At 43.6% G+C, this 126551-nt stretch overlaps 1 protein-coding gene and 3 long non-coding RNA genes across 4 annotated transcripts; 3 read left to right on the top strand and 1 right to left on the bottom strand.

Moving 5' to 3' along the window:
• The first annotated feature begins 15861 nt into the window (after positions 1 to 15861).
• On the top strand, positions 15862 to 89106 carry LOC311147122. The gene is made up of 2 exons (XR_014614741.1): positions 15862 to 15911; positions 89061 to 89106. It is a non-coding gene; the product is annotated as an uncharacterized lncRNA (long non-coding RNA).
• On the top strand, positions 40726 to 56973 carry LOC311147121. The gene is made up of 4 exons (XR_014614740.1): positions 40726 to 40779; positions 41390 to 41491; positions 48714 to 48779; positions 56845 to 56973. It is a non-coding gene; the product is annotated as an uncharacterized lncRNA (long non-coding RNA).
• On the top strand, positions 84520 to 88186 carry LOC311147120. Its single transcript, XR_014614739.1, has 2 exons — positions 84520 to 85400; positions 86880 to 88186. It is a non-coding gene; the product is annotated as an uncharacterized lncRNA (long non-coding RNA).
• Positions 89107 to 101911: 12805 nt separating the features above from the next.
• On the bottom strand, positions 101912 to 110233 carry LOC311146585 (T-cell acute lymphocytic leukemia protein 1-like). Its single transcript, XM_084183104.1, has 4 exons — positions 110147 to 110233; positions 107878 to 108414; positions 106862 to 106950; positions 101912 to 104152 (listed from the first exon to the last, which is right to left on the bottom strand). The coding sequence occupies exons 2-4, from the start codon at positions 108351 to 108353 to the stop codon at positions 103659 to 103661; spliced, it is 1059 nt and encodes a 352-aa protein (XP_084039230.1). The 5' UTR covers positions 108354 to 108414; positions 110147 to 110233; the 3' UTR covers positions 101912 to 103658.
• Between the last annotated feature and the right edge of the window lie 16318 nt (positions 110234 to 126551).

The raw sequence follows: 126551 nt of genomic DNA, 5'->3' as shown, positions 1-126551 counted from the left end.
TCGATGTACACGACCACCCCCTGCCCCTGCATGTCCCTGAAGATCTCATCCACGAATGATTGGAAAACTGAAGGAGCGTTCATCAACCCGTATGGCATGACAAGATACTCGTAATGGCCCGAGGTGGTACTAAAGGCTGTCTTCCATTCATCGCCCCCCCTAATGCGCACCAAGTTGTACGCGCCCCTGAGATCTAATTTAGTGAAGAAACGCGCCCCGTGCCATGACTCCGTCATGGTCGCAATCAGCGGGAGTGGATAACTGTACTTCACCGTGATCTGATTGAGACCACGGTAATCAATACACGGGCGTAATCCTCCATCCTTTTTCTTCACAAAAAAGAAACTCGAGGACGCAGGGGAAGTGGAAGGCCGTATGTATCCTTGTCTCAGAGATTCGTCTATGTACGTCTCCATAGCTCTCTTCTCCTCCTGAGACAGAGGATACACATGGCTCCGTGGGAGCGCAGCTCCTGCCTGGAGGTCTATCGCACAATCTCCCTGCCTATGGGGAGGCAACTGCGTCGCCCTCGACTTACTGAACACAATAGCCAAATCCCCATACTCAGGGGGAACGTGCAATGCGGGCACCTGGTTTGGACTCTCCACCGAGGTAGCCCCTATGGAAACGCCTAAACATCGACCCACACACTGGGCAGACCACTCCATCAGAGCCCTCTCCTGCCACGAAATCGATGGGTTATGGGTACTCAACCAGGGCATGCCCAGCACCACCGGATACGCAGGCGAGTCGATCAGAAATAGCTGGATCATCTCCTGATGACCCCCCTGCGCACACATCCTAAGTGGCGCAGTGACCTCCCTGATCAAGCCCGCACCCAACGGACGGCTATCTAGGGCATGAACGGGGAAGGGAACGTCCACAGGGAGAAGGGGAATCCCTAAGGCTAAACAAAACTTCTTATCAACAAAATTCCCAGCCGCGCCTGAATCTACCAGCGCCTTATGCTGGGAATGAGGTGCTACCTGTGGAAAACGCACAGATATACAGAAATGTGCAACAGAGAGCTCTGGGTGAGTGGGGCGCCTACTCACCTGGAAGGACTCCCCAGTGCGGGACCTGTCGTCCTCTCCCCGAGGAGGCCATCCCCAGCACCTAGCCGCGGTGTGTCCTCCCCGACCACAGTTGGTGCAGGAGATGGACCCCCTCGTAAGCCGACCCCTCCTCTCTCTAGCGCCAGCGCCCCCGAGGTCCATGGGGCACGGCTCGGAGGCGCTGGAGGGTGAAATGGACGGACCCCCCTCGGAACGTCCGCGGGTAGCTAGCAGGGTATCCAGCCTGATGGACATGTTGACCAACTGGTCGAACGAGAGGCTGGTGTCCCTACAGGCCAGCTCCCTACGGACGTCCTCGCGTAGACTACATCTGTAGTGATCAATGAGAGCCCGCTCATTCCACCCTGCATCCGCCGCTAGGGTACGGAACTCCAAGGCGAACTCCTGGGCACTCCTCTTCCCCTGCCTGAGGCCGACCAGACGCTCCCCCGCCGCTTTCCCCTCCGGGGGATGGTCAAACACCGCCCTGAAGCGGCGGGAGAACTCGTCGTAGGTGATGGTGTTAGCGTCGATCCTCCTCCACTCTGCGTTGGCCCATTCCAACGCCTTCCCGGAAAGGCAGGAGATCAGGGCGGACACACTCTCGTGTCCCGAGGGCGCCGGGTGCACGGTGGCCAGGTAAAGCTCCACCTGGAGAAGGAATCCCTGACACCCGGCCGCGGTCCCATCGTAGGCCCTCGGGAGCGAGAGTCGAACTCCTCTGGGTTCCGGAGCGGGAATGGGCTGAGTGGCCGATGGTGCGGGCAGGGAAGATGGCGGTGGAGGAGTCCCTCGGGTCTCCCAGCCTCGGATGGTGGTGATCACCTCCTGCAGTGCGGACCCCATCCGCAGGATCTGGTCATTCTGCTCACGGACCCTGTCCTCCAACGTCGCCTGTGCTGCTGCAGCTCCTGCTGATTCCATCGAGTAGGGTGTGTGATTCTGTCAAGGTAGATGTAGGTGGGTGTGGGTGGAATCAGGCGCAGGACGCAGTACGTTAGTCCAACATACTTTAGTGATGCACAGCAAAACAAACACGAAATAACTGCTCACAAAAAAAAAAAAAACGAAAACACAAGCGCACAAACAGGTGCGACAAAATACTCCAAAACTAAGGAGCAAAATAGCTCAACCGAGCAAACAGTAATAATCCAGCCTACCGGCACGACAGTAAAACAATCACACACAACACTAGACAAACACAACGAGAACTTATAGGACACTAATTACACTAAACGATAACAGGTGTACAACAATCAGACAAAAGCAAACGAACATAGAAACATACAACGGTGGCAGCTAGTATTCCGGAGACGACGAACGCCGAAGCCTGCCCGAGCAAGGGAGAGAGGCAGCCTTGGCCGAAACAAGGCCATAGTGCAAAATAGTTACAATTTCGTATTAACACTGGAATGATAGATGTGCAAAAGATGATGTGCAAATAGAGATACTGGGGTGCAAATTAGCAAAATAAATAACAATATGGGGATGAGGTAGTTGGGTGGGCAAATTTCAGAATGGCTGTGTACAGGTGCAGTGATCGGTAAGCTGCTCTGACAACTGACGCTTAAAGTTAGTGAGGGAGATAAGAGTCTCCAGCTTCAGAGATTTTTGCAGTTCGTTCCAGTCATTGGCAGCAGAGAACTGGAAGGAAAGGCGGCCAAAGGAGGTGGTGGCTTTGGGGATGACCAGTGAGATATACCTGCTGGAGCACAGACTACGGGTGGGTGTTGCTATGGTGACCAGTGAGCTAAGATAAGACGGGGATTTGCCTAGCAGTGATTTATAGATGACCTGGAGCCAGTGGGTTTGGTGACGAATATGTAGTGAGGGCCAGCCAACAAGAGAGTCCAGGTCACAATGGTGGGAAGTACAGTGGGGGGAAAAAGTATTTAGTCAGCCACCAATTGTGCAAGTTCTCCCACTTAAAAAGATGAGAGAGGCCTGTAATTTTCATCATAGGTACACATCAACTATGACAGACAAATTGAGATTTTTTTTCCAGAAAATCACATTGTAGGATTTTTTATGAATTTATTTGCAAATTATGGTGGAAAATAAGTATTTGGTCACCTACAAACAAGCAAGATTTCTGGCTTTCACAGACCTGTAACTTCTTCTTTAAGAGGCTCCTCTGTCCTCCACTCGTTACCTGTATTAATGGCACCTGTTTGAACTTGTTATCAGTATAAAAGACACCTGTCCACAACCTCAAACAGTCACACTCCAAACTCCACTATGGCCAAGACCAAAGAGCTGTCAAAGGACACCAGAAACAAAATTGTAGACCTGCACCAGGCTGGGAAGACTGAATCTGCAATAGGTAAGCAGCTTGGTTTGAAGAAATCAACTGTGGGAGCAATTATTAGGAAATGGAAGACATACAAGACCACTGATAATCTCCCTCGATCTGGGGCTCCACGCAAGATCTCACCCGTGGGGTCAAAATGATCACAAGAACGGTGAGCAAAAATCCCAGAACCACACGGGGGGACCTAGTGAATGACCTGCAGAGAGCTGGGACCAAAGTAACAAAGCCTACCATCAGTAACACACTACGCCGCCAGGGACTCAAATCCTGCAGTGCCAGACGTGTCCCCCTGCTTAAGCCAGTACATGTCCAGGCCCGTCTGAAGTTTGCTAGAGTGCATTTGGATGATCCAGAAGAGGATTGGGAGAATGTCATATGGTCAGATGAAACCAAAATAGAACTTTTTGGTAAAAACTCAACTCGTCGTGTTTGGAGGACAAAGAATGCTGAGTTGCATCCAAAGAACACCATACCTACTGTGAAGCATGGGGGTGGAAACATCATGCTTTGGGGCTGTTTTTCTGCAAAGGGACCAGGACGACTGATCCGTGTAAAGGAAAGAATGAATGGGGCCATGTATCGTGAGATTTTGAGTGAAAACCTCCTTCCATCAGCAAGGGCATTGAAGATGAAACGTGGCTGGGTCTTTCAGCATGACAATGATCCCAAACACACCGCCCGGGCAACGAAGGAGTGGCTTCGTAAGAAGCATTTCAAGGTCCTGGAGTGGCCTAGCCAGTCTCCAGATCTCAACCCCATAGAAAATCTTTGGAGGGAGTTGAAAGCCCGTGTTGCCCAGCGACAGCCCCAAAACATCACTGCTCTAGAGGAGATCTGCATGGAGGAATGGGCCAAAATACCAGCAACAGTGTGTGAAAACCTTGTGAAGACTTACAGAAAACGTTTGACCTGTGTCATTGCCAACAAAGGGTATATAATAAAGTATTGAGAAACTTTTGTTATTGACCAAATACTTATTTTCCACCATAATTTGCAAATAAATTCATAAATAATCCTACAATGTGATTTTCTGGAAAAAAAATTATAATTTTGTCTGTCATAGTTGACGTGTACACATGATGAAAATTACAGGCCTCTCTCATATTTGTAAGTGGGAGAACTTGCACAATTGGTGGCTGACTAAATACTTTTTTTCCCCACTGTATATATCTTTTCTATTGTATTTTTGACTTTATGTTTTGTTTTACCCCATATGTAACTCTGTGTTGTTGTTTTTATCGCACTGATTTGCTTTATCTTGGCCAGGTCGCAGTTGTAAATGAGAACTTGTTCTCAACTGGCTTACCTGGTTAAATAAAGGTGAAATAAAATTAAAATAAAATCAGCTGTATAGCTGAGTTATCATAAAGTCCGGTGAACAGCAATAGGAGAGTTCAGAGGTAGTTTGGTTGCTGCTACAGCCCTGGCGAGCAAGAGACCACGGCTTGCGTGTGCTAGCGGGCCAGGGCTAGCAGATGGATCTTCGTTGTCGACGTCGTAACGGGAAGCCTGTTGAAACCACATCAGACGATTTTGTCGGCAGACCAGTCGTGTTGGATCGGCGGGGCTCCGTGTCAACACTAGGAGGTCCCGTCCTGTTGACAGAGAGGTAGATAGCTGGGAGATGGGCCTGGCTCGAGGCTAGCTCAAGGCTAACTGGTGCTTGCTAAGGGGCAATGTTAATTAGCCACGACAACAGCCATTCGGTTGCAGCTAGCTAGTTGCGATGATCCGGCGCTAGGGTCCAGTGATTCCGGCAGAAAATCCGATAAGCTCTGGGTCGATAGCACGCTGTGCAGACTGGCCGACAAATTGTCCAGGCTAGAGCTAATGCTGGCTGGTGGGTAGTGCAGGCCACGGACAATGGTGAAGACGCTAACGGTGGCTAATAGCAAGTAGCTAGCTAGCTGGCTACCACAGCCATTCGGTTGCAGCTAGACTAGTTTCAGCTTAAGGTTCTTGATAAAAGTTATAAAGAAATAATAGAATCCTTTCCACGTTGGGTGAGGCGGGTTGCAGGAAAGTATATTTAGTTAAAGAATGAAAAGTAAAATTGAGAAATAAATACAAAATAGACAAAAAACTAAAAAACTGGCTATTTACACAAGGACACTACAGAAAACACGACCGCACTGCTACGCCATCTTGGATTTTCATGGTGTCACTTGCTTGGTGGTGCCCCTTGCTTAGTGGTGTTGCAGACTCTGGGGCCTTTCAGAACAGGTGTATATATACTGAGTTCATGTGACACTTAGATTTCACACAGGTGGACTTTATTTAACTAATTATGTGACTTCTGAAGGTAATTGGTTGCAGCAGATCTTATTTAGAGGTTTCATGGCAAAGGGGGTGAATACATATGCACGCACCACTTTTTCGTTATTTATTTTGTATAATTTTTTTAAACAAGTAATTTTTTTCCTTTCACTTCACCAATTTGGACTATTTTGTGTATGTCCATTACATGAAATCCAAATAAAAATCCATTTAAATTACAGGTTGTAATGCAACAAAATAGGAAAATCGCCAAGGGGGATGAATACTTTTGCAAGGCACTGTATGTAACCTTTTGGACAAAATTCACATAGAAGTGTAAGTGTTAGTTCTGTCATTCTCATTGAAAACAAGTCTAAGAAGCGACAGATCTGTTCTCTATGTGCGGTATTTTTATGCTTCCTGTTATTAAGTTTTGTTTTTGCATCTATGACGTCAATTATATTGTTACACAGCGGTTTAGATGGTACAATGATTCTATATATTTATTGTTTTGTCATATAAACTGAAATTAGGTGAACTATTAGAATTTCAGCAACCGGGAAAATGGCAGAGCGATTTCTGCATATTGCACCATTCAAGAACTTATGAAAGAGATTAGTGTTTATCCCCCATCTAATCATGGCATGGGGTTGTTAAATGACAGACAGGTCATTTGTTTGAAACCTATCATTAGAATGTTTGTCTCTAAAATGAAACCATCACTTAGTTGCAAAATGAGATATAGCCGCCTCACTCTCAGAGAAAAAAGTAGCACTGCAAGGTTTTATACAGTCAAATGTGACAAAATTACATTTATAATAAAGAACTGTACAAATTATATTTGTGACATCAATATTTAAAAAGATATACATGTATATTAAAACATTTATCAATACAGTAATATGAGATCTCGGCTCTGGTCAAAACCAGAGGGAATTGGGTGCCATTTGGGACGAGGCCCAACTCTAACCAAACACTATATAGCCTGACGCTAGATTTATGATGTGTTGAATGAATATGTTAAACATACAGGATACAAACATTCCACTGCAGTTAAACAATGGATATAGCATTTCGGAACCAAACCAACTGTAAAATCAAAAATCTATGAATAAAAAAGCTGAAGACAGCAATATTTTACACACACATAAAGGTACCATAACCATTCATTTGTGATGAAGAAATTCAAATGAAAAATTGGTGGATATAGCGTTTTGGGAATAAACTCTTCACTTGATGCTTCAATAATTTCACCCTCATACCTCTGTAGTAGGCTATTCCTAAAATGATACTTTGTTCAGGGATTTCCATGTTGCATTGCAGATTCAACACAAATACAGAAGTTAGTGACTATGAATTTCACAGAATGAAATATTAAAACAAAAACAGTGTTACTGTCTGAAACAGTCTTGTCTTCTACATACAGAACCTCTGTTTTGTTTCACCTTATGACATGGAGATTTACAAGAAGTCACATGATTTTCAGGAAATCGTAGGCAGGTGGAAAGTTACAGCAGCGACAGTAGAGAAAGCGAGACACCCCACTCCCTCATATGTTTCTAATCCGGGTAGGGCCACTCTGGTCTACCTTTTGCCCCAGCCCCGCGGAGAGGGTGCCCCAGGGCGAGACATCTCACTGGCACATTTTTTATGGTCGGGAGGGGTGGGTGGAGCGAGCGGGGAGGGGACACTAAGTAGACCAGAGTCAGCTGTTCCCTCTCGTGTGAGAATCAGCGTTTGGGAAAAGAGAAACTGATCCGATGCCAAATAAATGGTTACTGAGATAGTTTTGACTTCACTGTGCTTGTTGAGACAAAGACCTTCACATACTTTTCCACTGAGGTAATTATTTGACCCATGTTCTCATTGTGTTATTGGTGCATGTTGCACACAAACACCCAAATGGGTTTAAACAAACCCCAACCTCACTTTCCTGACCATTTTGTATTTTGAGTAAATTAAGTATTCAAGGTGTTGTCTTTAATTAACTACACTGCACCCTGTTTCCTCTCAAGGTTTCTTCTCTTGCCAATGTTGCCCTGTTTTTGAGGAAGGTCTAAACTTTGATTGTGAAAAAATAAAACACCAGCATAAAAACAAAAACGGTACAAGAAAAGATAGATGGGACTTTGTTACTTAAGTCTAACAAACCAGTTCTACTAGTCATCACATCTCCTCAACCATCTAATGTCATGTTAAGACTCAACAGTTTCTGTCTGCTGACCAACTGATTATGTTGTATCATATTTGTGCAGCAGTACTGCCTGTACCGTTTACCTTTTCCACTTTCACTGTTCATTGGATATTATGTTCATAGTACGTCCATATTCAAGAGAACCAAGTTTGATCAGAATTGTGTGTGTGTCAAATCAAATCAAATCGTATTTGTCACATACATGTGTTTAGCAGATGTTATTGCAGGTGAAGCGAAATGCTTGTGCTTCTAGCTCCGACAGTGCAGTAATATCTAACAAGTAATATCTAACAATTTCACAACATATACCCAATACACACAAATCTAAGTAAGGAAGGGAATTTAAGAATATATACAGTGGGGAAAAAAAGTATTTAATCAGCCACCAATTGTGCAAGTTCTCCCACTTAAAAAGATGAGAGAGGCCTGTAATTTTCATCATAGGTACACGTCAACTATGACAGACAAAATGAGAAAAAGAAATCCAGAAAATCACATTGTATGATTTTTAATGAATCTATTTGCAAATTATGATGGAAAATAAGTATTTGGTCAATAACAAAAGTTTCTCAATACTTTGTTATATACCCTTTGTTGGCAATGACACAGGTCAAACGTTTTCTGTAAGTCTTCACAAGGTTTTCACACACTGTTGCTGGTATTTTGGCCCATTCCTCCATGCAGATCTCCTCTAGAGCAGTGATGTTTTGGGGCTGTCGCTGGGCAACACGGACTTTCAACTCCCTCCAAAGATTTTCTATGGGGTTGAGATCTGGAGACTGGCTAGGCCACTCCAGGACCTTGAAATGCTTCTTACGAAGCCACTCCTTCGTTGCCCGGGCGGAGTGTTTGGGATCATTGTCATGCTGAAAGACCCAGCCACGTTTCATCTTCAATGCCCTTGCTGATGGAAGGAGGTTTTCACTCAAAATCTCACGATACATGGCCCCATTCATTCTTTCCTTTACACGGATCAGTCGTCCTGGTCCCTTTGCAGAAAAACAGCCCCAAAGCATGATGTTTCCACCCCCATGCTTCACAGTAGGTATGGTGTTCTTTGGATGCAACTCAGCATTCTTTGTCCTCCAAACACGACGAGTTGAGTTTTTACCAAAAAGTTCTATTTTGGTTTCATCTGACCATATGACATTCTCCCAATCCTCTTCTGGATCATCCAAATGCACTCTAGCAAACTTCAGAAGGGCCTGGACATGTACTGGCTTAAGTGTCTTACTCACGTCGGCCACGGAGAAGGAGAGCACACAGTCCTTGGTAGTGGGCCACGTTGGTGGCACTGTGTTATCCTCAAAGCAGGCAAAGAAGGTGTTTAGCTTGTCTGGAAGCGAGACGTCGGTGTCGGCGACGTGGCTGGTTTTCCTTTTGTAGTCTGTGATTGTCTGTAGACCCTGCCACATACGTCTCGTGTCTGAGCCGTTGAATTGAGACTCCACTTTGTCTCTATAATGATATTTTGCCAGTGTAATTGCCTTGCGGAGTGAGTAGCTACACTGTTTGTATTCTGCCATATTCCCAGTCACCTTGCCATGGTTAAATGCGGTGGTTCGCGCTTTCAGTTTTGTGCGAATGCTGCCATCTATCCACGGTTTCTGGTTAGGGTAGGTTTTAATACTCACAGTGGGCACAACATCTCCTATACACTTCCTGATAAACTCAGTCACTGTTTCAGTGTATTTGTCTAAATTATTTTGGCAAGCTACCCGGAACCTATCCCAGTCCGTGTGATCAAAACAATCTTGAAACGTGGATTCCGATTGGTCAGACCAGCGTTGAAAAGTCCTTAGCACGGGTACTTCCTGTTTGAGTTTCTGCCTGTAGGAAGGGAGGAGCAAAATAGAGTCGTGGTCAGATTTGCCGAAGGAGGGCCTATAACCATCTCAGAAGTTCGAATAGCAATGGTCGAGGATTTTAGCAGCTCGAGTACAACAGTCAATATGTTGATAGAACTTCAGCAGCCTAGTCCTCAAATTTGCTTTGTTAAAATCCCCGGCTACAATAAATGCAGCCTGAGGATATGTGGTTTCCAGTTCTTTGAGGGCTGTCGCGGTATCGGCTTGAGGGGGGATATACACGCCGTGACTATAACCGAAGAAAATTATCTTGGGAGATTTGATTGTGAGGTTTTCTAGGTTGGGTGAACAAAAGGACATTAGTTCCTGTATGCTACTACAATTACACCATGAGTCGTTAATCATGAAACACACACCTCCGCCCTTCTGCTTCCCGGAGAGATATTTACTTCTGTCTGCGCGATGAACTGAGAACCCATCTAGCTGGACCGATTTCGACAGAATATCCCCAGAAAGCTTTGCACACTCTTGGCATTCTCGGGTTCTTGGTCACCTCCCTGACCAAGGCCCTTCTCCCCCGATTGCTCAGTTTGGCCAGGCAGCCAGCTCAAGGAAGAGTCTTGGTGGTTCCAAACTTCTTCCATTTAAGAATGATGGAGGCCACTGTGTTCTTGGGGACCTTCAATGCTGCAGACATTTTTTGGTACCCTTCCCCAGATCTGTGCCTCGACACAATCCTGTCTCGGAGCTCTACGCACAATTCCTTCGACCTCATGGCTTTGCTCTGACATGCACTGTCAACTGTGGGACCTTATATAGACAGGTGTGTGCCTTTCCAAATCATGTCCAATCAATTGAATTTACCACAGGTGGACTCCAATCAAGTTGTAGAAACTTCAATGGAAGTTCAATGGAAACAGGGTACACCTGAGCTCAATTTCAAGTCTCATAGCAAAGGGTCTAAATACTTATGTAAATAAGGTATTTCTGTTTTTATTTGTAATACATTTGTAAAAATGTCTAAAAACCTATTTTCGCTTCGTCATTACGGGGTATTGTGTGTAGATTGCAGAGGAAATGTTTTTATTTAATCCATTTTAGAATAAGGCTGTAACGTAACAAAAAGTGGAAAAAGTCAAGGGGTCTGAATACTTTCCAAAGGCACTGTATATAAGGCACTGTATATATGGGTCCTGCAGCGCCCCACCCCAACACATCCCACTCAGCTTTAGGATTTTAGTGAAAAATTCATTATTGGTTTCAGGTGTGTTAGGCCAAGGCCAGTGTAAACCAACAGTACGGCAGACCCCCAGGGCCAGGACTGAACATCCCATCAGCTAGGGATTGCTTAAATAGGTACAGTTGAAGTCGGAAGTTTAAATACACCTTAGCAAAATACATTTAAACTCAGTTTTTCACAATTCACCTGACATTTAATCCTAGTAACAATTCCCTGTCTTAGGTCAGTTAGGATCACCACTTTATTTTAAGAATGTGAAATGTCAGAATAATAGTAGAGAGAATGATTTATTTCAGCTTTTATTTCTTTCATCACATTCCCAGTGGGTCAGAAGTTTACATACACTCAATTACTATTTGGTAGCATTGCCTTTAAATTATTTAACTTGGGTCAAACGTTTCGGGTAGCCTTCCACAAGCTTCCCACAATAAGTTGGGTGAATTTTGGCCCATTCCTTCTGACAGAGCTGGTGTAACTGAGTCAGGTTTGTAGGCCTCCTTGCTCGCACACACTTTTTCCGTTCTGCCCACAACTTTTTTATAGGATTAAGGTCAGGGCTTTGTGATGGCCACTCCAATACCTTGACTTTGTTGTCCTTAAGCCATTTTGCCACAACTTTGGAAGTATGCTTGGGGTCATTGTCCATTTGGAAGACCCATTTGCGACCAAGCTTTAACTTCCTGACTGATGTCTTGAGATGTTGCTTCAATATATCCACATAATTTTCCTTCCTCATTATGCCATCTATTTTGTGAAGTGCACCAGTCCCTCATGCAGCAAAGAACCCACACAGCATGATGCTGCTACCCCCGTGCTTCACGGTTGGGATGGTGTTCTTCTGCTTGCAAGAACCCCCCTTTTCCTCCAAACATAATGATGGTCATTATGGCCAAATAGTTCTATTTTTGTTTCATCAGATCAGAGGACATTTCTCCAAAAAGTACGATCTTTGTCCCCATGTGCAGTTGCAAAAGTCTTGCTTTTTTATGGTGCTTTTGGAGCAGTGGCTTTTTCCTTGCTGAGCGGCCTTTCAGGTTATGTCGATATAGGACTTGTTTTAGTGTGGATATAGATACTTTTGTACCTGTTTCCTCCAGCATCTTCACAAGGTCCTTTGCTGTTGTTCTGGGATTGATTTGCACTTTTCACACCAAAGTACGTTCATCTCTAGGAGACAGAACGCGTCTCCTTCCTGAGCGGTATGACGGCTGTGTGGTCCCATGGTGTTTATACTTCCGTACTATTGTTTGTACAGATGAACGTGGTACCTTCAGGCATTTGGAAATTGCTCCTAAGGATGAACCAGACTTGTGGAGGTCTACAATTTCTTTTCTGAGGTCTTGGCTGATTTCTTTTGATTTTCCCATGATGTCAAGCAAAGAGGCACGGAGTTTGAAGGTAGGCCTTGAAATACATCCACAGGTACACCTCCAATTGACTCAAATGATGTCAATTATCCTATCAGAAGCTTCTAAAGTCATGACATCATTTTCTGGAATTTTCCAAGCTGTTTAAAGGCACAGTCAACTTAGTGTATGTAAACTTCTGACACACTGGAATTGTGATACAGTGAATTATAAGTGAAATAATCTGTCTGTAAACAATTGTCGGAAAATTACTTGTGTCATGCACAAAGTAGATGTCCTACCCGACTTGCCAAAACTATTGTTTGACTATAGCCTACCCATCATCTCAAGATGGAACTTTGTATCCATTCACTGGTTGTTATAATATACTGCAAAATTCACATGCGCTCCATAGACTGGTCTTCCCTGGCTGCCTGACCCTGCAGGGACACCTTTCACCATCTGATCCTGCTAAGACATGATGAGCATAGTGTTGTGAACTGACTGTGCACCATGACAGTGAAGCCTGTAGAGCTGTTTATACCGTGTCAGTGTGAAATGTAGGGACAGATCACTGACAGATCAATAACGTTACATTGCTATACTGACTAATAAAAACTCACATTGCGCTGAAAAAACATCACATTATCAGTCTTCAATCATTTGGCCACTGGTTTCATCGTTTGATTCAGGTCTAGTGTGATTGAGGCAAGAATAATAGCTAAAGTTAGTGAGCTAGCTAGCTAACGTTAGCCAACTTTTAGCTAGCTCTGCTGGCTAATGGCACAATGGTACATCATCAAATTTACTTCTGTTGAAACAGGACAAACAAAGGCTACAAAACATTTCCATACACACAAAAGCTGTTAGATACTGTTACCTGACAGATACTGTAGCTAGATGCTAACTAGAGCTGAACTGGCTGTGGTAACTACTAGCTATCTAACTAGCTGCTAGTAGTTCATTCACTTCAGTCGAGAGGGGATGAAACATTAGCTAACATAAGATGTCAGTTACACTACTAGCTCAGCACTGGGAATAAAAACTTTTTTTTCTGTCAAAACAGCAGTTAACTTGACAGCTAGATCAGTCAACTAAAGAGTAGCCAATTTCTGCTCTGCTTGTGTTTACAACTCAGAGAAAAAGCGCAACACAGACAGCAGCTGCCTCTGTTCATCTCTCCCGTGCTGCTCCTATACGCCAGCCTTTCAGAAGCTTTGACATCACACAGCCTGTCTGCACGCTCTGTAATGTCTGTGCGGTCCCAAATCCTGCCGGCTGAAACCAGAAAACAGCCTACCCGACTGCTCTGAGGCCTCCGCATGGTCCTAAAGCACACCGGAGCCACGTTTTGTATCACAGTGCAATGTTAAAACTAGGGGGGACAAACATGCAATTTCAGAATGTGGGAGGGGTCATGTCCCCCCCGTCCCCAGTGAAAGTTGTGCTAATGCATTGGTTGACTGCCATGCATTTGCAGTTCCAGTTAATGTCTTCAGTATTGCTAACTTGATTACCAACTATGGGAAAAAATGGCCTTGATTCATACAAGAATACAAACATTGGTGAAATACTGTGATGATATATTAACAAATAAAGTAATAGAAATTCCAACAGCTAATATTGAAACTTGGAGAGAAAGAGTGCTTACAGCATTGAACCACCACAGAGTATTTCCTCTGTTCTCTGAAATGTTCTGCGTTCTAGTACACAGGAAATCAGGTCAGACCACTGGTAGCATGCACCCGTTATTTTAGAGGGGGCTCAAAACACGTGAGGATGGAGGAGGGTTGTTGAAGTTGGACAATGGTGAAGACGCTAACGGTGGCTAATAGCAAGTAGCTAGCTAGCTGGCTACCACAGCCATTCGGTTGCAGCTAGACTAGTTTCAGCTTAAGGTTCTTGATAAAAGTTATAAAGAAATAATAGAATCCTTTCCACGTTGGGTGAGGCGGGTTGCAGGAAAGTATATTTAGTTAAAGAATGAAAAGTAAAATTGAGAAATAAATACAAAATAGACCAAAAACAAAAAAACTGGCTATTTACACAAGGACACTACAGAAAACACGACCGCACTGCTACGCCATCTTGGATTTTCATGGTGTCACTTGCTTGGTGGTGCCCCTTGCTTAGTGGTGTTGCAGACTCTGGGGCCTTTCAGAACAGGTGTATATATACTGAGTTCATGTGACACTTAGATTGCACACAGGTGGACTTTATTTAACTAATTATGTGACTTCTGAAGGTAATTGGTTGCACCAGATCTTATTTAGAGGTTTCATAGCAAAGGGGGTGAATACATATGCACGCACCACTTTTTCGTTATTTATTTTGTATAATTTTTTTAAACAAGTAATTTTTTTCCTTTCACTTCACCAATTTGGACTATTTTGTGTATGTCCATTACATGAAATCCAAATAAAAATCAATTTAAATTACAGGTTGTAATGCAACAAAATAGGAAAATCGCCAAGGGGGATGAATACTTTTGCAAGGCACTGTATGTAACCTTTTGGACAAAATTCACATAGAAGTGTAAGTGTCAGTTCTGTCATTCTCATTGAAAACAAGTCTAAGAAGCGACAGATCTGTTCTCTATGTGCGGTATTTTTATGCTTCCTGTTATTAAGTTTTGTTTTTGCATCTATGACGTCAATTATATTGTTACACAGCGGTTTAGATGGTACAATGATTCTATACATTTATTGTTTTGTCATATAAACTGAAATTAGGTGAACTATTAGAATTTCAGCAACCAGGAAAATGGCAGAGTGATTTCTGCATATTGCACCATTTAAGAACTTATGAAAGAGATTAGTGTTTATCCCCCATCTAATCATGGCATGGGGTTGTTAAATGACAGACAGGTCATTTGTTTGAAACCTATCACTAGAATGTTTGTCTCTAAAATGAAACCATCACATTTAGTTGCAAAATGAGATATAGCCGCCTCACTCTCAGAGAAAAGAGTAGCACTGCAAGGTTTTATACAGTCAAATGTGACAAAATTACATTTATAATAAATAACTGTACAAATTATATTTGTGACATCAATATTTAAAAAAGATATACATGTATATTAAAACATTTATCAATACAGTAATATGAGATCTCGGCTCTGGTCAAAACCAGAGGGAATTGGGTGCCATTTGGGACGAGGCCCAACTCTAACCAAACACTATATAGCCTGACGCTAGATTTATGATGTGTTGAATGAATATGTTAAATATACAGGATACAAACATTCCACTGCAGTTAAACAATGGATATAGTATTTCGGAACAAACCAACTGTAAAATCTAAAATCTATGAATAAAAAATCTGAGGACAGCAATATTTTACACACACATAAAGGTACCATAACCATTCATTTGTGATGAAGAAATTCTAATGAAAAATTGGTGGATATAGCGTTTTGGGAATAAACTCTTCACTTGATGCTTCATTAATTTCACCCTCATACCTCTGTAGTAGGCTATTCCTAAAATGATACTTTGTTCAGGGATTTCCATGTTGCATTGCAGATTCAACACAAATACAGAAGTTAGTGACTATGAATTTCACAGAATGAAATATTAAAACAAAAACAGTGTTACTGTCTGAAACAGTCTTGTCTTCTACATACAGAACCTCTGTTTTGTTTCACCTTATGACATGGGGATTTACAAGAAGTCACATGATTTTCAGGAAATCGTAGGCAGGTGGAAAGTTACAGCAGCGACAGTAGAGAAAGCGAGACACCCCACTCCCTCATATGTTTCTAATCCGGGTAGGGCCACTCTGGTCTACCTTTTGCCCCAGCCCCGCGGAGAGGGTGCCCCAGGGCGAGACATCTCACTGGCACATTTTTTATGGTCGGGAGGGGTGGGTGGAGCGAGCGGGGAGGGGACACTAAGTAGACCAGAGTCAGCTGTTCCCTCTCGTGTGAGAATCAGCGTTTGGGAAAAGAGAAACTGATCCGATGCCAAATAAATGGTTTTCTGAGATAGTTTTGACTTCACTGTGCTTGTTGAGACAAAGACCTTCACATACTTTTCCACTGAGGTAGTTATTTGACCCATGTTCTCATTGTGTTATTGGTGCATGTTGCACACAAACACCCAAATGGGTTTAAACAAACCCCAACCTCACTTTCCTGACGATTTTGTATTTTGAGTAAATTAAGTTTTCGAGGTGTTGTCTTTAATTAACTACACTGCACCGTTTCCTCTCAAGGTTTCTTCTCTTGCCAGTGTTGCCCTGTTTTTGAGGAAGGTCTAAACTTTGATTGTGAAAAAATAAAACACCAACATAAAAACAATAATGGTACAAGAAAAGATAGATGGGACTTTGTGACTTAAGTCTAACAAACCAGTTCTACTAGTCTTCACATCTCCTCAACCATCTAATGTCATGTTAAGACTCAACAGTTTCTGTCTGCTGACCAACTGATTATGTGCTGTTTACCTTTTCCACTTTCACTGTTCATCAGATATTATGTTCATAGTACGTCCATATTCAAGAGAACCAAGTTTGATCAGAATTGTGTGTGTGTCAAATCAAATCAAATCGTATCTGTCACATACATGTGTTTAGCAGATGTTATTGCAGGTGAAGCAAAATGCTTGTGCTTCTAGCTCCGACAGTGCAGTAATATCTAACAAGTAATATCTAACAATTTCACAACATATACAGTGGGGAAAAAAAGTATTTAGTCAGCCACCAATTGTGCAAGTTCTCCAACGTAAAAGATGAGAGAGGCCTGTAATTTTCATCATAGGTACACGTCAACTATGACAAACAAATTGAGAATTTTTTTTCCAGAAAATCACATTGTAGGATTTTTTATGAATTTATTTGCAAATTATGGTGGAAAATAAGTATTTGGTCACCTACAAACAAGCAAGATTTCTGGCTCTCACAGACCTGTAACTTCTTCTTTAAGAGGCTCCTCTGTCCTCCACTCGTTACCTGTATTAATGGCACCTGTTTGAACTTGTTATCAGTATAAAAGACACCTGTCCACAACCTCAAACAGTCACACTCCAAACTCCACTATGGCCAAGACCAAAGAGCTGTCAAAGGACACCAGAAACAAAATTGTAGAGCTGCACCAGGCTGGGAAGACTGAATCGGCAATAGGTAAACAGCTTGGTTTGAAGAAATCAACTGTGGGAGCAATTATTAGGAAATGGAAGACATACAAGACCACTGATAATCTCCCTCGATCTGGGGCTCCACGCAAGATCTCACCCCGTGGGGTCAAAATGATCACAAGAACGGTGAGCAAAAATCCCAGAACCACACGGGGGGACCTAGTGAATGACCTGCAGAGAGCTGGGACAAAAGTAACAAAGCCTACCATCAGTAACACACTACGCCGCCAGGGACTCAAATCCTGCAGTGCCAGACGTGTCCCCCTGCTTAAGCCAGTACATGTCCAGGCCCGTCTGAAGTTTGCTAGAGTGCATTTGGATGATTCAGAAGAGGATTGGGAGAATGTCATATGGTCAGATGAAACCAAAATAGAACTTTTTGGTAAAAACTCAACTCGTCGTGTTTGGAGGACAAAGAATGCTGAGTTGCATCCAAAGAACACCATACCTACTGTGAAGCATGGGGGTGGAAACATCATGCTTTGGGGCTGTTTTTCTGCAAAGGGACCAGGACGACTGATCCGTGTAAAGGAAAGAATGAATGGGGCCATGTATCGTGAGATTTTGAGTGAAAACCTCCTTCCATCAGCAAGGGCATTGAAGATTAAACGTGGCTGGGTCTTTCAGCATGACAATGATCCCAAACACACCGCCCGGGCAACGAAGGAGTGGCTTTGTAAGAAGCATTTCAAGGTCCTGGAGTGGCCTAGCCAGTCTCCAGATCTCAACCCCATAGAAAATCTTTGGAGGGAGTTGAAAGTCTGTGTTGCCCAGCGACAGCCCCAAAACATCACTGCTCTAGAGGAGATCTGCATGGAGGAATGGGCCAAAATACCAGCAACAGTGTGTGAAAACCTTGTGAAGACTTACAGAAAACGTTTGACCTGTGTCATTGCCAACAAAGGGTATATAACAAAGTATTGAGAAACTTTTGTTATTGACCAAATACTTATTTTCCACCATAATTTGCAAATAAATTCATTAAAAATCCTACAATGTGATTTTCTGGATTTTTTTTTCTCATTTTGTCTGTCATAGTTGACGTGTACCTATGATGAAAATTACAGGCCTCTCTCATCTTTTTAAGTGGGAGAACTTGCACAAATGGTGGCTGACTAAACACTTTTCCCCCCACTGTACCCAATACACACAAATCTAAGTAAGGAAGGGAATTTAAGAATATATACATATTTGGACAAGCAATGACAGAGCAGCTATGACTGAGATACAGTAGAATATTATAGAATACAGTATATACATATGAGATGAGTAATGCAAGATATGTCAACATTATTAAAGTGACTAGTGTTCCATTTCTTAAAGTGGCCAGTGATTTCAATAGGCAGCAGCAGCCTCTAATGTGCTAGAGATGGCTATTTAACAGTCTGATGGCCTTTATGGTATTATTTTATGTATCATTAAGGCAAATGTAGGGAGAGGTCAAAGGTAAAATAATAATATTAGTAATAAACATGACTATGTTTAAATGAATGTATGTGCTCTGTCACAGGGGCTTTCAAACTGTGGCCCATGGGCATATTATGGACACATTGTATGCATTACCGTAGTTCTTTTTTAAGAAGGGGCCTAAGCCACGCAGCCAATATAATGATAGAATGAGAGGCTTCATATAGAAAAAAGCATTCATTACCTTTTGGAGTGGACATTGTGTGACAGCTGGACGTTGAAAAAGAAGGGTGGTGTAGAACTAAAATAAGTTAGGAATTTGCCATAAGGGGGTAACTGTATATGCCATGTACGCATGTTTGTGCATTTGTGTGGGTTTATAAAAGGGATGTCTAAGCCAGAGAGAGACAGCCGTTTCATGGAACTGCTCGGCTTTCGTTATTAGATAATAAAAGTCTAATTCTTGGATTCACAGGCTCCAGATTCTTGTGAGATATTTTAGAGTTAAATATTTCTACGACATATTTGGTGAGCTTTGCCAGGAGTTGATAACAGGGGCCAGAGACGGTGTACATCTGCAGTTATGAAACGGCTTGGACGGACCATACAAACAAAAGCGGCCGCATTTAATAGGTAAGCCAAGTTCTTACTTATATAGTATAAAGTTGTATGGTTCGATCCGGGGCCCGGCCTCAGCAGCAGAATCCCAAGTAGGTCTCTCCAAATTTAAGAACCTGAAAATTAGAGACTGGAGCTTTTGGATTTAAGAATACATGTCGATGTCACTCTGTTGTTCGTCTGAACCGTTTGTTCAAATCATATGATTCATTTGTTCGTTCCGTCTGTTCGATTCAGTCGACACATTTGATTCATCTTGCTGATCGCTCTGTCTGGGTCATTTCGCCACGGGCGGCTGTCTAGCTGGTTGAGCAATCAGACAATAACATGTTAAAAAGACGTACAGATACCGCTCTAGACGTGTAGTGGAAGTGAATCGTCTTGAGGACTGCTTAGGTAGGCGAAATCCTGTACAATAACGCTCTTTCTCTGTGTCGTGGAAGTGTATCAGAGAAAGAGGGCCGAATTTACAGGTCGCTTAGGAAAGCGTAGTAGAAGGTCCAGGGGCCTCATGTACAAAGACTTGCGTTGAATTCATACTAAAACATTGCGTACGGACAAAGCCATAAATGTGCGTACGCACCAAAAAAATCTGATGTATGAATCTCTGCGTACGCAGCATTCCACATACATTCTCTTTGTACATCCCAATCAACGCGAAATTGAGCGCACATGCACGAGCACCACACCACACCCTGTCTCCTCCCTCAATTAAATCAATTTAAATATGGTAATTAGTCCAATTTGGCAAAAGAAACCTGCAAGAACATGGCTAAAGCAAGCAAGAAACGAAATTTCACTGAAAACGAATTAGAGGTGCTACTATCAGAGGTAGAAACAAGAAAAAATATTTTATTTGGAAATCTGTCCTCTGGAATTAATAACAAAAGAAAGAAAAAAGAGTGGGCGAGTTTGTCTGATGCCGTCAACGCGGTGGGATCTGAGAGTCGCACCGTAAATGAACTGAAGAAGAAATGGTCAGACATAAAGGTGGAAGTTAAGCGGAGAACTGCTGCGCACCGACAAAGTGTGGGCAGAACAGGCGGTGGTACAGGGACCGATGAACTTGCACCCTTTGATCAGAGAGTTGCCTCTATTGTAGGAGACACGTTAATCTCTGGAATCGTATCCGCTGATGTAGGAGACTCGGATATACTACAGGACTGCCAGCAAGGTGACTCAGATTTATTTCCTTAACTTTGATATACATAGCCAGCCACCGTTTAATTTTAAAATGCATGCAATATAGCAAAAGGTACACCAGAGATTTCACGTATCCACTGCTTTTATTGCAAATGCGTGTACCCATTAATAAGGAACAGACTCAAATTACTGTTAAGATGTGCCTGTGTTTAATTGGACTTAGGAACCGCAGGAACGTCCACTGGCACGCACTCAGAGTCCGCACCACCTGAGCAGCCAGAGCCCATTCAGTCCAGCGTCTCCCGTGTCTCTAATGTTCCCCCCAGTGCTGAAGCCCGTCCATCTGGCCGTGTCTTGACGCATGCTGTCCTGGAGTCACAACAACAAATTGTTAGGGCCATTGAAGAAATGAACAGTCACCTTAAAAATGTCACTGACGCACTCACAGAAATAAGCCATTCATTAAAAGAATTGGTCAAAAAATGAACTTTGTGTCTGAGTACCATTTATATTGTCGCAATTACACGTTGACGGGCCTGAATGGCTTGTTGATTGTGCTGCACATATACTGGTCCTGGGTCAGGGTCATCTGGCGGTGCCCCCACCTCACCAAGGGGTATGCCATGCCTGTGCGCGACATTGTGCAGCACTCCACAGGCCAGTATGATGCGGCAAACCTTGTCAGGGCGGTATAACAGCATCCCCCCGGTCCTGTCAAGGCAGCGCCACCGACATTTCAGCTGCCCAATCGCCCGCTCCACAACTGACCGAGTGCGGGAATGGGCATCATTGTATCTGCGCTCTCGGTCAGTTTGTGGGTTGGTGAGGGGGGTTAACAGCCACGTCTTTAGTGGATAACCACTGTCTCCTGATGGGCAGTAATAATAATTACAGACACAAACATTTTACTTTTAGATAGAACCATACATTTAAATGCATAACTTACCAAGTAGCCACCCATCGCGCACCCTGCCAGCTTGGAGTCTCATCCCAACCATGCTGTTTGTAAGGATATATGAATCATGGGTTGACCCAGGCCACCTTGCCACAATATTTGTTAGGCGCATTTGTGCATCACATATAATCTGCACATTTATTGAATGGAAATGTTTCCGATTCACATATGCAAATTCGTCTTCAGATGGCGCCTTTATAGCAATATGTGTGCAGTCGATCGCTCCGATTACATTAGGAAAACCGGCTATCGCTGCAAATTGCGCTTTGATGTTTGGCTGGTCACCTGCATCGTATGGGAACGTTATATACCTGGTAGACAAGCGGATGATGCCGTCCCATACAGGTGGCATTGCACGGCTCAAACACGACTGGCTTATTCCTGAGCGGTCTGCCAGTTCTCTTTGGAAAGAACCGGTTGCTAGGAAACCAAGTGTAGTAAGCACCTGTAAAGGAGCGGGTAATGCGTGGCTCCTCACTGTCTCTCTTTCCAAATTCGGACCCAACTCAGCGCAGAGCTCCAAGAGTATAGCCCTTGGAAATCTGAAACGGCTGATGAGCCAGTCATCGTCGTGGGCCAGAAAATCACCGTGGTCCCTAAAAACTCGTTCTCTCCGGATTTGTCCATTGAAAATGTCTTCTAATAAAGCCAAAGCTGCCATTGCTAGACGGGTTGTATCAATTTTCACATCCTTTATATATGTTCTTACTTAATTGCATAATTAATAGAATATTCTAATAAGACTCGTGTGACAATAATATGGCAAATCATTTATCAATTACAAATTATAAGCAATATCTGGCAGGTGCGATAGAACAGTTCGTAGTGTAATGTTTGCCACTTCACTTTATTGCCTCTATGAGTCGCCAACGGACAAACATCACAAAAATGTACGTACGCCAGGCCTGAAGTTTACGTGGAAGAACGCACATTCTTACGTTAATTTCACTGTTAGTACATCTGACCGTGAACGTGAAAGCTGGCGTACGCCGTGTTTTCGTGCGTACGCAAGATTGATACATGAGGCCCCAGGTGTGTGGGGGAAGTGTATCACCTAGGGGGCTAAATAAATAGAAATCCTGTGGATACCGCTTTGGAGAGCTAAAATTAGCGCTCCAGAGGACTGAACGGGCAGGTGGCTAGCTAAATTTGGAACCTACGGTTACCGCTCTAATGAGGAATTCATTGTTAGAGGTCTGCTCGGGTAGGTGGGGCATCATCCTGTGTTGTGGTGATGCCAAAGTTAGACAGGGTCGATTAGGTAAAAAAGTTAGGTCATCCTGAGTAGGTGAACGGGTTAAATAGCCACAAGGGCTTCAGAATATAGAGAAAGTGATAAATAGAGTAGGTCTGCTCATCTTGTGTGGGTGAATGGTTTGCTTGGGCGGCTGTGAGTCATTCAACTGTCTGATTCATTTAGGCACAAGTGGCTGCTCATCTGTGTGAGTGAGAATAATAAGAAATCCTGCAAGTAAATAGCCTTTCTGTAAGGAAAGGAAATATATTTGAGGTTGTTTGAAGCTTCTGTCTGATGGAGAAAGTGCGTGCCGAATCTCACATTAGGAAAGAGAAGAATAAATAGTGTGTGGATATTCATTGACAAACTAAGCGTAGAAAATTCACGTTACCAGGAGGGGTAGAATAAATCCTGTTGGAGGAACAGGTCACGTGTACCGGTGTGATCATATGACATCTATGCATTGTATTCTAATCAATCTTTTAGGGTATGTTTCTGACATTATATTTGGAAACTTTAGAGGTGATGTAGTATTATGATAAATTGACTACAGTAAAATAATAACTGGGATAGGGTTAATATTCCAAATTTGGGCCCTCTGATAGAATAAAATATTCCTGTAGGTTATACAAATAGTAATTAAGCGCGTTTGAGAATAACATTGTATAAATATGGAATAAGAGTGGTATAAATGGTGTAAGTGAGTCGCACTCTGAAGTTTGAATGATGAGATATAGAGGTGTGTAAGATAATTATATATACGGTGGAATAATAAGCTATTCTTGTAAATGATATCTTGGAGTTTCGTGCAACAATGCCTGTCATAGAATTTTGTAAGATTAGGGAATAGTGACCAGCATATACGATTCTGGGAGGATTCTATGACTGAGAGAAAGGATTTGGGTAATTTGTTGTTCGTTCCGCTGAGACTAAATTGTGATTAATTGATTTGTGGCAATAAAGAATCATTAGAAACATTAATGGTTTGGTAGATGTGAATATATTAGAATAGAATGAATTTTATGGGAGTGTAATTTATTACGAGGGATTGGATAAAATTATAGGTGTTGACTTGTACGCCCAAACACGTAGACTTACGTGGAGATGAGAGAAAGTACATAGGGCATGTGGTAGAATTAAGCATTATAATAAGTTATCTATTATTTCAGAAGCAGAGGTGATATGGTCAAGGAATTTAGTATATTAGGGGGAAAATATAATTCATTTGGTTAGGTTATTAGATCTGTTTCCAAATCAATGAATGTGGGTTTGACTCGTTGACTGCTAAGTTGTTTACGTTGAGCGTGTGAGATGTGTCCTTCAAAGCTATTTTCTGATAAAGTGTGGTATGTGCCAGATACTAAAACTACTGACCATTATCATTGGAATAAAGGAGGATTAACTTGTCATTTCAATAAAGCATAGATTCTGCATCGCTGATTAGAGTCTAGGTTTTTTTAAGTATAGTTAAACTATGGTTGTGGGTTGTTTAGATTGACGGAACAGTCAGGATAAGACTGGATGATTTAGCAGCCTGCGTCTTTTCAGACTGAAGGACTCACTTATTCAACGGGAAAGAGGGAGGAGTGACTATAGTCTAATCAGAAAGGACAGTTACATCCATTTGAATAGCGGACTGGCAATTGCGATAGAGTTATGGCCATAATTTGAATTGTTTAGGTAGACTGGAATAAAAGTAAGGTATTTTATTAAAACGAATATAAATATACTATTAGTTATTGTTGGGTTGTGAATATACTTTTCTAATGCCATGATCTTGTTCTCGAGTGGAGGAGAGTCGTGCTTGCTTGACCATGTCGAGCTGAAGGAGATGTTTGAAGCGGGTTTGGGTAGTTGGATGGAGGACATTTATGTGACAGGTTCTGGTTGTTGTTGCTTTGTTCTGTGGTTTGCGTGACACCAGTGATGTTGGTGAATTCTAGAACGATAATTTATTTTCGTTACGTGAACCAGGGGATGCAAGAATCTTTGGGTATTATGCTGAGGGAATAGCACCAACTTATAGTGGGTTCTAGATTTGTTGAATAAACAAACTTATATTTCAAACTAAAGAAATGCAATAGGCTAAAATTATAACATTATCAGTAAAAGGCACTATACGCTCATCTGTGGTCCTCTGTAGCTCAGCTGGTAGAGCATGGCGCTTGTAACGCCAGGGTAGTGGGTTCGATCCCCGGGACCACCCATATACAAAAGTGTATGCATGCATGACTGTAAGTCGCTTAGGATAAAAGCATCTGCTAACTGGCATGTTATTATTATTACTATCTGGAAAAAGTAAATTTAAGATTAAAAAAAACCCAGAAAAATAATGGATACTAGGGGTGCCCAGAGAATCCTAAAGGGGAGGGTCAGCTAGTGGCAGTAACTATGCAGGCTGATGAAGAACCTATGCTAAAGGTTCAGGTGAAGAATAGAGGCACCCCAATGATGATAGATACTGGAGCAACTTACTCATGTGTAAATCCAAATTATGCCTCTCACCAAACCCATGTCAGGCAAAGATGCACAGACAGTAGAATTTATGACAAACGTAGGTAATACATATGACAGTTCCAGTCGAATAAAAAGCAGGAAAAAGCTACGTGTACATATATTAGTGTCAGAACAAATTCCAGTTAATTTAGTAGGAAGAGATACACTGTGTAGAATGGGGGTCCAGATTAAATGCAGATCAGAGGGACTAATAATAGTGAAGGAAGGGGTATGTCCACAGAAGGTAATGGGGAAACCATCATCACATTAGTAAACTATTTTGGTAGAAGGGCTGCGACTTTTGTGGAGCGACGGGTAATGGTGCTTTGAGGGTGACTGTTGTCGATGTGTGCAGAGTGTCCCTGGTTCGAGCCCAGGTAGGGTCGAGGAGAGGGACTGAAGCAACATTGATGCTGTTGACCCTGATCACTGGTTGCTGCGGAAAAGGAGGAGGTCAAAAAGGGGGGTGAGTGTAACCGGTGTGAAATGGCTAACTAGTTAGCGGTGCGCGCTGGTGGCATTTCGATCGGTGACGTCACTTGCTCTGAGACCTTGAAGTAGTTGTTTCCCTTGTTCTGCTAGGGCCACAGGCATGTGGGAAAGTAAAACAAACGAGGCAAGGGATAGCATATTTGAGTTTTCGATGTCACAAAGCATGTTGGAGTGATTGAGTGGTAGCAGTGCGGCTAAGGAAAAGCCTAGGGGTTTAAATCTTATGGGATTTTATTTCGTTTTATGTGCGATGAATTGTGGAATTCACCGGAGAAGGGAGCAGTCACAAGTGATGTTCTTGAGGGTTTTCGGAAAGGAGGGATCAGGAGATGTGGTAAGAGAGTGATCATTTCGAATTTAGATTGTGTGGACTGATTAAGAGGTATCAAAATGGAAACAAACTAAATGTGTACTTTTTCTTCCAGAAAAAAAGGGGGGAGTGATTCTCTTTTCTTAGAAATATTTTCTGAGACTATAAATAAGGCCTGGACATTTGTTTGTTTATTGTTTTACTATATGGTGTTCGAATAACCACAAACAAACTACTTCGTATGAAATGTTAGCTGTATAGGATTTTTATTTCTATTTTGGTTTTTTTGACGGGATGGAAGTGAAATATCTTAAAGGGGCATACACATGTAATGTGGGTTTTTATTTACTGAGGGATAAGTAAATATGTGTGATTTATTTTGAAAAGAGCTGTACTAAGGACTTACTGTACACTCGGGATACAACATTTATCCAATTATCTTGATGGTTGTTAAGAGTAGTATATTATTGGATGAAACAATTCATTGAATGATTTCAATGACCTCTGAAATCTGTCCTGGCTTTATAGTGTGACCTGATCACCGCACTGTAAATTCTAGAGGCATGCTGAATTAGGGGGTTAGATATAATAAGGATAATTGTAAAGAAGTATATAATTTGGATAAAATCCTATATATAAATTAGTCCAAACAGGACAAGGATGAAGTGAGAGAGTTAGTCCTGAAGGAGAGGTATTCCTTGAATAGTGATATGGGATACAGTTTAGTAAAGATATGCTCAAGGGTTGTTAGTTTAAGTTTAGTTATTATTTTTGGTTTAACAAGCAGTGTTGTTGTTCTTTTGTTTTTTGAACACATTAATCACCATGTGATGCATGTGTCCAAAGGGGGGAAGGTGTTAACAATTTAGTTTTTTTGGGCTTACAGGGGTTTTAAAGGTGTTTTAATATTTTTTGGGTTTACAGGAGTTTTAATGGTTTAATGGTTTTAATGTTTTTGTGGTAAGATATGCAAATTGTATTAAGGATATGAGCAGTAGTAATAATGTGTTATGGGTTAGGTTAAATCTTTTTTGTTTTTGTGATAGGAGGCAGGGTGTAGAGGAGGTCGGTCTACAACAAGCTGGAAGCAGGTGTGCTTCATAATCTCAAGGCTTCTCTTGACGGATGAGAGGACATAAGTAGCATACTTGTCACGAACGTCTTCCAAAGGAGTAGACCAAAGCGCAGCGTGTTGAGCGAACATGACTTTATTTAATTAAAGTGCCAAAACCAAAACAATAGACGATTCGTAAAGTCCACAGTAACAATGACTGACAAGGAACAAAAACCCACCAACACAAGGTGAACACAGACAGTTTAAATATGGCTCCCAATCAGAGATAACGAGCCGACAGCTGACACTCGTTACCTCCGATTGGGAGTCATTTGACCAAACAAGGAAATGACAACTCAACCAAACAAAACACAACCAAACGAACACACCCTGGCTCAACATACAAAGTCCCGGAGCCAGAGCGTGACAGTACCCCCCCCTAAAGGCGCGGACTGCGACCGCGCCTCAAAAACCCCAAACAGGGGAGGGCTGGGTGGGCATTACTCCTCGGAGGCGGCTCCGGCTCCGGGCTTGACCACCACCCTTCTTCAGTCCCCCCGTAGCGCCCCCGGTCCGACCTGACCCAGCTGGTAGGATCTGGACTGACGACGCGCACCCCTGGCTTGGCGCGTGAGGCAGGAACGGACCGGACCTGGCCGACGATACGCACCCTAGGCTTGATGCGTGGAATCGGAACGGGCCTCACCAGGCTGACAGCTCGCACCCTTGGCTTGGTGCGAGTAGCAGGGACTAGCTGAACCAGGCTGACGACTCGCACCCTTGGCTTGGTGCGAGTAGCAGGAATGGGCTGGATCAGGCTGACGACTCGCACCCTTGGCTTGGTGCGAGTAGCAGGAACGAGCTGGACCAGGCCGACGACGCACCCCGTAGGCTTGGTGCGTGGAGCAGGAACAGGCCGGGCTGGGCTGGCGACGCACACCGTAGGCTTAGTGCGTGGAGCAGGAACAGGCCGGACAGGGCTGGCGACGCACACCGTAGGTTTGGTGCGTGGAGCAGGGACAGGCCGGGCTGGGCTGGCGACGCACACCGTAGGCTTAGTGCGAGGAGCAGGAACAGGCCGGGCAGGGCTGTCGACGCACACCGTAGGCTTAGTGCGTGGAGCAGGAACAGGCCGGGCAGGACTGTCGACGCACACCGTAGACTTGGTGCGAGGAGCAGGAACAGGCCGGGCAGGGCTGTCGACGCACACCGTAGACTTGGCGCGTGGAGCAGGAACAGGCCGGGCAGGACTGTCGACGCACACCGTAGACTTGGTGCGAGGAGCAGGAACGGGCCGGGCAGGACTGTCGACGCACACCGTAGACTTGGTGCGAGGAGCAGGAACGGGCCGGGCAGGGCTGTCGACGCACACCGTAGACTTGGTGCGTGGAGCAGGAACAGGCCGGGCAGGGCTGTCGACGCACACCGTAGACTTGGTGCATGGAGCAGGAACAGGCCGGGCAGGGCTGTCGACGCACACCGTAGACTTGGTGCGAGGAACAGGAACGGGCCGGGCAGGGCTGTCGACGCACACCGTAGGTTTGGTGCGTGGAGCAGGGACAGGCCGGACCGTACTGGGAACACACACCACTGGCTTTAAACGGGGATCAGGAACGGGCCGGACCGGACTGGCAATCCACCTCAGTCCCTCTCGCCGTGCCTCTACGACTTCCTTCCCTCCTCTCGCCAATGGCTCCCGTAACCCGGTGGCCTTCTCTCCTCTTCTCCTATCTCGCCCTGTGGCAGCCTCCTGCTGCCCAGTCGCCCATGCCGTGTGCCCCCCCCTAAAAAATTCTTGGGGGTGCCTCTCCTCCGTCCGACGATGGCCCGGTTGACGCCGCTTCTCCACTCCTGCCTGGGTCTCCCCCTTCATTGCCCTCCGGTACCGGACGGCCTCCTCCTCGGTAATCTGCCCCCAACCGAGGAGGACATCCACCAGAGTCACCTCCTGCGTGTGTTCCTGGACACGCTGCTTGGTCTTTGTATGGTGGGTTTTTCTGTCACGAACGTCTTCCAAAGGAGTAGACCAAAGCGCAGCGTGTTGAGCGAACATGACTTTATTTAATTAAAGTGCCAAAACCAAAACAATAGACGATTCGTAAAGTCCACAGTAACAATGACTGACAAGGAACAAAAACCCACCAACACAAGGTGAACACAGACAGTTTAAATATGGCTCCCAATCAGAGATAACGAGCCGACAGCTGACACTCGTTACCTCCGATTGGGAGTCATTTGACCAAACAAGGAAATGACAACTCAACCAAACAAAACACAACCAAACGAACACACCCTGGCTCAACATACAAAGTCCCGGAGCCAGAGCGTGACAATACTGTGTCTCACCTAACCTAACAATGCTCCTAAGATTTTATTTTCATGGGTGAAGATAACTCTGCCCAACTGAGTGGGAGAGTCTGAGCATTCTCTGCGCCTTGGAGACTATGTGATGGCAAAAGAATACAGAAGAAAGAGCTGGAAAGACCCTATGTGGAGGGGCCTGTACCAGGTGTTGTTGGTTACCTTAATGATGGTAAAAGTGGTGGAGACAGATACTTAGATCCATGTTTTCACTATAGGAGTGTTCCAACCTCAGCCATTGGGTAGCATTGTTGTCTTGTGTGTGTGTCTGTGCTTGTATGTCTTTGCAGCAGTAACTCCGAGCTTCCCTATGGGTAGGCTGGTAGAAGGACACTCTTCGCAGACCGATGTCAATAGATTGAGAGGGACTCTGGCTGATCCGGAGACCCTAGTGACGGGGGAAGGTTAACAACTGAAGTGACCATACATCGTTGTCCAGGTTACACCAACGACGGTACGGATAGAGGGGAGCGCGATCGGGTATCATCTTAACCATTGTACCAGAGTGAGGGAACTGATGATTAAGGGACCTTCAAGACCTTCCAGACCGCAGAGAGATTCCAGACCACCGAGAGATTCCAGACCTCCAAGATGCACCAGATATCCTTATCATTGATTTCTCTACACTTGACTAGTTCCCTGAGAATAAGGGGAATGGGGTACTGATAATAGTAGAGATGTCACGATCGTTAGAGTGAGTGGACCAAGGCGCAGCGTGAGATTTGTACATCTTATTTAATTAAGTGCACATACAATAAACAAAACAACAAACGATACGTGAAGTCCATGGTACAAACACAAAACCAACTGGAACAAGATACCACAAACACTATGGGAAAACAGACGGTTTAAATATGGTTCCCAATCAGAGACAACCAGCCACAGCTGACACTCGTTGCCTCTGATTGAGAACCACACTGACCAACATAGAAATACAATACTAGAACACGACACAGAAACACAAACACATAGAAACTACACACCCTGGCTCAAACTATAGAGTCCCCAGAGCCAGGGTGTGACAGTACCCCCCCCCCAAAGGCGCGGACTGCGACCGCGCCTCAACAAAACCCAAACAGGGGAGGGCATTCCTCCTCGGAGGCGGTTCCGGCTCCGGGCTTGCCCACCACCCTCCAATAATCCCCCCGTAGCGCCCCTGGTCCGGTCTGGCCCCGCTGGCTGGAGCTGGACTGGACATCGTAGGAGCGGATTGCTTAAGCTCCGGTGTGGAGCAGCTGACCGGTACCTGACCAGGCACCGGTGACCCAGGCACGGGTTGTGCCGGACTGACGACGCGCACCCCTGGCTTGGTGCGTGGAGCAGGAACGGACCGGACCGGGCTGACGATGCGCACCCCAGGCTTGAGGCGTGGAGCAGCAACGGGCCGGACCGGGCTGACGATGCGCACCCCTGGCTTGGTGCGTGGAGCAGGAACGGGCCGGACCGGGCTGACGATGCGCACCCCTGGCTTGGTGCGTGGAGCCGGAACGGGCCGTACCGGGCTGACGATGCGCACCCCTGGCTTGGTGCGTGGAGCAGGAACGGGCCGGACCGGGCTGACGACTCGCACCCCTGGCTTGGTGCGAGTGGCAGGAACAGGCCGGGCCGGGCTGGCGACGCGCACCGTAGGCTTGGTGCGAGTGGCAGGAACAGGCCGGGCTGGCGACGCGCACCGTAGGCTTGGTGCGAGTGGCAGGAACAGGCCGGGCCGGGCTGGCGACGCGCACCGTAGGCTTGGTGCGAGTGGCAGGAACAGGCCGGCCGGGCTGGTGACGCGCACCGTAGGCTTGGTGCGAGTGGCAGGAACAGGCCGGGCCGGGCTGGCGACGCGCACCGTAGGCTTGGTGCGAGTGGCAGGAACAGGCCGGGCCGGACTGGCGACGCGCACCGTAGGCTTGGTGCGAGTGGCAGGAACAGGCCGGGCCGGGCTGGCGACGCGCACCGTAGGCTTGGTGCGAGTGGCAGGAACAGGCCGGGCCGGGCTGGCGACGCGCACCGTAGGCTTGGTGCGTGGAGCAGGAACAGGCCGGGCCGGACTGGCGACGCGCACCATTAACTTAGTGCGGGGAGCAGGAACGGGCCGGGCCGGGCTGGCGACGCGCACCGTAGGCTTGGTGCGAGGGGCAGGAACAGGCCGGGCCGGACTGGCGACGCGCACCATTAACTTAGTGCGGGGAGCAGGAACGGGCCGGACCGGACTGGTGACGCACACCACTTGCTTGGTGTGAGGAGCGGGACTGGGTTTCGTCATAACCCTCCGCTCCCTCAGCTGCCTACCCAGTTCCTCTCGCCGAGCCTCTATTCTCACCTTCTCCCTTATCGCCTCCAGTAGCTCCATCCTCTGCACCACTAACTCCTGCTCCCTCTGGGCCAATAGCCCCCTTAACCTGGTGGCCTCCTCACCTAACTTCCCAATACGCCCTGTAGCTGCCTCCTGCTGCCCCGTCGCCCATGCCGTGTGCCCCCCCCCTAACATTTTTTGGGCGAGCAAAGAAGGTGTTTAGCTTGTCTGGAAGCGAGACGTCGGTTTCGGCGACGTGGCTGCTTTTCCTTTTGTAGTCTGTGATTGTCTGTAGACCCTGCCACATACGTCTCGTGTCTGAGCCGTTGAATTGAGACTCCACTTTGTCTCTATAATGATATTTTGCCAGTGTAATTGCCGTGCAGAGTGAGTAGCTACACTGTTTGTATTCTGCCATATTCCCAGTCACCTTGCCATGGTTAAATGCGGTGGTTCGCGCTTTCAGTTTTGTGCGAATGCTGCCATCAATCCACGGTTTCTGGTTAGGGTAGGTTTTAATAGTCACAGTGGGCACAACATCTCCTATACACTTCCTGATAAACTTAGTCACCATTTCAGTGTATTTGTCAAAATTATTTTGGCAAGCTACCCGGAACATATCCCAGTCCGCGTGATCAAAATAATCTTGAAACGTGGATTCCGATTGGTCAGACCAGCGTTGAATAGTCCTTAGCACGGGTACTTCCTGTTTCAGTTTCTGCCTGTAGGAAGGGAGGAGCAAAATGGAGTCGTGGTCAGATTTGCCGAAGGAGGGCCTATAACCATCTCAGAAGTTCGAATAGCAATGGTCGAGGATTTTAGCAGCTCGAGTACAACAGTCGATATGTTGATAGAACTTCAGCAGCCTAGTCCTCAAATTTGTTTTGTTAAAATCCCCGGCTACAATAAATGCAGTCCGAGGATATGTGGTTTCCAGTTCTTTGAGGGCCGCCATGGTATCGGCTTGAGGGGGGATATACACGGCCGTGACTATAACCGAATACAATTATCTTGGGAGATAATACGGTCTGCATTTGATTGTGAGGTTTTCTATGTTGGGTGAACAAAAGGACATGAGTTCCTGTATGCTACTACAATTACACCATGAGTCGTTAATCACGAAACACATACCTCCGCCCTTCTGCTTCCTGGAGACATATTTACTTCTGTCTGCGCAATGAACTGAGAACCCATCTAGCTGGACCGATTTTGACAGAATATCCCCAGAAAGCTTTGCACACTCTTGGCATTCTCGGGTTCTTGGTCACCTCCCTGACCAAGGCCCTTCTCCCCCGATTGCTCAGTTTGGCCAGGCAGCCAGCTCTAGGAAGAGTCTTGGTGGTTCCAAACTTCTTCCATTTAAGAATGATGGAGGCCACTGTGTTCTTGGGGACCTTCAATGCTGCAGACATTTTTTGGTACCCTTCCCCAGATCTGTGCCTCGACACAATCCTGTCTCGGAGCTCTACGCACAATTCCTTCGACCTCATTGCTTGGTTTTTGCTCTGACATGCACTGTCAACTGTGGGACCTTATATAGACAGGTGTGTGCCTTTCCAAATCATGTCCAATCAATTGAATTTACCACAGGTGGACTCCAATCAAGTTGTAGAAACATCTCAAGGAAGATCAATGGAACAATGTACACCTGAGCTCAATTTCAAGTCTCATAGCAAAGGGTCTAAATACTTATGTAAATAAGGTATTTCTGTTTCGTCATTACGGGGTATTGTGTGTAGATTGCAGAGGAAATGTTTTTATTTAATCCATTTTAGAATAAGCCTGTAACGTAACAAAAAGTGGAAAAAGTCAAGGGGTCTGAATACTTTCCAAAGGCACTGTATATATGTTGAAGTGGTTGATAAGACTGAACTAGATCAATGATTATTCAATAATAAATATTGTGTTGGTCCTTTAACCAATAGCCTAACAAATGAACAACTCTTAAAAATAATGTACAAATACTTTATTAAGACATTCTCTATATCAAACTTCAGCCAGAACACTAACCCCCATCAGTCTAGTCAATAACTCAACTCTTTCCCCAACACAACTTCCTTCCCATCTTTTTTTTTATGTCTCAAGGAAAGAGTTTACACTTTAACACACAGAAACAGTACACCATAGAATTAATATAATATTACTGTAGAGTTATTTTTACTTGCACACAATATAGCTGGGTCACCCCATCCTGTCCCTAGGGGTCCACGGTCCTGCAGCGCCCCACCCCAACACACCCCACTCAGTTTTAGGATTTTAGTGAAAAATTCATTATTGGTTTCAGGTGTGTTAGGCCAAGGCCAGTGTAAACCAACAGTACGGCAGACCCCCAGGGCCAGGACTGAACAGCCCATCAGCTAGGGATTGCTTAAATAGGTACAGTTGAAGTCGGAGGTTTAAATACACCTTAGCAAAATACATTTAAACTCAGTTTTTCACAATTCCTGACATTTAATCCTAGTAACAATTCCCTGTCTTAGGTCAGTTAGGATCACCACTTTATTTTAAGAATGTGAAATGTCAGAATAATAGTAGAGAGAATGATTTATTTCAGCTTTTATTTCTTTCATCACATTCCCAGTGGGTCAGAAGTTTACATACACTCAATTACTATTTGGTAGCATTGCCTTTAAATTGTTTAACTTGGGTCAAACGTTTCGGGTAGCCTTCCACAAGCTTCCCACAATAAGTTGGGTGAATTTTGGCCCATTCCTTCTGACAGAGCTGGTGTAACTGAGTCAGGTTTGTAGGCCTCCTTGCTCGCACACGCTTTTTCAGTTCTGCCCACAACCTTTTTATAGGATTAAGGTCAGGTCTTTGTGATGGCCACTCTAATACCTTGACTTTGTTGTCCTTAAGCCATTTTGCCACAACTTTGGAAGTATGCTCGGGGTCATTGTTCCTTTGGAAGACCCATTTGCGACCAAGCTTTAACTTCCTGACTGATGTCTTGAGATGTTGCTTCAATATATCCACATAATTTTCCTTCCTCATGATGCCATCTATTTTGTGAAGTGCACCAGTCCCTCATGCAGCAAAGAACCCACACAGCATGATGCTGCTACCCCCGTGCTTCACGGTTGGGATGGTGTTCTTCGGCTTGCAAGGATCCCCCCTTTTCCTCCAAACATAATGATGGTCATTATGGCCAAACAGTTCTATTTTTGTTTCATCAGATCAGAGGACATTTCTCCAAAAAGTACGACCTTTGTCCCCATGTGCAGTTCCAAACCGTAGTCTTGCTTTTTTATGGTGGTTTTGGAGCAGTGGCTTCTTCCTTGCTGAGCGGCCTTTCAGGTTATGTCGATATAGGACTCGTTTTACTGTGGATATAGATACTTTTGTACCTGTTTCCTCCAGCATTTCACAAGGTCCTTTGCTGTTGTTCTGGGATTGATTTGCACTTTTCACACCAAAGTACGTTCATCTCTAGGAGACAGAACGCGTCTCCTTCCTGAGCGGTATGACGGCTGCGTGGTCCCATGGTGTTTATACTTCCGTACTATTGTTTGTACAGATGAACGTGGTACCTTCAGGCGTTTGGAAATTGCTCCTAAGGATGAACCAGACTTGTGGAGGTCTACAATTTCTTTTCTGAGTTCTTGGCTGATTTCTTTTGATTTTCCCATGATGTCAAGCAAAGAGGGACTGAGTTTGAAGGTAGGCCTTGAAATACACCCACAGGTACACCTCCAATTGACTCAAATGATGTCAATTAGCCTATCAGAAGCTTCTAAAGCCATGACATCATTTTCTGGAATTTTCCAAGCTGTTTAAAGGCACAGTCAACTTAGTGTATGTAAACTTCTGACACACTGGAATTGTGATACAGTGAATTATAAGTGAAATAATCTGTCTGTAAACAATTGTCTGAAAATTACTTGTGTCATGCACAAAGTAGATGTCCTAACCGACTTGCCAAAACTATAGTTTGACTGTAGCCTACCCATCAACTCAAGATGGAACTTTGTATCCATTCACTGATTGATATAATATTCTGCAAAATTAAACTGAGCTCTGTAGACTGGTCTTCCCTGGCTGCCTGACCCTGCTGGGACACCTTTCACCATCTGATCCTGCTAAGACATGATGAGCATAGTGTTGTGAACTGACTGTGCACCATGACAGTGAAGCCTGTAGAGCTGTTTATACCGTGTCAGTGTGAAAAGTAGGGAATTAGGTAGGGAAACTGACAGATCAATAATGTTACATTGCTATACTGACTAATAAAAACTCACATTGCGCTGAAAAAACATCACAATATCAGTCTTCAATCATTTGGCCACTGGTTTCATCATTTGATTCAGGTCTAGTGTGATTGAGACAAGAATAATAGCTAAAGTTAGTGAGCTAGCTAGCTAGCTAACGTTAGCCAACTTTTGGCTAGCTCTGCTAGCTAATGGCACAATGGTACATCATCAAATTTACTTTTGTTGAAACAGGACAAACAAAGGCTACAAAACATTTCCATACACACAAAAGCTGTTAGATACTGTTACCTGACAGATACTGTAGCTAGTTGCTAACTAGAGCTGAACTGGCTGTGGTAACTACTAGCTATCTAACTAGCTGCTAGTAGTTCATTCACTTCAGTCGAGAGGGGATGAAACATTAGCTAACGTAAGATGTCAGTTATACTACTAGCTCAGCACTGGGAATAAAAACATTTTTTCTGTCAAAACAGCAGTTAACTTGACAGCTAGATCAGTCAACTAAAGAGTAGCCAATTTCTGCTCTGCTTTTGTTTACAACTCAGAGAAAACGCACAACACAGACAGCAGCTGCCTCTGGTCCTATACGCCAGCCTTTCAGAAGCTTTGACATCACACAGCCTGTCTGCACGCTCTGTAATGTCTGTGCGGTCTCAAATCCTGCCGGCTGAAACCAGAAAACAGCCTACCCGCTCTGAGGCCTCTGCATGGTCCTAAAGCACACCGGAGCCACGTTTTGTATCACAGTGCAATGTTAAAACTGGGGGGGACAAACATGCAATTTCAGAATGTGGGAGGGGTCATGTCCCCCCCGTCCCCAGTGAAAGTTGTGCTACTGCATTGGTTGACTGCCATGCATTTGCAGTACCAGTTAATGTCTTCAGTATTGCTAACTTGATTACCAACTATGGGAACAAATGGCCTTGATTCATACAAGAATACAAACATTGGTGAAATACTGTGATGATATATTAACAAATAAAGTAAGAAATTCCAACAGCTAATATTGAATCTTGGAGAGAAAGAGTGCTTACAGCATTGAACCACCACAGAGTATTTCCTGTGTTCTATGAAATGTTCTGCGTTCTAGAACACAGGAAATCAGGTCAGACCACTGGTAGCATGCACCCATTATTTTAGAGGGGGCTCAAAACACGTGAGGGTGGAGGAGGGTTGTTGAAGTTGGAGAATGTAGCATTTTTCAAACACCTGAAACAGCTTTTTCCTGCGACCTAGAGCCATAATCATTATGCCTAATTCTATGTAAAAAGAATATGTATATTTTTCTGCATAGGTTATCTATGCATACCTCTATACCTGTTCAATTGTCATTTTAATTAATGATACACATTGATCCTTTAAGAACTTTTATGCCTTAGGAGTTTAGTACAACTGACACACTGGTATATAGTATCATAACCCAAGAATTAAAGCAAATTAGTATTTTCTAAAGTCTAGCAACTTTGCCAGTAGGCATGCCAGCTAAGATAGTTAGACAAAAAAAAAAGAGATAGATGGGAGGTATTGAATAGAGTTGAAGGTTGGGACTAATAACAAATAACAACAAATAATAACAAAGATAGCTAATAATGTAAGCATACTGTGCCCATAATAAGTATATAGGTTGTATGTTGGGAGCTTTTGGGAAAGAGCACAGTTAGAAAGATATGGCATATAGAAGCAAACCGGATGGACATCATGAAAATGATCGGAGAGGTTGAGAGTATAAGAAGTTCAGGAGCAAAAAATATATATATATATATAATAGAATTATTGTAAAATTAACTGTGTCCATAAGGTGTAGATAGTAAGTATAGACCGGAAGTAGAGGCCTGGGCATTGTTTTTCACTAATTTACTCCAAGTAGGGAAAGGATGGCGGGGTTGAAAAGTAATAAAGGGGAGTATATATATAAAAAACATGGGGGATTGGAAGTGATGCAGACAATTACATTGATAGAAGATACAATCTATCTGCAATATTAAGCTGATCTACCCCCCAGAAAAAAAAAAAGAAAAGAAAAAAAAGATAGTTAGACAAGCTACTCTAAATTGATTGATTTCTAGTTATGAGGTTGGGAGATAGGTTCCCAATCTAGCTGGCTAGTTAAAGCCAATTTCATAAAATTGCTTGGTGGCTATTATTGTTTTATTTATTCATCAAGAAGGAATCAATAGGCTACATAGCTTGATCAAATTAATTTACAAACATACCTTCTGTGAGTCCTGCCCATCACCGACAGCTAAAATCAAATCAAACGCTGTGTGTGTCACTCAATACTCTCAAATCAAATAAAAACGTATTTGTCACATGCGCCGAATACAACAGGTGTAGACTTTACTGTAAAATGCTTACTTATGAGCCCTTTCCCAACAATGGAGAGTTAAAAAGTAAGAAAAATTTGCTAAATCAAAAGGAACAGTAACAAGAAAATAACAATAACAAGGCTATATACAGGGAGTACCGGTTCCCGAGTCAATGTGCGGGGGTACGAGGTAGTTGAGATAATTGAGGTAATATGCACATGTAGGTAGGGGTAAAAGTGATTAGGCAATCAGGATAGACAATAAACAGAGTAGCAACAGCGTATGTGAAGAGTATGAAATAATATGAAAGTGTGTCTATGTGTGAGTGTGTGACGTCAATATGCGTGTCGGTTTGTGTGACTTGGGGGTAGAAGCTGTTCAGGAGCCTTTTGGTCCCAGACTTGGTGCTCCGGTACCGCTTGCCGTGCGGTAGCAGAGAGAACAGTCTGTGACTTGGGTGGCCGGAGTCTTTGATAATTCTTTATGCCCTCCTCTGACACCGCCTGGAATAGAGGTCCTGGATGGAAGGGAGCTCGACCCCAGTGATGTACTGGGCCGTATGCACTACCCTCTGTAGCGCCTTAAGGTCAGATGCCAAGCAGTTGCCATACCAAGCGGTGAGGCAGCAAGTCAAGATGCTCTCAATGGGGCAGCTGTATAACTTTTTGAGGATCTGAGGGCCCATGCCAAAATCTTTTCAGACTCCTGAGGGGGAAGAGGTGTTGTCAGGCCCTCTTCACAACTGTGTTGGTGTGTTTCAACCATCGTAGGTCCTTTGCGATTATATCAAAATGTGCTAGCTGGGATCATAAACACAACATTCTTGGCATGTTGTGACAAACTATCCAGTATATTACAGTTTCATCCTCTTGAAAATGTTCTCAGTAGATTTCTGGAATGACCATGTCCTAAAGGAAGGTTGACACATATAGATGGATTGAGGGCACACTTGCCACTAAACCTGTTTTAGCATGGGCAGCACAATTGAGGCCTATCATCATTTTGAAGTAGTCAACTTGGTGGGACTTCCAATGGGTTAAGGAAGGAGCACAGAGGAGGCAGTGATCAGGTGTAGTTTATGACCGCCATGATTTCACCTGCTTGAAATTGGATGGAGGGAGATATATTTGTTTATGAGATTTACTACTGAAAAAGGCATGAAAATATCTAAGCATAAATGTCTAGTACTTAGCTATTTTGTTCTGAATATGGTGTTTGATATAATGTTTTGATACATTGGTCGACTCATGCATTTGCAGCACCAGTTAATTCAGTCTTCAGTATTGCTAACTTGATTACTAACGATGGGGAAAAAAGACCTTGATTCATAGGAGAATGCAAACATTGGTGAAATACCTTGTGCCCCCAATGGGCATGTGCCTCTGACTGGCAGGTGTATTAGATGAAATAAGGCTCTTTGTTTCTAACTTTTTGTCTTCATTGGAAATGGGGGCGTTTTTTTCTTTGAACCCAAACTCAAGGAAAGTCCCAGTTACACAACCTGGTCTCATAGCATTTTGTATTATTCTGTAGGTAAATCCGATACATTTTTGGATGTCCATCACCCATTTTGTATGATATGTTACGAATTACAATTCATATTATATGTTACAAATTTGCAAAAGGTACAATATATTATGAATTTGCCAAACGTATTACAAATTCTAGCTAGGTGGCTAACGGTAGCTAGCTGGCTGACGTTAGGCTAGGCTAGGGGTTAGGGTTAAGGTTAGGGGAAGGGTTAGCTAAAAGTGTTAAGGTTAGGGTGTTGAGGAATATTTATTATTTGCTCATGTTAAATCATATATCCATGCTTATATGCTTATGTTAAATCATATATTCATGCTATGTTAATTATTTATGTGAACAGTGAAGGAATTGTTGCTGAATAGTAAAATGCCTGTGTTTGGTAAGTTGATGGTAACCAGCTTTGCAGAACCATGAGATAACAAGATGTAAGGAGGGTTTGTGAAACACTATCTTTAGGCAGAATCAGGCAATTGGCGTATGCCCAGAATATTGTGTGTTTGACTGAGAGTAGGTGCTGTGGGAACACAAATAGTTTCTGCAAGAGATAGAGACAATCCCTATAACTATGGTGTGTGAACAAAGGTTTATTGAGTTCAACTCTAGCTGTGTCTGGAGTATGTCTCCCCTGCTGCAGCTTGTAATAAAGAATTACATCTCTTAACAGTTCTTCCTCTATCTCTTAACAGTTACTCCTCTGTAGCTCAGCTGGTAGAGCACTGCGATTGTAACGCCAAGGTAGTGGGTTCGATCCCCGGGACCACCCATACACAAAAATGCATGCACGCATGACTGTAAGTCGCTTTGGATAAAAGCGTCTGCTAAATGGCATATTATTATTATTCCTGATTCTGGCAGATTTTTGCCATAAAAAGGATTGTGGTTAGGGCTAGCGTTAGGGTTACAAGCCAATCATGAACACACACGTGTATGTCATTCAAATAAAAGCTTTTCTTGTTTGAGTCAAGCATCCTGTTCTTCTCAACAATCTAAGAAATCTAGCCATGGCTAATCCTGTGATGTGATCAGTTTTCAGGTAATTTGTTATTTCTTTCATTAAAACTTGTATTGTATTTGAGTCTTAAAAACGCTTTTGACGTTTGTAATTTCCAATTAGAGATTTCTGACTTGATTTTCCCTTACGAACAATGTATCAACCCCTACAAAAAATTATATTAATTATAATCCACATAAAAATTGGTTCAAATGAAGATCCTGTATATGAAGACTGCATGTTAAAAAAATTAAGGCGAAGGTGGTACTATAGTACTTACAAAATGTCCTTCTTACTAAAGCTTTTTCTAAAGTATACATGTAGTTTCATCAGGCCATCTAACGCAGGCATTTCAACGGTGGCGCCCAGCAACAGGGAGCCAGGGAAACATGCACTTAAGCAAATCCCCAACCTTAATCTTGAAATATAACTGCGCCTTTATTCTAAAAAATTTTACTTTATTCTCGAAATAGAATTTCAAATGTATTCTCTAAATATTGCCACTTTATTCGCTAAATATTGCCACTTTTTTCTCGAGATATTGCCACTTTATACACAATGTAATTTCAACATTATTCTCAAAATACATTTTTTCTTCTTCTCTTCACTTGGCCCTAATACTCTTCCATACTTTTTTATCTATGTATTGTAGGCAGGCTATGGTTTGGATGTGCATCGCAGTGCTAGCTGTGACACTAGAGATCCTGGTTCGAGTCCAGGCTCTGTCGCAGCCGGCCGTGACCGGGAGACCAAGGTAGGGGAGGGTTTGGCCGGCAGGGATGTGGGTTCATTTAAACTATGAAAAAAAACATGTATGCATTCACTAACTGTAAGTTGCTCTGGATAAGAGCGTCTGCTAAATGACTAAAATGTAAATGTAATGTGCATAAAACCGTCTCCATGATGTAGGCTACATGTGTCCATTTGACTCATTTCTCTCTGCCTCCTTCTTTCCACTCCTCTCCTCTTTTGACCTCACCCTCTCACCGTCCCCCCCTACTCACAAGGCAGGCAATACGCTTGACCTCATCTTCACTAGATGCTGCTCCTCTACTAATCTCACTGCAACTCCCCTCCATGTCTCCGACCACTACTTTGTTTCCTTTTCTCTCTCGCTCTCCTCCCACACTACTCACTCTGCCCCTACACAGATGGTAATGCGCCGCCGCAACCTTCGCTCTCTCTCTCCCACTACTCTCTCCTCTTCCATCCTATCATCTCTTCCCTCTGCTCAATCCTTCTCCCTCCAATCTCCTGATTCTGCCTCCTCAACCCTCCTCTCCTCCCTTTCTGCATCCTTTGACTCTCTGTGTCCCCTATCCTCCCGGCCGGCTCGGTCCTCCCCTCCAGCTCCGTGGCTTGATGACTCATTGCGAGCTCACAGAACAGAGCTCCGGGCAGCGGAGCGGAAATGGAAGAAAACTAAACTCCCTGCCGACCTGGCATCTTTTCACTCCCTCCTCTCTACATTTTCTTCATCTGTTTCTGCTGCTAAGGCCACCTTCTACCACTCTAAATTCCAAGCATCTGCCTCTAACCCTAGGAAGCTCTTTGCCACATTTTCCTCCCTCCTGAATCCTCCCCCCCCCCCCCCCCCCCCCTCCTCTCTCTCTGTGGATGACTTCGTCAACCACTTTGAAAAGAAGGTTGACGACATCCGATCCTCGTTTGTTAAGTCTAATGACACTGCTGGTCCTGCTCACACTGCCCTACCCTATGCTTTGACTTCTTTCTCCCCTCTCTCTCCAGATAAAATCCTGCGACTTGTGACTGCAGGCCGCCCAACAACCTGCCCGCTTGACCCCATCCCCTCCTCCCTTCTCCAGACCATCTCCGGTGACCTTCTCCCCTACCTCACCTCGCTGATCAACTCATCCTTGACCGCTGGCCATGTCCCTTCCGTCTTCAAGAGAGCGAGAGTTGCTCCCCTTCTCAAAAAACCAACACTCGACCCCACTGATGTCAACAACTACAGACCAGTATCCCTTCTTTCTTTTCTTTCCAAAACTATTGAGCGTGCCGTCTTTAGCCAACTCTCTTGCTATCTCTCTCAGAATGACCTTCTTGATCCAAACCAATCAGGTTTCAGGACTGGTCATTCAACTGAGACTGCTCTTCTCTGTGTCACGGAGACTCTCCGCACTGCTAAAGCTAACTCTCTCTCCTCTGCTCTTGTCCTTCTAGACCTGTCTGCTGCCTTTGATACTGTGAACCATCAGATCCTCCTCTCCACCCTCTCCGAGCTGGGCATCTCCGGCGCGGCTCACTCCTGGATTGCGTCCTACCTGACCGGTCGCTCCTACCAAGTGGCGTGGCGAGAAGCTGTCTCCGCACCACGTGCTCTCACCACTGGTGTCCCCCAGGGCTCAGTTCTAGGCCCTCTCCTTTTCTCCCTATACACCAAGTCACTTGGCTCTGTCATATCCTCACATGGCCTTTCATATCATTGCTACGCTGACGATACACAACTAATCTTCTCCTTTCCCCCTTCTGATAACCAGGTGGCGAATCGCATCTCTGCATGTCTGGCAGACATATCAGTATGGATGACGGATCACCACCTCAAGCTGAACCCTGGCAAGACGGAGCTGCTCTTCCTCCCGGGGAAGGACTGCCCGTTCCATGATCTCGCCATCACGGTTGACAACTCCGCTGTGTCCTCCTCCCAGAGTGCGAAGAGCCTAGGCGTGACCCTGGACAACACCCTGTCGTTCTCCGCCAACATCAAGGCGGTGACCCGCTCCTGCAGGTTCATGCTCTACAACATTCGGAGAGTACGACCCTGCCTTACACAGGAAGCGGCACAGGTCCTAATCCAGGCACTTGTCATCTCCCGTCTGGACTACTGCAACTCGCTGTTGGCTGGCCTCCCTGCCTGTGCCATTAAACCCCTACAACTCATCCAGAATGCCGCAGCCCGTCTGGTGTTCAACCTTCCCAAGTTCTCTCACGTCACCCCCCTCCTCCGCACACTCCACTGGCTTCCAGTTGAAGCTCGCATCCGCTACAAGACCATGGTGCTTGCCTATGGAGCAGTGAGGGGAACGGCACCTCTGTACCTTCAGGCTCTGATCAGTCCCTACACCCAAACGAGGGCATTGCGTTCATCCACCTCTGGCCTGCTGGCTCCCCTTCCTCTGCGGAAGCATAGCTCCCGCTCAGCCCAGTCAAAACTGTTCGCTGCTCTGGCACCCCAATGGTGGAACAAGCTCCCTCACGACGCCAGGACAGCGGAGTCACTCACCACCTTCCGGAGACATTTGAAACCCCACCTCTTTAAGGAATACCTGGGATAGGATAAAGTAATCCTTCTAACCCCCCCCCAAATTGTAAAGTGGTTATCCCACTGGCTATAGGGTGAACGCACCAATTTGTGAGTCGCTCTGGCTAAGAGCGTCTGCTAAATGACGTTAATGTGCCCTTGAGCAAGGCACTTAACCCTAATTGCTCCTGTAAGTCGCTCTGGATAAGAGCGTCTGCTAAATGACTAAAATGTAAAATGTAAAATATGTCCATGCCCATCATTAAACAAGATTTGACAACTTCAGTGAATACCGGTGAACCTCATATTTAAAAGTTATTTTCCTGTAACAATTGTTTTCCGTTCCAGAGTTTATAAATCCAAGCCTTTCGTAGGTTACCCTTACACTGGGCCTACTATAATGAAGTCTGGTTCAACAGCAATGCGTCCTGTCATTTTTTAGGCTGGGGATTATATGATATCATTACATTTTACATGTACAGTGCATTTGGAAAGTATTCAGACCCCTTGACTTTTTCAAAAAAAATTACATTACAGCCTTATTCTAAAATTGATTTTTTTAATCATCAATATACACACAATACCCCACAATGACAAAGCAAAAACCGTTTTTATAAAAAAAAAAAAAAACATATATATAAATGAAATATTCTATTTACATAATCGACCTCATGGCTTGATCTTTGCACTGTGAACTGTGGGACCTTATATAGACAGGTGTGTGCCTTTCCAAATCATGTCCAATCAATTAAATTTACTACAGGTGGACTCCAATCAAGTTGTATAAACATCTCAAGGATGATCAATAGAAACATGATGCACCTGAGCTCAATTTTGAGGTTATAGCAAAGGGTCTGAATACTTATGTAAATAAGGTATTTCTGTTTTTTATTTTTAATACATTTTCCCCCCCCCAAAAAAAAACTTTTCACTTTGTCATTATGGGGTATTGTCACGATCGTCTAATGAGGAGGACCAAGGCGCAGCGTGTGAAACAAACATGACTTTATTTAATTAAAGTACTAACAAAACACGACTCGTGAAGTCCACGGTTAACAATACCGACACGGAACAAAAACCCACAACACCCAAGGGAAAACATACAGTTTAAATATGGCTCCCAATCAGAGACAACCCACAACAGCTGACACTCGTTGCCTCTGATTGGGAGCCACTCTGGCCAACATAGACATAGAACAACTTAGAATACCCAACATAGAAAATGAACACATAGAATGAACACACCCTGGCTCAACATATAGAGTCCCAGAGCCAGGGTGTGACAGTACCCCCCCCTAAAGGCGCGGACTGCGACCGCGCCTTAACAAAACCCCAAACAGGGGAGGGCTGGGTGGGCATTCCTCCTCGGAGGCGGCTCCGGCTCCGGGCTTGACCACCACCCTTCCATAATTCCCCCGTAGCGCCCCTGGTCCTGTCTGACCCCGCTGGCTGGATCTGGACTGGACATTGACGGAGCGGATTGCTTACGCTCCGTTGTGGAGCAGCTGACCGGTCTTACCAGGCTGACGACTCGCACCCCGGGCTTGGTGCGAGTAGCAGGAACGGGCTGAACCAGGCTGACGACTCGCACCCCTGGCTTGGTGCGAGTGGCAGGAACGGGCTGAACCAGGCTGACGACTCGCACCCCTGGCTTGGTGCGAGTGGCAGGAACGGGCTGGACCAGGCTGACGACTCGCACCCCCGGCTTGGTGCGAGTGGCAGGAACGGGCTGGACCAGGCTGACGACGCACACCGTAGGCTTGGTGCGTGGAGCAGGGACAGGCCGGGCAGGGCTGGCGACGCACACCGTAGGCTTGGTGCGTGGAGCAGGGACAGGCCGGACAGGGCTGGCGACGCACACCGTAGGTTTGGTGCGTGGAGCAGGGACAGGCCGGGCTGGGCTGTCGACGCACACCGTAGGCTTGGTGCGTGGAGCAGGGACAGGCCGGACAGGGCTGGCGACGCACACCGTAGGTTTGGTGCGTGGAGCAGGGACAGGCTGGGCTGGGCTGACGACGCACACCGTAGGCTTGGTGCGTGGAGCAGGAACAGGCCGGGCAGGGCTGGCGACGCACACCGTAGGTTTGGTGCGTGGAGCAGGGACAGGCCGGGCTGGGCTGTCGACGCACACCGTAGGCTTGGTGCGTGGAGCAGGGACAGGCCGGGCTGGGCTGTCGACGCACACCGTAGGCTTGGTGCGTGGAGCAGGAACAGGCCGGGCAGGGCTGGCGACGCACACCGTAGGCTTGGTGCGTGGAGCAGGGACAGGCCGGACCGTACTGGGAACACACACCACTGGCTTTAAACGGGGATCAGGAACGGGCCGGACCGGACTGGCAATACACCTCAGTACCTCTCGCCGTGCCTCTACGACTTCCTTCCCTCCTCTCGCCAATGGCTCCCGTAACCCGGTGGCCTTCTCTCCTCGTCTCCTATTTCGCCCTGTGGCAGCCTCCTGCTGCCCAGTCGCCCACGCCGTGTGCCCCCCCCTAAAAAATTATTGGGGGTGCCTCTCGTCCGTCCGACGATGGCACTGCTGACGCCGCTGCTCCTCTCCTGCCTGGGTCTCCCCCTTCATAGCCCTCCGGTACCGGACGGCCTCCTCCTCGGTAATCTGCCCCCAACCGAGGAGGACATCCACCAGCGTCACCTCCTGCGTGTGTTCCTGGACACGCTGCTTGGTCGTTGTATGGTGGGTTTTTCTGTCACGATCGTCTAATGAGGAGGACCAAGGCGCAGCGTGTGAAACAAACATGACTTTATTTAATTAAAGTACTAACAAAACACGACTCGTGAAGTCCACGGTTAACAATACCGACACGGAACAAAAACCCACAACACCCAAGGGAAAACATACAGTTTAAATATGGCTCCCAATCAGAGACAACCCACAACAGCTGACACTCGTTGCCTCTGATTGGGAGCCACTCTGGCCAACATAGACATAGAACAACTTAGAATACCCAACATAGAAAATGAACACATAGAATGAACACACCCTGGCTCAACATATAGAGTCCCAGAGCCAGGGTGTGACAGGTATTGTGTGTAGATTGATGAGGAACATGTTTTATTTAATCCATTTTAAAATAAGGCTGTAATGTAACAAAATGTGGAAAAAGTCAAGGGGTCTGAATACTTTCTGAATGCATTGTATTTACTGTTGTTGAAAAAACGAACAGATTGCTTGTTTTTCATAGAAATGTATTAAAACCAGACTTATTACAATGATTCACTTTGCTGGTTTTATGGTGAGAACGTCCGTGTCACACATGCAACAAAACTTCTGGAGAAGTATGAATGCGATCTGTAAGATGGCTCCAATATGTACAGTATATAAAGCCTTATATTTAGGAGGAGTATAACAATGAGTGGACATTCTCCCTTTCTCATTAAATTGGATCTTTGTCCAGCTACTGTGAAAAGTTTGGATGTGCGTAAAATCCTCCATAGTCTGCGTTGTTTTAATATTATATGGCACGAGAAGCAATTATGGTCCCTTCAAGTGTATTTAGACAGCCTATTTAAAACAAGTTGTTTTGTTTTGTTTAGAATTTGATTGGAATTATTTGCTCTCTTTTTAGGCCTTATCAATAATTAATTGAATCTTGCTTATTGACATTTGGCATGTCCATGCTCAGCCATAATGCAATTTACAGAAGGCCTAGCCCATATATCAGTGCAGATGCTATGTAGGCCTATATATTTCCACATTTAAGCCATGCAATTACTTAGAACAATGTGGACTGCAAACAGGTTCAAGTTAACATATTTAGCAAAGATGGGATAGGTAGGTCTACATTTTGTTATTTTGTTTCTATAAGCTGTTTAACAAACTGAAACGGACTAATATTGGAATTGGAGTTGATTCCAAGGCAATACGTAAAATACCATAAATACTTGAAGCAACCACATATTTAACCATGGAGCACGTTCTGATTGGCCAGTGAGGGGCCAAGCCTCGAAACACCCACAACTTGTTAATACATCAAAACCCAGCCCTTTTTCGCCAACGCCAGCAACTGCGCCGATAATTGTGGTTGTGAAAATAACAAAAATATTTCTAACACACCACTGAACCTATAGCGCTACCCGCCAGCGCTTAGATTGACCGTTGCATTATATTTGTTAAAATAGAGGCCAGAATGTCAAACAGCTATAAGTATCTGAAAGTTTGATCCAAGAAAATTGGTTGCTCTGCTTTCTCTGGCAATTGTTCGAAAGATTCAGCAATTATACAATGGCCATGATGCATGATTACCAACTGGGCACAGACGTCATTTCAACGTCTAGTTTTGATTTACATTTGGTTGAATTGTCAACTAACATTGAATTTAACATGAAATCAACAACAAATTTCACCATGTCATTGAATTTAGGGCAAAAAAGGCGAAATGCACTTATTTTGATGACATTTTGCAAATCCAGTCAGTTTTCCACGTTGATTCAACATCATCACCTTGCTTTTTTGGGGTTGAAATGACGTGGGAACAACGTTGATTCAACCAGTTTTTGCCCAGTGGTTAGTCCTTTTTGCAAAAAACTTTATTCAAATGGTTCCTATGAATGAAAACATCTTGGTTCATGTGTCATACATTTTTACTATGTTCAAATAAAATATGTTCAGGCTTTTGCCCCGAGTAAAGGTAGCTAATAATAAAAGCTATAAACAGACATGAGACAATGATCCAACAACACTTTTATCTCCTATCAGCTACATCAAAATGGACAGAAAAAGAGAAATCTTCTTGTGGATGTGTGGTTCTCAGTCTCCCCGAGGGTAAATATTAGCATTACATATACCTATTGTCGTATCGAGTGAGTGGTGGCAATTATTGCTGATAAACAAAGGAGTCCGCTCATACTGAATCCTTGATCATAAGTTTATTCAGATCACAAGCTTTAGCATAAGTGACAGGTGACATGACACCCGGAGAGCGACGCCTCAGAATGGCTGCTCTGCCCTTTCTGTAGTCTAGCCCCTATTTATAAACAATGCAAAAAGATGCTCCCTCTTCTGGCCAATCACCAGTCTCCCCTGTCTACAACACACTTCCTGTCTGTTGTATGTGGCGTTACACTAAAACATTCCCTCTTGATACTAAAATCAACATTCTTTCAGTTCCACTTAAAAAACATTTAACACCATCATAATCTCAATACACTACATTCCCCCCTTTCGAGACAAACTAAAAGTCTCGAAAACCAACAGAATAGGATTATGACAAGTAACAATTTATCTTATTGAGTATCTTTAACATTAAACCAAAAACATTCTCCTCTAGAGTGTAAATACCTTTCTATGAAATATGAAGAACTGTTTATGAAGTGTGAATACATTACTATGACATATGAACAAATCTTTATGGAGTGTAAGAGCGAAAAACTGTCCGGCAACCTTCCATCCATCAATCAAGACAGTAAAATTCTCTCACGGTCCCTCTGCCCCAGGCAACCACCTTCGGTACTCCAGATAACCTCATAAACCATGTAAATGCATTTGAAACTATGATGCAACTAAATACACATGTAAGCCCCTGCAAACAAAATCCTATCCAAAAACATCCACTCTAAGGCTGGTCAACCCATTGGACCCTAAAGTGGAACTCTCCCTGCCTAGCCTCTCTGTCCCTAAACATCACCGAAATAAACAAAAACATCTAAGATCCTCACATGTATTCAATAACATCAAACATCATTCTACAAAAATTAATACCTAAGAATATGACACAATTATGTATTACACATGTCTATATTTCATTGCAGACACTGGAATGTAGTCCACTACACTTCATCTCCCCGTAGTCTCGACTTCCAATGGATTTGTTGATGATGGAATCGGAATCTTTCCACACCCTCCTTGTTTCATCTCCTCCAGTCATATTGTCCCTTCATATTGTCCCTGTTTGAGTATTTCAATCTCCACATGTCCCCCAAATGCTTCTGAAAGAAAAGGAAAGACCAAACAGTATCTTTTGCAAAACAACACTTTCAAATTGACCATCAATATCAACTAAGAATATAAAAATGATATATAAATGATGTATGAATCACATTAACCTCTTCCCCCCTTGATTCATAAAATCATACCAACATCACCCCAATATTGAAAAAATAAAAATAAAAATTTGAAAAATCATCAAATAATCAAAAATGATATTTATCCATTCAGTTCCACTTGTCCATCTTCATCCAGATCAGGAACAGTCAACACCGGCATCTGGGTGTTGTCTCCAGGCATCACTCTCCAACCTATCTCAATATCATAGCTTTCTCAAAGGTCAGTAACAAATTACAAACATCACACAGTGCTATCAAAGCTGCCATTAAATGTAACCCATCACTGCCCCTACTGGCCTACCTGATCTTGCAACCAAGTCTTCTCAGATCTCCCAAACGCATCCCTTATATTCTTCAATGCATATATAACTATCTGAACTATCTGGACTCAAAGTATAACTATTATCATCAATAGGATCTTCCCAAATGTTACACTATACCATGGAAAAAATCCCCCCTTCTCCCTTAGATTCATCCTTCAATGATAGGCTTGAAGACTATAACATGTAACCATGTCTCTTTTCATCCAATTTCAAACCTAGCTTCAGATCTCTGTGTCCGGTGCTACCCCTCTTATAATGGTAGAAACCTCATATGGAAGCTTCAACGTTGACATGTAACAACATCCTGTCTATCCATAGGGTAAGAATATATATGCTGTATCACCACAAACCCTCTAAATATCTTTAAAATTTCCCAATAGTCACATTGTCAGGCAAAAGCTACTCTTTTAACCATCAAAGTCCTGTTGTTCCTACTACCTGGTACATAAAAAGTAACATATTTCTCATTACTACCCTTAAGGTCATGCATACCCAAAGTTATCATATAACATCACAATCTGATATTCCCATAAACATACCCCTTACATCATATGTTTTATTAGAACAAAAACAACTTTTAGCCCTCAATGGTTACACCTCAAATGCTCCAGGGTTCGCTGTTACCTGATTTTACTTCACATCTAACAAATGCACACAAGTTAATTCACTTAACCCAATACCACCTAACCCTAGCCTTAAACAAATGTTTTGACAACGACATTATTTTATCTGTTACTGATTGTTGCTGATACCACAGTCATGACAAAGCATAAAATTGACACATACTTGATAGAGGTCGAACGACCGTCTCTAACATGTTTGGTGCTGGAATTCTCAACAGACATGGACCCTCAAGATTCCTCACTGATATTACAGAATGAGCTGTTGGAACCAAAGATTCCTACCTTCCCATCTCTAATTTTCACAACAGAAGAATCAAACTACATGCATTTAGTTTCTCTCTTCCCTAACGAGCGGTACTGATCAGATACCTCTCCTTGTCTGTCATTAAAATCAAAGACCTCATCCTGTACTTCCATGATAGTATCACTATCTCAGATGAATCTATATTCTCTACTACTATCTGTTCTCCTATTTTAACCCTATTCGTCTTGCTATCATTGACAGCACTCTCCATCCGTAACATAACCCCTGAGTCCTTCTTACTACCCCTTTAATTTCAGAAAAGTTGTTGTCGGTGTCATACTTCCTACATTTGCTATTGCCATCGTATCATTAATCCCTTCCAAAGTTACCATTAAAGTAGTTGATTTAGTTGATGTATCAACCTTAATTATTTCTAGTGGCAAAGTTACCAATATCCTATGTGCATTATCTACTGTTGGAGTGACTACTGTAATCTACTCCTCCTGAACTCCCTCAATGACTGTGGAGGCTACAACAGACCTCAACTCTTCCATTATAAGCGTTACTTTATGAATTACATAGCCTTTTAACCAATAATTCTTAACCGGAACAAATTTGAATGCTTGCACTAGATAAGTACACATATACTTCTTCTCCATAACTATCTCTAATAAGTATTTTTTCCCCTAAAATTGGTGCTGGAGCTATTGCTTCCCTTATAATCAAATGCGATATATTTATGGCTTTAATAACTATCAATGTTGAAAGAGTTAAATTGCTTCTCACTGTTGTTTTAATAGACTGAAGTGTTAATGTCCTTATTTACTTCATCCATTTTCCAAAGAAAAGTTGTCTTTGCTTGTACTTCCATCTATCACCACTAGTGTCACTTTTTCCCAACTCTCAGTCCTATCTCTAATCCCTGACTTTCAAACTTTTGATTATAAAAAATACACCTATAATTACCTTGATCTCCCTGCTGGGAACTGTAACTATAGATACTCAATCACCCTCAATCTTCTCTTATCATTCAGCAACACATACTTTCTCAATGCATCTGCTCCTAACAGATCTAAACTCCTACCATATCTTCCCACTAAACTTTAAAATGTCCTTCACTACTGTTCTCTCTCTCTTACTACTAACTTTGAAACTTAGCTTACTGTCTTAGAGTTCCTTCAACCTAGTTCTCCTAACTTATTTTAATCTAATCTTTTCTCTCATAACCTTTAAAAACTTTTTCCACTGATTTATTCACAAAATCCCTTTACCACCAAATTTTTAGACTATGTGATTGGGAAAGTCCCCACCTGCTTCTGACTTTTTTACACAGACTTGGCAAACGACTAAACACCTTTTAGCCTAGCCTGAAATCTCTTGGTGTAAGAATGTAACCCAGAATAACAGTCACCCCTTTTAACTTTTTTCAGACAGATTGTCTAATAGGCAGTCTAGTAGATTATCATCCTTCCTATGATATTATCTTTTTAAGCAAATATGATTCCCAAAAACCCTACTTTTTAAAATCCTCTACCAGACAGCCGTTTAGTGTACATCTTATTGTACAGTTCAATTTACACAATGCATCTCTTCCCCACACTGCAATAGGTATATGCTCTAATATTAGTATCTCTATTTTAATTTCTCCTTGAGTTTTATAGCAGAGCTCACTTGGTTCCTTAAGAGTAATTAACTGTTTTACTACCTCCAATCCCTATCCTAATTAGTTAATTTTACATAGTGATATGTTTAACCTCTTTAGGCTGAACACAGATAAGTTTTTCCACTATTCACCATCACTTCTAATGGTCGGTTGTTTTTACTTCAATTGTTGGATATTTTGTCTTCTTCTCTAATCGGTGCTATCAGCTGGCACCCCCCTTTGTATCTTCTAGGCACTAACAGGTGATCTTCACTTGCTCCTTTATCTTCCTCTGTTGTTTTCTCCTGGCGCATTTCCATCACAGGTAAAGTGACCAACCTGTCCATAATTATAACAGTCTTCTGAAAGTTGCTGGAAGTGTAGCTGAAATCTTCCTCCTCCTTCTAAGCCTTCTCGTCCTCTTCCTCTCCAATTCTGTGTCTGTCCAGAAACTGGCTGTGGATATGGAACACCTGGTACCCCCCTTGACTGGTACAATTGCATTTGATATTGTTCAGTTGAAGCTGTAACAGTGATTGTTGATTTGGTTCACTCTGATTCTTCATAACCAAAGCTTCTCTTCTCCACCAGTTGTATGATTGAGTTTTCTCAGAGTTTCTTCGTCCTGTTCTTTCTTGCTGTTGACATATCAGGATTCTTCAAAAGCTTATATTCTAAGTTATGTCCTCAAAATATCATCTTCCATCATCTTCTTACTTTTCTTCAGCATCTTTGCCTCAATGTATTCTTCTTCTCCTCCAATTCTTGGGATAAAAAATGTTCTCAGCAGGTTTTCTCCTTGTCTCTTCAACGTCTCGAGCTGTTCCTCTAGCTCTCTTACCTCTCCCAAAGTCCTCGCTTCCTCCAGGCCTGATAAGCCTCGGTCTATATCTCCTTCTATTTCTTCTGTGCCAGTCCTTGTAGGACAAACTCCTCTTGAACATAAAGCACCTTTAATCTCCTCTTTCTCGCTGTCTTCATCTGAACTCGAATCTCTTGTATCCTTCTTCCTTCAACTTCCATCAGAGATCAAATCTCTAGTATCCTTCTTTCCTCTCTTGCCAACTTCCTTCTGATCACAGAGTCATATCCACCCATGATCTCTTCTCAATCACTCATCTTCATCATCCTCATCCTCTTTAACCTCACTCTTCTCTTCCAGACATCTCATTTCCTTCCTTCTGGAGTTTTGGATTCATCTTTATCGTCGTTTCTGCTTGTCCTCTATCTATTATTCGTTCATCTCCATCTCTGATGCAACAATCACCCTCCTGGATGATCCCTGGAAGCTGAGGATAAACATCCCTAAGCTCTCCTTCCCTTAACCTTATCTCTATAGCTTTGTTTATCTTATCGCTGGAATCTTTTATCAGTTTTTGTTTGAGAATGAAGGGCAACTTTTGTTTCACTTGCCGGATAACCTCGCAATACTTTAGTTAAAGGGTCACTATTTTGTACTATATCAATCGGTGTAATCACCTTCATATAGCCTTGCTGTCCTTTCTCCCCATTGTAACTACTCTTTTATATTCCTTTATTATGAATTATCTTATTTTAGACTATATAGCCTATGGCTTCCCCCCTGTAATTATTAATATAAACCTAACAACTCTTTTTTTTTTTTTTTTTATAAATCAATTAAAAATCATGAATAATTAAAACCAATTTTTATTCCTATATCCTATGTCACCAATTTATCAATTAGTGTTGGCTATCTTACCACAACCCATCAAATGCAAGTAAATGTAAGTTAGTCAACTTCAAAGCAATCCCAAAAACAAAGCCTGTAACCCCTTGCCCCATAAGCACCTAATTATCTTAAATTTACAGAATAATGTCAGTCCTTGATTCCCAACACAATTCCAATCAAACCCCAGTGATGCACAGAGCCTCCCAAATGCAATTTTTAATGAAATAGTATTTGCCAAGCCTATGTGAAATGGTCATAACATCAAATATTTTGTAAGGGATGATTTTGTGAACTAGCCTGATATCTGATCCTCTGCCGCATCACACCTTGTCACGTGACGCACGTCAGTCACACGTTAGCCCCTCCTCTCTCCTGTCGTATCGTCCTATTGCTCCTCTCATATGACAGAAGAACAGAGACACAGAATAACATTTTAGTAGTTAATGCAATCACTGAGTTATTTCAAGCATATTCAATATTCCTTCGTTCATATTCGCTCTAAGACTTAATTTAATTCATTACGTATTTTATTTTAATCCGTCATTTAACTCAGGACTAAATAGATCGCTCAAAAACATTTTTATTTAATTTTAATCCGTCATTTAATTTAATTCATTATACTTCGCCAACATATATTTAATGTATAAATTCACTACATCTCAACAAATAGTTTCATGTTCAAACCCCAGCCACTTTAAACTATAAGATTCGTGTTAAAATCTCTCCTCTTTGTTCCCACGTCTGTGTCTCCCTGTCTCCCCCTGCAGCCCAGTCTAGTAAAATCCCACGCATGCGCGATACATTCAAAAATACTTTTTCACCGTGGAAGGGAGATTCTTAGACCTCTCCCCAACCCAAATAGACGGTTAACAGTCCGGCTGTACCCCCGTTACCCCCTCATAGTCAAACAACATTTAACAGCGCTCACAAAACATAGAACTTGAATTCCACATACAAACATAATTTAAGAGGCTTTAATCCATCGCAGTGGACCTCTACGGTCACATGTTAGCATGCAGCATATTAGCATTTAGCCTTAGCATTTAGCCTTAGCCTGTATGCACCATGTAGCATAAAAACAATGCACCCGACATTGCGTCTTTAATTACTGTTTCCTTTGTCCTAAATTTAGGCTGCCGTGAGTATGGCTATTTATATGAGCGGTCCCCCCCACGCAGATATCCCGTCGGACAGAAGATGGGCAAGCAACCCCCAATAAATCTTCAACCAAACCCCAGTCTAAGACTGACTGACTGACCTGAAACCCATAACGCGTTCCCAGGATTTTATGGCCCACCATGCGGTCGCCCCGTTTGTCACGAGGGCTTATCAAATCCTGCAATGTCCTAACTTGTATACATATCTTGGCCCCGATTGTTCTTGACTTACTATTCAAGCAACACATCTCTATAAACAATCCATAAACTCTACCCACTTTTGCGCTGTTTTTAAAATTTTATAATGATTAGCCAGACCCCCCAGTCATCAGCAAAAACGCCACCCGAGGCACGGTCGTAATGGTACATTCCTCCAGTGTACAATCACATAGCATCCAAAACTAACAATCTCCAAAGCTGTGAGGAAAACTCACCCTTTTCTGGCACTTCAGACCGAGTTAGCTTAGCGGCTACGAATGAGCAAAGGAGGATTGCAGACCAGCCCCACGTTGGGCGCCATTTGTCGTATCGAGTGAGTGGTGGCAATTATTGCTGATAAACAAAGGAGTCCGCTCATACTGAATCCTTGATCATAAGTTTATTCAGATCACAAGCTTTAGCATAAGTGACAGGTGACATGACACCCGGAGAGCGACGCCTCAGAATGGCTGCTCTGCCCTTTCTGTAGTCTAGCCCCTATTTATAAACAATGCAAAAAGATGCTCCCTCTTCTGGCCAATCACCAGTCTCCCCTGTCTACAACACACTTCCTGTCTGTTGTATGTGGCGTTACACTAAAACATTCCCTCTTGATACTAAAATCAACATTCTTTCAGTTCCACTTAAAAAACATTTAACACCATCATAATCTCAATACACTACACTATACTGTAACAGTCCCTGAATGTCCCAGGTTATACTGTTATTCTCTTTAGTCAGCTATTGACTATCAATTATATGTAGTGTTATTCATTAAGGTTCCATCCTGTTGCATATATTAAATATTGTCAAGATTATTATGTCAATCCTCCTCTTTATCCATAATACCCTACTGTACAAACTTAATTATTGATTGTTTGAGAGACTGACCTTTCCTTGCACTTTAGGGCTGGGGCCAGCCTGGAGACCTATGGCGGGGGACCATAACCTATGTGGACCACTCCAAGGAAGGAGTGGTCCACCCCAGGATCAGGACTTGTCACAGCCCATGCCTCGCCAACCTCCATTGATGGGGCATAAAATTATGCCCCATATGTGCCGGTTGGATGGAGCAAACCATGCTTCAGGATGGATAGCACCAACCACTCTGACTTCTTTTTCCTTCTCTCCCTATCTCTCTGTGTCTCACTCTCTCGTTCTCTCTCTTGCGGAGGACTTTTATGTTTATGTGAGGTGAAGCAATGAAGACTAAAAACAGAGTCCTTGTTCACTCGTCTTCGTAGATCTGAGACAACTACAACATTACGTATCCAGTCCCTTTCACATCCCTATCAGATCCATGAAGTGGCGTGGACAAGGAGAGGAGAGAACGTCTTCTGGGATTGAAACAGGCTGAGTTTAAAGTGTGACCATGTTATTTAGTAAATATATTTTATATCGTTGTAGTTCAGAACCTCTCTACTCCTGTCAGGTCATTCTAAATAAGATTGCTACTGGTGACCCTGTAATCCGGTACTATCCTGTGTCAGTAATTAGAGATATATATGATTGAATTCAAAAAGATAATTATTATTGCGTTAGTACATGAAATAAATATGGCTATTGGGTTGGAAGTCGAGGCAAAACCATTTTCTGACTCTGAGCAGGTAACAAAGATTCAGTTCAGACGAAAACGTAGGAAAAGCATGGATGAGCCTACAAATTTTAGCTCTGAAAGTGAGAACACCATTAATTCAGAGGATGCCGATGATCAAACATTGAGAGTGAAAAACAATTACCTCTTCTCAGCTTCCATCATACCAAATTCTGATATTTTGGACAGATGCAAACGTAGGAATAGCCTAAATATACCACCATATTTTTGAGGGAAGCTGTAACATGTTCACTGCAACATATACATGCTTTATGTATACTTCAGAGATTCATAGTCACACTTTAAACCAGGTATATCTAATAAAGCCTTCATGACGCCATCATAATGCCTTCATAATGTCCTACACTACATACATAGAAGCTTCACATATCATTTGTAAGCAAATGTCATGCTGGAAAAAGGGGTGACATAACAGGTTCTTTGTTATGGTCTTTCCCCTAATGGGGCTGCAGGTTGCTTAGAGGTTAAGCCTAATTTACACATTCCACTTAAATTAAACGTCCACTCCCTTCCACGCAGGGTTCCGCACATGTCCGCACAGACTCTGAAATCGCCGCATCTGCAGGACACTTTAAAAAGGAGGCGTGCGGATGCGGACGCAGAAATGTGCAGACGGAAGTGAACGTTCGATGCGTCGTTAGGTGCTTGTTCAGTAGCTGGAAGGTTTCTGATTCAATCTACGGGCCAGGTGTAAAAAATGGAATTGTGGGAACTAGAGGGCTGTTGGTCTCTGATTCCAGATACCACCTCATGCCGTTGTGCCCTTGAGCAAAGGACTTAAACCCTAAAACTGCTCTCCATCCAGGGGCGCTGCTCTGTGGCTTACCAACTTAGCTGATAAATGATTTGTGCAGCACCTATGAAATGTGATGAAGTAGATAATGAGGCCAAACAACTAAGAATATTCAGTTAAGTAATGAACATTTAGAAGGTTATGATAGTGTCATACTCACATTGCTCCTATAAATATATTTTGTATTTCATTATATTTTGTATTTAATTATATCTTTGTATTCTGGCTTAGTTTTTTTATGTAATAAAAACTGTGACAAACTATTCAGTGAGGCTTTATTTGTCCTAATGCAATCCTCATTTTAAACTATGTATTTAATTAAACAATGGCAAATTGTTCCCTCTTATCAAGTCAGGGCTTTGGAACAAAATGTCCTGCATCATCAGCCCAGCATTGTAGATGCTGTTGTTTTCATTCTCTTGAAAATGCTCTCAGTAAATGTACTGGAATGATCATGTCTTAAAGTAAGGTTGACACTAAGGAACAAAATTCACTGGGATTAACATCTAAACCACAACATGGGTGACTGTCATGTATGTACATGTACTTACCTGGAGTGCCTGAGGGTGGCACTGCTACTAATGACTACATGTGATCATCTGTACTGGTACTTGACCTATGACATCTGATAAACGTGGTTCTTTGATCCGCATCAATGCCTCAGTGTGCTAATATATTACATGGTGTCAGAAGTTTAAAAGTAATACAAGGAAAGCTTAACATTCCGAAATATAGAACAACTGAGAGCCAACTACTCTGAACCTAGAGGGGAATCTAGGCCAGAATTGGAGAGTGTGGATCCAGAAATTCAACCTTTATATCATCGCCAGTGGTATCTCCGACAAATCTGAAAAATAGAAATGTGCCACATTCCTGCACGTAGCCGGAGACTATGCAATCAAGGTATCCAATACTTTTGATTTTGACGATGACGTAGATGACTTGGATGTATTAAAAGAGCTTTTCCGAATGTACTGTGAGCCAAGAAAAACTCTGCCATACCAGAGGCATATCTTTTTTACGAGAGTGCAAGGACAAACAGTCAATTGATGCTTATGTGACAAATCTAAAAACTAAAGCAAAATACTGAGTTTCAACAATTTACCGAGTCTGATACGGGACAGAATTGTGTGTGGAATCACGAATGACCAAGCGTGAGGCAGATTACTCAGAGAACCAGATCTCCTGCTAGCTAGAGCAATAGACATTTGCTGTGCTAGTGAAGTGAGCCAGAGCCAGCTGAAAATGCTTCTTGATGAAGTCGAGGTACCCGTTCATAAGGTGCATAAGCAAAAGAAAACACAGAAACGTACTGTTAAGCTGGATACAATAGCTGAGTGTAACTTATTGTCCGTGATAGATTTGAAAACGCTGAAAGTGAAGGGCGATTCCAAGCAAAAATCCAACTGCAAGCTAGTGACGTATTCTGGCCACCAGATGGAGCCACAAGGCAAGAAAACACTCAAATGTCAATACAAAGAGAAAGTGTTTGAAATGGAATATCAAGTGATTGAACAAGATGCACCTGCAATACTTGGAAGATCAGCTTGTCTGCAAATGGGCTTAATAAAGAGAATATTCAAGCTTGAACAAAGAACAGAGACTGACATTTTGAGTGAATTTGAAGATTTATTCACAGGACTTGGATGTGTTCCAGGTGTTCATCACAAACAAATAGACCCAGAAGTCACACCAGTGGTTCAATCACCCAGAAAAGTGCCTGCAGCACTAAAATAAAAACTTGAAAAGGAACTGAACCGCATGGAAAACATGGATGTCGTCGTCAGGCAAACTGAGCCTACTGAATGGGTAAACAGTTTGGTGACAATCGTTAAGCCAAACAAAATACGGGTATGCAAGGACCCACAGGTAGTTGCTGAAAGGCCTAACACCAAGGTATTTTCAGTAGTTGATGCAAACCAAAGATTCTGGCAAATCCAACTGGATGAAGAGAGGTCCCGACTTAACGTTCAATACGCCGTTTGGGAGGCATTCATTCAAGAGACTGCCGTTCGGAATCGAGTCCGCTCCAGAGGTGTTCCAGAGGTGCCTTGCCCAGCATTTGGAAGGTCTGGAAGGTGTCGTAAACATCATGGATGACATTCCTGTCTGGGGTGATGCCACAGAGCAGCATGACCGGAGACTGAGACAGCTACTAGACAGACTGAGAAGCATCAACTTGAAACTGAATAAGGACAAGTGCAAAATCAGAATGACAGAAATTCGCTACATTGGAAATGTGTTAAGCGAAGAAGCCCTGAAAGCAGACTCCGAAAAGGTCAGAGCAATACAAGAAATGCCAGAGGAAAAAACAGCACTTCAGAGGTTCATGGGAATGTTGCAGCATCTCGCAAAGTTCATCCCAAATCTCTCAGATGTCAGCGCACCACTGACACAACTGCTGGAAGGAGATGTTCAGTGGCACTGGGAGTCTTCACAGAAACAGAGCTTCAAAATCTTGAAAACACTAGTCAGCAATGCGGCAGTGTTAAAGTACTACGATGTAAAAAAAAAAAAACTGTGACACTATCTGTGGATGCAAGCTCAGAAGGCTTGGGAGCTGTGATCATGCAAGATGGTCAGCCGATCACATATGGCTCAAGATCCCTCACAGACTGTCAAAAGAGATACGCTCAAATTGAAAAAGACTGGCGATAGTGTATGGCTGCGAGAAGTTCCATCAATACCTGTATGGAAACAGATCCAGGTGGAGTCAGACCACAAGCCCTTGGAAACAATCTTCAAGAAGTCGCTCCAGAAAGCACCAGCCAGACTACAGAGAATGCTGATGAGACTACAGAGATACAGTGTACATGTGACATACAAACCAGGAAAGGAGATGCACATCACCTGATGCACTGAGCCGAGCATACCTGAAGGAACAGAGAGAGATTGCTGGATGGTGAGCTGGATGTAAACTACATCGCTCATCAACTTCCTGTTTCAGAAGAGAAACTGCAGCAATTCAAAACAGCAACAGCAGAAGATGAAGAGCTAAGACTGGTCACAGAAACAGTTAGAAAAGGATGGCCAGACACGAGAGGGAAAGTTGCAAAGAAAATAAAGCACTACTGGACCTTCAGAGATGGATTGCTGTTCAAGACTTGTCCTTCCTCAGAAAATGAGAGAAGAAATGATGGAAAGAATCCATGAAGCACACATGGGAATAGTAAAATGTAAGGAACAAGCAAGGGATGTTCTGGTCTGGCAAGGCATGGCTAAACAAATTGAAGATGCTGTAACAAAATGTGCAGTCTGCAACACACACACAAAAACAACAACCAAAGAGAGCCGCTCATGTCTCATCCAGTCCCAGAGAGAGCTTGGGCCAAAGTTGGAGTGGACCTCTTCCATTACAACGACACCAAGCTCAGTGGGACAACAAGTAAACACATCATTACTAGTCATCATTACTAGTCATCACATCTACTCAACCATCTCATGTCAGATTTAGACTCAATTGTTTCTGGCTGCTGACCAACTGATTATGTTGTCTCATATTTGTGCACCAGTACTGCCTGTACTGTTTACCTTTTCCACTCTCACTGTTCATAAGATATTATGTTCATAGTACATCCATATTCAAAAGAACCAAGTTTTATCAAAACTGTGTGTGTGTGTGTGTGTGTGTGTGTGTGTGTGTGTTTGTAGGAGAGAGACACAGAGTTTATCATATTAGAGCTGATCATTTAATACAAACCATAAAAGGAGTGACATCGCCACCTGTGGGTAGAGAATGAGAAAAAGCTTCTGTCCACCATTTCTGTTTGTTTCTCTTTGTGTTTATGTGTGGTGTTTCTGAGTGCATACATGCTTAAGTTGTGTCCGTGTCCGTGTACGTGTGTCCGTGTGCCCATGTCAGGCCGACTCTAGCCTTTTGGGGGCCCTAAGTGAGATGTGGTTGGGGGGGCAAGACATTTTAGTGGCCCCACTCTTGACGGTGGAGAGAACTTTAAGTTTTAAAGTTCAATTCTGGCAATTCTACAATTCTGCAATTATGACCAGCTGGTCAGAGAGAAGTCACAATTATGACCATCTGGTCGAATGGTGGTCAGAAAAAGACATCATATTCTGGTCAGTAAGAATATGTTTTTTTAAAACGGTTTCAACCAGGTATATCCATCTGGGTTAGGCCTATTAAGCATATTACACTGGTATCAGGTGTTAGTGTTGGGATGGAACAAAAGCCTGCACACCCACCAGAGGCTGTCCAGGAAACGGTTGGTGACCACTGAATACTAGACTATAAACAGCACCCAAAGTACAACACGAGGGTTGTAGCTCTCTGGTGGCTGACTCCAGTACCATTTGTCTCCTATTGAGATTAAACAGAACTGGTCCCACTTTAAAACCAATGTATTTAAAATTACATAGACACATACATTGTTACATAACTCTTATACCTGCTTGTGGTTTGCACAATTTTCAAAGATTTGCAAATAAGATCCTAGTGGAAAAAAACGGGATAATATTCCAATAAATTAATGTAACTTTGTTTACAATTCTAATACACATAAAAATATAATTCTGTACATCCACAAACTGCAAACAAATTGTCCCAGGCTAATGTACTATGCAACAATGTGAACCTATACACTGTAATACTGGCCTATGTATCATGGGCCTGATTCAGACTTAAGAAATCTATTACTTTTTTACACGTTTTTTATTTAAGCAGTTCTCAGTAGTTGGTATTCAGACTTATTGTAGGCCGGTGCGTAACGAGCTTTGCAGGTGTGGCTCCCTTGCGCGCACTAAATAAATATAATTAAACTGCTGAAAACCATCCTACTTGCTGGCCAACAGATTTTCTTGTGGTGCTTTAATTTAATAGGGTTTTCAGTACATTTATGTAAAGGAGGGTTTCCCAAACCCTGGAGCCACCGCTGGGTGCACGTTTTGTTTTTTGCCATCACATTACATAGCTGATTCAAATATCCTACTCATCATCAAAGTTTGACTATTTGAATCAGCTGTGTAGATAGGCAAAACCCAAAACGTGCACCCAGGGGTGGCTCCAGGACCGAGTTTTGGAAACCCTGATCTAAAGCCATCCCTTTAAATACGGTGTACCTTTAATTCAGCGGCGTCAAACTCATTTCATGGATGGCTTTGTGTTTAATGGTTTTTGTTTTTTCCTTTCAATTAAGACCTAGACAACCAGGTGTGGGGAGTTCCTTAGTAATTAGTGACCTTAATTCTTCAATCAAGTACAAGGGAGGAGCGAAAACCCGCAGACACTCGGCCCTCCGTGGAATGAGTTTGACATGTGCTTTAATTAGAATTCTCTCAACAGACTCACTAGAATATATAGTACCAGTCAAAGGTTTGGACACACCTACTCATTCCAGGGGTTTTCTTTATTAGTGTCACGCCCTGACTCAGGGGACGTTTATTTGTTGAGTCAGGGTGTGTATATTCCGTGTTGTGTTTGTTCTATGGTGTAGTATCTAGTATGTCCATTTCTATGTTGGCCGGTGTGGTTCCCAATCAGAGGCAGCTGTCGCTCGTTGTCTCTGATTGGGGACCATACTTAGGCAGCCTATTGGCACTAGTTAGTTGTGGGATCTTGTTCCGTGTTAAGGTATGGTATGTTGTGTTGTGCTGCCTTGGACGTCACGTATCGTTTGTTTATTGTTTTGTCGTTGTGTTTATTCGTTAATAAACATGTATGCATATCACGCTGCGCCTTGGTCCGTCCCGTCTATAAACGATCGTGACAGAAGATCCCACCAAATGAGGACCAAGCAGCGGCAACGCAGAAGGTGCCGGCCGAGGAAGAAGCCCGAGAGACAGCCCCAAGATAATTTTTTTGGGGGGGCTAAAAGGGTGGTTGGCGGAGTTAGTGTTAGGTGGCCCGGCCTGTTCCTGCCCCTCGCACCAAGCCAGTGGTGCGCGTCGCCAGCCCGGCACGGCCTGTTCCTGTCCCTCGCACCAAGCCAGTGGTGCGCGTCGCCAGCCCGGCCCGGCCTGTTCCTGCCCCTCGCACCAAGCCAGTGGTGCGAGTCGCCAGCCCGGTCCGGCCTGTTTCTGCTCCTCGCACCAAGCCAGTGGTGCGCGTCACCAGCCCGGCCCGGCCTGTTCCTGCCCCTCGCACCAAGCCAGTGGTGCGCGTCGCCAGCCCGGCCTGTTCCTCTCCCTCGCACCAAGCCAGTGGTGCGCGTCGCCAGCCCAGTCCGGCCTGTTCCTGTCCCTCGCACCAAGCCAGTGGTGCGCATCGCCAGCCCGGCCCGGCCTGTTCCTGCCCCTCGCACCAAGACAGTGGTGCGCGTCGCCAGCCCGGCCCGGCATGTTCCTGCCCCTCGCACCAAGCCAGTGGTGCGCGTCGCCAGCCCGGCCCGGCCTGTTCGTGCCCCTCGCACCAAGACAGTGGTGCACGTCGCCAGCCCAGCCCGGCCTGTTCCTGCTCCCCGCACCAGGCCAGTGGTGCGCGTCGCCAGTCCGGTACGGCCCTGCCTGCTCCCCGTACCAAGCCAGTGGTGCGCGTCGTCAGCCCGGCCCGTTCCTGCTCCCCGCACCAAGCCAGTGGTGCGTGTGTCCAGTCCGGCACGGCCCGTACCTGTTCCACCGGTTCCACTCCGGAGCCAGAGCAGTCCGCTCCACCGGTGCCCAGTTCAGCTCCGGTCAGCTGCTCCACTCCGGAGCCAGAGCAATCCGCTCCACCGGGGTCAAGTCCAGCTCCGGTCAGCAGATCCACTCCGGAGCCAGAGCAATCAGCTCCACCGGGGTCCAGTCCAGCTCCGGTCAGCGGCTCCACTCCGGAGCCAGAGCAGTCCTGTCCACCGGTGTCTGATCCAGCTCCGGTCAACGGCTCCACTCCGGAGCCAGAGCAGTTCGCTCCAACGTCGTCGGGTCCAGCTCCAGTCAGCGGTTCCAGTCCAGATCCAGACGTCAGCCTCTCTCCAGGTTCGGGGTCTCCCACACCAGGGTCCAGACAGGGCTTGGTACTTCGTGGGAGGAAGGAGAGGGGAAGCAGCGCGCCGAGGTCCAGACCTGACCAGGGGCGCAACAGGGAGGCGGAGAATAGGTGGTGGTCACGCCCGGAGCCGGATCCGCCTCCGAGGCGGAATGCCCACCCGGCCCCTACCCTGTTATGTTTATGTGGCGCGGTCGGAGTCCGCACCTTTGGGGGGCGGTACTGTCACGCCCTGACTCAGGGGACGTTTATTTGTTGAGTCAGGGTGTGTATATTCCGTGTTGTGTTTGTTCTATGGTGTAGTATCTAGTATGTCTATTTCTATGTTGGCCGGTGTGGTTCCCAATCAGAGGCAGCTGTCGCTCGTTGTCTCTGATTGGGGACCATACTTAGGCAGCCTATTGGCACTAGTTAGTTGTGGGATCTTGTTCCGTGTTAAGGTATGTTGTGTTGTGCTGCCTTGGACTTCACGTATCGTTTGTTTATTGTTTTGTTGTTGTGTTTATTCGTTAATAAACACGTATGCATATCACGCTGCGCCTTGGTCCGTCCCATCTATAAACGATCGTGACAATTAGAGAACAGGTTCATAATAGGGATCAATTAAAGAAAACCATCTAAATAGACACATATTCATCTCCTTTTCATCACCAATTGGTAGATTTAAATATTCTCTGATCTTGTATATTATTTAGGATTAGAAAAGTACACTAAAGTATGTGGACACCCCTTCAAATTAGTGGATTCGGCTATTTCAGCCACACCGTTGCTGACAGGTGTATAAAATCGAGCACACAGCCATGAAATCTCTATAGACAAATATTGGAAGTATAATGGCCCGTACTCAAGAGCTCAGTGACTTTTAACGTGCCACCGTCATAGGATGCCTCCTTTCCAACAAGTCAGTTAGTCAAATTTCTACCCTGCTAGAGCTGCCCCGGTCAACTGTAAGTGCTGTTATTGTGAAGTGGAAACATCTAGGACAGGGGTGGGCAAACGTTTTGGCTCAAGGGCTACATTGAGTTTTTGAAACCAAGTGAAGGTCCACATACTCTATGCGTGACAAAACATGTGAAGCCTTTATTCATTTTCACATTGACACGCAACTACTAGTGTACTGTAGGTGTACATATGCTTGCAGAACAATTCTACCCTTATACCATCTCTGCCCTTGTTTTTTGTGAACAAATTTTTCACAAATCTTTCCCAAAATTGATATAATTGATAACATCACAGACACAGTCAAACACACAAACACAGATCCTGCATCTCTATGCTTGTAAAGTACAATCAAACTTAGTCACAATATGCAAACTTTAAAAAAAATATATATATTATATGACTGGAGACATGCAAAATGTAATAGCAGATGTGTAAAAAAAACCTATTCTAAAATTTGAGTGAAACATATGGTAAGAGCATCCGTTTCATTTGGAATGGTCTGTTTTTGAAAGCATATTAAGGAACCATTCTAATCTCCACTGTGCGCCATATTTACAGTTATCCAATCACCTCAGCCCAAATCTGACTGATTAGTTATTACCTTTATCCAAGTGCATTGCTGGATAATTCTCACTGCATAACCATCACCATGAAAAAGCATTATCCTTCCCTACCCCAGTCACGGTTATTTGAGTCTTAATGTGAACAATGGGTCTGGTCACCTCTCTTGGCAAGGGCATCAAAGTCTGGTGTCATCTTTGATGTAGAGATTCTCAGAACAGCTGACAAGTGGTCATTTGTTAAATTTGACCTGTGACAGGATTTGTTGTAATTCATGACTGAGAACGTTTGTTCACACACATATGTGGACCCGACTAAAACAAGCATCCTTTGGGCGTGCTTTTTAATGTTTGGAAACTTTGTTTCATTCAGGGAGCCATAGAACTGGTCAGTTGTTGCTGTTTTGTACTTCTCCTTCAAAGCACTGTCACATTGGATGTCGATGAGCTCCAATTGTGTGTCTGGTGGTGCTTTCTCACTGTCGAAAGACAAGGAGCATGATACAAGCTCCAGCTCAGTCTCAATCTTGGTGAAGTCTGAGAAGCGGCGGGAAAACTCAGCATGCCGGTCAATCAAAGTGCTACTGTATGTGGGTGGGTTCAGTGCGGCCAGTGTCGGAAAATGAGCGAGACCGGCTGCTCATTTGTCTGGAGAACAACATAAGTTTGGCCTTGAACACTTTCACGTTGGAATACAGTTCATGCACAAAAACACAACAATTTCACATTTAGATCATTCAGATGCCCCAATGTGTCCACACCGAAAGCAAAGTCGCCGAGCCAGTCTATGTCTTTCAACTCTGAGAAGTCGTCAGCTTTACCAACCGTATCAAGGAACATACCTATCTCCCCTCTCAGTTCCCACACACAGCGAAATACTTTCCCAGGCTTAGCCAGCGCACATTTGAATGGTACAACAAGTCCTGGTGCTCTACCTCTGTGTCATTGAGCAGCTGAATGAACTGATGATGGTTAAGCCCCCTTGCCCGTATAAAGTTGACATGTTTTACAACCACTTTGACAACATTTCCCAGCTTTAACACACTTTTACACAGGGCTTCCTGATGAATAATACAGTGAAGAAATAGGGCTTTCTTCTTTTACTTTGGGCTTTCTTCTTTTACTTTGTTAGGGCTTTCTTCTTTTACTTTGTCTTGTAATCTTTTTAGTCGGCCAATGTTTTTACCGGTTAGATTTGGTGATCCATCTGTTGTGACGTTTGTCAGTTTGCTCCACGGTAGATTTATTTTTTCCAAGCAGGCAGACAGCCTGTCATATAAATCAGAGCCCCTGGTTGTTCCCATCATTCAGATTCCACTTTTCTCATTTTCACAGCACTCATTTTTCACGTCAAAAATCTTCAAGCAATGAAGTGGCTATGATGACTGAGCGCATTCTGAATCTGACTGTAGGCCCAAATACAGAGCGCATTGCCAGGCTACAGCGCAATCTATTGGAGGTTGTATGTATACCATGGAATGAGACATTTTAGGCAATAAATCGTAACTCAAATATGGAAATATTTAATACATTTAAAAAATGTCTCGCGGGCCAGATTGAAGTGCCTGGCGGGCTGGATAGGGCCTGTGGGCTGGATAGGGCCTGTGGGCTGGATAGGGCCTGTGGGCTGGATAGGGCCTGTGGGCTGGATAGGGCCTGTGGGCTGTACTTTGCCCCTCCTTGGTCTAGGAGCAGCAACGGCTCAGCCACGAAGTGGTAGGCCACACCAGCTCACAGAAGGGGACCGCAGAGTGCTGAAGTGCATAGCGCGTAAAATCGTCTGTCCTCGGTTGCAACACTCACTACGAGTTCCAAACTGCCCCTGGAAGCAATGTCAGCACAAGAACTGTTCATCGGGAGCAACCGCACACAAGCCTAAGATCATCATGCGCAATACCAAGTGTCAGCTAGAGTGGTATAAACCTCACCGCCATTGGACTCTGGAGCAGTGGAAATGCCTCTCTTGAGTGATGAATCATGCTCCACCATCTGGCAGTTCTGACGGACAAATCTGGGTTTGGCGGATGCCAGGAGAACGCTACCTGCATGAATGCAGAGTGCCAACTGTAATGTTTGGTGGAGGAGGAATAATGGTCTGGGGCTGTTTTTCATGGTTTGGTTTAGGCCCCTTATTTACAGTGAAGGGAAATCTTAATGCTACAGTATACAATGGCATTGTCGATGATTCTGTGCTTCCAACTTTGTGGCAACAGTTTGGGGAAGGCCCTTTCCTGTTTCAGCATGACAATGCCCCTGTGTACAAAGCGAGGTCCATACAGAAATGGTTTGTCGAGATCGGTGTGGAAGAACTTGACTGGCTTGCACAGAGCCCTGACCTCAACTCCATCGAACACCTTTGAGATGAATTAGAACGCTGACTGCGAGCCAGGCCTAATCGCTCAACATCAGTGCCCAACCTCACTAATGCTCTTGTGGCTGAATGGAAGCAAGTCCCCGCAGCAATGTTCCAACATCTAGTGGAAAGCCTTCCCAGAAGAGTGGATGGTGTAATAGCAGCAAAGCAACGACCACCTCCATATTAATGCCCATGATTTTGGAATGAGAGCCGATGTCCCCATACCTTTGGTCATGTAGTGTGTATATATATGGTTTATCTCTATTAGTAGGACCTTGTCATGAGGCACCTATACAGCCTCAGAGGGGTGTGTAGTGTACCTATTGAGACGCTGGTGTTGGTTTCACTGACAAGACCCAAGTACAGCAGCCCAGAGGGTTCAAACTTCCAACCTCAAACCACACCCCCTCCTGTGTTAAGGTAGAAGGTGGACATCCTACCCATAATGCCCTCTGGGAGAAGTTATAAAAGTCAGCAATACTGGGTTTCCTAAAGGTTGGTAGGATGTTGAATCAAGGTGGTCACTGGTCATGGAGGCTCGTTTGTGTGCTGTCGTCCTGATGCCTGACTGTACAGTCGTGGTCAAAAGTTTTGAGAATTACACAAATATTAATTTTCACAAAGTCTATTTCCTCAGTTTTTATGATGGCAATTTGCATATACTCCAGAATGTTATGAAGAGTGATCAGATGAATTGCAATTAATTGCAAAGTCCCTCTTTGCCATGAAAATGAACTTCATCCCAAAAATACATTTCCACTGCATTTCAGCCCTGCCACAAAAGGACCAGCTGACATCATGTCAGTGATTCTCTCGTTAACACAGGTGAGAGTGTTGACGAGGACAAGGCTGGAGATCACTCTGTCATGCTGATTAAGTTAGAATAACAGACTGGAAGCTTTAAAAGGAGGGTGGTGCTTGAAATCATTGTTCTTCCTCTGTTAACCATGCAAGGAAACCATGCCATCATCATTGCTTTGCACAAAAAGGGCTTCACAAGCAAGGATATTGCTGCTAGTAAGATTGCACCTAAATCAACCATTTATCGGATCATCAAGAACTTCAAGGAGAGAGGTTCAATTGTTGTGAAGAAGGCTTCAGGGTGCCCAAGAAAGTCCAGCAAGCGCCAGGACCGTCTCCTAAAGTTGATTCAGCTGCGGGATCGGGGCACCACCAGTGCAGAGCTTGCTCAGGAATGGCAGCAGGCAGGTGTGAGTGCATCTGCACGCACAGTGAGGCAAAGACTTTTGGAGGATGGCCTGGTGTCAAGAAGGGCAGCGAGGAAGCCACTTCTCTCCAGGAAAAACATCAGGGACAGACTGATATTGTGCAAACGGTACAGGGACTGGACTGCTGAGGACTGGGGTAAAGTCATTTTCTCTGAATCCCCTTTCTGATTGTTTGGGGCATCCGGAAAAAAGCTTGTCCGGAAAAGACAAGGTGAGCGCTACCATCAGTCCTGTGTCATGCCAACAGTAAAGCATCCTGAGACCATTCGTGTGTGGGGTTGCTTCTTAGCCAAGGGAGTGGGCTCACTCACAATTTTGCCTAAGAACACAGCCATGAATAAAGAATGGTACCAACACATCCTCCGAGAGTAACTTCTCCCAAACATCCAAGAACAGTTTGATGACGAACAATGCCTTTTCCAGCATGATGGAGCACCTTGCCATAAGGCAAAAGTTTTGGGTCCATGGCCAGGAAACTCCCCAGACCTTAATCCCATTGAGAACTTGTGGTCAATCCTCAAGAGGCGGGTGGACAAACAAAACCCCACAAATTCTGACAAACTCCAAGCATTGATTATGCAAGAATGGGCTGCCATCAGTCAGGATGTGGCCCAGAAGTTAATTGACAGCATGTCAGGGCGGATTGCAGAGGTCTTGAAAAAGAAGGGTCAACACTGCAAATATTGACTCTTTGCGTAAACTTAATGTAATTGTCAATAAAAGCCTTTGACACTTATGGAATGCTTGTAATTATCCTTCAGTATACCAGAGTAACATCTGACAAAAATATCTAAAAACACTGAAGCAGCAAACTTTGTGAAGACCAATACTTGTGTCATTCTAAACTTTTGACCACGACTGGACCATCCTGATCCATCGCATGTAGGGTATGATGTATTACTAACTCTGTGGTGTGTGTGTGTGTGTGTGTGTGTGTATCTGTCCCTTGGTATCTTCTCATTGATAAAGCTATGGAAGCAAGAGGCTAGCAGACACAATGAAAGGGGAGGGGTTTGTTGTTAGAACCACCAAATGCAGGGAATGGAGTGAAAAACAAACCATTTAATTTAAAGGTAAGCATTGAGCGCTTCACTTTAAGGTCACTTGTTTGTTTTGGTCAGTGCTCAGAAGGGGAGGAGGTGGCGCACAGCAGAGTCTGGGCTTCAGGCAGACCACCACCACGGCCCCATCCAGCAGCCTGGGCACTGAGGAGACCACTGAGGATACCATGACGGACGCCTACTCCCTGTCACCCACCAACACGAGCAATACCTACTCCATAGAGATCCACACAGACGCCATGGCGCCGCCGGCCTGGGGAACTACACCCTGGACTACATCCAGTGCTTCACGTCTGTGAGTGTTGCCCGCCTGAGAAGGGCCCTATGGGGCCCCAGGGGAAGAGTGGCCCCCCAGGGCTGGGAGGAGAGTGGGGACTTCCAGGTAGACTAAAGAATATAAATAGTGTTGATTTCAGTATAGATTGACTAAAAGTATACATAGTACTGTAGTGGATAGTGACCATGACTGTAGGTTGTGTGCGGTGTGCTTGCAGTTATATTGTGTGTCTTCATGGTGTGTACTCCTAAATATCTCCTCATATCCCCAACCCTCCTACCTTCGCTCTTCCCCTCCTTCCCCCTGTCTTCTTTGTGTGTACCTGGAGATAAGGGGGGTGTTGGACTCATGGGGAACTCCTGGACTGGATGGAATGGCTGAAGTGACTGGACTGGAAGGAGATAAAGGGAAGCTAGCCAATTCTCAAATACAACTGTTAAAGAATGTAATCTGGGTTTTTATATTTACAGTCCAAAGTGTGAGCTGCTATGCTATCTGTTATCTCATTCCTGAATACGTTGTTATCTGTTGCTGTTTTTCATCAAATCGCTAACTTTGATCTAAAATAGAGTATTCATGCTGGGGACTGATATCTATCCTCATGTGGTGACACATTTCAGATTCCAATTTCTTATGATAGGTGACAAAGAAGATCAAGGAAACATGGGGATGTTGGTGCCCTGGGGCTACTTGGGAGACAAGGAGAGAAAGGTATACAATACTCCCTAGATTTCATCAGAGTAATGTGTAGTAACACTTGCATCATGGAGTAACACCACATGGAGTAACAATACAGAGTAACATGAGGAAATGCTAGTGCTAGAAGATCACACTATATTAGAGGAGAATAGTAGTGTTCTTAAACTGAATGTAAACTGTTGTTTCACTATCAAATACTTTCTTGCTACAGTAAGTGACTAAGTTCCTTCTCACAGGTGACTTGGACCCCAAAGGATAGAAAGGAGAACAGGCCTCCCTGGCTTGAAAGGAGACCCTGGAGAAAGGGGAGAGCTTGGGCAGAATGGGACCCAGGGTAAGAAAGGTGACCCGGGTAGAATAAGCCCTGCAGGACCCTCTGGGCTGCCTGTCCCGTAGAGACAGAATGGCCAAAAGGGAGACAAAGGGGTGGTGGGCTTAACTGGCTCCCCTGGCCCTGATGTGGGAGGTGGGCCTCCTGAGAGTAAATGGAACTGATGGTCTATCTGGGCCTAAAGGTGACAGGGGTGAGCCAGGCTCCCAGGGAGAGAGAGGGGAGGCAAGGGGGTGGGGGCCTCTGGAACCCCCAGGCTTGAGGGGCATGCCTGGACCGAATGGAGAGAAAGGACCCTGAGAGCGTGGAACATATATGCTCTGGCTTCAGCGTGGGCCTCTTCCCCAGCAAGTCCCTTCCCCCTCCGGGCCTGCCTGTCAAGTTCAACAAGATCCTCTACAATGAGGAGGAACACTAGGACCCGATGCTCACCAAGTTCACACGGAGGTCTACGTGATTTCCTACCACATCACCCTGTGCAACCGGCCCCTGCTCGCCACACTAGTGATTAACGGTTTGAAGAAGCTGCAGACTCGTGACTCCCTGTATGGCCAGGACATCGACTAGGTGTCCAATCTGTGCAGGGGACCAGGTGTGGCTGGAGATGCTGAGGGACTGGAACAGAGTTTACTCCAGCAGCAAGGACTACAGCACCTTCATCGGCTTCCTGCTCTATGCCGACCCCAAGGCCTGACCTACGACCTTGCCTATGAACCGGGCGTGACCTCTGCATGACCTTTATCTGATAACTTATGACTCTGCATCGCCTCCAAACTCTTTTCACTACACTGATAAATCATCTCTGTCAATATAGCTACTGCTACTAACTACGTTCCTGCTTATTGCTATCAAAATAATTTGACCAAATGCTTGCTGTATTTGGATGGTGAAGGATGTAACACTTTATGCAATGTTTAAATCAAATCAAATCAAATCAAATCAAATTTTATTGGTCACATGCGCCGAATACAACAGGTGCAGACATTACAGTGAAATGCTTACTTACAGCCCTTAACCAACAGTGCATTTATTTTAAACAAAAAAGTAAGAATAAAACAACAACAAAAAAGTGTTGAGAAAAAAAGAGCAGAAGTAAAAAATAAAGTGACAGTAGGGAGGCTATATATACAATAGAATAAAGTGACAGTAGGGAGGCTATATATACAGGGGGGTACCGTTGCATAGTCAATGTGCGGGGGCACCGGCTAGTTGAGGTAGTTGAGGTAATATGTACATGTGGGTAGAGTTAAAGTGACTATGCATAAATACTTAACAGAGTAGCAGCAGCGTAAAAAGGATGGGGTGGGGGGGCAGTGCAAATAGTCCGGGTAGCCATGATTAGCTGTTCAGGAGTCTTATGGCTTGGGGGTAGAAGCTGTTGAGAAGTCTTTTGGACCTAGACTTGGCACTCCGGTACCGCTTGCCGTGCGGTAGCAGAGAGAACAGTCTATGACTAGGGTGACTGGAGTCTTTGACAATTTTGAGGGCCTTCCTCTGACACCGCCTGGTATAGAGGTCCTGGATGGCAGGGAGCTTTGCCCCAGTGATGTACTGGGCCGTACGCACTACCCTCTGTAGTGCCTTGCGGTCAGAGGCCAGGCAGTTGCCATACCAGGCGGTGATGCAACCAGTCAGAAAGTTTACACTTTCTATCAATGCAATAAAACACTGACAATCAGGCCTCCATTGATTTTGTTATAATGTTTGAGCATAAGAACACCAGCCATGTCAAAATGCGTAGAATTGTAGGAAATTAGCTTAAAAACAGAAAAAAAGTATCCATGGCAAAATGCATAGAATTGCAGGGAATTGGCTTTAAAATTGCAAAATGTACTTTCAGCTCCATGGTAGGATGTGTGGAATTGCAGGAGATTAGCTTTGAAACTGCTACATTTTCTGTCTGATGCCAAGATAATATTTGTGAGTTATTCTTTGGTCTGTGTTTGTACCGTTTATGGTGGGTCGCGGCTCAAAAGACACCTCAATCGGTGGGTCACGAAGCAGAAAAGTTGGTGAACCCCTGCTTTATGCAACGCTTACACTTTCTATCAATGCAATAAAACACTGCTAATACTTTCAATGAACATTTCTTGAATTTTTTTAGTTTAGATGTGAAGCTATCTAGACTTCACTATGACTGATGTTAGTTTTGTAAACTGCTCAATCCCAGCTCTGATTATGGACAGTCTCACCCATTACTAGTTTAATGTGCTCCTAACAGTAAAAAGCCTTAATCATTTCTGTGCCATAACAATATAGCTCCAAGGTCTGTGGGTGATGGTGAGTGATGTATGAATGCATTATGTTTTATAGCCTACTAATGTACTAGTCTACGTCACCACCAAAAATACACTGCTCAAAAAAATAAAGGGAACACTTAAACAACACAATATAACTCCAAGTCAATCACACTTCTGTGAAATCAAACTGTCCACTTAGGAAGCAACACTGATTGACAATAAATTTCACATGCTGTTGTGCAAATGGGTTAGACAACAGGTGGAAATTATAGGCAATTAGCAAGACACCCCCAATAAAGGACTGGTTTTGCAGGTGGTGACCACAGACCACTTCTCAGTTCCTATGCTTCCTGGCTGATGTTTTGGTCACTTTTGAATGCTGGCGGTGCTTTCACTCTAGTGGTAGCATGAGACGGAGTCTACAATTCACACAAGTGGCTCAGGTAGTGCAGCTCATCCAGGATGGCACATCAATGCGAGCTGTGGCAAGAAGGTTTGCTGTGTCTGTCAGCGTATTGTCCAGAGCATGGAGGCGCTACCAGGAGACAGGCCAGTACATCAGGAGACGTGGAGGAGGCCGTAGGAGGGCAACAACCCAGCAGCAGGACTGCTACCTCCGCCTTTGTGCAAGGAGGAGCAGGAGGAGCACTGCGAGAGCCCTGCAAAATGACCTCCAGCAGGCCACAAATGTGCATGTGTCTGCTCAAACAGTCAGAAACAGACTCCATGAGGGTGGTATGAGGGCCCGACATCCACAGGTGGGGGTTGTGCTTACAGCCCAACAACGTGCAGGACGTTTGGCATTTGCCTGAGAACACCAAGATAGGCAAATTCGCCACTGGCGCCCTGTGCTCTTCACAGATAAAAAGCAGGTTCACACTGAGCACATGTGACAGACGTGACAGAGTCTGGAGACGCCGTGGAGAACGTTCTGCTGCCTGCAACATCCTCCAGCATGACCGGTTTGGCGGTGAGTCAGTCATGGTGTGGGGTGGCATTTCTTTGGGGGGCCGCACAGCCCTCCACGTGCTCGCCAGAGGTAGCCTGACTGCCATTAGGTACCGAGATGAGATCCTCAAACCCCTTGTGAGACCATATGCTGGTGCGGTTGGCCCTGGGTTCCTCCTAATGCAAGACAATGCTAGACCTCATGTGGCTGGAGTGTGTCAGCAGTTCCTGCAAGAGGAAGGCATTGATGCTATGGACTGGCCCGCCCGTTCCCCAGACCTGAATCCAATTGAGCACATCTGGGACATCATGTCTCGCTCCATCCACCAACGCCACGTTGCACCACAGACTGTCCAGGAGTTGGTGGATGCTTTAGTCCAGGTCTGGGAGGAGATCCCTCAGGAGAACATCCGCCACCTCATCAGGAGGATGCCCAGGCGTTGTAGGGAGGTCATACAGGCACATGGAGGCCACACACACTACTGAGCCTCATTTTGACTTGTTTTAAGGACATTACATCAAAGTTGGATCAGCCTGTAGTGTGGTTTTCCACTTTTTAATTTTGAGGGTAACTCCAAATCCAGACCTCCATGGGTTAATAAATTTGATTTCCATTGATAATTTTTGTGTGATTTTGTTGTCAGCACATTCAACTATGTAAAGAAAAAATTTAATAAGATTATTTCATTCAGATCTAGGATGTGTTATTTTAGTGTTCCCTTTATTTTTTTGAGCAGTGTACATCTGACTGAAACCTGCATGTTATTTCCCCCACTAGAGGGCACTCTGACATCACAGTTTGAAGAGGAGGGCTGAATGAGAATTGTATTCATTTTACAGTATCATGTCAAATTCGTTTTTAAATACACTAAAATAATGTGGATATTCATACAAACGTAGAGGGGAAATATCAGCACAAACACACCTGCTATACCTATTTGTGTTACACCATCCAATCACAGATAGACAACTAGAAATAAAATAAAGCAGGTTGATACTCCATTTATACTATCACAATTCCCCCATGGCCGTGACCACCATGCTTCATCCCTGTGACCCATGATGCTGCCTCCCACCGCTCAAGCCATTGTTTGATGCTACCAAGAGGAACGGCTTCAGCTCCCATCCTGACTTCCTTATTTACTGTTTTTGTTTCCTTGTTTAATGACTTGTATGTGCTTCATACGTAATTCAGCTTTTAGCTGCCATGTACCACTGCCTACATGTAAATGTAACAAAATTACTACTACTACAAAGTATGTGATATTCAACAGGTAGAAAACCTGATGTCACAAAGCAGCATTGTGATGTCACTGGCCCTCTTTTAGAAGCATAAATCTCCATGGAAACTACATTTAATTTAATTTCAGTCATTAATCACCCTGGTGTGGTTGGGAGGGGATGCTGGACTGTTCTGGTGTGGCCAGCAAAAAGTCCCCAAATTGTCAGTAGAAAGGTGCAGCAAGCATAATTTGGCTACAAGAGGTGTTTGTCTGCAGTTATCTTGGTCAAAAGGCTGTGCAACCAAGTACTAGCTCTGGGGTGCCAATAATTTTGTCGATGCCATTTGTCTTTGTTTTCTAAATTACAATTGTAAACTTAAGTTTACAAAAATAAAATTGGTTCTGCAATGTTGAAGATCCAATAAGGTGTGGTGACAGGTCCCCTGTAGCTCAGTTGGTAGAGCATGGCGCTTGCAAAGCCAGGGTTGTGGGTTCGTTTCCCACGGGGGGCCAGTATGAAAAATGTATGCACTCACTAACTGTAAGTCGCTCTGGATAAGAGCATCTGCTAAATGACTAAAATGTAAATGTCAATTTAGCAGACGCTCTTATCCAGAGCGACTTACAGTAAGTGAGTGCATACAATATTTATTTTTTTCATACTGGCCCCCCTTTGGAATCGAACCCACAACCCTGGTGTTGCAAGCGCCATGCTCTACCAACTGAGCTACAGGGAACTACAAGTTCTACAACATTCTAGAATACTGTAACAATCACAGTGGCAGACAGGAACAGTTGATTTTTACCAGTTGTCTCTACTGTGAGACCTTTGAGAAGTAACGTTATGTTTACATAAAGATTGTCCCATCTCCACTTCATAGAGATGAAAGGTCAGATGGATGGGGCGAATCCTGCCCCTGAAGAGCCCCAAGAGGGGGAGCAGGCTCATGACAAGCATCCTATAAGAGACCTCCAGGAGGATACCAGTGAATCACCATCTCCTCCAATACCATCTTGCCAAGATGATCAGTTGGACAACCAATATAACACCCAGTCAGTCAGCCAACTACACCTCCAAAAAGGTGACATGTCAAATCACCAGCAAGATATGCACGTTATGAATGATCTAAAGCAAGTTGAAATGCAGAATGATCATCAAGACATGCACCAGGATGTTCACCAAGATACCATGTCAAATTACCAGCAAGACATGCATCAAGACCAACAGCAAGATTTAAGACCTTCCTCTCCAATACTGATGGCCTTGTCACAGCATGGCTTAGAAGTCTGTAGACATTCTTCACTTCCCTTACAGACACCATCATCACAGGGTGAACTAGAAGACCCAAGTGCTTCCTCACCTCCTACTCTGGTTCCCATCTTCAGGGATCACTATGTAGAACTAAGTGATTCATCCAGTGTCAACAACTCATCTTGGTCAGCGAGTCAGGGGGAATATAGCCCCACTTCTACCAAAGATTGAGGGTGGTATTAGCGAAGACTACACAACCGATTCAGTAATGACTAAGAATGAAAGAGATCTCAGTGATTTGGACTTCTCGACATCGGAGAGTGAGGTGGACATATTCGACGCTGCCACCCAAACTGTCAGCAGAGATGCTCTTCCACTGGCTTCTGATGGCTGCCTCGACCAGGGACCAAGATCCCTCCTGGAAGCGGTATTGGCCACCCCCTCTTCTGGAGACCCTCAGCCTGGAGGAGTCCCAGCCTGGCTGTGAGGCTCTGGAGGATGGGGACGGTGTCCTTCGCTTCTGTGGGAGCACCAAGACCCTAAATCTGGATCCCAGTCTTTCTGTGGATGACGCCCCACCAATGCCTCCAAGCACTGCCGCTGACTCACCCCAGGATGGGACAGCTCTACCTGGGCAAGCAGGGAGCAGAAGTAGCCCCCGGCGTGGTGTAAGTGCAGGTAAATGCACCATCAGGCACTGCCGAAGCTCCTCAAGCCGCCGAAGCCACTCACGTCGCCGCACCTCCCCACAAGGGAGAGGGAGAGAGAAAAAGAGGGGAAGGCGGACATCCGGCAAGAGACGAAGCCAGAAGAGATCCTCTCAGAACTCTGGGCCGAGCACAGAGCAGGGAGGCGAAGCGAGCGCCAAGCAGGGGAACGGACAGGGCTCTGAGGAGACTGACACTCCTCCTCAAAACAAGAGGAGGAAGTCATCATCAGAGGGAAAAAAGAAAAGGAAACGGTTATCAGGTGTGGCCTATGACCTTCCAAGACCTCCATGATGTCATCTCCTTGGAGTTGGATGGAGGGTGAGCAGGCTATTATTAGATTAACTATTTAAAAATATATGGAAAAAAGCCAAACATAAATGTGTGGAATAAAAACTCAGCAGCATGTTGTGTTATCTCATTCAGAATAACTTAATTTCAATTTAAAGGATTTTTGTTTCCAAATATTTAAGGTGGTGTATGATATAAATTATACACTCTTTTACAATGGTGGACTTACATGCATGTACATTTGAAGTCGGAAGTTTACATACACTTAGGTTGGAGTCATTAAAACTAGTTTTTCAACCACTCCACAAATGTCTTGTTAACAACCTGTAGTTTTGGCAAGTCGGTTATGACATCTACTTTGTGCATGACACAAGTAATTTTTCCAATAATTGTTTACAGACAGATTATTTCACTTATAATTCACAATTCCAGTGGGTCAGAAGTTTACATACACTAAGTTGACTGTGCCTTTTAACAGCTTGGAAAATTCCAGAAAATGATGTCATAGCTTTAGAAGCTTCTGATAGGCTAATTTACATCATGTGAGTCAATTGGAGGTGTACCTGTGGATGTATTTCAAGGCCTACCTTCAAACTCAGTCCCTCTTTGCTTGACATCATGGGGAAATCAGCCAAGACCTCAGAAAAAAAATGTAGACCTCCAAAAGTCTGGTTCATCCTTGGGAGCAATTTCCAAACACCTGAAGGTACCACTTTAATCTGTACAAACAATAGTACAATAGGTCAGGAAGGAGACGCGTTCTGTCTCTTAGAGATGAACGTAGTTTGGTGCGAAAAGTGTAAATCAATCCCAGAACAACAGCAAAGGACCTTGTGAAGATGCTGGAGGAAACAGGAACAAAGGTATCTATATCCACAGTAAAACAAGTCCTATATCAACATAACCTGAAAGGCCACTCAACAAGGAAGAAGCCACTGCTCCAAAACCGCCATAAAAAAGCCAGACTACGGTTTGCAACTGCACATGGGGACAAAGATCGTACTTTTTGGAGAAATGTCCTCTGGTCCGATGAAACAAAAATAGAACTGTTTGGCTATAATGATCATCGTTATGTTTGGAGGAAAAAGGGGGTGCTTGCAAGCCGAAGAACATCATCCCAACCGTGAAGCACGGGGGTGGCAGCATCATGCTGTGGGGGTGCTTTGCTGCAGGAGGGACTGGTGCACTTCACAAAATAGATGGCATCATGAGGAAGGAAAATTGTGTGGATATATTGAAGCAACATCTCAAGACATCAGCCAGGAAGTTAAAGTTTGGTTGGAAATGGGTCTTCCAAATGGACAATGACCCCAAGCATACTTCCAAAGTTGTGGCAAAATGGCTTAAGGACAACAAAGTAAAGGTATTGGAGTGGCCATCACAAAGCCCTGTCCTCAATCCTATAAAAAATGTGTGGGCAGAACTGAAAAAGCGTGTGTGAGCAAGGAGGCCTACAAACCTGACTCAGTTACACCAGCTCTGTCAGGAGGAATGGGCCAAAATCACCCAACTTATTGTGGGCAGCTTGTTGACGGCTACCCGAAACGTTTGACCCAAGTTAAACAATTAAAAGGCAATGCTACCAAATACTAATTGAGTGTATGCAAACTTCTGACCCACTGGGAATGTGATGAAAGAAATAAAAGCTGAAATAAATCGTTCTCTCTACTATTATTCTGACATTTCACATTCTTAAAATAAAGTGGTGATCGTAACTGACCTAAGACAGGGAATTTTTACTAGGCTTAAATGTCAGGAATTGTGAAAAACTTAGTTTAAATGTATTTGGCTAAGGTGTATGTAACCTTCCGACTTCAACTGTACATTCCATTACAGCAGCGCCATCATAGGGTTGGGCAACAAGTTTCTCCATGAAGTTAAACTCAGTTAATCTCCAGAATTCACAAAGCCCAAGAAACTTTCCTGAATAAAGCCCTGATCATCCACATACCTGACGATAACTGACAACCTCGAGCAGACTAGTGGCACCATAGGTCCCAGAGTGGTGGGGCAATTTCTTCCCCCTGGGACCCGGAGTTTTTCTATATCTGGTAACCTAACCAGGAAAACCCCGGACCCTTTAGGGTTTGACAGTCATTAATCAGTTGTAAAAAGGTTTTATATGGGCTATGATGGGACTAGTTTTTCTAATCAGGTCACCATTTTTTTTTTTATTTTTTTTTTTTTGCGGACGGCGCAGAAGTTGCAAAATGAGGCTTTAGAGAGGCAGAAGGTTGCTGATTCAATCCCCGGTCAGGGTGTAAAAACAGAACAGTGGGAACTAGAGGGCTGTTGGTCTATGATTCCAGGTACCACCTCCTGCCGTTGTGCCCTTGCGCAAGGGACTTAAACCCTAAAACTGCGCTCCATCCAGGGGCGCTGTTCTGTGGCTTATCAACTTAGCTGATAAATGATTTGTGCAGCGCCTATGAAATGTGATGAAGTAGATCATGAGGCCAAACAACTAACAATATTCAGTTAAGTAATGAAAATGTAGAAGGTTATGGTAGTGTCATACTCACATTGCTCCTACACATATATTTAGCATTTCATTATATTTTGTAATACAACAAAATGTGTAAGAATAAGTCTATGAATACTTTCTGAAGGCACAATTCACTATTGTCAAGATCTTACTCATTATCATTACCTTTATATTCATTATCATTATCATCAGCATATTAATTATCCATAAATACCATATGCAGCAGGTAGCTTAGTGGGTAAGAGTGTTGTGCCAGTAACCGAAAGGTCGCTGGTTCTAATCCCCGAGCCGACTAGGTGAAAAAATTATGTCGATGTGCCCTTGAGCAAGGCACTTAACCCTAATTGCTCCTGTAAGTCGCTCTGGATAAGAGCGTCTGCTAAATGATGTAAATGTAAATATATACTGTGCAAATCTAATTATTGATTGCTTAAGAGAGGAAACATGTTTTTGAACTAACAACCTTTCTTTGCACTGCAGGGCTGGGGCCAGGGCTAAAGCAGGGGCCAAGACAGCGGATGGAGAACACACGGACCACATGAGAACCTATGTGCCATCGCTGCCCTCCTGTTACCGCTGCTGGGAGCTTCCGGATGGATAGCGACAACCACTCTGCTTTCTCTCTCCCTATCTCTCTGTTTCTCTCTTTCTTTCATCATCCTGGAATTAAAGTGTGACTATGTTAGCCTGTCAGGTCATTCTAAATAAGATTGCTACTGGTGACCCTGTAATCCGGTACTACCTGTGCCAGTAATTTGAGATATATATGGTTAAATTCAAAAAGATTTTTAATATTGATATTGTGCGTGACGTAAATATGTCCTTTGGAGTGGAATTTGAGGCAGAAGCTTTTTCTGACTCTGTGCAAGCGACAAAGATTCTGTACAAACGCAAACGCCGGAAAAGCATGGAGGAGCCTATACGTTTTAGCTCTGAAACTGAGATCTTCATAAGTACAGAGGATGCAGATGACTTGACAGTGAAAAACAACATCATAGACTCTTTTCAGCAATCAATCATATCAGATTCTGATATTTTGGACAGACGCAAACGTAGGAATAGCTTAGATATTCCACCATATTTTGTAACATGCACACTGGAACATATACAGTATGTATACTTTGAAGCTTTATGCTTTATGTATACTTTGAAGCTACATAATCACACTTTAAACCAGGTATATCTAATAAAGCCTTCATGACGCCATCATAATGCCTTCATAATGTCCTACACTACATACATAGAAGCTTCACATATCATTTGTAAGCAAATGTCATGCTGGAAAAAGGAGGTGTGCCATCAGATGCAAACTTTCGATGCATCATTTAGTTTAAACCGACCTAGCGGACGCCGCAGAAGCAGAAGTTGCAAAATTAGGCTTTAGAGAGGCGGAAGGTTGCTGAATCAATCCCCGGACAGGGTGTAAAAACAGAACTGTGGGAAATAGAGGGCTGTTGGTCTATGATTCCAGGTACCACCTCCTGCCGTTGTGCCCTTGCGCAAGGGACTTAAACCCTAAAACTGCTCTCCATCCAGGGGCGCTGTTCTGTGGCTTATCAACTTAGCTGATAAATGATTTGTGCAGCACCTATGAAATGTGATAAAGTAGATAATGAGGCCAAACAACTAAGAATATTCAGTTAAGTAATGAAAATTTAGAAGGTTATGGTAGTGTCATACTCACATTGCTCCTACACATATATTTAGCATTTCATTATATTTTGTATTTCATCAAATCTTTATATTCTGGCTTAGTTTTTTAATGTAATAAAAACTGTGACAAACTATTCAGTGATACTTTATTTGTCCTAATGTAATCCTAATTTTAAACAATGGCAAATTGTTCCCTCTTATCAAGTCAGGGCTTTGGAACAAAATGTCCTGCATCATCAACCCAGCTGTTTTTTTTTTAATCCTCTTGAAAATGCACTCAGTAAATGTACTGGAATGATCATGTCTTAAAGTAAGGTTGACACTAAGGAACAAAGTTCAATGGGATTAACATCTAAACCTGGTGCCAGGTTTTCTCCAGACGTGACGCTTGGCATTCAGGCCAAATGTTTTGACACATTGGTCGACTCCCATGCATTTGCAGCTCCAGTTAATTCTGTCTTCAGTATTGCTAACTTGATTACTAACTATGGGGAAAAAAGGCCTTGATTGATTCGAGAACGCAAACATTGGTGAAATACTGAGATGATATATTAGCCAGTAGAGTAATAGACATTCCAACAACTAATATTGCAACTTGGATATTTCCTGGCGAATTGCGTCCCTATGCAATCAGAAATGATTCAATAGTGCTTGCAGCATTGAACAACCACAAAGTCACCTTCTTTAGGGTTCATTTCATAGAACACAGAAAATCTGGTCGGACCAGTGGTAGGTCTATTCGATCAAATAAGGCTCTTTCTTTTTTTTCAAAGGAAATGGGGGCTTTTTTTTTATACCAAGCTCAGGGTAAGTCCCAGTCACAGGCCAATCATGAACACACACGTACAGTCAGGCTCTTTCAGAGACCAATCATGAACACAGGCGTACAGCCATGACAACAGGTTTCTATAAAAGCTTCTAGTTTGAATCCAACATCCATTCAACTGAGCAATCAAAGAGCACTAACTCTGGCTAATCCTTTTATTTCACAATTAAGGTAAATGATTTATTTCATTATATGAAGACTGCATGTTATTACACTGCACAATATATATTTTGGTATTGCATTGTTTACATCACACTAACAAGGTATGTGTGACGTAGGCCTAAATACGGCTAATGGGGTGAAACTCGAGGCAGAACCCTTTTCTGAGCAGGTGACAAATATTATTTACAAACGCAAACGTCCTGAAAAACATTAAGGAGCGTGGATATTTTAGCTCTGAAAGTGTGAAGGCACAGTGATTCTGAAACGTTGGTGATTTACCCAATACATTACTGGGAGTTTATATATAGTGTGCGACTCTCTTTTTATAGCTTATAGTTTATTGGGCGTTAGTCAGCACCTCTACATAAAATACTTTTCTCTGGGTGTGCACCAGCTCATGTTTATTATTAGCTCTGAAAGTGAGAACACCAAGTATATAACGTTACCAAGTATACATGATGCAGATTATAAAGCATTAAGAGTGAAAAAGTTGTTGTGCAGCAACTCACTGCTTTCCTGAATACAAATAAAATGTATCTGAAACACTCTAGTAATGCTCCATTAAGAGTGAAAAACAGTAACTTCCCAGCATTGTCCAATCAGAGTCTGATATTTTGGACAGACTCAAACGTAGGAATAGATTAAACATTCCACCACGTTTTTGAGTGAAGCTGTGACATGTACACTGCAACATATACATGCTTTAAGTATACTTTGGAGATACAACAAGTCTAATAAAGTCTTCATGATGCCTTCATAATGTCCTACGGTCTTACATAGCTGGTTCAATTATTATTATTAATAATATTCTGTCCCATCTCCTCCTATCAGCAAGATGTATTGAAACAGTCATGACAACAATACTCTTCTGGATGTGTGGTCCTCGGCCTCCCCATGGGTAAATATATACGTTTCTCTACTTTAACTGCCAATGAACGCTGTCTGGTCTCTTTTGTCAGGACAATAGTGTTATTCATTTTTCAAGGCTTCATTCTGTTGCATACAGTGCGTTCAGGCTGTAACACAACAAAATGTGGAAAAAGTCAGGGGCTGTGAAAACTTTTAGACTTTTTCCACATTTTTGTTGTGTTACAGCCTGAATTTAAAATTGATTAAATTGAGATTTTGTGTCACAGGCCGACACACAATACCCCTTTATGTCAAAGTAAAATTATGTTTTTAGAATTTTTTAAACAAATTAATTAAAAATGAAAAGGAGTTGCTTACCAAGACGACATTGAATGTTCCTCAGCGGCCTAGTTACAGTTTTGACTTAAATCGTCTTGAAAATCTATGGCAAGACTAGAGAGTGCCTGTTTAGCAGTGATCAACAACCAACTTGATAGAGCTTAAAGAATTTAAAAAAGGAAAATGTGCAAATATTGTACAATCCAGTTGTGCAAAGCTGTCACGAACGTCGGATATAGAGGACCAAGGCGCAGCGTGGAAGGTGAACATACTTATTTATTAAATGATACACAAACAAAACAACAAATCGATACGTGACGTCCACAGGTACAAACCAACACGGAACAAAATCCCACAAACACTGTGGGAAAACCACCTGACTAAATATGGTTCCCAATCAGAGACAACCAGCAACAGCTGATACTCGTTGCCTCTGATTGAGAACCACTCTGGCCAACATAGATCTACAAAACTAGACTAGACACAACGAGCACAAAACATAAACTCTACACACCCTGGCTCAACTTAAAAGAGTCCCTAGAGCCAGGGCGTGACAAAAGCTTCACAAATCAGTTGAGACTTACCCAGAAAGACTTGCAGCTGTAATCGCTGCCAAAGGTGCTTCTACAAAGTATTGACTCAGGGATGTGAATACTTATGGAAATGAGCTATTTCTGTATTTCATTTTCAATAAATGTGCAAAAAATTCTAAACTTGTTTTCACTTTGCATTATGGGATGTTGTGTGTAGAAAAATATATATTTAATCAACTTTGAATTCAGGCTGTAATACAACAAAATGTGTAAGAATAAGTCTATGAATACTTTCTGAAGGCACAATTCACTATTGTCAAGATCTTACTCATTATCATTACCTTTATATTCATTATCATTATCATCAGCATATTAATTATCCATAAATACCATATGCAGCAGGTAGCTTAGTGGGTAAGAGCGTTGTGCCAGTAACCGAAAGGTCGCTGGTTCTAATCCCCGAGCCGACTAGGTGAAAAAATTATGTCGATGTGCCCTTGAGCAAGGCACTTAACCCTAATTGCTCCTGTAAGTCGCTCTGGATAAGAGCGTCTGCTAAATGATGTAAATGTAAATATATACTGTGCAAATCTAATTATTGATTGCTTAAGAGAGGAAACATGTTTTTGAACTAACAACCTTTCTTTGCACTGCAGGGCTGGGGCCAGGGCTAAAGCAGGGGCCAAGACAGCGGATGGAGAACACACGGACCACATGAGAACCTATGTGCCATCGCTGCCCTCCTGTTACCGCTGCTGGGAGCTTCCGGATGGATAGCGACAACCACTCTGCTTTCTCTCTCCCTATCTCTCTGTTTCTCTCTTTCTTTCATCATCCTGGAATTAAAGTGTGACTATGTTAGCCTGTCAGGTCATTCTAAATAAGATTGCTACTGGTGACCCTGTAATCCGGTACTACCTGTGCCAGTAATTTGAGATATATATGGTTAAATTCAAAAAGATTTTTAATATTGATATTGTGCGTGACGTAAATATGTCCTTTGGAGTGGAATTTGAGGCAGAAGCTTTTTCTGACTCTGTGCAAGCGACAAAGATTCTGTACAAACGCAAACGCCGGAAAAGCATGGAGGAGCCTATACGTTTTAGCTCTGAAACTGAGATCTTCATAAGTACAGAGGATGCAGATGACTTGACAGTGAAAAACAACATCATAGACTCTTTTCAGCAATCAATCATATCAGATTCTGATATTTTGGACAGACGCAAACGTAGGAATAGCTTAGATATTCCACCATATTTTGTAACATGCACACTGGAACATATACAGTATGTATACTTTGAAGCTTTATGCTTTATGTATACTTTGAAGCTACATAATCACACTTTAAACCAGGTATATCTAATAAAGCCTTCATGACGCCATCATAATGCCTTCATAATGTCCTACACTACATACATAGAAGCTTCACATATCATTTGTAAGCAAATGTCATGCTGGAAAAAGGAGGTGTGCCATCAGATGCAAACTTTCGATGCATCATTTAGTTTAAACCGACCTAGCGGACGCCGCAGAAGCAGAAGTTGCAAAATTAGGCTTTAGAGAGGCGGAAGGTTGCTGAATCAATCCCCGGACAGGGTGTAAAAACAGAACTGTGGGAAATAGAGGGCTGTTGGTCTATGATTCCAGGTACCACCTCCTGCCGTTGTGCCCTTGCGCAAGGGACTTAAACCCTAAAACTGCTCTCCATCCAGGGGCGCTGTTCTGTGGCTTATCAACTTAGCTGATAAATGATTTGTGCAGCACCTATGAAATGTGATAAAGTAGATAATGAGGCCAAACAACTAAGAATATTCAGTTAAGTAATGAAAATTTAGAAGGTTATGGTAGTGTCATACTCACATTGCTCCTACACATATATTTAGCATTTCATTATATTTTGTATTTCATCAAATCTTTATATTCTGGCTTAGTTTTTTAATGTAATAAAAACTGTGACAAACTATTCAGTGATACTTTATTTGTCCTAATGTAATCCTAATTTTAAACAATGGCAAATTGTTCCCTCTTATCAAGTCAGGGCTTTGGAACAAAATGTCCTGCATCATCAGCCCAGCATTGTAGATGCTGTTTTTTTTTTATCCTCTTGAAAATGCACTCAGTAAATGTACTGGAATGATCATGTCTTAAAGTAAGGTTGACACTAAGGAACAAAGTTCAATGGGAATAACATCTAAACCTTGAAATGGTTGACTGACTGGAAAAACAACTGTCACTGGAGAATGAGATGAATACTGTAAGTTAGACCAGTGTTAACAATCTGTGGCAAATACTTTCTGTTTCAAAACATTCCAGAACTATGTAAATAGTTCCATGATACAAGCGTGCTAATCAGAGAACAAGAGAGCAACTCATTACATACGAAATAGAAAATAGTACTTATTAATGCAGTCAATGAAAACTTGATGTTTATCTGTGTCAATTCTATATGTCAAACAGTTGTAAGTATCTGATCGTTTGATCCAAGAAAATAGGTTGATCTGCTTTCTCTGGCAATTGTTCAAAAGATTCAGCAATTGTACAATGGCGATGATGCATTATTACCGACTGGGCACAGACGTCATTTCAAGGTCTAGTTTTGATTTACATTTGGTTGAGTTGTCAACTAACAGTGAATTCAACATGAAATCAACCACAAATGTCACCATGTCATTGGATTTAGCGTAAACCTTGGGTTAATTTTTTTTGTTGCAAATCCAGTCACTTTTCGACTTTGATTCAAAGTCATATGTCCCTGCATATTTCTGTAGTAAGGCCTAGGCAAGGTTCGACACTCAACACAAATAGAAGTCACATGATTTTCAGGAAATTGTAGGCAGAAAGTGAAACTGATACGATGCCAAATAAATGGTAACTGGGACAGTTTTTACTTCACTGTGCTTGTTGAGACAAAGACCTTCACATGGTACATACTTTTCCTCTGAGGTATTATTTGACCCAGGTAGATTCTTCTCATCGTGTTATTGGTACATGTTGCATTCAGAATGACAGCACACAATGACCCAAATGGGTGTAAACAAACCCCAACCTCACTTTCCTTACCATTTGTATTTTGAGTAAATTAAGTATTCAAGGTGTTGTCTTTAATTAACTACACTGCACCCTGTTCATGATAGGGATCAATTAAAGAAAACCATCTAAATAGACAGATATTCATCTCCTTTTCAGCACCAATTGGTATATTTAAATATTCTCTGAACTTGTATATTATTTAGGGTTAGGAAAGTACACTACGTGGCCAAAAGTATGTGGACACCCCTTCAAATTAGTGGATTCGGCTATTTCAGCCACACCGTTGCTGACAGGTGTATAAAATCGAGCACAGCCATGCAATCTCCATAGACAAATATTGGCAGTATAATGGCCAGTACTCAAGAGCTCAGTGACTTTCAACGTGCCACCGTCATAGGATGCCTCCTTTCCAACAAGTCAGTTAGTCAAATTTCTGCCCTGCTAGAGCTGCCACGGTACAACACCAGCATAAAAAAAAAAGGGTGCAAGATAAGATAGATGGACTTTGTGACTTAAGTCTGACAAACCAGTTATATTAGTCATCACATCTACTGATTATGTTGCCTCATATTTGTGCACCAGTACTGCCTGTGCTGTTTACCCTTTCCACTTTCACTGTTAATTGGATATTATGTTCATAGTACGTCCATACTCAAGAGAACCAAGTTTTATCAAAACTGTGTGTGTGAGAGAGAGAGAGTTTGTCCTATTTTTACCATAATTTAGATATAAAGTAAAGTACAAGACATGCTTCCTGTTGACGGTCTTGAACTCATACATCCAATAAAAACAATAAAAGGAGAGACATCGCCACCTGTTGGTAGAGAATGAGAAAAAGCTTCTGTCCACCATTTCTGTTTGTTTCTCTTTGTGTTTATGTGTGATGTTTCTGAGTGCATACATGCTTAAGTTGTGTGTGTGTGTGTCCGTGTGTGTCTATGTGCCCATGTGTCCGATTTGGTTGGGGGGCTCCCCACCTCGCAGTAAATGTAATTTCCTGAAATTTCACACATTTTGCCATGGGGCGTAGAGAAAATGTTGCAGTTTTAAAGCATTGTTTTTGCAATTCAACACATTTTGTCATGGAGCTGAGAGAAAAAATGTGCAGTTTTGCAGCAAGTTTGCTGCAGTTCTACTCATTTTGCCATGGGGTGTAGAGAAAATGTTACAGTTTTAAAGGCTCAGTGCAGGCAAAAACGTGATTTTCCTTTGTTTTATGTACAGTGGGGGAAAAAAGTATTTAGTCAGCCACCAATTGTGCAAGTTCTCCCACTTAAAAAGATGAGAGAGGCCTGTAATTTTCATCATAGGTACACGTCAGCTATGACAGACAAAATAAGAAATAAAAATCTTAGAAAATCACATTGTAGGATTTTTTATGAATTTATTTGCAAATTATGGTGGAAAATAAGTATTTGGTCAATAACAAAAGTTTCTCAATACTTTGTTATATACCCTTTGTTGGCAATGACACAGGTCAAACGTTTTCTGTAAGTCTTCACAAGGTTTTCACACACTGTTGCTGGTATTTTGGCCCATTCCTCCATGCAGATCTCCTCTAGAGCAGTGATGTTTTGGGGCTGTCGCTGGGCAACACGGACTTTCAACTCCCTCCAAAGATTTTCTATGGGGTTGAGATCTGGAGACTGGCTAGGCCACTCCAGGACCTTGAAATGCTTCTTACGAAGCCACTCCTTCGTTGCCCGGGCGGTGTGTTTGGGATCATTGTCATGCTGAAAGACCCAGCCACGTTTCATCTTCAATGCCCTTGCTGATGGAAGGAGGTTTTCACTCAAAATCTCACGATACATGGCCCCATTCATTCTTTCCTTTACACGGATCAGTGGTCCTGGTCCCTTTGCAGAAAAACAGCCCCAAAGCATGATGTTTCCACCCCCATGCTTCACAGTAGGTATGGTGTTCTTTGGATGCAACTCAGCATTCTTTGTCCTCCAAACACGACGAGTTGAGTTTTTACCAAAAAGTTATATTTTGGTTTCATCTGACCATATGACATTCTCCCAATCCTCTTCTGGATCATCCAAATGCACTCTAGCAAACTTCAGACGGGCCTGGACATGTACTGGCTTAAGCATGGGGACACGTCTGGCACTGCAGGATTTGAGTCCCTGGCGGCGTAGTGTGTTACTGTAGATGGTAGGCTTTGTTACTTTGGTCCCAGCTCTCTGCAGGTCATTCACCCACGGGGTGAGATCTTGCATGGAGCCCCAGATCGAGGGAGATTATCAGTGGTCTTGTATGTCTTCCGTTTCCTAATAATTGCTCCCACAGTTGATTTCTTCAAACCAAGCTGCTTACCTATTGCAGATTCAGTCTTCCCAGCCGGTGCAGGTCTATAATTTTGTTTCTGGTGTCCTTTGACAGCTCTTTGGTCTTGGCCATAGTGGAGTTTGGAGTGTGACTGTCTGAGGTTGTGGACAGGTGTCTTTTATACTGGCATGGGTCCTCAGATCCTTAAAAAATTCTACAGCTGCACCATCGAGAGCATCCTGACTGGTTGCATCACCGCCTGGTATGGCAACTGCTTGGCCTCTGACCGCAAGGCACTACAGAGGGTAGTGCGTACGGCCCAGTACATCACTGGGGCAAAGCTCCCTGCCATCCAGGACCTCTATACCAGGCGGTGTCAGAGGAAGGCCCTCAAAATTGTAAAAGACTCCAGCCACCCTAGTCATAGACTGTTCTCTCTGCTACCGCACGGCAAGCGGTACCGGAGTGCCAAGTCTAGGTCCAAAAGACTTCTCAACAGCTTCTACCCCCAAGCCATAAGACTCCTGAACAGCTAATCATGGCTACCCGGACTATTTGCACTGCCCCCCCACCCCATCCTTTTTACGCTGCTGCTACTCTGTTAAGTATTTATGCATAGTCACTTTAACTCTACCCACATGTACATATTACCTCAACTACCTCAACTAGCCGGTGCCCCCGCACATTGACTATGCAACGGTACCCCCCTGTATATATAGCCTCCCTACTGTCACTTTATTTTACTGTATATATAGCCTCCCTACTGTCACTTTATTTCACTTTATTTTACTTCTGCTCTTTTTTTCTCAACACTTTTTTGTTGTTGTTTTATTCTTACTTTTTTGTTTAAAATAAATGCACTGTTGGTTAAGGGCTGTAAGTAAGCATTTCACTGTAATGTCTGCACCTGTTGTATTCGGCGCATGTGACCAATAAAATTTGATTTGATTTGATTTGATTTGATTTGATAACAAGTTCAAATAGGTGCCATTAATACAGGTAACGAGTGGAGGACAGAGGAGCCTCTTAAATAAGAAGTTACAGGTCTGTGAGAGCCAGAAATCTTGCTTTTTTGTAGGTGACCAAATACTTATTTTCCAGCATAATTTGCAAATAAATTCATAAAAAATCCTACAATGTGATTTTCTGGAGAAAAAAATTCTCAATTTGTCTTTCATAGTTGACGTGTACCTATGATGAAAATTACAGGCCTCTCTCATCTTTTTAAGTGGGAGAACTTGCACAATTGGTGGCTGACTAAATACTTTTTTTCCCCACTGTATATTTCCACACTGAGGTTGGACTATTACTGTGAAATATATGATAATGCCCTTTTAATGTCAGAGCTGTTTGAAAAGTCTGCCTGTCCATCTTGTACGAAATTTCAGGCTGTTTTGGTGGGATGGAATTTCGGCCTGCCTGGTGACATCACCTTGTCCCCGGTGATGTACTGGGCCGTACGCAGTACCCTCTGTAGTGCCTTGCGGTCGGAGGCCGAGCAGTTGCCATACCAGGTAGTGATGCAACCAGTCAGGATGCTCTCGATGATGCAGCTGTAGAACTTTTTGAGGATCTGAGGACCCATGCCAAATCTTTTCAGTCTCCTGAGGGCAATAGGCTTCACGACTGGCTTCACAGCTCTTCACGACTGTCTTGGTTGTTTGGACCATAATAGTTTGTTGGTGATGTGGACACCAAGGAACTTGAAGCTCTCAACCTGCTTCACAACAGCCCTGTCGATGAGAATGGGGGCGTGCTCGGTCCTCTTCTTTTTCCTGTAGTCCACAATAATCTCCTTTGTCTTGATCACGTTGAGGGAGAGGTTGTTATCCTGGCACCACACGGCCAGGTCTCTGACCTCCTCCCTATAGGCTGTCTCATCGTTGTCGGTGATCAGGCCTACCACTGTTGTGTCGTCGGCAAACTTAATGATGGTGTTGGAGTCATGCAGTCATGGGTGAACAGGGAGTACACATTAATGTGTTGAAAATCACAAATTGTTTGCATAATCAACTTACACACAGCTCTGACACACACACTTACCCCACTAGACATGCCACCAGGAGTCTTTTCACAGTCCCCAAATCCAGAACAAATTCAAGAAAGCGTACAGTATTATATAGAGCCATTATTGCATGGAACTCCGTTCCATCTCATATTGCTCAAATAAACAGCAAACCTGGTTTTAAAAAACAGAAAAAGCAACACCTCACGGCACAATGCCTCTCCCCTATTTGACCTAGATAGTTTAAGTGTATGTATTGATATGTAGGCTACGTGTGCCTTAACAAAAATGTATGTAGTTCTGTGCTTGAGCTGTTCTTGTCTATTAATGTTCTGTATTATGTCATGTTTCATGTTTTGTGTGGACCCCAGGAAGAGTAGCTGCTGCTTTTGCAACAGCTAATGGGGATCCTAATAAAATACCAAAAAAAGTACAGGAGGGGACTGAGCACGCACCCCTGAGGGGCCCCCGTGTTGAGGATCAGCGTGGCAGATGTGTTGTTACCTACCCTTACCACCTGGTGGCGGCCCGTCAGGAAGTCCAGGATCCAGTTGCAGAGGGAGGTGTTTAGTCCCAGGGTCCTTAGCTTAGTGATAAGCTTTGAGGGTACTATGGTGTTGAACGCTGAGCTGTAGTCAATGAATAGCATTCTCACGTAGGTGTTCCTTTTGTCCAGGTGGAAAAGGGCAGTGTCGAGTGCAATAGAGATTGCATCATCTGTGGATCTGTTGGGGCGGTATGCAAATTGAGTGGGTCTAGGGTTTCTGGGATAATGGTGTTGATGTGAGCCATGACCAGCCTTTCAAAGCACTTCATGGCTACAGACGTGAATGCTACAGGTCTGTAGTCATTTAGGCAGGTTACCTTAGTGTTCTTGGGCACAGGGACTATGGTGGTCTGCTTGAAACATGTTGGTATTACAGACTCAGTCAGGGACAGGTTGAAAATGTCAGTGAAGACACTTGCAAGTTGATCAGCGCATGCTCGGAGTACACGTCCTGGTAATCCGTCTGGCCCTGCGGCCTTGTGAATGTTGAGCTGTTTAAAGGTTTTACTCACATTGGCTACGGAGAGCGTGATCACACAGTCGTCCGGAACAGCTGATGCTCTCATGCATGCCTCAGTGTTGCTTGCATCGAAGCGAGCACAGAAGTGCTTGTCTGGTAGGCTCGTGTCACTGGGCAGCTCACAGTTTGACAACTGTTGGTTTGACAAAATAATTTCCAAAGGTTATTATTTATTTCATATGATTAGTGATTCATTTACGTCTGTCCCTCATTTTAAGGTCAACCTTGTTACGTGAACTGAACTCTCGTTTTAATATGGTGAAACTATTCCTTAAAAAATCTAAAGAAACAATGAACATCTAATAGTCAAATAGTCAAATCACGGTGTGAAAGCAGGTGAGCTGGTGGTAAATTGGGCTGGATGTGTCATTGTGTAGTTTATACATGCATAATCTATGAGCAGAATTACTGTTTTACCTCAATTAGCCACGTAATCCCTAGTTTGAAAGCAACTGTTTTCTACATGCTGTGCTGTTTCATTTTCCCTACATTTCCCCCCATGTGGGCCAGCCCCCTAGCAATTCGAGTTCTAGCCAGTGACATCCAGCCTCTCACCAACTAGCAAGAATCACACAAAGCAGAGTGAGAGAGAGAGCAATGACATGGTGCCCATTATCTGCACATATGTGACTTGCTCTATCATAATCAGTCACATTGACCCCAAAACACATTTAGATTTGTATACACTGCTGGAAAGAGGAGATTCTTAGCTTCAAAATGATGTACAACTTGTGTATTAACTGTTCATATTGAGCGCAGCATAGCTAGTTACAACAGAGGTCTGTCTCCCTTATGAGCTGTTCAGGGAAAATCACCTCACAAGTTTGTTGTTGGTTTTTAGCATGGCACCAATTGCATTCTGCATGTCTCACTGTATAAGACATATGTCTTGTTATTTGGCATCACTTGTAGCTGGCTTGCTACTCATTTAACAGTTTGACAAGATAATGTGCTAGCTAGCTGGTTAATATGTTTAAACATGCGTTTGTGGTTATGCTAGCCAGCTAAACAGCTAGTTAGCTATAGCTTGTCAGTTGACTTGTCAAATTAACTTTAACTCCAATTACCATTTAACTATTGTCAGTGTCGTTTTTAATCAACTCCCTTGCCATTTTACACTTTTCTATGTTGTTTTAAATTAACAATCAATTACAGCAGAGTACATTTTCTCTTTCAGTTGACCTCCTTTCAGTTATAAGGGTGTAAAGCCTTATTTGAATATTTCTTACTGTGTCACATTATGGTGGTTTACAATGTGAAATCAATTATCTGTTGGAAGCCTATTTTCAGGAAGATATAAAGCACTTTTACATCACTCACACCTTGCATTAAGAATACTTGTCAGAGTAGGGAAGAAAATACAGTACATGAAGACTACCTACACCATGTAAACTGGATCAACTATTTCACTAACGGTTGCTATAAATCCAACCACTTACAGATTGGATTAGTTTAGAATAAATACACATTCCCTTTTGCCCTCAGAACAGTCTCAATTTGTCAGGGCATGGACTCTACAAGGTGTCAAAAGCGTTCCAGAGGGATGCTGGCCCATGTTGACTCCAATGCATCACACAGTTTTGTCAAGTTGGCTGGATGTTCTTTGGGTGGTGGACCTTTCTTGATACACATAGGAAACTGTTAAGCGTGAAAAAGCCAGCAGCCTTGCAGTTTTTGACACAAACCGGTGCGCCTGGCCTGGCACCTACTATCATACCCTGCTCAAAGGCAGGTAGCCTAGTGGTTAAGAGTGTTGGGCCAGTAACCGTGAAAGGTTGCTGGTTCAAATCCCTGAGCTGACTAGGAGAAAATCTGTCGATATGCCCTTGAGCAAGGCACTTAACTCTAATTGCTCTTGTAAGTCACTCTGGATAAAAACGTCTGCTAAAATGCTCTTAAATCTTTTGTCTTGCCCATTCACCCTCTGAATGGCACCCATTCACAATCCATGTCTCAAGGCTTAAAAATCCTCCCCTTCATCTACACTGATTGAAGTGGATTTAACAAGTGACATCAATAAGGGAACATAGCTTTCACCTGTATTCACCTGGTCAGTCTGTGTCATGGAAAGAGCATAATGTTTTATAGACTCAGTGTATATACATACACATATTCCACTTCTGTAAATGGTCACTGAATGCTATCTTGTCTCATTTAGCATTCACCAGGATATACTGTAATCCCCTGGAGAAATAAGTGAATTGTTAGGATGACTATAGGGTGAAAACATTTAAAATACCCAAATGCGGGACAACAGAATGTAGAATTGGGAAGTTTCGACTTCCTGTGTATTCGGCTGCTCATAGTGAATCACAAAATCCGACGTTCATAGCGAATGCAAATACCGCCACACTAGGTAGATAGGCCGTGCACACAAACTTGGATGATGGCGTTGTTTACTTCGAACGACCAACACAGTAATCTCAGAACTTGTCTAGGCAAGATTTAAAAAACGTTGTTTTTCCTCTAACGTTTGTCATCATACCCGTGTTGTGTTCTGTGTCTGGCTGTGCTAATTACAAACAAGTTCTTAAATTAGTTATCTTTCACCATTCTACCTACCAGAGATTTACCCCGATGCTGCCAGTGGCATAATTATGTTTACGGTGACCAAACACTATCAGAGGGCTTTTCAGGCTGAACTGATGGGGAATCCATTTTGATGACAGCTGACAAGTGATGCAATACCATTGTTTTCTTCCTTCACAACAAACAGAAGATGCTCGATTAGAGGTACTGTAATGTTAGCTAGCATGCTAGCCTAGCTGGACTAGATAAATTAGCTAGCTAGCTAACGTTACAGTCCTGTATTAAACTCTGAATGCCATCAGCTAAATCATATAGCTAGCTAGCTATCTTTTGGATGCACACTGTCAATCAATTACGCATATGCCAGACTGGTACCTTCAGCAAAGTAAATATGTTTGTTTGTTCATTCTATCTTTGACTACTGTTAGCTAACGTAAGCTAGCTAACGTTAGTAGCCATCTATTCCACCCTTGTGTGGAAAACACTCTGTTACAAAAATAGAATGGTCGATATAGCTAACTCACTCTCTGTTTGTGTGTTGGTAGCAATGTTGAATGTGTATAAATCGTCTATGGTTGGTTAGTTGGTTCTCAGCTGGCTAGCAATCTTGCTGCCAATTTAGAGACGCTAGCTGACAATATTGAAATGTCCATGTTAGGTGTGCTAAGCCAGTCTAATAGAGACTATACAGTGGCTTGCGAAGTATATACCCCCTTGGCATTTTTCTTATTTTGTTGCCTTACAACCTGTAATTAAAATGGATTTTGGGGGGGTTTGTATCATTTGATTTACACAACATGCCTACCACTTTGAAGATGCTAAATATTTTTTGTGTGTGAAACAAACAAGAAATAAGACAACAAAACAGAAAACTTGAGCGTGTATAACTATTCACCCCCCCCCCCAAAGTCAATACTTTGTAGAGCCACCTTTTGCAGCAATTACAGCTGCAAGTCTCTTGGGATATGTCTCTATAAGCTTGGCACATCTAGCCACTGGGATTTTTGCCCATTCTTCAAGGCAAAACTGCTCCAGCTCATTCAAGTTGGATGGGTTCCGCTGGTGTACAGCAATCTTTAAGTCATACCACAGATTCTCAATTGGATTGAGGTCTGGGCTTTGACTAGGCCATTCCAAGACATTTAAATGTTTCCCCTTAAACCACTCAAGTGTTGCTTTAGCAGTATGCTTAGGGTCATTGTCCTGCTGGAAGGTGAACCTCCGTCCCAGTCTCAAATCTCTGAAAGACTGAAACGGGTTTCCCTCAAGAATTTCCCTGTATTTAGCAACATCCATCATTCCTTCAATTCTGACCAGTTTCCCAGTCCCTGCCGATGAAAAACATCCCCACAGCATGATGCCGCCACCACCATGCTTCACTGTGGGGGTGGTGTTCTCGGGGTGATGAGAGGTGTTGGGTTTGCGCCAGACATAGCCTTTTCCTTGATGGCCAAAAAGCTCAATTTGAGTCTCATCTGACCAGAGTACCTTCTTCCATGTGTTTGGGGAGTCTCCCACATGCCTTTTGGCAAACACCAAAAGTGTTTGCTTATTTTTTTCTTTAAGCAATGGCTTTTTTCTGGCCACTCTTCCGTAAATCCCAGCTCTGTGGAGTGTACGGCTTAAAGTGTTCCTATGGACAGCTACTCCAATCTCCACTGTGTAGCTTTGCAGCTCCTTCAGGGTTATCTTTGGTCTCTTTGTTGCCTCTCTGATTAATGCCCTCCTTGCCTGGTCTGTTTTGGTGGGCGGCCCTCTCTTGGCAGGTTTGTTGTGGTGCCATATTCTTTCAATTTTTTAATAATGGATTTAATGGTGCTCCGTGGGATGTTCAAAGTTTCTGATATTTTTTTATAACCCAACACTGATCTGTACTTCTCCACAACTTTGTCCCTGACCTGTTTGGAGAGCTCCTTGGTCTTCATGGTGCCGCTTGCTTGGTGGTGCCCCTTGCTTAGTGGTGTTGCAGACTCTGGGGGCTTTCAGAACAGGTGTATATATACTGAGATCATGTGACACTTAGATTGCACACAGGTGGACTTTATTTAACTAATTATGTGACTTCTGAAGGTAATTGGTTGCACCAGATCTTCTTTAGGGCTTCATAGCAAAGCGGATGAATACATATGCACGCACCACTTTTCCGTTATTAATTTTTTAGAATTTTTTGAAACAAGTTATTTTTTTCATTTCACTACACCAATTTTGACTATTTTGTGTATGTCCATTACATGAAATCCAAATAAAAATCAATTTAAATTACAGGTTGTAATGCAACAAAATAGGAAAAACGCCAAGGGGGATGAATACTTTTGCAAGGCACTGTATTGTCTCACATCCCTACTGCCAAAAGCACCAACCGCACAGACAACCGGTAAAGTAAGTAAAAATGTACTTTTATTCAACATTCTGGCTTGTAGAGGTTGTGAGGAAACTTTCTTGATTCAAACTATCAATTTCTGCCCAACGTAGAATTCAATGCAATTCAATGTTGGGTTTCCACACAATACATGACCTTAAGCATGATGGGATGTTAATTGCTTAATTAACTCAGGAACCACACCTGTGTGGAAGCACCTGCTTTCAATATAATTTGTATCCCTCATTTACTCAAGTGTTTCCTTTATTTTGGCAGTAACCTGTACATTCAATACAAACCATAAAAGGAGCGACATCGCCACCTGTGGGTAGAGAATGAGAAAAGCTGCTTTCCACCATGAGTTTTAAACCATACTATTTTTCCAGGTCAAATAAAAGAGATAAACCATTTCTGTTTGTTTACGTTTGAGTTTGTGTGTGTGTGTGCATGTGTGTGTGTTTCTGAGCGCATAAATGCATATGCTTGTGTGTGTGTGTGTGTGTGTGTGTTTGTGTGTGTTTCTTAGCGCATAAATGCATTAGCTTGTGTGTGTGTGTGTGTGTGTGTGTGTGTGTGTGTGTGTGTGTTAAGGTATACTGTGTGTGAAAATATAAATAACTGCCATGGCGGTGTAGGCAGTGTAATCTGTACCCAGCAGGCTGGATCCCCACTGTGTGAGAGTCAGTGTATTGTTCCTGCAGGGCGTCAGATAACAGCTCATTAACATACAGAATAATTTGGCTGCAAGAGCCACTCTACCATCCATCTGCACTGAGCTGATAAATCCACACACGGGCGTACACACACACATGCGTGCACATACAAGCACAAACACACAAGCACACACATACTTACCCTATCTTTTTGTCACTTTTTCACTCTTTTTAGATGGACAGTATGACTATAGTCTCCAGTTTGCAGGTAAATGTTTGGCAGTCCAGTCACAGAGCTAGTTATGGAGAACACAGTCCAGTCACAGAGCTAGTTATGGAGAACACAGTCCAGTCACAGAGCTAGTTATGGAGGTCACGGTCCAGTCACAGAGCTAGTTATGGAGGTCACGGTCCAGTCACAGAGCTAGTTATGGAGGTCACAGTCCAGTCACAGAGCTAGTTATGTAGGTCACAGTCCAGTCACAGAGCTAGTTATGGAGGTCACAGTCCAGTCACAGAGCTAGTTATGGAGGTCACAGTCCAGTCACAGAGCTAGCTATGGCGTTCACAGTCCAGTCACAGAGCTAGTTATGTAGGTCACAGTCCAGTCACAGAGCTAGCTATGGAGGTCACAGTCTAGTCACAGAGTTAGCTATGGAAGTCACAGTCCAGTCATAGAGCTAGTTATGGAGGTCACAGTCAGTCACAAAGTTAGTTATGAGATCACAGTCCAGTCACAGAGCTAGTTATGGAGGTCACAGTCCATTCACAGAGCTAGTTATGGAGGTCACAGTCCAGTCATAGAGCTAGTTATGGAGGTCACAGTCTAGTCACAGAGCTAGTTATGGAGGTCACAGTCCAGTCATAGAGCTAGTTATGGAGATCACAGTCCAGTCATAGAGCTAGTTATGGAGGTCACAGTCTAGTCAAAGAGTTAGTTATGGAGGTCACAGTCCAGTCATAGAGCTAGTTATGGAGATCACAGTCCAGTCATAGAGCTAGTTATGGAGATCACAGTCCAGTCATAGCCGACTGCGGAATACTGGAGAGGTCCTAAAACACCAGGGTGTCTCCGCTTTCCTAGAAACAATGCACTTTGGTTTTGTGATGTGTGCAAGTGGAGCTGATATCACAATAATTCATACAGAAACAGAAACATATTTTTACTGCAATATTATCATTAAGTAAAATGGTTGATGTAGCGTTTATGCATTATTACTGTGTTTGTGCATTATTACTGTGTTTGTGGTTTACTTTTTGGTTTTGTGTCGCATCATCAATGAATAACTCTCCATGTTGGTTGTGATTGTTTGGTAATGCTGCAGACAGACTGCGAGTGTGGAGGGTCTAAAAACTGTGAACCACTTTCACAATGGCAGGATATCCTGAAGGTCACTGAGCCATGATGACCTTTGCAGGAAGTTGTCACTTGCTTAGAGGAAGTGAGGATTCCAGACTCCAGTGGGAGTGTTTTACATCCCTTGTGGGGGGTTATGGATTTACTTCACATTGTCTAGGCAGTAGGATGTGTTACAGGGAGTGACTGGTCCATTTTAGATTGTCAGCTTTAAAATGTAAGAACAAATTGTTTTCAAATATTGTTAACACATTGGTTCCATAGTCTTAATTCTATATGGGTAATGATTCCTGAGAAATAAGTAAATAAATAAAAATGCATAACAAAAATGTACAAATCTGTGTTATAAAAATGCTTGAAAAAATAGTCTGTCATAGACATGGTTTATAACATACATAAGGAGTATTTTGTTGCCTTTTCATGTGTTCATTTTATTCAGCATTTTATATAAAAGCCATTGCATATAGTCATAGATATATATATCATACAACAAACATGCTTTTTTACTAAAAAGAACATACAATGTCCCTTTGCTTTCCTGTAGTTCATAAAATAGTAACCAAAGGTACCAAGATAGGCTACTAAATGTCTGCTGAAAAAGCAGTGATCAAATAACCAAACAACAGAGATGTACGCCTCACTGTTTACTGACATAAAACTGCTGGTGTCGTTGCTAATCCCAACAGAGAAAATGAGGGCATATTTAGGAGGTGATATACTTAGTGTACCATACCAAATCACAAGTGCATTACAATGAAAAAAAACATTGAAATAGAAATGTATAATATACAAAATTATTGGGTGAGTCATCATATGATTTCATTGGACATCAGTTACGGAAATACTATTTGTACCTCTTGACAGGAGAAATTGTAATTTCTTAACCTCTGGTAGATGTAGTTGCTTGTTACCTCTCCACACATAAGTCCATCATCTACATGCTATGGCAATGTGTCTCAGAAATCAGATTGTACTTGATGTGTGTGTGTGTGTGTGTGTGTGTGTGTGTGTGTGTGTGTGTGTGTGTGTGTGTGTGTGTGTGTGTGTTTGTGTTTGTGTGTGTGTGTGTGTGTGTGTGTGTGTTTGTGTGTGTGTGTTTGTGTGTGCACACGGTTCACAGTCAGTTGCCATGTTACTCTGGGGTGTTTTACTCAATGCTAATCAGTTATGTGTGACCAAAAATATAAATAAGGTACCACATTTATATCATTCTACATGTTTGTCATTCATTTTCTAGAGAACATGTTGTTTGGCCACTGTTGGTTTAATGTGTTCAGGAGCACTGAGCAGAATCTTTAAAAAAACTAAACCTGCCTGAAAACCCTGTCAAACTGCCTAATCACATCACTTGACATGAACCACTGTAGAAAATATTTTGGTAGGTAATGATATATGTGCATGTTTGATAATGTGTTGTGAGTGCTAAAACCTTACTTAAGATAACAACAATTATTTGCTTGAAAATGTGTTAATACTTGTTTAAGTGTGTATTATGTTGTGAAGATTTGACGTCAAGTCATTGCTATCAGTGAAACAGCTATGCTGTTGTCGTGTTGTTGTCGTAAACTTGACCATTCAGAAGAGTTAGAATGCCCTCATTGACAACTGGCGAAGTTGGATCTTAACCCAAGGTGAGAACATGACAGCATTGCCATTTCCTGATGTAACCTCCATTGCGTCGCCTCGTGTACCATGGCATCAGTGACTTCTATGATGATGACATAGGATGTATACTTCTCATGACATGATAGTGTAACATAAGCACACTGTATTTGAACATTCATAACTCCGGAAATATGAGGTGTTCCTCAACCCAGGTCGTAGACAGCATTAAAAGCATGCAGAATTTACAAGTATTTCGTTTTGTCAACCAACTGACCAAATAAGGACCATACCAAGCAAGCTGCCATTGGCTTCAGTATGGGCTGATTAGCATCCTGATGAAGTGAAATTCTGTCCTCAGCATGCTTCCAGAACCTAAAGCACTGCTCTTTAGATGAAGCTCAAAGATGCTAGGGCCCTTGTCATCCCTCTTTCGGGGACATAAGTCAATCCATTTCGATTTTCCTGCGGTCCACCATCAACACCGTCACCATCAACTCCATCATCGTCAACTCTGTCACCACCATCGTCATGACTGTCACCACCACTATTATCATCACCGTCATCGCTGGCTGCAACTGTCTTGTGGACGCACGTTGCGTCGCAGTTCCCTACCGCGCGGGGCGGGCACAGTCCTCTGGGCTGGGGGCGAGTCCCTGTCCTCTGTGAAGCTCTCGGGACTGCCGTCCCCATCTGGCAGACTCCCACAGCTGGACCCGGGCGACAACGTGCCCTGGAGGAATGGGTCGTCCTCCGTGGCCAGTCCCACCACGTCCTGACAGGGCCCCTGGGGTCCACCCTCATGGCCCCCCACCAGAAGCCCCGTCTCGTCGCTCGCGGCTACTGTGCCCCCTCCGTCCTGGTCATCCAGCAGGTTGGACAGGAAGCTGATGTACTTCATGGCCAGACGCAGGATCTCGTTCTTGCTCAGCTTCTTGTCCGGCGGATGGGTGGGGATGAGCTTCCGGAGCTCTGAGAACGCCCCGTTGACGTTCTGCTGCCGCCAGCGCTCCCGGCTGTTGGTGAAGATCCGCCGTACAATCTTTGGCTGGCCAGCTGGTGGAGGACAGGAGGAGGAGAGGAGGATGGGAGGAGGAGGAGGAGGGGAGAGGAGGAGGAGAGGAGAAGGGGAGAGGAGGAGGAGAGGGGGAGGAGGAGAGGAGAAGGGGAGGGGAGTAACGGTAGAGATACGGGATGTAGGAAGGGAGATGCACAAATGAAGAGTAAGACTCAGTCAGTCCAAATGTTTTATTATGTCAATTTCATTGTTAAAGTCAGGGTTGCTCATTCTCTTAACTCCTCTACAGAATTGAAGTGGTCACTTCAGATGTAAGCCTTCCTGTTCACAAAGTAAATTAAAAACGATAAGTGATGAGAATGTGTTAAAGGTGGTAAAGTAGTCGAGTGTGACACAAAATGAGAATAGAGGCATGAAAGAAGCCAGCGTAGTGATGAGGGACTGCGTTGTGCATTTATGAAGACAGCTGTGGTGTTGTGGTTAAGGAGCTGATTATGTATCATAAAGCAACCAGATATTGCGCAGTGAGCTGTCATACTTATTTAGACAATTGCACTTTTACAATCTGAATACATGTATTTGTCAATGCTCTGCCATATGTAACGAGGTTTCGGACTTTGGCACACCAACTACAGTGTTGGATTGGCGAGCACAATGTTGCTGGTTGGACTCTATTCTTGGCTTTGCTACATTGATGTCAGAAGTGGGATAGGAGATGCAGTCTGGCAAGTGGAGGAGCTGGGGCTGGTGGGGAGGGTCACTACGCCACAGTATGTGGGAAAGTATTTAAGCATCTGGTGATAGGTGATACGAGTCCATAAATGTATGTCACAGGAGGTTGCTGACTGGAGAACAGCTCTTAATAATGGGCGGAACGGCGCAAATGGAATGGCATCAAACACTTGGAAACCATGTGTTTGATGTATTTGATACCATTCCACCCATTCCGCTCCAGTCATTAACACAAGCCTGTTCTCCCCAATTAAGGTGCCACCAACCTCCTGTGATGTATGTTACCCATTATCATATACACTATATATACAAAAGTATATACCCCTTCAAATTAGTGGATTTGGCTATTTCAGCCACACCCGTTGCTGACAGGTGTGTAAAATCAAGCACACAGCCATTTAATCTCCATTGACAAACATTGGCAGTAGAATGGCCTTACTGAAGAGCTCAGTGAGTGTCAACGTGGCACCGTCAAAGGAGGCCACCTTCCCAACAAGTCAGTTCGTCAAATTTCTGCCCTGCTAGAGCTGCCCCAGTCAACTGTAAGTGCTGTTATTGTGTAGTGGAAACGTCTAGGAGCAACAACGGCTCAGCCGCGAAGTGGTAGGCCACACAACTGACAGAACGGGACCGCCGAGTGCTGAAGTGCTGAAATCGTCTGTCCTCGGTTGCAACACTCACTATTGAGTTCCAAACTGCCTCTGGAAGCAACGTCAGCACAATAACTGTTCGTCGGGAGCTTCATGAAATGGGTTTCCATGGCCGAGCAGCCGCACACAAGCCTAAGCTCACCATGCGCAATGCCAAGCGTCGGCTGGAGTGGTGTAAAGCTCGCCGCCATTGGACTCTGGAAACACATTCTCTGGAGTGATGAATCACGCTTCACCATCTGGCAGTCCGACGGACGAATCTGGGTTTGGCAGATGCCAGGGGAATGCTACCTGCCCCAATGCATACTGCCAACTGTAAAGTTTTGTGGAGGATAAATAATGGTCTGGGGCTGTTTTTCATGGTTCGGGCTAGGCCCCTTAGTTCCAGTGAAGGGAAATCTTAACGCTACAGCATACAATGACATTCTAGACGATTCTGTGCTTCCAACTTCGTGGCAACAGTTTGGGGAAGGCCCTTTCCTGTTTCAGCATGACAATGCCCCTGTGCATAAAGTGAGGTCCATACAGAAATGGTTTGTCGAGATTGGTGTGGAAGAACTTGACTGGCCTGCACAGAGCCCTGACCTCAACCCCATCGAACACCTTTGGGATGAATTAGAACGCCGACTGCGAGCCAGGCCTAATCGCCCAACATCAGTGCCCGACCTCACTAATGCTCTTGTGGCTGAATGGAAGCAAGTCCCCGCAGCAACGTTCCAACATCTAGTGGAAAGCCTTCCCAGAAGAGTGGAGGCTGTTATAGCAGCAAAGGAGGGACCAACTCCATATTAATGCCTATGATTTTGAAATTAGATGTTCGACGAACAGGTGTCCACATACTTTTGGTCATGTAGTGTATTTTCCAAAGTAGTTTTTTATATATTGGTACATAAAGCCGATGCACAATACCTGCGGCTTACGTCAGAAACTGTGGAATGCATTTGAGAAATATAATATCCCGTTGGTGCATACCAAGCTCCTGGAACATACCCGGTCTCCCTTATCCTCCAGTTTACTATGCAGCAAAGCCTTGGCATGGCAGCAGCTAACTCCCTCCACCCTCCCTTTATGCTACGCCTGCATTTGACTGTGAGTGGGAGATAGAGAAAATGAGATGCAGTATATTATGTTTCTCTAAGAAGCTAAAACCATAGACATCACAGGATTAGGTTTAGGAGTTCTCTATAAATTGGTGGTCAGTAGCCTATTTTATTAAATACCTGCCCATGTTACAGCCATGCCAGGGGATAAATGGAATGGGATGACGTTGGGATGAGGAGAGGATTGAGGAGAAGACTGTAAGCAGAAGGTGGACACAGCAGAGGTGCGTTTTACCATACTTATAAAGATCTAAAATGCGCCTACCCTCGTCGAGCTCAACCTCGTAAGGCGCAGGACGGTGCTTTACCCTGTTGCTGGGGTACATGCAGTACTGTTCCGACTCCCCTCCAAGACTAGTGACAGGGAAAATATATGAGGCACAGCTACACACATGACCATACACACATACTATTTACACACAGGCACATATAGGCTATAACAGCTCACCAATTAGAAGTATGAAGCAATAACAAAATATTTCATGAAAGTGATAGCCTAATTATAGCCTTTATAACAGGGTTGCCCAACCCTGTTCCTAGAGAGATTTTCGCTCCAACCCAGGTGTTACTAACCTGATTTATCTTATCAACCTGCTAATTATTAGAATCAGGTGTGCTAGATTAGGGTTGGAGCAAAAACCTACAGGAAGGTAGCTCTCCAGGAACAGTGTTGGGCAGTCCTGCTCTATAATATATGCCATTTAGCAGAGGATTTTATCCAAAGCGACTTAAAGTCATGAATGCATATATTTTAAGGATGGGTGGTCCTGGAAATCGAACCCACTATCCTGGCGTAGCAAGCGCCATGCTCTAGCAACTGAGCTACAGAGGACCACAGATGGTCTCTGTGTCCATACTTACAACTCACAACCAAAACACATAAAGTATGTGTGAGTATAGGCACAAGTAGTCTGCTAAATGGCATATTATTATTATTATTATTAGACTAACCTGAAATCCTCCACATTCAAATTAATCAAGGAAAAGACTGCAATTAATCAACACAGGTAGCCTAGAGGTAAAGGCACTGACAGATACCCCTGTGAAGGTAGATTAAGCCAATATTCTAGATAACAAGCTACTACATGAGTTGATGTATGCCTATCAGTAGACCTAATAGGCAACATATAAGTATTCTACCTTAAAAATAAATGAAGATGAATAACGTATGGGCTATAATATAGACTATATGCTTTAGGAGGAAATACAACTTTCAGTAAAACATAACATTTGTTTCAAATGCTTAAAGGCTAGGCTATTTTATGTTTTATTATATTTTACCTGTTGATTGCGGCGAGAGGTTGCGCCAAGTTGTAGAGCATCGCTCGCGCCGGGAGAGGGAACGCGTTTGGGCTCAGCTGAACCATTCGAGCGTCGTTCAGCGCGTCTCGGTGCGGCAGCGGCAATGGCACGGGTGGTCTGCGAAGCTCCGTGATGGGTACTGTGTAACTGTCCGTTCTCTGCTGTCCCGCCTTTATATCGTCTCTCCTCGAGAGATCGATTACTGGTACTTCCCTTTTCAGGTCAAAAGCGTCGTAAGCGGTTTCCTTGGCAACACCGTTGAGGATGATGGTCCGGTTGCGCGGGTCCCGCAGAGGCGCGTCATCTGTCTTAACCCCCTCCCCAGGGAAGTTCCCCTTCTTCGAGTCCTCCAGGTCTTTGCATCCATTCTCCCTGATGATGGAATCCTGCTTCAGTGGGCTGCACGATTTGGCACCGGGACTTACAGGACAAAGCTCCGGCTTCATTTTTTCCATAATTTCATCACGTTGCAGTTATATCCTGCCTTTCCATAAATCAGCTGTCGAAAACACCACACTATGGGGCAGAAAAACGTTTCGTAAAAAGACACATGCCATAGCCTAAACATTTTTTGGGGGGGGATTCTTCCGGTCAGATTCAGATTCTAGACTTTTCCCCATCATTTCATCACTTGGAGGGTCGTGTGTATACGGGTATAAAGCCCCACATTTTAAAGTGAGAATGTGTTGATTTCGTATAGCCTAGAAATTAGCAAGAAAATAACCCCTAAAATGCAGGCATCTGCACATCAAATTTTAACATGTTTTCGATTCAGAACGGGTGGTGCATGTCAAATCAAATCAAATCCAATTTTATTGGTCACATACACATATTTAGCAGATGTTATTGCGGGTGTAACGAAATGCTTGTGTTCCTAGCTCCAACAGTGCAGTAGAAAAATAGCCTCATCAATGTCCCATATAGTCATCACCAACACGTTGCCATGTTATTTTGTAGGCTATGGTCGAGTTACTTATTTTCCACATTTTGGATTAGCCAGTAAATAAGTCCTAGAAGGCTCAGCGAAGGGTTTGCTATTATGAAAAAATTGGCTAGTTCTACTTCTTGAAATTAATTCACCAAATACCTATGGACATGTTTGAGTGTACCACATTTAAAAATATTCAAAGAAGAAGAAATACATTAAATGCGAATAACGAATAGGCCTACAAAGAATATGAATAGCACAAGGTGCCTACATTATGAGAGGTCAGTCAAAAACAGTATTGAATTAACTGCTTTTGATGGTCAATCGTTTGTGTTGTTCATCGAAGTCCTTTCCCCCTCAAACAACTGGGGTTTTACACGTGTATTATTCTCATGTCAACAACAACCTGACCTAGGCCTATGGAGCAAGCATTCAATGTGGCATTTGAAATGGCAATTGGTGTTGATGTTTTTTTTTTAACATGACCTTTTATTCAAATCCTCTAACGTTTTTTGTTGTTGTTGCAAGGTAGGCCACTAGAATTGTGAGCATAAACGTTCAATAGCCGATTTGTTCTTGAAATTATTCATTTTTATAGGCCTATTTAATTTGATCATGTGAATTCATTTATTTTTAACAAGAGAGTAAGTGAATATGATTCTTAATTGGTAACGTATTTAACTGATAAAAAAAACGAATCAAAAGGCCTTTACAACGACTCTATAATGGGTTTTATTTCTCTATAATTATTTTTTTTAAATTCTCCCATGGTTTAAGCAATAGCCTAAGATCCAATAGACAGTCACTTCGATTATAAATTGCATCAGACATTTGGAACAAAGGTTGACATAACCGAGCTTTTGTTCGAATTTTGGATTCATTTTTTCGTTCCCTTTCTTGTTCTATAGGCCTAGATGATGTAATATTGGAGTGTGTAGGCTGCCATAACTCAAAACAACGAAGAAATCACAAGGCAATCATTTTGATCTGTAGGCTAATAATACAACCTATCATTGTCAATGAAACAATGACAATAAATATTCCTATCCATACAGTCATTAAAATAGGCACAAAAAAAACAGTTTTAACCAATAGCCACATCATTATTTAGGCCTAGGCTAATGAACCTATAATTGTGTGTTTTATTTTTTTAATCGAGAAAAATAATAGGCCCTATTACGTTCCTAATGGATTCCAAAGTATCCAAGGAACGAACAACAACGAAAAAGCACTTCAAACACACTCCTAATTGTAATTCAAAATAATTCGCGTGCAAAGCAGGCATGGAAAATGAAATATAGATGAATTCTATATGCTCACCGTTCCCGACGTGATGTTGATGTTAGTGTGAAAGTGGAGCCATTTTGTGAGAGGGTCATCCATGTCTGAGTTTTTTTTGTTGTGCGGGTGAAGTGCAGTGTGGAACTGGAAGTGAGGTTTGAGTTATTCCTCATTGCGTAAAGCGCGCCCGCTCAGTTTGTGGAGCGGAACAAGAGCGCAATGTGGTCAGGCGAGATAAGCGCACAGTAGCGGCCTCTTCGTTCCCGATAAGCCCCTAAACCCATTATTTATTAAATGAGTCATTATTATTTGGCTGTCGTAGGCTATATAGGCTTGTGGAGGGCAAAGCATAAAAATATATGGATGCAACTCCAGTAACTACAACTATGCGAGGAATAGGCTAAAGGTTAATCGAGGTGGTTACATTTTTCTGATACAATTTTTTTTTCCTGGAAAATAAACAAACATAAGGCTTAATGGCCAATCAACATTAGGCTAAATAACCCTATAACTTATAGTATAAGCCTGATAATAATAGCCATATAATAATAGCCATATAATCATAATTATTAACATATCATAATGATAATATCATTATAGTAATATACATTTCAGTTGAATGTAGGTCTAATCTCTATTCTATTCTATTCTATTCGTTAATAAACAACAATACTTTGCTAAATTATTGTCTATGTTGAATGTACAAATGGATCCAATATCAAAGGACTTCTGATAGGCCTACTGGAAGGAATTGTTTACTGTCATTGTTTTATGTAGCCTATGTATGGGGTGGCCAGGCCTGGGATTCATGGCAAATTTAGCGGGGGTCCCCCGGGGGCGACATGGGTGAGAGAGATAAACCCATATCAGCCCCATTCGGCGGATTAGTGAATGGAGAAATCAGCAGTGAAGCGCCATCACTGGAGGACATATAGGGCGTTTCTCGTTTAGATAAAAGTCCGGCCTAGGTCCTCTATCCTCTGTCCTCTGGCCTCTCTCCTCCGTGACCCGGAAGTGGTCAGTGGTCGAGGAGTGTGTAAATTAATTAGTAGGCAAACGGAAGGCAGCCCTCCCCTCTTCGATAGCCTCCTTTTGGCAAGGAAGCACGAGTCTATACTACTGTGGAAGAGTTTTGATACTGTGTAGTGTTAGGGCAAAAACCAAAATGTGCACCCCTTGAGGTCCCGAGGACCGAGTTTGGGAAACGCTGGCTTAAGGGTTTCCTTAGAATAGGCTACATGGTCAGGTATTTTTCAGTTTTTCAGCCTAGTTTGTCCGATCATCTGAGGTAAAGTCGACTGTCACGACCGACATATCACGTGCTTTTAGGTCACTGGTCACGACAAGCATCCTACATCCTGGTGAAGCAGACTGAGAATACTGTGGCTACAAAAAGAGAAAAACAAACAGCCTATTTCCCAACTAATTTCATTAAAGTAAATAAAGTGATTGCAGAATGAGACACTGCCACACACCAAAAAAATTATAACATATGAAGGCTAAGTGTTGAATAACTTTAGATATTTTTTTTCTCCCACATTGGTAGTAGACCTGCTATGAATGAGCTTTTTCAACAAAGTTTGCAATTTGATTCGCTTCAGGTAGCTTAGTGGTTAAGAGCGTAGTGCCAGTAACCGAAAGGTCGCTGGTTCTAATCCCCGACGTGCCCTTGAGCAAGGCACTTAACCGTAATTGCTCCTGTAAGTCGCTCTGGATAAGAGCGTCTGCTAAATGACTAAAATAAAATAAAAATAAAAATAATAATAATAAAATGTTATGACAAGGTAGGCTTTGTGGTGGGGAAAGGTAGACTAGTGGGTTGCACAGAAATTGTGTAGTTACCTAATATTAGGCCCTAATGTGCATATAGTGAGTGCAAGGCAACTGGTATTTCATAATAAACAGAGTTCATTATCACCTTTGACACAACAGGCTGTTTATTGTGAAACACACAATAATCATTATACAGTCTTTATTTACAGAGCCTTCAGAAAGTATTCACACCCCTTAACTCTTTCCACATTTTGTTGTGTTACAGCCTACATTTTAAATGGGTTATATTGAGATTTGGTGTCACTGGCCTACACACAATACCCCATAATACAAAATTAAAAGCTGAAATGTCTTGAGTCAATAAGTATTCAACCCTTTTGTCATGGCAAGCCTAAATAAGTTTAGGAGTAAAAATGTGCTTAACAAGTCGCATAATAAGTTGCATGTACTCACTCTGTGTGCAATAATAGCGTTAACATGATTTTTGAATGACTACCTCATCTCTGTACCCCACACATACAATTATCTGTTAGGTCCCTCAGTCAAGCAATTCATTTCAAACACAAATTCAACCACAAAGACCAGGGAGGTTTTCAAATGCCTCACAAAGAGGGGCACCTATTGGTAGATGGGTAAAAAAAAAAAGCTGACATTGAATATTCCTTTGAGCATGGTGAAGTTATTAATTTAACTTTGGATGGTGTATCAATACACCCAGTCACTACAAAGATACAGGCGTCCTTCCTTACTCAGTTGCTGGAGAGGAAGGAAACTGCTCAGGGATTTCACCAGGAGGCCAAGGGTGACTTTAAAACAGTTACAGAGTTTAATGACTGGGATAGGAGAAAACTGAGGCTGGATCAACAATATTGTAGTTACTCCACAATACTAACATAATTGACAGTGTGAAAAGAAGGAAGCCTGTACAGAATAAAAATATCCCAAAACATCCATATTTTTTGCAATAAGGCACTAAAGTAAAACTGGCAGAAATGTTGCAAAGAAATTAACTTTATGTCCTGAATAGAAAGAGTTATGTTCGGGGCAAATCCAACACAACACATCACTTCATATTTTCTAGCATAGTGGTGGCTGCATCATGTTATGGGTATGCTTGTCATCGGCAAGGACTAGGGAGTTGTTTTGAATAAAAATAAACGGAATCGAGCTAAGTACAGGAGAAAAACCTGGTTCAGTCTGCTTTACAACAGGCACTGAGAGACAAATTCACCTTTCAGCAGGTCAATAACCTAAACCATAAGGCTATATACTTACCAAGTTGCTTACCAAGACAACAGTGAATGTTCCTGAGTGGCTTAGTTACAGTTTTGATGGCAAGACTTGAAAATGTCTAGCAATGATCAACAGCCAACTTGACAGAGCTTAAATAATTTTTATATTGTACAATCCAGGTGTGAAAAGCTCTTAGAGCCTTACTCAGAAAGACACACAGCTGTAATCAATGCCAAAGGTGATTTTAACATACAGTGAGATAAAAAAGTATTTGATCCCCTGCTGATTTTGTACGTTTGCCCACTGACAAAGAAATTATCAGTCTATAATTTTAATGGTAGGTTTATTTGAACAGTGAGAGACAAAAATGTTATAAATTGATTTGCATTTTAATGAGGGAAATAAGTATTTGACCCCCTCTCAATCAGAAAGATTTCTGGCTCCCAGGTGTCTTTTTATACAGGTAACGAGCTGAGATTAGGAGCACACTCTTAAAGGGAGTGCTCCTAATCTCAGTTTATTACCTGTATAAAAGACACCTGTCCACAGAAGCAATCAATAAATCAGATTACAAACTCTCCACCATGGCTAAGACCAAAGAGCTCTCCAAGGATGTCAAGGTCAAGATTGTAGACCTACACAAGCCTGGAATGGGCTACAAGACCATCGCCAAGCAGCTTGGTGAGAAGGTGACAACAGTTGGTGCGATTATTCGCAAATGGAAGAAACACAAAATAACTGTCAATCTCCCTCGGCCTGGGGCTCCATGCAAGATCTCACATCGTGGAGTTGCAATGATCATGAGAACGGTGAGGAATCAGCCCAGAACTACACGGGAGGATCTTGTCAATGATCTCAAGGCAGCTGGGACCATAGTCACTAAGAAAACAATTGGTAACACACTACGCCGTGAAGGACTGAAATCCTGCAGCGCCCGCAAGGTCCCCCTGCTCAAGAAAGCACATATACAGGCCCATCTGAAGTTTGCCAATGAACACCTGAATGATTCAGAGGAGAACTGGGTGAAAGTGTTGTGTTCAGATGAGACCAAAATCGAGCTCTTTGGCATCAACTCAACTCGCCGTGTTTGGAGGAGGAGGAATGCTGCCTATGACCCCAAGAACCCCATGCACACTGTCAAACATGGAGGTGGAAACATTATGCTTTGGGGGTGTTTTTCTGCTAAGGGGACAGGACAACTTCACCGCATCAAAGGGACGATGGACGTGGCCATGTACCGTCAAATCTTGGGTGAGAACCTCCTTCCCTCAGCCAGGGCATTGAAAATGGGTTGTGGATGGGTATTCCAACATGACAATGACCCAAAACACACGGCCAAGGCAACAAAGGAGTCGCTCAAGAAGAAGCACATTAAGGTCCTGGAGTGGGCCTAGCCAGTCTCCAGACCTTAATCCCATAGAAAATCTGTGGAGGGAGCTGAAGGTTCGAGTTGCCAAACATCAGCCTCAAAACCTTAATGACTTGGAGAAGATCTGCAAAGAGGAGTGGAACAAAATCCCTCCTGAGATGTGTGCAAACCTGGTGGCCAACTACAAGAAACGTCTGACCTCTGTGATTGCCAACAAAGGTTTTGCCACCAAGTACTAAGTCGTGTTTTGCAGAGGGGTCAAATACTTATTTCCCTCAGTAAAATGCAAATCAATTTATAACATTTTTGACATGCGTTTTTCTGGATTTTTTTGTTGTTATTCTGTCTCTCACTGTTCAAATTAACCTACCATTAAAATTATAGACTGATCATGTCTTTGTCAGTGGGCAAACGTACAAAATCAGCAGGGGATCAAATACTTTTTTCCCTCACTGTATATTGACTCAGGGGTGTGAATACTTACGTAAATAAGATATTTCTGTATTTCATTTTCAATACATTTGCAAACATTTGTAGATGGGTGAGAAAATCAAATCCATTTAATCCATTTTTAATTTAGGCTGTGGAATGTGGAATAAGAAGGGGTATAAATACTTTCTGAAGGCACTGCAGATCATCTCACTTGCATCTTCAGTGCAACATTTTCTTTATACTTTGTTTTATCTGACAACAGATTTGATTCACAAAAAGTTGCCTGAATCTTCAATGACTAGGCCTAATAATAGACAAGCATAAGGATATGTATTATGTCCTTCCTTTGGTTCTCCCTGAGTTAAAAATGTCTCTTTATGCCTATTTCCATTCTCATGTTTTCGTCATGACATCATCATGGCGCAGTATCCAGTATGTTTTTTCATTGAAATGGATAATGGAATATTCCATTGTGGTGTTGCTCAGCGATGGTTCCGACGGTGTGGCAGGACCCGGATAGAGGCGGTGCTGTCGCGGGTCATGAGGCGTGTCACCAGATCCAGGGTCAGTCCGACCACCGCCTCCCCATTCACCTCCAGGATCTCATCCCCAACACCCAGGAGCCCAGAGTACAGGCCCTCCTCAGTACCGTCCCCTACCTGCTCCACATACACACCTGAGACAAGACAGAGGGGTGGGGGAAGGACCAAGAGGGAGATAGAAAGAGAGAGAGATGGAGGGAGATAAATGGGGAGAGCGAGCGAGAGAGAGCGAGAGAGAGAGAATAGAGGGCACAATAAGTAACGGTGCACAAACACTAAGAATATGTCAACTTAAAATCATTAAATAGTATGTCATTACACACTCGGGTAAAATGCCCTCTCAACCACCCAACTAAAATCCCTGCAATTAGGTGTTCCATGACTACATTCTGAAAGTATTCAGACCCATTGACTTTTTCCCTAAAAAATTACGTTACAGCCTTATTCTAAAATGGATGAAATACTTTTTTGGACTCATCAATCTACACACAATACCCCATAATGACAAAGCAAAAACAGTTTTTTTGAAATCTTTGCTAATTTATATACCAGTACCAGTCAAAGGTTTGGACACACCTACTCATTCAAAGGTTTTTCTTTATTTTTCCTATTTTCTACATTGTAGAATAATAGTGAAGACATCAAAACTATGAAATAACACATATGGAATCATGTAGTAACCCAAAAAGTGTTAAACAAATCAAAATATATTTTATATTTTATATTCTTAAAAGTAGCCACCCTTTGCCTTGATGACAGCTTTGCACACTCTTGGCATTCTCTCAACGAACTTCATGAGGTTGCATTTCAATTAACAGGTGTGCCTTATTAAAACTTAATTTGTAAAATTTCTTTCCTTCTTAATGCGTTTGAGCCAATCAGTTGTGTTGTGACAAGGTAGGGGGGTAAGACCAAGTACATATTATGGCAAGAACAGCTCAAATAAACAAAGAGAAACGACAGTCCATCATTACTTTAAGACATGAAGGTCAGTCATTACGGAACATTTCAAGAACATTTTAAAAGTTTATTCTAGTGCAGTCATAAAAACCATCAAGCGCTATGATGAAACTGGCTCTCATGAGGACCGCCACAGGAAAGGAAGACCCAGAGTTACCTCTGCTGCAGAGGATAAGTTCATTAGAGTTACCAGCCTCAGAAATTGCAGTCCAAATAAATGCTTCACAGAGTTCAAGTAACAGACACATCTCAACATCAACTGTTCAGAGGAGACTGTGTGAATCAGGCCTTCATGGTCGAATTGCTGCAAAGAAACCACTATTAAAGGACACCAATAATAAGAAGAGACTTGCTTGGGCCAAAAAACACGAGCAATGGACATTAGACCAGTGGAAATCTGTCCTTTGGTCTGATGAGTCCAAATTTGAGATTTTTGGTTCCAACCGGCGTGTCTTTGTGAGACGCAAATAAAATAAAATAAAATGTTATTTGCCACATGCGCCGAATACAACAGGTGTAGACATTACAGTGAAATGCTTACTTACAAGCCCTTAACCAACAATGCAGTTTTTTAAAGAAAAAAAGAAAGAAAAAAAGTGTTAAGTAAAAAATAGATAAGTAAAAAATAAATGCAAATAACTAAAGAGCAGCAGTAAAATAAAATAACAGTAGAGAGGCTATATACAGGGGGGTACCGGTACAGTGTCAATGTGCGGGGGCACCGGCTAGTCAAGGTAATTTATGTAATATGTACATGTGGATAGAATTAAAGTGACTATGCATAAATAATAAACAATAAGCAGTATGGTAATATTTTATGTATCATTAAGGAAAATGTTGGGAAATGTCAAAGGTAAAATATAGTAAACATGATTGACATTTTATAATCCAGATGCATGTCTAAATAAGGAATATAGCCAATACAGTGTGTAAACATGCTTTAATTAATGTATGTATATTATTTTTTAAAGTGTCTGAGCCACGCCACCAATATAATGAGATAAGGGAAAGAGGCAAAAGAGCCCATGGTCTTTGAAAAATAATAGTGGCGTGGCAGTTAAAGATGTTAATCAGTTATCTTAAGGGGAGTAGCTGTATAAGCTATGTATACATGACTGTGCATTTGTGTGTGTATAAAAGAGATCTCTGAGCCAAAGAGAGACAGCCGTTCCATGGAGTGGCTCGGCTTTGTTACGCAAATAATAAAGTCAAATTTTTGGATTCACAAGCTCCAGTCTCTTGAGAGATATTTTTGAGTTGACTACTTTTGAGTCAAATATTTCTACGACAGCAGCAGCGTAAAAGAGGGGGATGGGGTGGGGTGGGGGGGCAGTGCAAATAGTCCGGGCAGCCATGATTAGCTGTTCAGAAGTCTTATGGCTTGGGGGTAGAAGCTGTTAAGAAGGCTTTTGGACCTAAACTTGGTGCTCCGGTACCGCTTGCTGTGCGGTAGCAGAGAGAACAGTCTATGACTAGGGTGGCTGGAGTCTTTGACAATTTTAGGGCCTTCCTCTGACACCGCCTGGTATAGAGGTCCTGGATGGCAGGAAGCTTGGCCCCAGTGATGTACTGGGCCGTACACACTACTCTGTAGTGCCTTGCGGTCGGAGGCCGAGCAGTTGCCATACCAGGCAGTGATGCAACCAGTCAGGATGCTCTCGATGGTGCAGCTGTAGAACCTTTTGAGGATCTGAGGACCCATGCCAAATCTTTTCAGTCTCCTGAGGGGGAATAGGCTTTGTCGTGCCCTCTTCACGACTGTCTTGGTGTGTTTGGACCATGATAGTTTGTTGGTGATGTGGACACCAAGGAACTTGAAGCTCTCAACCTGTTCCACTACAGCTCCGTCGATGAGAATGGGGGCGTGCTCAGTCCTCTTTTTGTTCCTGTAGTCCCCACAGTCATCTCCTTTGTCTTGATCACGTAGAGGGAGAGGTTGTTATCCTGGCACCACACGGCCAAGTCTCTGACCTCCTCCCTATAGGCTGTCTCATCATTGTCGGTGATCAGGCCTATCACTGTTGTGTCGTCGGCAAACTTAATGATGGTGTTGGAGTCGAGCCTGGCCATGCAGTCATGGGTGAACAGGGAGTACAGGAGGGGACTAAGCACGCACCCCTGAGGGGCCCCCGTGTTGAGGATCAGCGTGGCAGATGTGTTGTTACCTATCCTTATGACATGGGGGCGGCCTGTCAGGAAGTCCATGTACCAGTTGCAGAGGTAGGTGTTTAGTCCCAGGGTCCTTAGCTTAGTGATGAGCTTTGAGGGCACTATGGTGTTGAATGCTGAGCTGTAGTCAATGACTCGCATTCTCACGAAGGTGTTCCTCTTGTCCAGGTGGGAAAGGGCAGTGTGGAGTGCAATAGAGATTGCATCATCTGTGGATCTGTTGGGGCGGTATGCAAATTGGAGTGGGTCTAGGGTTTCTGGGATAATGGTGTTGATGTGAGCCATGACCAGCCTTTCAAAGCACTTCATGGCTGCAGACGTGAGTGCTATGGGTCGGTAATCATTTAGGCAGGTTATTTTAGTGTCCTTGAGCACAGGGACTATGGTGGTCTGCTTGAAACATGTTGGTATTACAGACTCAGTCAGGGACATGTTGAAAATGTACATTATGTACAGGCAGAAACCTTATGTAATGTACATCTGATATCTCGGTTATATCATGGAAATAGGGTTACTACAGTTCAAAAGACAGCTAGTTAATGTACTGTATACATATACACATTTAAGAAATGTATTATATTCTTACGCTGATGCTGCGTTTGACAGTGTACAAAACATTAAAAACACCTGCTCTTTCCATGACAAACTGACCAGGTGAAAGCTATGATCCCTTATTGATGTCACTTGTTAAATCCAATTCAGACAGTGTTTATGAAGGGGAGGAGACAAGTTAAAGAAAAATGTGTAAGCCTTGAGACATTGATTGTATATGTGTGCCATTGTGATGTACACATCCAGACATAGCGTTTTCCTTGATGGCCAAAAAGCACAATTTTAGTCTCATCTGACCAGAGTACCTTCTTCCATATGTTTGGGGAGTCTCCCACATGCCTTTTGCGAACACCAAATGGGTTTGCTTATTTTTTTCTTTAAGCAATGGCTTTTTTCTGGCCACTCTTCCGTAAAGCCCAGCTCTGTGGAGTGTACGGCTTAAAGCGGTCCTATGAACAGATACTCCAATCTCCGCTGTGGAGCTTTGCAGCTCCTACAGGTTTATCTTTGGTCTGTTTGTTGCCTCTTTGATTAATGCTCTCCTTGCCTGGTCCGTGAGTTTTGGTGGGTGGCCCTCTCTTGGCAGGTTTGTTGTGGTGCCATATTCTTTCCATTTTTAAATAATGGATTTAATGGTGCTCCGTGGGATGTTCAGTTTCTGATATTTTTTTATAACCCAACCCTGATCTGTACTTCTCCACAACTTTGTCCCTGACCTGTTTGGAGAGCTCCTGGTTCTTCATGGTGCCGCTTGCTTGGTGGTGCCCCTTGCTTAGTGGTTTTGCAGAATCTGGGGCCTTTCAGAACAGGTGTATATATACTGAGATCATGTGACACTTAGATTGCACACAGGTGGACTTTATTTAACTAATTATGTGACTTCTGAAGGTTATTGGTTGCACCATATCTTATTTAGGGGCTTCATAGCAAAGGGGGTGAATACAGATGCACGCACCACTTTTCCGTTATTTATTTTTTTAGAATTTTTTGAAAAAATTACTTTTTTTAATTTCACTTCACCAATTTTGACTATTTTGTGTATGTCCAATACATGACATACAAATACAAATCCATTTCAATTACAGGTTGTAATGCAACAAAATAGGAAAAACGCCAAGGGGGATGAATACTTTTGCAAGGCACTGTACATTAGTAAATTTATGAATATGTCAACAAACACCAATGAGTTGTGGCGCTCCGCAGGGGAGTGTGCTTGGGCCTCTACTGTTTTTACTGTATATTAACGATATGAAAGATGCTTGTTGGAGTTAGGGGGTGAGGTGCTGACTACAAAAACCTCTGTTAGCTACCTGGGATGTATCCTTGATGGAAGCTTGGGAGGTGTGAGCATGGCCACTAAAGTGCTAGGGAAGGTTAATGTCAGGACTACGTTTTTGGCTAGAATGTCCAAGCTGCTTGATAAGGACTCCATGAGAGTGCTAGCCACTGCCCTCATTCAATGCCATTTTGACTACGCTACTACTTCCTGGTTTGGGGGCTTATCTAAGCTTATGAAGGGGAAGCTCCAGATAGCCCAGAATAAGCTGATCAGGGTAGTTTTGAAGGTGAGTCCACGTACTCACATAGGCAGGAGCTGCTTTCAGCAACTGGCTGCCTGTTGAGGCTAGGGTGTCCCAGATTAGACTGGGTTTGGTTTACAGGAGTATTTATGGTTCTGCGCCCAGATATCTAACTGATTACTTTCCCCGTGTTAATGGATGCACACAATCACAGCACCAGATCAGGTGTTGCTAACGTGTGCTTATACAGGTTCAGGAGTAATGCTGGGAAAGGTACTTTCTTGTATACTGGAGCCTCCGAGTGGAATGAGATAAAAACGACGTCCTCTCTGGGCAGCTTAAAAAAAGAAGTAAAGAAACTGTTTGATGTGTTCTGTGCCCATATGAATGACCCCTATGATGTAACTGCAATGATGAGATAGATGTTCTTCTTCTTTTTTTTATTTTTTATTATCTCGTTGTCATACTGTGTTCAACCGTGTTGGATCTTACCCAGCCATCTTGTTTCAAGAGGACCACAATGGAAATAAGTCCCAGACTTTATTGTGTGTTATCCTCAATGATTGTATGGCGTTTTAAAGTTTTATGTGTGCTTGTTTTTTTAAATGGTTGAATTAATACACTAAACTAAACTAAGGCAAAGTGTGGCTACTTTGAAGAATCTAAAATCTATTTTGATTTGTTTAACACTTTTTTGGTTACCACATTATTCCATATGTGTTATTTCATAGTTTTGATGTCTTCACTATTATTCTACAATGTAGAAAATAGTAAAAATAAAGAAAAACCCTTGAATGAGTAGATCTAGTAGTGTATATATAAAAAAAAATGAAATATCACATTTACATAAGTATTCACAACCTTTACTCAGTACTTTGTTGAAGCACCTTTGGCAGCGATTACAGCCTTGAGTCTTATTGTGTATGACACTACAAGCTTAAGCTTGGCACACCTGTATTTGGGGAGTTTCTCCCATTCTTCTCTGCAGATCCTCTCAAGTTCTGTCAGGTTGGATGGGGAGCGTCACTGCACAGCTATTTTCAGGTCTCTCCAGAGATGTTAGATCAGGTTCAAGACCGGGCTCTGGCTGGGCCACTCAAGGACATTCAGAGACTTCTCCCGAAGCCACTCCAGCAATATCTTGGCTGTGTGCTTAGGGTCATTATCCTGTTGGAAGGTAAACCTTCACCCCAGTCTGAGTGCTCCGGAGCAGGTTTTCTCAGTACTTTGCTCCGTTCATCTTTCCCTCGATCTTGACTAGTCTCCCAGTCCCTGCCGCTGAAAAACCTCCCCACAGCATGATGCTGCCACCACAATGGTTCACCGTAGGGATGGTGCCAGGTTTCCTCCAGATGTGACGCTTGGCATTCAGGCCAAAGAGTTCAATATTGGCTTCATCAGACCAGAGAATCTTGTTTCTCATGGTCTGAGAGTCCTTTAGGTGCCTTTTGGCAAACTCCAAGCAGCTGTCATGTGCCTTTTACTGAGGAGTGGCTTCCGTCTGGCCACTCTACCATAAAGGCCTGATTGGTGGAGTGCTGCAGAGATTGTTGTCCTTCTGGAAGGTTCTCCCATCTCCACAGAGGAATTCTGGAGCTCTGTCAGAGTGACCATCAGGTTCTTGGTCACCTCCCTGACCAAGGCCCTTCTCCCCCGATTGCTCAATTTGGCCGGGTGGCCAGCTCTAGGAAGAGTCTTGGTGGTTCCAAACTTCTTCCATTTAAGAATGATGGAGGCCACTGTGTTCTTGGGGACCATCAATGCTGCAGAAATGTTTTGGTACCCTTGCCCAGATCTGTGCCTCGACACAATCCTGTCTCGGAGCTCTACAGACAATTCCTTCGACCTCATGGCTTGGTTTTTGCTCTGACATGCACTGTCAACTGTGGGATCTTATATAGACAGGTGTGTGCCTTATCAAATCATGTCCAATCAATTGGATTTACCACAGGTGGACTCCAATCAAGTTGTAGAAACATCTCAAGGATGATCAATGGAAACAGGATGCACCAGAGCTCAATTTCGAGTCTAATAGGAAAGGGTCTGAATACTTATGTAAATAAGGTATTTCTGTTTTTTATTTTAAATACATTTGCAAAAATGTCTAAAAATCTGTTTTCGCTATGTCATTATGGGATATTGTGTGTAGATTGATGAGGAAATGTTTGGTATTTAATACATTTTAGAATAAGGCTGTAACGTAACAAAATGCGTCTGAACACTTTCCGAATGCACTGTACACCTTCACATCCACAACACTAAAATGTAGGCTACATCTAAAGGAACCAAGTTATACAGTAAAGGTGCTTTAATATACCTGTGACCGGTCGACCTTTGCCTCGTGAGATGACGAACCCAAAAGGGCCGTTAGGGGGTCTGGTGAGCTCCAACCGGAGGGTCCCATCAGGGAAGGCCTGGACAACCCGACCCATTGGACCCACGGGACGCACCACCCGAGGGGCTAACACATCTTCCACGCTCAGGGCTTTCTGAATCACCCTGTAGAGATAGTATATAGAGACATTTCAGTGAAATGTAGTCGGGGTAATTTACCTTCATGAGATTAGTGGCAGTTTGTCAAAATCGGTTTCCTATTGGAAATGGGTTCTTACAATAATCTAGCTATATTGTTTTTATATACATAAGGCATTTTGCCAAGTCAAACATTGCTTAGTGTAAATACGGTCTAGATGACATCACTTCAAGAGCTTTTGGAAAGCTGCTTGGATTTGTAGTGTTGTGTCAATAAGGATTACAGTATTCACATTCCTAGTAGTTATGTTCCTTATGTTGTCCTGAAATTTGTTGATTGGAATGACATTTCTGTTCCATGACAGTTTTTTTTAACCAACTGAACAATTGGCACACACACACACACACACACACACACACACACACACACACACACACACACACACACGCACACACACACACTGTACCTGGGTGCCAGGCTGTTAGGCACGGACACCTCTCTCAGAATGGTCGAACGCTCCACTCTCCTCTCCAGACTCTGCACAGAGGAGGCTTTCCGAAGCTGGGCCAGTGGGGACACCTGGTGACAGAGAAGGAGATTCATATTTATTAGGGACATTGCAACAAGGTGTCATCATCCGTGCAGTTCATTTTGTCTCCTCAGTCCTGACAGTCACAGACAAAGGCTGTGTCCGAATACCTTACTTGCGTTCTAAAAAGTAGGCATTTTGGGGTTTTCGAAAAAATACAGTTTTATAGTAGGTGAAATTTTGGCTTTTCATCTAGTAGAATTCGCTGCACACTGTTGAGGAAGAGAATCGTCTTTCGAGACCCACGTGTGTCTGACAACAGCTGATAATCAGAGAAGGTGACGCGCTGTACCAAAATGAACGACTGGCGGGAATCAACGCAATTGTGCAATAAATTACACATTCCCAGTAAGATGAGCCTAGTATGCTGATATTCATTTGTTTTTACTAAACAGTATACGTTCTAATTTGCATGTAGTTAGATTAGGGGCAGCAGGTAGCTTAGTGGTTAAGAGCGTTGTGCCAGTAACCGAAAGGTCACTGGTTCTAATCCCCGAGCCGACTAGGTGAAAAATCTGTCGATGTGCCCTTGAGCAAGGCACTTAACCCTAATTGCTCTGGATAAGAACGTCTACTAAAATGTAAATCTAAAAAAATTAGTATGCAGTAGTAGGCAAGCCAGATTTCAGCCAGAGTCTCTTGTATTTTCAATGTCAGCCAAAATTGCATCTCAACATGAAAATGTTAAAGAATGGTGTAAAAGTAAAGCGGCATATTCTGTTTCTTGACAAATTAGTTAGTGAAAACATTGAACTAGATTCAATAGAGCTGAACTGAATTGAATGGCTGGTGCTTACTGTGTTCAGGGCCTGTAGTGAGGGGGTCCTCTGCAGGCGGGTGTTGGTGTGAGGGCTGTGGGTGGGGCTGGGTGAGGCGGAGCTGGCCCGGGGCGCTGAGATACTGAGCTGTTCCATGCTGCTGGAGCGCCCTCCCTTCACCAGCCTGCCCACACTGTGCAGCCCGATGGAGGAGAAGAACCGTCGCAGCGATAGCTTTGGTCTGCCGTCCCGCTCTGCCATAGACCTCCTACACATGTCACCAACACATACAGACAGAGCAAAACATGTAAGTTGTATGTAAAAAACCAGGCTGTAAGAGTGACATTGGTTTATGTTCTATTGAATCCTGCTGTCACCTAGGGATTACAATGCATAGTTAAATTCCTGCAAGATATATTACAGAGAAACTGTATGGTGCCAAATGTACTAATGCAATCTATCACAGAGTAGCTAACAGTGTTACACTTATCCACCCCATCACAGAGTTCTTGAAGTTCCCTCTGATAGAACTAACTGTGGAGCATGAACTTATGCTTTAGTGCCAAGAGAGGGCAGTCTTTCCTCACCGTCAGATAGATTAAGAATAACACACCATTTAAAGGAACCAGAGCCACATTAAACATATATATGGGTCTGACTTGAATTTGGTGTCAGCGGTGGGATCCATACTGACCGAGCCCCCTCTTGGTCATCCTCCCACTGAGCCTCCGCCTTCAGGTGCTCCGCTCTCAATAACTCTGCCCTTAGGTCCTCTGCTCGGGACACGCCCAAGCAGCGCAGGGCAGGGCGACACTCTGGAAGAGCCACCAGCAGATCTCGACACACGTCTCCGCTCAGCGCCAGACCTGGAAGAGAGAGACATTTTAAGTGTGTAACTGAAAGAAGCATAGAGTGGGCACATCACATCAAGTCTACACTTCCTTCCAACACAATACATACTATCTACTCACCAGCTCCATCTGCAGCAGTGTCCCAGAGTTCCGCAGGGGGGAGGTCAGGGGTGATCCTGGCAGGGGAGTACCTGAGGGAGGACGGCCGGATGCAGGGGACTAAGGTGGAGCTAGGGGGAGACCCTGAGGGGGCAGAGATAGGACCCTCTCCATGCTGCTCTGTGGTGATGAGGTCATACTGAGGGCTTCCCCCTGCCTCCTCGTCCAGGTTGATGAGGCGATGCTGAACCGAGGGCAGGAGCTTTACCACACGCTGCCCACTCACCCTGCTCTTGGAGCCTGACTTCAGAGCTGACTTAATGGGCAGCTGCGGGGTTGGGGCGTCCCTATCCTTGGGGCTGCTGTTTCCGGAGTCTCCCACCAGAGGGCGGTCCAGAGCTACAGGGCTGCCTAGAGCAAAGGTGACGGCTCGCCTGCACACGTTGACCCTGTTTCTGGGGTTGGAGTTCCGACGGTGGGCCCACGAGGCACCATAGGGGCCATGTCCCGAGCCCACCCGTTTCAGCCGGCTCTCTCCCTTCCTGCTGCGCCTCCTCAACTTCCCGAAACCGGAGGCCCTCTCCCCCACTCCACCCCCGGCCCCGCCCTCTGTATCCTCTCCCAGAATCAGGACCTCACCGAAGGTGACCCCTGCCGCTTTGGGGTGGACACTGCTGGGCTGGTCTGGTTGGGAGATCCCGTCTGATTGGGCTGGGGGGACCCAGCGAGGGACCTTCCTGCCCTGATTCTCCTCCGCGTTGCCGGGCTGGGGCGGAGCAGTCTCTGGTTCGGGCACCGGAGGATCCCTAAGAATGGATCCACAAGCTTCACATTTCCTCACCACCACCACTACCTCCATTACCTGGGTGGAAGCAGCGTTCGGGACAGTAATGCTGATGCTAGACTCCGCCTTCTTTTCCAGAGTGCCCTTGGATTTCTGTCCCGTGGCCCGCACACGTTCCCTCACCCGATCCAGGTAGCGAGACTCCACCTCCTTCTCTGATTCGTCCTCAAACCGTACCCTTGTTGGTGAGTTACCATACCGACGATTACGCCCCCCAGGGGAGAGGTCTTTGCTTTGTGGGAGCAGGAGAGGGCCTGATGAGGGAGGGGCTGTCAACTCT

The sequence above is a fragment of the Coregonus lavaretus genome (genome assembly GCF_964263955.1).
Source record: "Coregonus lavaretus genome assembly, chromosome: 19".
Lineage (NCBI taxonomy): Eukaryota > Metazoa > Chordata > Actinopteri > Salmoniformes > Salmonidae > Coregonus > Coregonus lavaretus.
Note: the sequence above shows the minus strand (reverse complement) of the source record. Positions and strands in the feature narration are given on the sequence as shown.

Excerpts from the sequence above, each read along its gene's own strand:
- LOC311146585 (XM_084183104.1), bottom strand. The coding sequence starts at position 108,353 with ATGGAAAAAATGAAGCCGGAGCTTTGTCCTGTAAGTCCCGGTGCCAAA. Across the intron at positions 106,951-107,877 it reads CCTCTCGCCGCAATCAACAG|TCTTGGAGGGGAGTCGGAAC; the intron begins GTAAAATATAAT and ends CCCTGTCACTAG. Across the intron at positions 104,153-106,861 it reads CGAGGTTGAGCTCGACGAGG|CTGGCCAGCCAAAGATTGTA; the intron begins GTAGGCGCATTT and ends GTCCTCCACCAG.